Source organism: Sceloporus occidentalis, unplaced genomic scaffold (assembly GCF_023333645.1).
Source record: "Sceloporus occidentalis isolate IW3139 unplaced genomic scaffold, rSceOcc1.0.p SCAF_54, whole genome shotgun sequence".
Classification (NCBI taxonomy): Eukaryota; Metazoa; Chordata; class Lepidosauria; order Squamata; family Phrynosomatidae; genus Sceloporus; species Sceloporus occidentalis.
This window is the reverse complement of record NW_028317034.1, coordinates 5,501,525-5,645,703: the sequence shown is the minus strand read 5'-3', so window position 1 is coordinate 5,645,703 and position 144,179 is coordinate 5,501,525. Positions and strand designations below refer to the sequence as shown.

Genomic DNA, 144,179 nt, shown 5'->3' with positions numbered 1-144,179 from the left:
CAACTTAGCTGTGGAGGATTGAATGCCGAGAAGGGGTACAGGACCTGTAAATGGCAAGCCGAAGGTGCAGAGTTCAACGAGCATCCCAGTGGGGAGAGAGTCCGAAATGTCACCTGTCGGACGATCTGCGACATGTATTTCGGAGAGTAGCAGATGAACCTCAACTCGAACTGAAGACGACGAGTCTAACCGCGAGGAAGACAAGATCAGCATATAAAGGTGGGTGTCGGACGATCTGCGATGTGTATTTCGGAGAGTAACAGATGAGCCCCAACTCGAACTGCAGGAAGGAAAAAAAAAAAAAGTATATAATAAAAATAACTGTTCGACGTAGCTGGGAGTGCAGATGAGGAGACGTTCAAGGTTTCAGGACTGGTGTCCAAACTTTGCGGAGCTTCCTCGGAGGAGAGGTGTTTTTGTGCGTGGTGGTAAGTTGTGTGGAGTCGAGGGATTGCTCAGGGGAAAGATCCCAGGAATGAAGTAGGTTAAGGCCCTCCTCAGGCGAAGAAATAGTGTATGTAGAACCACTCCTGATCACAATGAGACAAACCGGGTATCCCCAGCGATAAGAGATTTGGAGTAGACGTCGACGCTGAAGCGTCAATTGCGAGAGGTCGGTGAGTAGGAGGATATCTTGGAATCGGTCAGGTAAGTTCGGTTTGTGGCGAGCAGCCTGCATAATACGGTCCTTGAGGTCAAAAAAATGAATCCTGGTAAGTACGTCTCTGGGCAGATTGGATTGTACAGATTTCGGCCGGGCTACCCGATGGAGACAGTCTAACCTGATGTCGGGCGCAGGTTCGTCCTGAAGCAGAGCCTGGAATAGATCATGGACGAATGTCGGCAGGTCCGCCGTGGTGATTTCCTCTGGGATGCCCCGGAGACGTATGTTGTTGCGGCGTGAGCGGTCTTCTAGGTCCATGACCTTAGTGCGAAACAATTCTAAATCGGCTTGTAAAGAAATATGACCGTCTGCAAGGGCATTATGGTCAATATGGTCAGTGCGCTCACCCAAATCATCCACATCTCGGAGGAGAGAGGAAGCGATGTCCTGCAGGTCTTGTTTGATCTGTTCTCGCATTTCTTGCAGGAGGGTTTTGAGTATGCGTGAGGTAAGTCCATGGTAGTCCTGTTCGTCTTGTATGGTCTGTGTAATATGTGTGGACGGAGACGGAGGGTCAGACCGTGAAGGAGAGTGTAGGCCCGCGGAGGCATCATCATCATCGTCGGGCGCACGTGGTAGGCCCGAGGCATTAGGAGGGTGCTTCTTCCGGGCTTTTGGCTCAAAAAAGTGCGGCATCGCCATCGATTTACTGGAGCGAGAGGCGGCCATGAAGCGGGAAACTTTCCGTGGTGGAAAAAAGGCAGAAGGCGCTGCGGATGAATGTAGATGGCGGGCAAGAAATCTCTCGAGCGGCGGTGCTCGCACCAAGCACGTCTGCTCAGAACGCCATGCAGACCACGTCCCCCCTAAATTTAAAGTTATTGGGTCATTTACAAACAGCTTCATTAAAAGCCCAACATACTCCTTTTTTTCTGCACGGTAGAAACTGGTCTAACATAGGGAAAAGCAGCCCTTTGTGGCAACATAAGGCTAAGCCACAACCTAAAACCCTTCATCCCCCATTTCAAATTTTTGTGAACAGCTAATTTTTTGGAACATTTCATCCGAGCTGAACCAGTCTAAACCACTGAAATTCTTGTAGGCTTCAAGTACCGATTCCAAATGTTGAAATAAACCTGAACTAAATTCTGGATGCTTCTCACAAAGTACCGATGAAAAAATAAATAAATAAATATATATATATATTGTAAAAGGTTGAAACCAATTATTAAAAGACCTAGGTACAATCTTTATTTTCTCCTCATCTTTTTCTCTATCCTGCCTATGAGTATTCTTTAGATACTGGTAACAGAGATAACATTGTAATATAATCAAACAAACCATAGGGAACTGAACCAAGAATCTCCAGACTCAAAGTCTAACTTCTAAACCATTACACTACAAAGACTAAGTCCCTTTTATAGCTTTGGACAAATTAATCCCCAAAGGACAGCTTTCACAAGCCAAAGCCTCTTTCATGCATTCTCATTAATCAGAACTATTCTCATTTTGGACAGTCTCAGTCACTCTATCTCCAGAGCAGCTAGCACCTCTTGGCTCCCAAACAGCCTCAGGGGCAGAATGTACTCTCTCTTTTATAAACAGAAATTAACTCACACAATTCATTAAGCTTAGCAAGACTCTGAGCCCCAAAGGAGCACTCACCAACCATTGCCACCTCAGGAGACTCCACATTGACCACTAACTGCTCTTCTACAAGGCTCTGCTGCCCATACTTAGCTCTCTGTTGTGGTGTAGCTCTCCGCTGTGGTGAGGATCTCTGTTGCTCTGGGGCTCTATGCTGTAACAGTCTTCTTTCCTTTTTTCTTTGCATGATAATGTCCTCCCAGGCTGTCTGTTCCTTCTGCCCTCCTACTACTTTCTTCCTGTCTTTCCAGGATGCTGTCATCCTGCTGACCTCTCACAACCTGTTCACTCAGCCCATAATGCTGAGAAAAATTATCTGAGGTAAGCTCAGCCCAATGCAATACAAGCTGGCTAGTTACCTCAGATTTGTGCAAACAATTTTACCCGCACAGCGCTATTTTTATTAACATTCCCCGCCTTAATCTCTCACATGACCCATAGCCAATCAGCGGCTCACCTAACTAACAAGCACAGCTGAAATAAAATGTGCTCGTGCTACTACCCGCCCTATTAACCCCTGCCCGCCCAACACCCTCATGCAACATTAAGGGCTATGCGCCCCCATGTTGCCAGAAATACAATTTACACAGGAACATTACACACTTAAAACTTCTTTGTATGCACATAAAGGCATCTTTGTTTTATACAATTTGCAAGTGGACATTCTCTCACTCCAGGTTTGCAGGCAAGTAGAAGGACCTAATTTTACAGATGAGTGGAAGAAAATATTTTGTATACTGCATTGCTGCTCAGATTCTATCAAAAAACGAGTGTTGCAGATGTAGGATTTGAAATATAGGATATACATTATATGGACTAAAGGATTGGGGCACCTGAGCATTACACTAACAGGGACTTTTATGACACTGCAGTCTAAATACATAGACATTAATATATAGTTGGTCCTCCCTTTGCAGCAATAACAACTTCCACTCTTCTTGGAAGGCTTCTCCACAAGGTAGAGCGTTTGTGAAGTCATTGAAAATGAGGAGAAGTTTGAAATGTCTAACATGCCAGCATGTTTAGCTGACCTGAGCCAATGCAAGCTATTGTAGTTATATTCCCACCTTTGCTGTGGTGTCATCAAAATTCAACTTTAGCAATTAAGATTACCATATTTGCTTGATTATAAGACAAGGTTTTTTTCAGAGCGAATGCTCTGAAAAATACCCCTCGTCTTCTAATCGGGGTTTTCTTATAATCAGACCTCCGCTGCAGGGGACCTGGATCCTTCTGTCTCCCCCCCATTTAACACCCCCCCACACACACTTACCGGTGCTTCGAATTTCCTGCTGTATACCGGGGCAGCGGGTTGACGTCCACGCGATCCGCGTAGACAACTTCCGCTGCAGCTGGATGGAGGTGTGGCTAGCAGCGGGGGTTGTCTGCGTCCATCGCGCAGACCTTCCCCGACTGTCAGAGATCAGAGTTCCCTGCACCGAGAACTCTGATCTCTGACAGCAGACTGCGGTATACAGCAGAAAATTGGAAGCACCAGTAAGTGTGTGTGGGGTGGGGGAGTGTTAAATGGGGGGGGAGACAGAAGGAAGACTGCTGCCCCGGTATACAGCAGGAAATTGGAAGCACCGGTAAGTGTGTGTGTGTGGGGGGGGAGTGTTAAATGGGGGCATAGGGCATTTCTGGAGGCAGAGTGCTCTATGAAATGCCTTTTAACCCCCTGAACGCCACTCTGCCTCCTGAAATGCCTTATACCTCCCTATATGCCACTCTGCCCCATAATATGCCTTTTAACTGCCCTAAATGCCAGAGTGGCATATAGGGGTATAAGGCATTTCTGGAGGCAGAGTGGCACATAGGGGGTTAAAAGGCATATCATGGGGCACAGTGGCATATAGAGGGTTAAAAGTCATATCATGGGCCACAGTGCCATATTGGAGTGGCAAGCCTGGGGGCAGATGTGCGTAACTGGGGGGCAGGTTGGAAAATACAAGGAAATAAAAACAAAAAAAATATTTTTCTCAATCATATTATTATGGGGCAGAGTGGCATATAGGGAGGTATAAGGCATTTCAGGAGGCAGAGTGCTCTATTAAATGCCCCTTTAACGCCACTCTGCCTCCTGAAATGCCTTATACCTCCCTATATGCCACTCTGCCCCATAATATGCCTTTTAACCCCCTAAGTGCCAGAGTGGCATATAGGGGTATAAGGCATTCCAGAAATGCCCTATGCCCCCATTTAACACACACACACACTTACCGGTGCTTCCAATTTCCTGCGGTATTGCCGGGGCAGCGGGTTGACGTCTCCTTCCGCTGCAGCCGGAAGGAGGTGGAGTTGGCAGCGGGGGTTTGTCTGCGTCCGTCGCGGATACCTTCGGTGCGGGGATCTCTGATCTCTGACAGTTGGGGAAGGTATCCGCGACGGACGCAGACAACCCCCGCTGCTAGCCACACCTCCTTCCGGCTGCAGCGGACGTTCTCTACGCGGATCGCGTTGACGTCAACCCGCTGCCCCGGCAATACAGCAGGAAGCACCGGTAAGTGTGTGTGTGTGGGGGGGGAGAGACAGGAGGATCCAGGTCCCCTGCAATGGTGCGGGGGATCTGGATCTTAGTCTCATAATCAGACCTCTATTTGAGGTCTGATTAGAAGACGACCCCGATTAGAAGACGAGGGGTATTATAATCGAGCAAATACGGTAGTTTACATGAATTAACATTTACTGGTAAAACTTTTTTCCTATAGGGTCATCTTATATTCAGGCTTTCTTTTTTTCCTAAATTAATATTCAGATTTTGGGGGGTCGTCTTATAATCAGGGTCGTCTTATAATCGAGCAAATACGTTAATATATCACAGAACAATCTAACAATGTTTCTTTTTTATGTTTTCTTTTTTCTGTCATACTGAGTATACAAGAAAAGAATTTAATTTTATTTGGGTTGACTGTAGTAGCATACACAAACTTTGGAAGGTAACAATATGTTCACCAGCTAGAAAACACTGATAAGTTGTTGAGTGAAAAAAAACATTTAAAGATATTTAATACACATGATTCATTTAATGCATTTGCAGAAAACACACCAGGGTATCTGTTATACACATACACCTTTGTAGCTGTTTAACCACTTTTAGTTTGGTCTGCTACATCAGTTGCTTCATTTTTTGCTTCCTGGCGCCACTTTGCCTTCTTAGCCAGGTTGAGACTTGTTAATGATTCATGGCGGGCTGCAGCCTTAGAGAGAGAAAAAAATCCTGAAAATGGTCTGTTTAGGTCTTTTTTTATATTTTTAGATATGTTGTATATTATAGATATGTTTGAAAAGTATCAGGTGCTTCATGGTCTAGTGAGGAGGGATAGTGATCTTTATAGATTAAAAGCGGATCTGTCATTTTTCTGAAATTCCATAATTGTAAGATCTCATCTTACCTTTTTTAAAATACAGAAATATACTGTACATATAATAAAAAACCCACCTTACGCTATACCATGGCGAATTAATCATTCAAATTACATAATCTTATTGTTAAACTTTTAAACACTTAAAATACGTATGTGTCCTGAAAAAATACCCAAATACCTAATGGAGAGTGGTGGTTTTAAGTGCAGTTTCAATTTGAATTTGTTTTTGTTAAATGTTGTCTCTGACCAGCAGATGGTACCTTTTGTCTTTAGATTTTACAGATGAAACGTCCAAGTTTCAGCAAAATTAAACATGTTGTGATTGTAAACTACTTAGTGATTTTTTAATCCTATAAATCCAATTTGTTTGCCCGAGGATTGCAGTATGTCTTAAAACAGCTTTGTATACACAGGTGTTATCTAAATGATGCAGTGACCTTAAACCTGCTTACCTTTTTACCCGACACAATCACAGCAAAGCAAGCTACGATAGTAAGTCCAATCATAATGTAACAGGCCTTAATCCGTGCCTTGTTCCTAGCTCTCGCCATCATCTCTAGTCTACACAGGAAAGAAGAAAATGAAGTATTTGATTTAGAGTATAATTACCCAAAAAAATATTTTTACGATACGTAATGGTGCATTTAAATCGCTAGATTTGGTCATTACAATCCTACATTGAGGTATTGTATCAGATGCACAGATCCTCTTCTTAGCTGCCCAGCCAATTTTCCTGTTAATGTGCAACGAGCTGAACATAAATATGAGTGGTGAAAATATAAATTATTGTGATTAATAATCGTTCCAAACATTTTAACATGAGATTGTGTTTAATTATCTGTACATTTCCTTAAAACTATTGATATAATTATATAACTTATATAAATTACTTAACAGTCACTCTTCCTTTTTAAAATGGTATCAGTGAGAAGATAAATTAACTGCCATATTGATGATTAAAGATAAGTTGATACATCTTAAAGAAGCCCTGGCTTTAATACTTAGAACAAAGTGACAGAAACCTAAATGGATAAGAAACAAAGATCCACATGTGCTTTCATCTTTAGATAATATGTACTTTTGGGCAAGATCCAAGTAAAAACTGAGCCAGTAATTACCAGATACGTGTTGTCCTGTAGTCCTGTTCATTGGCAAATCTAAGCGTTTACATGTACAAAAAGAACACTCAGCAGGCTCATAACATGTCTAGCAGGCTAGTGTTCCATTGGCCCAGGCAATAGATGGCTTTCATCCCGAACCGGGCCATCTGATAAATATGCATTGGGAGCTGTGGGCCCATGCATTGAAACCCATCACTAGCATCCATAAGTGAAGTGAGCACGTGTTGTCTCACATTTAAACACCGCTTAATTCTCAGACATTTTTTTTTAACATTGTTAGTATTCGTACAAAATATTTTGGCACGCAAAAGTTATGTGCATCCACTTTCCAATCCTGGTTTTTAGTCGTTAAAAATTATTAAAATATTGGGGTTATATGTAAACAGCAACTATGACAACAATTTGAGTGCAATCAGGTGGACCATTCCATTGTTACTATGAAGGTTAAATTATCTATTTAAAGTTTAGTACCAGGATCATTTTTATAACATAACACTGCTGTTTAGTAGATGGAAATAAAATTGTGACAAGGAAAATGATAAAGAGGTTGATAAACGAGGCCAGGCACCAGCAGGCTTCCAAGCAATGTTGCTAAGTGCTACACATGCAGCAATGACTTTCATTTGTACATTGTGTTATTACAGAAGGACTTACTAGTGTACCCCTGCTCACAGAAAGACACTGAAATGACACCAAAATGGCAGAATGACACTAAACTCAGGTTATTGGTGAAAAGAGACCAGGATAAGGATTATGGAGATAGAGAAGGGTTTGAAGAGTGTGGATGGGTATACAATGAAATAAAGATTTTAAGTAATATAAAAACGAATTCATTGAAATTAAACAACTCCCCACTCCCAGTGCGCACTCTTTATTCATTGTTAAGCCTATCTTTATAAGGGTAGTCCATGACCACCTATTCTTTTGTGTAGTTTACAAGAGGCATCATATATGCCCAGTATAAACTATATGATTTGTGTTATTTTATTTAAAAATGATTTCTATTTTATATTGTTCCTGGATTATTTATATTATGGAGCCTGTAAATGTGTTCCTTAAACATTAATATTTTGTATACAGCACACAACCTTTTGAAAAAAATGTGAGAAAAGACGGTGACACTTGTGTGTAATGGTTGAACAGATCTGAACGATTCAATATCTCCAATAACAAAACTTTTGCGGGCTACATGTTATGATTTTTTTAGGGAACTGCTCAGATAAGAGTGAACTGCAATGAAAGCTAGACCACATTCTGTACCAAAAAAATAAACTTGGATAAAATGTAATGGTCCTTACGAGATTGTTGGTGGAATGTCCTCTTCTGATCTGAAACGTCCTGTCCACATAAGAATTTTCTTGTCAAAACTAGTTGGTTTATACCGTGGAACTTTGCTTTTAATGCTACCATCTGTAGACAAAATAATGAACATAAACATGAGAAGAGGGATATACCAATTTTGCTCATCTTCAACTAGGCTAGCTGTGGTAGAGGAACTGCAATCACTAGCCTGCGTTGATTTAGGTTTATAGCTGTATACCTATAGTTATGCTCTCTGTGCTGCAGACATCATGTTTTGCTTCAATACATAATGAATAAGGCAGGCCCTATCTCTAACTATGCACTAGTCATACCCCAAGCAAAGGTATTGGATGCTTGAATTGTTGCAATTAGATACAATCATATGGTAGGCCAAGCAGGCATTTTTCTTGGTATTCTTGTAGGAATTCGGGAAGATGGCTGCTGACAGAGGCCTCCAGCCAAGGACACCTCCAAGGATGAGTAACTTCTATGTGCAAGGAGAGAATTGGTAATGGGTAGTGGTAGCGTTTCAAACCTTTTAGGATACAGTTCTCTAAGTAACACTTATTCTAGTGTTAAAATCAAATTTAACAGGACTGTTGTTTAAACCTTATAGACAGAACAGGCACAATAAGCTGTTACTTGTTAAGATCCTTTCCAGACAATCTGTATAAAAAATAAAAATAAAAAAACAGTTGAAAATCTGGAGAATGAGAATTTATCTTACTCTATGGAGTCTGATACTCAAGTAAGTGTCTGGATACATAATCTTTACTTTTACTTTTAGTATAACTAGTCTGTTTTAAAATAATTTTTTGTACTGGTTCACAGAAAAGCATATTTTATTAGAAATATAGTTTTATTTGTAAAACCAAATATAATTAGTAATAATGTGTGTATTCATTTGTAAAAATTGCTGATGTAATACAGTTTGCGTCATTTCACCTTAAGTTACTCACAATTTACAGCTTTCACAAATACAGTTTAAAATGATTATTTTAACATGCCCTTAACAATACCAAGCATTTTGCCCAACTCTCCCAAGATCCACATCACATATTATTTCCTAATGAATCTTACCTCCAGGGCTGAATTCGGTGGAGTAATTAAGAATGGACACTGTTCTTGGCTTTGCTTGGTTTAGAGCCATAAGCTGTTTATCAGCAAATTTGAACATGATCTTGTTAAGTCTCATGCATCCTCTTGTTGGTCCAGCTGCAAACATACTTGCTGCTGTGTTGGTAGTGCTTCAATATTATCAGCGCAGAGTTAAAATGCAGCATGGAAAAGAGTCTGCTGGTTTTTTTTTGTCCTGATCACGTCAGAAGAGCGCAGCCCATCCTTTTCTCACCAGACTTTGTATTTTTGAGCTCTGAGAAAAGATCTGGCTGTGATGAAGTTAACTGCATGCTATTTTTGTTGCAAATATAGAATTTAAATAGAACCCAACCAATGCTGGAAAAATAGTAAACAAAAATCAAGTGGCGCAAGATCAAAAGTAGTATGTTATCTCACTGGGAAAACAAAAGCAGTGGTCAAACGTTATTATGTATATTAACCCCTTCATGACAATGGCTGATTTTATTTTTGTACCCTCCGTGACAATGGCTGTTTTTACATTTCTGCGGTGCCCGTGTTTAGTTGTAATTTTATTCTTTCCCGTTTACTGAACCCACACAAGTTATATATTGTTTTTTTCAGGACAAGAAGGGTTTTCTTTAGATGTCATTGTTTTGATTGTATCATATTATTTACTATAAAAAAGTATACAATATGGTGAAAATTTGGAAAAAAAAAGTACTGTTTCTAACTTTTACTTGAAAAATCTTTTATTCATCTATAAAAGCTAATGAAAACACCTGTTAAATAGATTCTACTATTTGTCCTGAGTTTAGAAATACCCAATGTTATGTGTTTTTGCTTTTTTCTGCATGTTATGGGTCAATAAGTACAAGTAGTGTTTTGCTATTTCAAAACGATTTTTTCCAAATCTGCTCCTCCGGTTCAAGACCCGAATCCTCCGGGTCGCGGGAGCGGGGTCTTGACACGCGCTGCTCCCCGCCCATTTCCCTTTCAAATGGGGGTGTTTCACGTCAGTGGGAACGCTGCCGACGTCAGCGGGACCACCCACCAACCTCAGCGGGTCTGCCTGCTGATGTCATTGTGCAGTCCTGGCCGCGTCCCTGGCAAATCTGGTAAATCTCCCCCATGTGCTATTTTGGGTATCTTTGAAGCCGGCCAATGCAACTTACCCCATCAAACCATATATTTTTGAAAACTAGACACCCCGGGGTATTTCAAATGCACTAATTCTACCATCAGTCTTTGTCAAACTTTGTGTAGTCTATTCAAAACATCCCTATTATCCAACGTCTTCCACACATATCTACTTTGACCTTCAGTTAAACCCCCAAGCCATTCTATAATTTCCAAATCTCTCAATTCCCTTAAAACTGTCCCTTTGGCCCTCCATTGAGCCACAGACACCCCCTGTAATCCATACGTCCTAATACATTTTCCAATTCTCTCATAAAACCACGGACACTCAAAACACACAGGTCTCTTCCTATCCAAATCACACAAACCAAACTTTCGCAATTCATTTCCAGCCACAAACTTCACCATACAACTACTCACCGTATCTTTCATACGCATCCTTACACAAAACTCAACATACTTAACCAATAAAACGTTCTCCACATCTGGCATATCCATACCTCCATTAATCTTCCTTTTAACCACAATCACACTCCTCAATTTTTCCATTCACACATTCCAAAAAAATAAAAAATAAACACCTAATAATTTTCCTAATGGTACGATCACTACATTTAAAAACAAAAAAATGGGAATAATAACAGCTTTGACTGTCAGCACTCGTCCAGTAAAAGACAACGTTCTAGATGACCAAAACCCAATATTTTTGTTTCACCCTATTGACCACACGTTCCCAACTCTCCCTACTATCCAATCTTTCATCGAATTTAACACCCAATACCTATATCTCATTTTTCCTCAAAACCCCCCTACAAACTTCAAAAAAATCACCCCCCAACAATCCCAAAACGTACAATAAAATTCACTCGACAAACCATCACTACCCTGGCGACTTATTTTTCCTCATACTCTTCACAACAAACTCAACCTCCTTCTCACCCACCTCATATACCAACAATCTTGATCCTCCTTTCCCACTCGAACGTCTAACTCATCCAAAATACTATCTTCCATTGCCAAATCTCTTATCTCCCGCATACAAACCAGCATAAAAAATTGTGCAACCACTCTCAACATGTCTCTCCCTTCAACCAAACCTCCATTGACATCCATCACACAATCCATCAACTTCCTACCACCATAAGCTTTCTTTAAAAAAATCTAGTACACTTTTCATCCTTCTCTAACACATCCAGACGAGCCTGAAACGTAATTTGTAGACCCCTATCCTCCAAACACTTATTCACTCGATCTCTAGCTTCTGACAAATCCACTCCCACATCCACCCCTTCATCCCTCAAAATAATCTAATCTACCTTGCCAAGCCCTCCAATCAGCCTGCTTTGCTCTTGCTCTCACTCAACTTTCTTTGAAAAAGAAACACTCTCCTTCTTCACCCATTCCCACCACTCAACCACAGACCCAAAACTATCCTTCCGATTCTTCCACTTACCATACAACACTCTGAAACGATCTCGAACACCCACATCATCCAACAATTCAACATTCAATTTCCATAACCCCCTACCTATTTGAATCTTCAAACTCACTTGTACTCTAGATACCACACAAACATGGACCTACCCACTCTCACTAAAGAACGTAAAAAATTCTTCCTTATCTTTTTGAAATACAGTAGAATCAATCAAACCCATATCCTCCACCACCCCCAATAACTCCCTACTAGACGCATCTAACAAAGACCCAACACCCCTCTTACCTACTCTATCTGTAAGAATACAATTGAAATCCCCCATCAAAACAGCAGCTCGTCTCGCTGTACCCTTAATGCTTACATTCTAAGAAACAATAGAAAAAAACATCAGGGTTATAAAAAAACACATCATACAAAAAAACTAAAACTACGTCCCAGTCCTAAACTTCTTCGATTCTCTATCGTCGGGGCAACAAGACCCGAAATGTTCTTCAAATTTTCCACATCCTGTGAATTAAAGGACATCTGTACCTCGGCGCCCTCAGATATGTCAGAACCTGGAGAATCACACACTACAGCAACCCGGCTCCGTGATGACAAAGGGGACTCTTTACGTACTCTCTTCTCAAGAGCTCTCCCTACTTCCATCAACGATTCCCCATCAGAAGCTGAGGAATCCACCGTAGGCTCCTCCTCCATGATATCAATATCTAATAATTCAGGAGAGACAGGCTCATCTCCCACAGGACCACTTCTAATCCTTTCCAAGGATTCCTCCAATTGCCTCACCATTGAATCCAGAACATTGTCCTGGCTCCCACTTGGAGTTTTCATGCACATCCGACTCACCCCTACCAGAGGGAATCTGAGTCTCATCAACTGAAGCGCTTCCGTAACAATTTCCACTGGAGCTGAGGTTTTTGCCACTTTTGGACATCTTCTTGCCAAATGACCCTCACCTCCGCACAGATCACATTTACGGGCTACCACACAATCTGCAACCTTATGCCCCATTGCCCCACAATTATAACATCTAGGAGTAGATGAACACTTACTCATTGTGTGTCCAAAACAAAAGCAATTCCTTCGATATTCAGGTTGGCCCGGATAATAAAGGAAACCTTGATTTCCCCTGATTGAAAAATTCTGGGGCGGATGTAACATACTTCCGTATCCTTTCGCATCAGGCATTATAGTCGCCCAAAACTTTCTCTTCCCGTTATATACACCATATTCGTTCAAAAGTTTTACCAGTCAATCAATATTCTTGACATACCTAAGAAAAAGGCAAACATCCTCATCACTAACAAAAGGGTTATACAAAGTAGTATAATCGGCACTAGTCTAGGAACAGTTGATGACAAAAACTAAGTCCAACCAACAAAGGATCCTCTGCCTTTTCTTTACACCTCTGCAACAAAGTCATCACTCCAAACTCTGTAGCAAAGGTAATATCCATGAAACCTCTTCCAAAAAACGGTTGAATACAAAAACTGATTCTGTTGCATCGCCAAGGCTTATCCATCTTTGGTCTGCTCTCTTCCGCAATAACCATCCGAACGGTTCGTGGTATCGAGGGTGCTCCGACATCTGAATCCCTTCTCGTTTCCATTGCTAGGCCCTGACGTACCCCCAATAGCAGCACCTGGCTTAGGACCCCACCTAATGGGCCGATGCCGGGAGGCCGAGGGCCGTACTCTGTCTGCGACGGAACCTCCTGTCCAAGATCTCCTGTCACTAGTACACTTTATCCTAACCAGAAGGCTGAGAATCTCCTGAATACAGTGATTTTTTATTTTTTTTTTAAGCCACGAATCTCATGCTTCGCTGTGAAAAAACCAAAAAAGCGCTAGTGCCAAGGTGCCATATGGCCGTAGTGGACACCAGGTCCCTTTCTTCGGGGGACCCCCGAAGGATATGCGGCCCCTTCTTTCCTTCCCCGGCCATAAGGCCTGCAGGAGGTACAGATCTTCTTGGCCTCTCCCCACAAGGGTTGGGGCCACTGAAATCGTTGTTTTGAGGAGAGGGGGCCACTCAAAGGATCTACCTAGCTCCTCTCCTCACCAGAAAAGCCAGACCTTAAGGGGACCCGGCTCCACCATGGCTTTTCAGTGTCCATCAAACAGTTTTGTAAAAATAAACTACAATACAAAGATAGATAAAAACACGTGCACTGTGAAAAAAAGTGCTCCCTGTGGAAGCCCCAGCCTTCTGGCTGGTGTGATAAAAGATTACCCCGTATGCACCGCACACCGAGCCAGAAGGCTGAGGCTAGTGCATGCAAAAATAAAAAGGTGCATGTAGGGGTCCGAGATGCAAAGGTGCTTACTGGGATGTGACATGTGAAAGGGTGCAGTGTGCTTAACCTCACACTTACACCGGTTGCACAGCGCCCAGTCCTGGACCAAGGACTGGGGACCTAAAAACACCCTCAGGGCTTCATGCATTCCCAGCCCTAAGGCCAGAAGACCAAGCTTTCCCTCTCTCACATGTACTCACTTTAGCCAAAAGGCAGAGAAGCGAGTACAGTTATTTTTTTTTTTATTTTTTTTTGGAAGCCTGAGGTGTCGTACTTCTCTGGTGAGGGTCAGGGAGTGATGAGGGCTTTTTTTAGCGAGGCCTTCAGTGTTTCTCGTGCAGACACATCCACAACATTGGGGCAGGGTTGTGAAAGTGACCCAGGACTACTCTGGGGCTCAAGTGTACACCTCCGGGCTCCATGCTACCTCAGCCCTAAGCCCAGTGGATCAAGTTGTCCCCCCCTCTTCCCATAGGGTACTACACTTGATCTTAGCCAAAAGGCTAAGAAGCGAGTACAGTGATACCACACATGAATGGGTTTTTCTGGACAGAGGTCCTGGAGGGGCTCATCTCAGTCTTGCTTTCCTCCTCCACCTTTTTGCCGCTATGCTTTCTTTTTCTGGCTCCAGCTCCCTTCTGCGGTTTCTCCAGGGGGTTTCCTGCTGCAGAAGGGGGGGGAGCAGGGAGGGTCGGAGGCAACACGGGAGGGATGGTGTTGCCTCTTGGGGGGCCTTGACAGCTGGCAGGGCCATGTCTTGGCAGGGGGGTGCTGCTTTCTTACCTTTCCTGGGGGTGCCGGATGGTTTATCTACCAGTGCATCCCCAGACTTGCCCCCAGTGCTCCAGACTCCCTGGTGTCTACCTGGTGTCTAGTGGGGGCAGCCGGTAGACATCTGCGCAATGAGCATAGACAACCTATGCTCCCGCACCTGCCGGGGCTTCTATCACAGGGCACCGGAAGGTCATGTCACGCCGGCGCTCCGTCATAGAATCCCTAGTGAAAATGCCCGGCAGAAGCGGAGGTTGCACGCAGACGTTCATGGGCTGCCAGAGAGGAGGATCCAGGTCCCCTGCAGCGCTGCGCGGGATCCTCCTCTCTGACAGCCCGTGAACGTCTGCGCGATGCGGGCAGACAACCTTCCGCTGAGGCTTCTCTGAGGTCCGATTATAAGACAACCTTGAATATAAGACGAGGGGTATTAGAGGGGGAGTATTTGCTCTTAAAAAAAACCTTGTCTTATATTTGAGCAAATATGGTATGCCTGGGAATTCTCAGGGTTTCAACCTAACTCTCAGGTTGAATTTATATTTGCATGTGCTCTCATAAACATGTAACACATTTACTTTGAACAGCAGGCTGTTTTAAGCATGGTGTTTTTATATTTGCAATGCATGGTAACTAGAAAAACAAAACTTCCTATTTGGAATACATTACTGAGAGAATCAACAAAGATGTAGGACCCTAACAAGAAAACTGCACAATGAATGTTTTAAAAAAGAGGCTACTGTGATTTAATATTTTATCTGTTTCAACTTTAACCCCTTAAGGACAATTGAAAATCCATTGAACCCATTGAAAACAATGCATTTTGAGCCCGTACATGTACGGGCTTTGTCAATAAGGGGTTAATAAAACCATATAATAAAAATATTACTTAGATCAATACAGTCAAATTTTGTAAAGGTGATTTCTATTAGCATGCATACTGATCAGGTAACCTTTTTGAAACATATCTAATTTTATAACCGCTTCTATGTCTCATATGCAACGTATCATCAAAGAGATGCTGGCAATGGAGTCCAAAGTCACATCGATGTTAGCTATCCAGCCAAATGCATAACCAAACAAGTACTACATAAACAAACACTCAAATATTATTCATAACATATTTATTAAAGTAACATCACATGCTGATATTTGGAAACAGAACGGCTAACATGACAGTTCTATATTAATAACGTCAAATAAATATATATAGATTAGAGGGGATTCACCAATGCTGAAGTGGTGACAGAGCATTTAGCTCAAAGGATCTAATTAGAAGTAACAAAAACTATTTTTTTTTAAAAATGGGTTAGTGAACATATCTGTGACTGTATAGGTGATATTGTAACACATACATATATCACATCAAATGACCAACAAATAATATTTAATATATAAGGGCAAAGTAACATCAGCAATGAAAATATATTGTACTATGCTGTACTGCTTGAGACAACAAAAACACTCTAGATAGATGAGAGGGTTGCTTTGACCTAGCACCCTATGGTAAGCAGGGGAACAAATAATTTTTTCCTTCACTGAATTATTTGTGCCAGTCGGATGTGGACACATTGCATTTGGGGGCTTGTAACGACCGCATCAATATTTATGCTTCATAGCGAGGTTAACATTGGAGTGATACTTTAAAAAAATAAATTGAGAAAAGAAAACAAACACACAAAACATACATGGAATTTAATCTATGTCATTTTCTGAAGTACCACTATCATTTTCAGTTTCTTCTTCATCTTCATAGTTGTAATTTTTCTCATACACTTCTAAAAGCTTAAGGTTTGCACAGATTGAAACACGCTTTTCTACCCTTTCGCAGGCTAGTTTGTTTCTTGATTTGGTATGAGTATTACCAAACATAGATCAGATTATTTCACATGCAGCAGAAGATGCAGGAATTTGCAGTAAGCAGAATGCAAGAGGTGTCAGAGGTTGTGTTGTGCACAGACCTTGCCACCATGTTGCAGGAGAGATATGTTTTGCAGAACCCAGACTGGGAACGTTTAAGGAACTGGGTCCATGCTGATGACTGAAAGGACCCAGCGCGCCCAAAGATGGAGTTCAGGAGTCATTGCGCGGTAGCGGAGGTGGACAGGGCCTGATGCAGGGTGACCGCACTCACCTGGGTGTTGAGTATCTAGGGTTGTGCAGCCAAACACCAGTGCCCTGATATAGCAGCAGATGAAGTCCAGAATGAAGTGAAATCCTGCAGGCACCCTAGAACAGGCATGAGACATCACACAAGACTCATGTGCGGGATGCTGCAGGCTGGGAGTATAGAAGCTAAGCAGAGAAATATAGCAGAAACATAACAAGCAAGGGACAGGGAGACCAGGCACAAAACATAACCAGACAAGATATACATGTTACAGAGCACAGTAGTGAACAAGACAAGGAATAAACATAACCAGACAAGATATACATAATACAGGGAACAAGACAGGACATCCCGCTGCCGGGGATACAGGACAGAACACCCCGCTGCCGGGGATACAGGTTACATCAGACTGACACACATAAATACAGGAACCAGCCTAAGAGTATATGATAACTATTGGAGATTCCGTCACATCTTATGGCCATAGTATGCTTAGCCCACCACTACGCCAAAGTACTCCAATGACGGTGGGTCCTAACGCTAATCCCTGCTGACAGAGGTACGAAACAAACCAAACATGTAATCCAAACACATAGCACTGAGACATACCTGTAAACTGCAGACTGAGACAAACAGAACACGTGGGTGGGGCACACCTTATAAAGGAAACAGAGCTGAAGCAAAGAGCTTAAGCAGAAACAACGAATGGAAGATCAGAACAGAGCAAAAGGAAATCCACAAATGGATTGAAGCAAAACAGGGAAACCGGAACAAGAGTGAGATATGCAGCTCCACAGCCTGGGTAGGATCATGACAGTATCCCCCTCCGAAGGAGCGGCCTCCGGACGCGAACAGGAACATCAACAGAAGGAAGGCCCGCTCACTGATGGAAGAACTTCGTTAACAAAGCAGCCCAGGAACCTGCATACTCAGGAATCTGAAATCACTTAGAAAGAGTCCTTCCATGACCAGCACTGCCGCTTAGCAGACCAACCTCCTCCAAAACAGGAATCAGCATATCTGATCAGGAATGAGGAAGCCGCTTCTTGCGCATTCTCCTCCGAAACAGGAATCAGCATATCTGAATGGGAATGAGGAAGTTGTCTCTAGCAGTCTTTTAGGTCCAGGCAAAGGGAAGGTAGATCAGCCCACTTGACAGGACCAACACGACAGGTAACCCACTTGACAGGGCCAACACGACAAGTAACCCACTTGCTGGGCAGACACGACAGGTAACCCACTTGCTGGGCAGACACGACAGGTAACCCACTTGCTGGGCAGACACGACAGGTAACCCACTTGCTGGGCAGACACGACAGGTAACCCACTTGCTGGGCAGATGACAGGAAACCCATTTTGGTGGGGCGCACACGACAGGAAACCCCTTTTGGTGGGGCGCACACGACAGGAAACCCCTTTTTTGGTGGGGCGCACACGACAGGAAACCCCTTTTGGTGGGGCGCACACGACAGGAAACCCCTTTTGGTGGGGCACACATGACAGGAAACCCCTTTGGTGGGGCACACATGACAGGAAACCCCTTTGGTGGGGCGCACACGACAGGAAACCCCTTTGGTGGGGCGCACACGACAGGAAACCCCTTTGGGTGGGCGCACACGACAGGTAGCCCTCTGGCCGGGCTCAAATGCCGCAGACTCCACTCCGCAAACTCCTGGCCTTTGCCTGCGGCCATATGTAAGGAACTGGGTCCATGCTGATGACTGAAAGGACCCAGCGTGCCCAAAGATGGAGTTCAGGAGTCATTGCACGGTAGCGGAGATAGAGAGGGCCTGATGCAGGGTGACCGCACTCACCTGGGTGTTGAGTATCTAGGGTTGTAACCACAAAGAAAAAAAAGGGGTCGATCCAGCACTTGAATGAAAAAACTTCCCACTTTATTTAACTTCAATATTAAAAAGCATAGTTCACACCTCACTGCACCTATGTGCACAGGAGACCGAAAATCTAGGGTTGTGCAGCCAAACACCAGCGCCCTGATATAGCAGCGGATGAAGTCCAGAATGAAGTGAAATCCTGCAGGCACCCTGGAACAGGCATGAGACATCACACAAGACTCATGTGCGGGATGCTGCAGGCTGGGAGTATGGAAGCTAAGCAGAGAAATATAGCAGAAACATAACAAGCAAGGGACAGGGAGACCAGGCACAAAACATAACCAGACAAGATATACATGTCACAGAGCACAATAGTGAACAAGACAAGGAATAAACATAACCAGACAAGATATACATAATACAGGGAACAAGACAGGACACCCCACTGCCGGGGATACAGGACAGGACACCCCGCTGCCGGGGATACAGGTTACATCAGACTGACACACATAAATACAGGAACTAGCCTAGGACTATATGATAACTATTGGAGATTCCGTCACATCTTATGGCCATAGTATGCTAAGCCCACCACTACGCCAAAGTACTCCAATAACGGTGGGTCCTAATGCTAATCCCTGTTGACAGAGGTACGAAACAAACCAAACATGTAATCCAAACACATAGCACTGAGACATACCTGTAGACTGCAGACTGAGACAAACAGAACACATGGGTGGGGCACACCTTATAAAGGAAACAGAGCTGAAGCAAAAAGCTGAAGCAGAAACAAGGAATGGGAGATCAGAACAGAGCAAAAGGAAATCCAGGAATGGATTGAAGCAAAACAGGGAAACTGAAACAAGAGTGAGATATGCAGCTCCACAGCCTGGGTAGGATCATGACAGAACGTAGCAAATGCCCACTCTGGCCACAGTATAGACATAGGCCCTCCCTTCTATGGGACGCTCTCTTTGCCTCAGAGAGCCAAGTAGGCCCCACTTGGGCTAGTACTGCAGCAGCCAAATGGTCCAGCCTGAGGTCCTGTTGGTCTAACTTGATGAAGACCGCAGGAACAGGGTGAGCACCAGTACAATCAGGATTCGTGTCCCTTTTGTAATGTCAGAGTACCACTGAATCTGGACAGAGGCAAAAAGATACTGGTCAAAATATTTATTGAAAAATAAAATAAAAAATATCAACAAGAAGCCAAATCGTAAGTCAAGCTGGTGGTCGTGGATCATGGCAAGGTTGGAGCCAGAATGGGTAGTCACACAAGCGGAAGTCAGGAGTCAAGAAATCCACTTAGTGCTAAATCAAGCATGAGTTTAGAACCAGAATGCGAGTCAGGCAGGCCAGTGTGTGTGGCCTAACAAACAGAAAGCCATGAGGAGGAAAAAGTCCAGTACAGGTAGGCCAAAATCCTGACAGCTTGGCATATAGGGTCTCTCCTCTCCTTGTGTAGGACTATTATTCTGGCTATGTTAGTGTTAGTTAAAAGCATTTGTAAGGTGGTCCATGATTTGATCTTGTAAAATCTTACAGAATTCAATAGGAAGCCAATCCGAAGATGAAGAGAAGGGTGAGATTGGACACTTTTAGAAGCTTTTAAAAATTGAAGCTGTTTAATTCGGAAATTATATGTTATCTAAGTAGCACCTTTTTTCAAATCTGGTCATATTGCGCTCATGTCCTATTTGGGGCACCTTTAAAGCTGTCAGTTCAATTTACCCTCATCTTACCAAATACCCAAGGTATTTCAAAGGCTAGTATTTTTAACTCTTCCCATGCACTAATTCTACAACCATGCAAAGGGTTGACGGGTTGTTCGGGGGTTAGAAGACTACATTTGGGAGGTGTGCAAGTTTCAGTTTGGAATTTTGATGTATGGCCATCTTGACCCACGTCCCATTTGGGACACCTTAGAAGCCGGCCATTTCAATTTACTCCATCAAACCAGATATGTTTTAAAACAAGACACCCCAGGGTATTTCAAAGGGTAGTATTTAAACTCTATCCATGCACCAATTATACCATTATCCTTTGTCTACATTTGTGGTAGTAATTGTGTGTGTGTGTTTTTCACACACATTTTGTTTTAAGTATGAATTCACAGCTCCTGGTAAGTATTACTGCCAAAAAACATCTCATCAGTACAGTGATACCACCCATGCACACGGTTGTTTGGGGGCTAATAACCTTGATCTGGCCATGTTGTCTCATATCCTATTCGGGACAACTTTGAAGCTGCCCAATACCCCTTCAAATCGTATACATCTGAAACAAGACACCCCAGGGAATTTAAAAATGCTAGAATTTTAACTTTCCATGCCATGATTTTGGGGGAAATACAGGGCCAATTTTATGATTTGCTCATAAAAATATTTATATATATATATTTTTTTATATTTTACTACATTTATATTTATATGTTTAATATTTTATTTTTCTAACCACATAGTGGTTATTGAGCGGGCTCCACTGACCTGAATGGTTGGCTGCAGTCTAGATAGACCCTCTGGGAAGTCTTTATTTTGAATGGGAGTTTAGGAGGCAATTGTTGATCCTATGAGCTCCTATGTGCTGCTGGGCACTCCCATATTTGAAAGGCATACAGCCTTTCAATATGGTGAATATGATAGCTCCTAGGAGCAGTCGGACGGTGTTGCTAAATGCCTCGATGGCATGTCAATTGTTGTCAAGGTGTTAAAATTGGGTTATGTCATGCTAAACTATATAGGTGCATCTTCTTATTATGCTCTAACAAGTAAGTTGGTATGCGATAAAAGTTCTCTGCTCATTAAAACAGAGTTAAGGGGTCTGATTTGGGGTATATACATTACTAAGGCTATGTGTTTGCCAAAGATTGAGCAAACTACCACTGGGTATCTGCCGTCTGGGTAGTAATATGTATCACATAGTCACGAGACATCTGCAAAAAGGCCGATGTTCACCAGGAGGCCAGAATAAGGAAGCCAGGTTCAAGGAAAATCTACCTTTATTATTCTGGCCTCTCTGTGCACTTCTGCAAAAGGGTGGACCCCTGTTCCACCAATCGTAGGAGAGGCTAAAGTTCCCCGGGAGGCCATGTCCACTGAGAAGCTGGCGATGAAAAAAGATACAAGGAGCAGCAAATTAAGAAAGAAGACAGATGAAAGAAGACAGAAGAACAAGAAGTGAAGTAAAGTAATCGGTGGAGAAGGTAGGGAGACATTGAAAGAGAGAGTGAGATAGAGTAAATGAGTGAACATGAATGAGAGTCATTGAGAGTGTGAAACAGGGTGAGAGAGTGAAAAAAACTGCGAAATTCAAATCAAAATTCAGTGCTGTTTGCTTTGTTTGTTTTGTTTCAGATCCCTCCTAATTTTCAGAGATTCGTAACAATTGATGAAATTGGAAAATTTTGTTAAAATTGAAATTCGTACAAATCCGAATGCACAAGTCTAGTGGATACACAAAAAAGGTAGGAATCATATTTTAATAGACATGGTAAAAGTTCAATAAAAATAACCCTCCAGGTTTTAGGGTTCAATATACTCTTTTGTGTACTTTTGTGCGGATTCCTATATATCACTACACTTGAGTTTTGTATCTTGTGACATAAACTATGTTACACTGAGAGTTGATGTTTTTTATAATCCAAACATTTTTATTGCTTTAATGTATTTCCTTTTTTATATTTCTTGGGTTAATCTGACAGAAAATCGCTTTAAGTTTAGACCTGTTATATTTGACCTCTAAACCTCTGTTGCCAAATTTATTTAGCAAAGTACTTTTGACATTGCAGACCACTTCCACCACTTCAACTTTCGTCTTCAGGCTGACAATGATCAAGCTCTTGACAATCACTCACTGCAACTGCACTTGCAAACTTCATACTTTCCTATATTAAGGCAACTTATAACAAAATCCTTTCTACTGATTTGGATATTTTTTCACTAAATGAAATCAGAATTACATCACAAATTAATTTTAATTAACAAAAAAAAATCCCAGGGATATTTGAATCACTTTCACTTACTGTAAAATAAAAATGAGTGCACATTTTTATTGGAAGTGAGTGAGAAGCACTTGTTGTAATCACCGCTGTCTTGTAAACATGCTCTTGATTTGCTTTGTTGACATAATAACAATACAATTTAATACCATGATATGCCAACATACCAATGTGTTTCCATAACACCGGTGAACATGTTCATTTTAAACTTAGAATATATTGCTTTATCAAGCTGAAGTGTTGACATCAGTCATCAAAGGTTTTTTGCAATCCATACCACCATTTGTCTAAGAGGATTTATACCTGATAAGATATAGATATATATAGATATAGATATATCTATATATACAGATTTTCTTTGAAAGTAAAACACTTGTTTTTATATTTCATCAACGTTTCAGGTCACCTCCAGACACTTTGTCAAGATAATCACTTCATTTTACAACTGGTTTATATAACACCCATTTACTCAAATAAATACACTTGTTAAATCCCCACACACCTTAACTTCCGTGCTCCTCAAGCTCAATTTGCATTGACTCATGACTCACTGTTACCTGTTTCTGCTTCTATGCACATAATTCTATACATGCCAGCATCCCCACAATATAACATAATAACTAGACTTGGGCACCAGGGGGCTCTTCGTGTTCGTCTTCGTGCTCGTCTTCGGCAAAAAAAAGAACTTCGTATTCCGCGAATATTCGCCTGGTCCTGTCTTCTCTTCGGGCGAATATTCGCGGACATTCTTCGTGCTCGGGTTTTCTTCGTTTTCCCCGGTTAAGGGGTTAAAACGGGGTTAAAGCCGCTCTGGCGCCAGGAGTTTAAATGTCCGTATGAGCAACTCTATTGGTCGTCAGCAGGGGGCTCGTCTGCCATTGGTTGATGGCAGACGAGCCCCCTGCTGGCGACCAATAGGGTCGCTCGTACAGACTGTTATACTCCTGGTGCCGTAATTGTCCGGCAGATCCCGCTGGTCTCCCTGTTCTATAATTTATTAACTGATAGAACAGGGAGACCAGTGGGATCTGCCGGGTAAGTTACAGCATTGGGGTTTTAAAAGTCTGCACGAGCGACTCTGTTGGTCGCTCGTGCAGACTTTTAAAACCCCAATGCTACAACTTACCCGGCACATCCCACTGGTCTCCCTCCCTGTTCAATTAATTAAATGTCCGTACGAGCGAACAATAAAGTCGCTCGTACGGACATTTAACTCTGTACAGGGAGGGAGACCAGTGGCATCGGCAGGGTAAGTTGCAGCATTGGGGTTTGAAAACCCCAATGCTGCAACTTGCCCTGCCGATGCCACTGGTCTTTAACTAATTGAACAGGGAGGGAGACCGATGCCACTGGTCTCCCTCCCTGTTCAATTAGTTAGTCCGTGCCGGGTTAAATGTCCGTACGAGCGACCAATAAAGTCGCTCGTACGGACATTTAACTCTGTACAGGGAGGGAGACCAGTGGCATCGGCAGGGTAAGTTGCAGCATTGGGGTTTTAAAACCCCAATGCTGCAACTTGCCCTGCCGATGCCACTGGTCTTTAACTAATTGAACAGGGAGGGAGACCGATGCCACTGGTCTCCCTCCCTGTTCAATTAGTTAGTCTGTGCCGGGTTAAATGTCCGTACGAGCGACCAATAAAGTCGCTCGTACGGACATTTAACTAATTGAACAGGGAGGGAGACCAGTGGCATCGGCACTGCCGATGCCACTGGTCTCCCTCCCTGTTCAATTAGTTAGGGGTTAACCTTTTTTTAAAGGGTTAAGGGGCCGTGCAAGTGAGCCTATTGGTCGCTTGCACTGCCCTTTAACCTATGGATTTCTGCTCCCGTTAACCCCTTCGATGCTGTGTTAACGCAGCATCGAAGGGGTTAACGGGAGCGGAAATCCATAGGTTCGCTGTCAGGGGCTACAAAGACCGTGCGAGTGAGCCTATTGGTCACCTGCAGGGTCTTTCTCTGGCATCAACCAATTGGTTGATGCCAGAGGAGGTCCCTGTAGGCGACCAATAGGCTCATTCGCACTGCCCTGTAACCCCTGACGGCGAACCTGCGGATTTCCACTTCCGGGAACTGCCGCGATGCCGCGAAGCCGCGAAGACAAGACAAGGTAAGATGAAGGGGGGGAATGGTAGACGAAGACGAAGACAATCACGAAGATCTTCGTGGTGTGTGTCTTCGTCTTCGCCTACGTTTTACCGCCGCCGTCTTCTCTTCGGCGTGTCTTCGGAACGAACACGAAAACGCACTCTTCGTGTTCGTTTCCATGTTCGCCCGAAGACGAATGCACAAGTCTAATAATAACAAAACAATTATGAGAAGAATGAACACAATAAAAAGAAAAAATGTTTCATATAAAAAGCACAAAATGACCGACCTAAAGAAATATAAAGAACATAAGAAAACATAATAGTGTATAAATTATTAAACAACATGCATTCTACAATGAATCCCTTCTTCTATACTAAACAACAATACAGCTAATCACCATATTTCCGAAGTTTAGCGGGGAGATAAAAACGCTGCATAGGAGACATGTTAGTTCAAGGCTTTAGGTGCTACTGTCTCCATGTTATTAATCCAATAACTCTTGTTGTAATTACATACAAGACCTATCCCTACCCCTCTCTAATTGTATATGATCGATCCCCCCAAGTCTTAATTGCGATAACTGGTGTCTGGTGTGTAAAAATTTTTCACCACCGGCTTGTTATTGTGATAAGCCATCCTGTTCTATACATATAGTAATGTTGACAGTAATGTTGACATTTTAAACTCTAAACACATATTTAGACAATATAAAACATAATGGGTTTTTTTCTTACCTAAATACAAATATAATTGAGTAAATAACTGAAGGCCTGATGTGGTCGGATTTCATGCCACTATTTGGAGAAAAGCAATATTCTGTTTCCCCCCCCAAGGTGATTGTGTCACCATCACTGGGGGCATAATTATACTAATTAAGTGCTTCTTAGATGCTCAGCTACAAAGTAATTATCATGGATTGCTAAGAAGCAAACACACTACAAGGGCTCTACTACAGCAGACATTATAGAATTTGCATGGTGCAGTAAGTTGGTAGCCAAACTAGGACTTGATGGTATTTAAATCCAGCTCTGTTGAATTGGGAAGTTACTTAAAAATGGTTGTAGTGACACAACAAATATATGTTGTATTGCTAGATACATTTACTACTCTAAACTAGTTAAACATTTACCATTAAGTACAGTAAAATGTACTGAGTTAAAACATCATAGAAAAATAAAATATACACTTTGATCTTAAGTTTAATGAATAAATCTCTCTCTCTCCAAATATATACATACTGTCACGTTACAATGGAGTTGGAGACACTGGAGTCAGGTAGGACCTAAGGGTACTTGAAAAGTTCAACAAGCCGAGGTCAGGATTCCAGAAGACAGGATAAACGGGTAAACACGCCAAGGTCAGGATGCCAGAGAACAATGTAGTCAAGGAACAAGCCGAGGTCAAACATGAAGGACAGCAATATATAAACACACTCTGAGGACAAGGCATAGATGACCATAGCATGCTTAGCCCACCACTACACCAAAGTACTCCAATTTATCAGTGGGTCCTAACACTAAACCCTGCCTATTGAAAAACATAACGGGTGGGGCACAACTTATAAAGGAAACAAGCTGAAGCAAAGAGCAGGACTGGAATCAAAGAATCAGGACAGAGCAAAAGGAAATCCAGGAATGGATTATAGTGAGACAGGGGAAACCAAAGATATTCAGCTCTGCAGCCTGGATAGGGCGTGATACATATATACATTAACATTATCTACCCTATTTCAATACTGATATAAAAAGCTTGGTCAGAAGAAATATTATCTTGAAAACTCATAAGAACCATTCAGACCATCTAACCTACAATACTTCTGCTGTCAATATGCATACATTATCGGTCCATGCACATTTGAGCTCAGAAATTTAATACTTCCTAACATTATTATATCTAAGCCTATGACTCATCTCATCTTGTCTAATGCCTTATTGTATGATCTCTGACCACGCCACTGACATTCTCAATTGTATTATTTTATTGTAGTTTGTATATGTATTTTGCTTGGTAGCACATTAATTACTTACAATATTCACTATTTTATATAGGAAGAAATTTAAAAGCCTTTGAATAGATTTAGCAAAGTGTATTATTTTTTTTTTTGCTTAGGAAAAATACCATGCTAGTTCTAATCCACCCCTCGCTGGATTGAAATGGCCAGGATACACTGTAAATAAACTATGATGAAATCGTCAAATCATTAACTTGTGAATGTCGATGAGCTTGAGTATTTTCAGTGAACTGGGGCTGCTGATAATCTTGAAGGGCCAGTGGTGCCCTGTCACTGGATACCACTCCTTTGAGAAAAGATCATTAGGACAGACTTTGGGACCTATATTAGATTGCAAAAGTTAACTTGTATTAAGTTGGTTAAACAAAAGAAAATGTAGCAGTATTTTGCTTCATCTACCCGTAAAAAATAGGCAATTAAAGAGTAAACAATGGGCTCTGGCCATCTGCCCCTTTTGCACTAGTAAAAATATAACACTGAGACTACTTTCGGGACCCTCAACATTTTTCATCACATATCAGATGGTCCCTTTTTGTTAGCTTTAAAATATAAGCAAAAGGCTCATTGATTTTAATTATATGAAACTATATATTTATCAGTGTCCTTATTATAGCCTTTTGTCTTTTAAAGTTGTTTGTCTTTCTGAGAAATTATCATAGCAACAAAAACCCCAAAACATTCTGAATGTATTATGATCCATGGGTATATCATCCCCTGGTCACACAATCCATTGTCATGATGAACTGCTCATGGCATGGCTCATGCAGAAATATGCTTTTGTATTTTGCAATTGGGCACTTGCTGACAGTCCCGGGCAGGGCGCCATGGCAACAGGGGCGCCTGCCCGGGACTTAAATTAAAACATCCTCCATATTAAATAAAGAGGATGTTAAATAAAGTTAAAACAAACAAAAAAAAATAATGTTTCAATTTAAGTCCCGGGCAGGGGCGCCGAGCGGTCGCTCGTGAAGTTTTGCAGCAACCGCTTGGCGCCCCTCACTCTCCGTGACTCCGTCGCGGTGCCGCCGTTTGATGCTGAGCGCCGTAATTTTTTCGTCGCTCAGCTGTGAAGCGCGCACCACGGCAGATCGGGAAGACGGACGCCTCCCGCTCCCACCGCAGGACTCCGGCAACGAGGTAAGTAAGTATAGGGAGAAGGGGCAGAGGAGGGGGGCAGTGAGAAGGGGCAGAGGACGGGGGACAGTGAGAAGGGGCAGAGTGGGGGAGGCAGTGAGAAGGGGCAAAGGATGGGGGCGGGGGGGAGGCAGTGAGAAGGGTCAGAGTGGGGGAGGCAGTGAGAAGGGGCAGAGTGGGGGGGCAGGGAGAAGGGGCAGAGTGGGGGGGGCAGAGAGAAGGGGATGGGGGGAGCGCCAGAGGAGTAGTCCGCACAGGGTGCCAGAACACGTATTTATCTGGCATATTGAAATTACTACGTGTACGTTTTTTGTTTAATGTTATTGTAAATATGTTGTTTCTACGATGTTTCTACGCTGGTTTAGTCTGGTATGAGGTACTTCCTTTAATGACCCGGAGGAAAAGCAACAATGTAATGTCTGTATCACAGCCATTTGAATTCTGTCTACAATGAATCTTGGTCGTATGTATTTATGTAAATTGCATAAATACACTAACATATCTAGTACAACATTTAAAGTGAATAGACAATGTAAGAATATCCGGAAATGTTATAAACATCTACGGTAATATAGCCACTAGAATTTGATGTTAATGTCTTTAGTTCCTAGTGACCCAGATTTTATGTATGCTTCTCATAATACTTAAAAGTCCAGGAAGTAATAATGTGTAAACAAACAAATTTACGAGAATGTTCACAGCCCACGTTGTCTGCTTCTCGTTTTATTCAGGATTCTTCAGATTGACTTTTAGATAACAGCATTTTCTTAGTTGTAAGTTGCCAAATTGTATTAAACCAGATAATTAATCTACTCGTAGGTTGAATTTCTGGGAACACAACATGAGACTTCCTTTCTGCTCCAATGTGGTTTGGATAAATAAATAGATAGAAACATCTGATTCTTTTAGAATTGTTTTTAACATGTAAAAACTAACAATAATAATTAGTATGTGTTAGAATATAAATCTCTGCATATATATATGCTTAAATGTATGGTGTGTGTCTAAATAAAAAGAACATGTATGATATGTTAAATCTGAACTTGGAATCACATTTGCATGGTACTAAAATTCCTAAGTGCTTAATTTTGGAATATTATTTATCAAAGCATATTTAATGATTAAACCACAAACAAAAAAATCAATTTTAAGGGATAACCGAAAGAAAATATTTTTAAAAAAATTTCTGAAGGATGATTCTTTGTCAACCTGTTTAGAATGTATTACCCAGTGATATTATTGTTTATTTATTTTAATCTACAAAGATCATGGGAAGATGGGAAGCTTGTCAAACTAAGGGGTGCTATGTAGCAAGCCAAAACAGCTGTGGATATATTAAACAGCACAACATATTTTAGTATTAATACATTTAAATCAAGGAAATAATTACAAGATATTCCCTATATTGTATCCATATGTTAGAATATTCTTTGTCTTTGTAAAAGATTCTAATAAACCTCAATTAAGAAATGGACCATATATAATTATTGGTATAGGCAATAGTTCAATGATAGGCTTCAAGGTTTTCCTTGACCTTAAAATATGGAATGAAGGATTTGCTGAACAGGCATTCTATAGATAGGATAGTAACTTGCTAATGCAGGGTATAGTTGTAACTCTAAAAGGGCATTACAGTATGCGTACAGCCACCACCTAAAATAGGGTTTCGACGTGTAAAGATCTTAGTGAGCATGTTTACCCAATTAGGTGAAGACCAATAGACTGACAAGACTGACATCATTATTCAAACCGTGTATATAAGTTAAGGCCTTGGAGAAGCATGGGAGGAGAGGTAGAGGGGAGATGTACTTGCCATCCACGTACTCTTCACGTCCCAACACTCCCTCCCTCCATCCTCAGGAATGCATAGGACAGATGTCATGAACTAAATTCCTCTCCAAGGTTTTGTAAGACTTGTTTCGTATTATTTTTGTTATCTTCTTTTTATATTCTTCTTCTATTTTTGTTCGTATTAAATGTTTTACCTTTGTTTGCATCTAAGTGACTCTGCCTATTTTTGACGCACATACATTTATATGTGTTCCAATTATTTGAAGTTTGTATTTGGCCCTATATATACATTTTATTACAGTCTTGAATATCTAAGCTTCTCCAGTGATCAAACAGCAATCAAGACCACAGCTTCTATGTCTTATTAATCAGGTTTATTCGATAACAAATTATCAATTCATACAATACCGATGCTGGAACAAATGTTGATAAAAAGGTATTGTAGGCTAAATATCTTGGTGAGATGACGGTGAGAGCGTGGAAAGAGCGTGGAAAGAGCGTGGAAAGAGACCTTGTCCTTGTAGTCATGCCAATTTATACCCCTTTACATTTGGTTAGGGTATACGTAAAGGAATCCTATTGGAACAGTCATATGATACACCGGCATTCCACAGAAGACCCTCTAAACTACGTCACTTAATTGATACCATATGTTCCTAGCACTCAAGTTGCATTCAGGCCTAAAATGTGCAGAACAAAATAAAAGTATAAAAATGATTTCTTACACCATATTATTTTGGTTTATAAATTTAATGCGAATTAGCAATTACTAATTTAACTACAGACAGGAGGCTCATATTTGCTTTACCTTTTTTACTGTGTCATCATAGCAGCAAAGAATATCGCAGAGGCGGCAAGATCCAGCAAGGCACCTAAGGCCGACGAAGTGGTCTTAGACGCACTGGGAGAACCCTTCTTAGACCCAGAGAACATCAAGCACCCGAGGTCATTAGAGTGGTCACCCCCGGAGCATATCTAAAATTTTCTCCTTAAGTGGATGAGGTTCCCTTTGGACAAGTGCCCTAGACCATCAGTGCCTCACAAGGTGATGCAGACTTCAGAGCTCGACCCCACGATGGTGACCTTTCTGGGTGGTAACAGGAAGGACCCTCAGAAGGGAATTGAGAAGGGTTTACGCAGTGCGCGAGACAAGTTGCTGGACGTGGTGGGTCCAGCCTCCCAGATCTTTTTTGCCGACCAGGCAGTAGTGGAAGAAAGTTAGCTGGACCTCCTGGGAAATGCCAACGCAGCCCTGTCTGCAGAATGCAGGAAGGCGGCATTATTAAGGATCCTTGGTCATCTCTTAGAGCTGGGGAAAAAAGAGCTGGGCCCATCTGCCGAAGGTCTCCTGTTCGGTGAAACTTTAATCAAGGAGAGTAATCGTCACGTACAGATTTACTCCTCCTTGGGAAAAATCAAGCTATCCATGAAAAAGGTGTTTACACCCTAGGGGCGTTTTTCCTCCAGGGCTGTATTCCAGAGAGGCCGAGGATCCAGCCAAGCTTTGTATGGCTCCAGAGGTTACCAGAATTTCAACCAGCGAGGGTCCTTCAGGATGCAGTACGTCATCCGCACTCCTTTCTCAGCCCAGAGAGGAAACTTCTGTGGCAGGGGCTCATCGGGATCCTGGGGAAGAGCATCTTTCGGTGAGTACTACCACCTTTAGTTATCGCAGGCAGGTTAGCTTTGTTTCTACATCACTGGGTTCAGATATGCTCAGATCTCTGGGTCATTCAAACTGTCTCACCTGCCACAACAACCCCTAGAATCCCGTCCCATTTCTATGTCTCTGGCAGATGACTGTCTTGTTCACGAGGAGTTGACATCATTGGGAGAAAGGGACTGTAGAGGTTTCTCATCACCCTCCCACCTTAGTAAAGAAAAAGTTGGGCGAGCTTCATCTAGTGATTCGTCTAGTAAGATTTTTGGCCTCTCTTTTTGCGGAAGGCTAGTCCTACAGGACTATAAATGTATTTTGTTCAGCCTTGTCGGCATCGCATGTCCATCTACAAGGGGTTCCTCTGGGTAGGGATCCTTTGGTAGGCATCCATTCCTTGATACTCTGACCAGATAATTAATCGCTTTTGCTCAAACATCTTTCAGCTAAATTAGCTGTTCTCCTTACCTTGGTGTCTTTTAGATATCCAAGCTTTTAAAGTAGAATCTCTTTCGTTTTCCCCAGATTGTGTCCTCGTGTCTGTTTCGCCTAGGACAAAATTGTTCTCTACTTCAGTTACTTACCCCTATTTTCCTTCTGAGCCGAGGATGTGCGTGGCCCTCTGTTTGCTTCGCTACTTTGAGGTTACTCAGTCGTTGAGATCGTCGTCCCGGGGTCAATTATTCATCTCCTATGTGAAACCCTTTTGTCCGGTCTCATGCCCTTCCATTAAGCGGGTACTATGTTTGGCGGGGGTCAACACCTCTTTTGGGACGCATTCCGTTTGTTGAGATATTTTTAGTAGTATTGTCTCTTTATTGTTTCGACATTTCTGTGAAGACATGGTACTGTTAATTTTTTTCTATGAATCAAATTGTTTCAAAAAGGAATATTCCTGTTATAGTCGGCTTTGTTTCATGCTGTTGATTTCGACTTGAGTTTGAGTTGTCTTCAAGTCCCCTGAGCAACAAAGAAAGAGAAGGATTCTGGGATGTTGATCATACTTATTGGACATTCTGTGTTTTGATTGGTTCTTTTAATTTGATATATTTTTCCTGCTATGGTGACACAGTAAAGAAGGTAAAGCAAATACTAACCGCCTCTCTTCATTAAATGTAGATTATTTGAACACCAAGGCTAGAATAATCCCCAATTAAACACATATTAGCAAAAATGTGTTAATATCTTTTATTTGTGAATTTACCATGCAACTGAGTGGTGGTAAATAACAATTTTAACTAAAAAATATATATAATGAATGGCATGGTGTTCCGTATGCATGAATATGTTTTTCTCAGGAAACTGGTTAATGGGAACAAATAAATGTCATCTACACTTTTAAGAAGTAATAAACTAATTTTTAATAATTATTTAAAAAACCAAGTACAGTTTCAACTTTATTTGCAATTCTACATAGTAAGTCATGATGACACAACACGATAATTTAAGTTAAAAGAAAACAGGAAATTATAACATGCCTATTAGATAATGGTAGAGGTTGCATAATTGATAGGCTTTTAATGAAGTTATCTGTGTAATAAAATAAGGAAAGTCACATCACAAGTCTTGATAACAAATGTCTTGATAAAGGTTTTGATATGCATCACAACAAAATTAACCATTAGATCTACTATATAAATATATTAGATCTACTATATATATATATATATATATATATATATATATATATATATATATACACTCCCATTCTCATTTTCTCGCAACCTCACACAACACAGTTTGGTAAAAACTGAAATGAAATGTTTAACACAGAACTACAGACTGCACAGCCGTCCTGTTCACTGAGTCGTTCATTAAAAAGAAAGATGGATGTTTTTCACAGTGAAGTAGCAGGGATAGGTAACAACCTCTATTTCCTGAATATGATGATCTTCCATGAATTATATCCAACAATTGATTAGCATGATGACAGTTCCAATTTAAATTAATATATTTAGTAAATATAAGTCAATCTTCAAAACTTGTGGAATCTGGCATCACAGGCTGAGCTGACCATATATGGTATTTCCAATGTATCAATTCATTTATTACCGTATTTTCTTTCACGTCATTAAATGCTTGATAACCTTTTTCGTATGAGACCTCTGTCATCTGCTAAAGGTATATCAGCTGCTACAAGTCTCTCATGAAAAGAGAAGCTGTTACTTACACATCTCACTGAGGAAGATCTGCCATATGTATCTGAATTAGGAACATTAGACAAGCTTGGTATAGAACTGGAAGATATATGGCTACTAACAGTCAGACTGCTAGCACTTTTTGAAGAATATTTATAAATTATTTTAAGAAAGGCAGATTTTGTATTGGTATCTTGTTTATATAAGATAACATAGCATTTTGGGAAAAAAGTGCATGACAGTATCCCATAGCTTGATATTAATATAACAATCATTTCAACAGCAGGTAAATATATGCCAAAAGTTGTGGCATAAACAGGGATAAATGTTATCCATGCTATGAAGTATATCAACATGCCGAATGTGATAAATTTGCCTTCATTGTAGTTTTCTGGAAGTTTCCTTCCCTTAAATGCAAATATGAAACACACGAAAGCCAGAATGGCTATATAGCTTAACATGACACTAAAAGCCACGGTGGAACCTTCATCGCATTCCAGTATAATAGTCTTTGGAAGAGAGAAATTCTCCTTAGTGTGTGGTGACCAGAATATAAGCCATACAGTGCAAATGCTAATCTGGACCCCTGTACATACAAATACTAAAGTGAAAGGTTTGTATAGACATTTCAGAATATCTTGTACCTTTGGCTCAAAGCTAAATGCTAACAGTATTTTTATGGACTTTAGCAGGATACAAGACACCACCACCGTGAAACTAATGCCAAACAGAGTTTGACGGACTTTGCACTTGAAGTCTTCTGGTTTGCCAATAAACAATACAGCACTTACAAAACTAAAAAAGATGGAGAGGAGAATAACATAGCAAAGAGTGCCTCCGGATGCCTTGACCACAGGTGTATCAAAATTCTTAGCAAAGAGTATTGCTACTGCTATTATTAGAGAAACTCCCAAAAAAGAAATGATAAGGAGCACAATAGCATAGCCATCATTCCAGAGCAAATATTCAATCCTTTTCTTGTGGCACTTAGAACTGCTTACAGGAGCCCAGTGAGTCTTGTTGTCACACTGAAGACAATAGCCCATATCTAAAAAGGAATAAATGGACTGTTAAGTATAAACATAAGGATAAAAATAGAGTAAAATGAGGTGGTAAAATAAGTCAAAATTAAGAATACCACTACCCACTCCAAAAGGAATACATCTTTTAGTATGATGATATTCTGAAATAATGTTTCTTAATGTTTAAATCAAGGCTTTATTATACTCTTATAACATGGCCATAGTAAGTATTGCACTGGCTGCTTAATGCCACCCATTTCTCTTCTGTACACCTAGACAGACCTGGACTGGCCATCTGGCACAATGGTGGCCAACAACACCACATAGTCACCGAATCTGCTGCTTCCGCTATAGGGTGGGGGCTACCAGCTGGATATGACTATTTGCATACTACGTGTGCAACAAAAGGTAGCATGTGGCCACACATATTCAGTTGTTGGCTGCACTTACGTCATCAGTCAGCTGTTGGCCTTAAAGTCTGAGGGCTACCTCACCGTCGCCAGTTCAGCTCTGCACCTAGGGATGTAGTGGTACACAACCTATAGTGTCTAGATCAGGGGACTTCAACCATACATGAAGAGATTTGTCTCTGAAGGTTAGTCGCGCTAAAAAGGGTATATGCATATCTGAGAACTTGTGGGTGAGTCAGGGGGCAGTTCAGCCAATGTCTGTGGGGAAATGGGCGGGGAGTGGGGCGTGCCAGGACCCGTGACCCAAAGGATTCAAGTGTAGCACAGCTTCTCCCAGTGTTCTCTGGGCCAAACCCGGAGCGTTCCCAGGTATGGGTATATGCACTACTGCCATACTAGAAATGGGGTGTGCCAGTTGCTTGAGAACTACCTCTTGTTATTGTGCTACCTATTTTAGACTCAATTACAGAACTCAACAGGTTTTATCTACAATGTTTCCTAGTGCAGCCAACAAAGACATTCTGGAAAATTGTTTAGTTTCTATTAAAATGAAAGGCAAAGGAACAACTAGTTTATTCTGAGGGTCAACCTTTTTTACAAATTTAACCTTTTCTTTTAAGGACAATTTATCAGGAACTAAAGAATACTTTATATAGATTCCGTAAAGGAGCTGTTCATCAGTTTCTCTTCAGGTTAATTTACCGTATTTTTCGCTCCATAAGACGCAGTTTTTTTCCTCCCAAAGTAGGATGAAAAATCAGCCGCGTCTTATGGAGCGAAGATGCATGCAGGCAGGCAGGCAGGGAGGGAGGGAGGGGGGGCAACGATATACCGTATTTATCGGCGTATAACACGCACTTTTTTAACTAAAATCCGGAGCTTAAACCCTACCTGCGTGTTATACGCCGATAAATCCGGGGTCGCAACTGAGGCAGGCGGCGGCGGCCGCCAGCAGAGGAGTCCTGGATTTCTGCCAGTCAGGGGGGCCCAAGGGGTGCCGAGCGGTTGCTGAAGACAACCGCTCGGCAACTCTCGGGCCCCTCTGCCTGACAGATATACAGGAATCCTTTGCTGGCGGCAGCCGCCGCCACCGCCGCCTGCCTCAGCGCTTCAACTCCTGTGTTGGAAGCGTTTGTCTCGGGTGCCGGCGCTTTACGCTGGGCGCCGGCATATGACGTCAGACGCCGGCGCTCAGCAGTGAAGCGCCGGCACCCGAGACAAACGCCTCACGCTTCCAACACAGGAGTTTAAGGTAAGTGACCGGGGCGGGGGGGGGGGGAGATCCTGAGAAGGGGGGGTTAGGGAGTTAGAGGGGAGATCCTGAGAAGGGGGGGTTAGGGAGTTAGAGGGGAGATACTGAGAAGGGGGGTTAGGGAGGGAGGTCTTACTGTGTGTGTCTTACTGTGTTTGTGTGTGTGTGTCTTACTGTGTGTGTGTGTGTCTTACTGTGTGTGTGTGTCTTACTGTGTGTGTGTGTGTGTGTGTGTGTGTGTGTGTCTCACTGTGTCTGTGTGTGTCTTACTGTGTCTGTGTGTGTCTTACTGTGTGTGTCTTACTGTGTTCATAGCTTATTCAGTTATTGTAATAAATATTTTAGCCCATTTTTTAGCTCAAAATATTTTTTCCTTTTTTTTCTCCTCTAAAATCTAGGTGCGTCTTATCAGCAGGTGCGTCTTATAGAGCGAAAAATACGGTAATTTTCTCAATATATAATGCCTGTGAGGATACTATACTGTATATCCATCAAACAAGTCGAGCCCACCCCATCTCGATGTCTGTCTGTCTATCTATTTAGAGATGAATGCATTTTATATTTTTCATGTCCACAGATATATTTTTATGATATATTTATTCCTGATTTACTGAAAGCTGATAGCCATACCTATAAAACTATATATTTGTTTTTGGTTGTAAGCTCGGAAGAGCAGGGCCCTCTTCTCCTTTGCACCAGTTTGTTATTGTATGTGTTATTGTATGTGTTTGTGTTTCTAAACTGTTCTTCTGACTGTAACAACGATGCGAAATCGTAATGTAATGTAATGGTTCTGCGTGAAGTCAGCATGACTACTTGTCAAGTCAGCATGACTACTTGTCAAGTCACCACAATTAAAGGAACAACCCATCCTATGCACTTTGATGCATATGGTAGCTCCATGGCAGCCTCTTCTGTATCAGGTAAGAGTTTGTTTTTCATTGGAAGTTCATAAATAACCCTGTTTTTGAAGTCATTAACATGTGCCTATACTATCAGAGAACTCTGAATGTAGAACCTCCAAAATGTTTGCACTTGAGACCGGTTTTCTATAGTTTACATTAAATACATTTGTGCAAAAATATTTTCATCTAATTTCTACATACCTGGTTTATTGGTATAATGATTTTCTGGACAACTAACACACTCATAGCAGCATGTATGTAGGCTTGCTGATGTCTTTTTCATTTGTCCAGGTTTGCATTCTTCTGAACATTTGGACTGAATTTTCTGCATTGTCAAACATATAACACTATTAATGTGTATGGTAAAATCATCAATCATAAACATTCCTATGAACTCTACATGTTTTACCTGTTTTACCTGGAGTGTCCAGTGTCTTTTTACTCCAGGCAGAGGAGCAGTGTTTGGTCTCACTTTCGGCCCAATTACCTCCCACCCTTAAGCCTTAAGCCTATCCTAGAAAGTTCACAGGGATGACCATCAAAGACCAAAATTGTTTTGCAGTTTTGTGATTTAATTAAGTGGCATGAGATAATTTACCATTGCAACTTAAAATATCTCAAAATGTATATACACAGCTTGGCACTTCCTTTCTGAATGCCCTTGTTAGTCTGAACTTGCAGTGATCTTTACAAGTTTATAACTATTTTTTAGTGTAGAACTAAATATACAATACACATAATAAACGGCTTCAGAAGAGTGCTAAAGAATCCTATATGCCCATATCGGACAGAATATTGTGAAAGTCTACACGTGTATATAGCCACCAGGACAGGGATATAGCATTGAAAACAATTATGAGAATCATTAATCTAAATTGTGACATACATTTTCACCTCTGTGAGCTAGCCCCCCCATACATCAGTTCTGTACGTCATCTTCTTTAGTATGAAGCAAATAATTCAAATAGTTTACCTTCAAATGTTTGAACTCATTTTCCTTTTCTTTACTTTTAAATATGAAAACATCCTTAAGAATATCATACTCGGCAATTGTGGTGATATTTATAATTCCTTTTGGACCTTCCTTCCAGAGTAATACATCATATCCCGTGTTTGCATCTCCTCTAGAATCAAAGTAAACATGTCTGCCTTCATAGGAGAAATTTGATGTCTGAAGAACCTGTAACAACTATAACAAATTGAGAGAGATTTTAAACAATTTAAAAACATGCTCCAATGTTATTTTCTGTAGTATTAGTGGGTGCGACAGTAGGCAATGACTGTATATGTCTTCTGTCTGAATATTTTTCCCTTCCTCTTGTTTTTCCTCCCTTGGTTTTTATATATCCACTACTCCATGTCCCCTTTCTCCTCTTTCCTTAATTTCACACACTCCTCCACATATTTAAATGTCATATATGAAGTTTGTGGCACTGGATATCAAAATATTGCATTTCCCTATAGTGGTGTCATGCATTATTAATTCAAAAACAACTACCGCAAACCTACTATGCACCATATTAACTACCCTACTAACTACATTTATAACTGCTTTTGGGCTGTATTTTTTAAATGCATTATTTTATAAAGCTCAACTAACAACAATAAATGTCGTTCTTCAGCTACCAGCTAAATACATCACATATTCTACTAACTAATCTTCTATTGCATACCTCCCAGCCTATAACATACAGAAAATGTCTACCCTTGCTACCCTTGCTACCCTTTTAACTGCCATTTTATTGACTTCAGTGTCATTTCCACTCCTATCTTTCCTGTGTCTATGAACTCAAAACCCTTAGCAAATATAACTACTTATACTGAGTGTTTATATCCATTTGCTATATCGTAAAAGTCTACATCATCCTAGCAACCAATGAAATGATTCAGTCAGTTGTAATGTTCCTTTCGATGCTGTGGCAATAAGATAAATAATCAGTGTGTCTTTACAGAAAGCTGTGTTTACGTCAACTCTTGGGTAGTGTCATATTCTAGTGTAGGCCCAGGGAAGGCAGTTCAAGGGGTGACAGTAGCCCCTCTCCCCAATATGCCACTGCTCTATTGGCCATTTAGTGAGATCAAATATCTCCCTTGTAAGCAGTGTTGCCGTCATCCTGAATGTATTAAAGTGCTCTGCGCAACTTTTAGACATGGTGTGCTGGGATATGATGTCATATCCCTGTGCACCATGTCTTAAAGGCACTCAGTGCCTTTTATTGTAGTTTATGGAGACTATGCTGTGTCTCAGCACAGCCTCCATAGCATAAGTTGGCTACTTGGGGAGATCTCCCATTTAACTGGCCCATTGTGCAGCCGGACACTGGAGGCTTTATTGCCCAAGAGGGCAAGTAGGGGGACTGCTACCCATCACTGCTTGTAAATGGCCCATATACACCAAAAGTTGTGTCTAGCCAAAATACCCTTCTCCTCTGTATTTCAAATAAAATGTCTCTTGTCTTTTAAGCACATCTATAGAAAGTATAAAATGCTAAAATTATACCTCCCAGGGTGCAAATGCAGTTGGATCCTTGCAGTCTCTGTCCATGCAGAGTTGACGAATGGCATATGCAATAGCTGTTACTGCTAATTGTGTGCTGTAGACAAATCCTGGCTGTACTGCTGCAGAAAGAAAATCCCCTCTAAGCGATCTGTTTTTGTTTCTCTGTACGTTATAGGAGGCCTCCTTAGAATAATTGGTAATACATCTATATAACTCATCATGTTTTGCTTTTGGGCAGTGAGAGAGTAGCACAGCATATTGGTCTAAAAGTTGGTTAACCTCAAAATGTTGATAGTTTAAATCTTTCAGATATGCATGGAAAGATGAAACGTCACCACTTTTAAACATGAAACCAATTACTTGTCCAATTTTGTTGATACTTGGAATAGAGCTGATTATAGAGGCTGCAGACCAGCTGTCACTTGCAATCCAAGTTTTTTGAATTTTCATTTCCATGATTTTCTTGAAAAGTTTGATTAAAAGTGAAGGTTTCACAAAGACAACAATGACATTGACTCTCGTTTCTCTCAGTATTGTTTTAATGGTTTCATTTAACCTTGCTTGGACTGAGCTGTCAGATAAATGTGCTGGTAGGAGTTCTTTAAATGCAATGCATACATTAATTGTCATGGTCTGTGTTCCAAAGCTCTCTAAAGCTGAACGTCCATAGTCGTCATCCATAACAATCATTCCAATCCAATTCCAGCCAGAGTTATGTATAAGTTTTGCCATTGCTCTTGTTTGATGGGCATCATTAGGAATTGTCCTCAGGAATGCTGGGAAGCGAAATTTGTCACTTAGTTCTTCAGCAGATGAAGAGTGACTGACCTAGAAAAATATTTTTGTTATTATATTTCGCTCAGAGATTTCAGAGATTTACCAGCTGCAGCTATTGTGTAAGACTAACAGATCTGGTTATAAAACTTATCTGAACATCTGAACGTAGGTACAAGTTAATGTAATCATCACATGTACCCATAACAAACTGAGCCTATCGTGTTTTATACAATCCTAAAATTCTTGTGTTTCTCAGCATACATTTCTACACATGAACATTAATTCCTACAGATCAAACAGAGCGAAGCGGCAAGCCTTTGTCACACAAATCATCTGCTAGCTTGGTGTTTGGCCTTATTACAGTTTGCCTTGTGTATATTTGCCAGATGTCTTTGGTTTCACTTGATTGAGACTTCTGTTGAGAAAAACGGAACCTTTGGGTCTATTTAATATGCGCACTGCTGGCATGACAATGGACCTGAGATGTACTTTGGAGAATCAACTTATTATTTTAACTACCTTTTTAAAATTATGTAATTGTTTAAATTAAAATGTTTCTTTATTTCATTTTGAAAATCTTAATATATTAAGCATTGTGTTAAGTATATGAAAACTTTGATATTATTAAGAAATAATTCACCACACAAAAATATTAATGGATAGGTTTACTATACCATCATTATTAAAATCAGAGATTATTTTGAGATATTGTACAGCTTTCATAACCCTCAGCCAAGTTACGTCAAGAAAGATGCTCACTTTCCTTTACATGATATGAACTTCAACAATAGTTTAGGCGTTAACTGCTAAAGAGTGCTGGAAATATATCATCCGGATAGTCAGAATATGAAATATAAAACACATCACAAAATAATATACATTATTTAACGTACCTGTGGTATGAGCTGTGTGTTGAGCATCTTTGCAACAGTTATAGAAATTTCAGAGTAACTGGCTCCAATGACAGCCTTTATTTTTGGTGTATAGTTTGTGAAATTACATTGGAATTTCAAAGTGTCCTCTGTTGAGTTATATGTAGATAGGAATCTCATTGCTGCTAATACACTCAGTGTATTTTCAGAACAAGAGTCGTATATCTCATACCCAAGTTTTATTCCAGGTATGAGTGGCGAATTGTTTATCATCTCGATAGCATGGCTCATGGCAAGCACCTGCAGGAAGCCTTGTATTTCAAAACTGCAGTTTAATAAACAAGCACAAATCAAATTAGTTTATTATCAAATTTAGTCCACTAGTCAACAAACAACACAAAAAGCAGCAGGTGTTGGGTATCTTTTTGGACTAAAAGTTATGTCCTAATAGACAAGGGTTATTTTGAGTCAGACAAATGCAATATTGGGTGGAAAAGAATCCAAGAAAAATAAAGGAACCTACCTAAAATGAATTAAAATCAAAGACGTGAAAATGGGCCATGCACATGTCTATGTGTTCCACAAGTATAAAATATTATATCATGGCATCACGATACATTTATATATCTATCATGATGCCAGGATACACTCTTTAGATCTGTGTCTTTGATTTATGTATTAGTTGTAAAACATGTCCTGAAGATGCTGCAAAAACGCAGCATCAGGAGCCAAACATTTGATGGTGTTCTGGTGCATAGTGGTAGAAACAATTCTCAAAAGATGCATAATGTAACTGCAAACCTAATATTGAAAAGTATCTTTAAAAAAGTGTGGACCCATATAATATTTATTGATAATCTTATTTTTAGATGCTGGGCCAGAGTTAAAAACCTCTGTGTCCTATAATTATCTTTTGAAAAGAAAAAAACACTGTTGCGTATAGTGCAAAAATAAGGAGTGTGCGTACATACACAAACAGTATTATTAAAATGGCTTGCATTATGGTTTCCATATGTTATCTTTTGACAGTAAGCAAGGCTCTACAGCATAAAGCTAAAAACAGATATACTCACCCTGCGCAGCTCTGGATTATTGGTTGCTTTGGGTATCCCTTAGTCGAACGCATCATTCTACCATGTACAGCAAACAAGCCTCCAATCATAATGTCCCCGTGATGTCTAGCGCCAACAAAATCTTCAGGGGTCATGCAACAATATATGCCACTAAGCAGTATTCCAGTGGTGATCAACAGTACTCCACACAGGGCCATGTCTTTGTAGCATGCTCTTTCCTCTGGACAGATACAGGAAGGTATACAAATAGCCAGCCGTGGTGTACTTACTGTGCTGCCTGCAAGCAAGCAGAATGAGCTGGATATACTTTGCTAAAGTTTATTCCCTTTGTTATGGGGACAGCTGTTTCTGTATAGCTGTCATGGCTCCAAATGTTCAGATAATGATTTTAGATTAAGACAGTACACATAAATGACTCTATTTACATATCACACATAGTACTGTAGTGGACGTCATAAATCCTATTGAATATTTTGGCAGCTGTTCCATTACCTCTTGCCAATGTCAGAGTCACTAAAACAAACCTGGTGGTTTTTCCTGTGATATCTTTTGCATTGATTCATTTTTTTGGTACTTGTCATAAACAAAAGTACTTGTTTGATCAAAAGTAAACCTTGTGCTATTAAGCAACATCTCCGTAAATCCCAGGGGGGAATATATGTTGTCAAAGACGTCAGTTCAATAGCTTTTTATTAGAGAAGCAGCTGATAAGGCTATCTACGAACTAGACAAAGTAGACAGATATGACCATTAACAACACGTTGCTCCAAATCTATATGTTTTTCTTCATCATAATAGTTCTTAAGCTTATATAAATAAATTATACCGCTGAAATGTATTTCTTTTAGCTAAATGGGTTTCATGGTCACTGTTAAAATTTCTTATAGTCAGAACATAGCATGCCTGTTTGAAAAATAAACCATGTAAACCATCAAGGTGAGGAGGAGCTATATAGCCCCGTATGAGACACATACAATTTTGTAATTTCACAGGTTAAGACCTTTTTACTTTCTCTCTCATTGTTTTTTCCTTTTCAGCTATATAATGTATAAAGTATTTTAGTGTGTATTTGTCATTGGTGGGCTGCATATTTCACACATGTGCCCCATTACTTCTCTGAATGCTTATGACCAGGGCATATTTTCCCACATGGGACAAAATTTTGTTAGTTTGTTAAATGTTCGAAAAGGAGAAGGGACCCTCAACGAAGTAAAAGAAAACAAAAGAGAGAACGCTGAATTTTTGTTTGTATTTTGTTACTCTATTTTGTCTCTCAAACATGATGCTGTCTGACCCAGTGCGGCACACATCCGTCAGGTGGTGTCCTGCTCCTTCTTTCCATCTCTTAGGCACAATTAACACTAGGCTCATCCCTGACACTCCAACACATATGCTGACACCCACTCACATAATCATGCTAACACTATACACTAACATACACTTACACATTTACAGTTACAGACAAATACATATGCTAACATCATATGCTCACAAACACTAATACCTTACCCATATCTTAGAAGCATACCCTAGAGGGTGTGGTTATAGGTGTGACAAGAGAGTACGGCTTTACCTAGTCTTCTTATGTTACCTATTGAGTTAGTTATTCAACTCAGTATGTAATAGAATAGTATATTGTTTTTACACAACTAATTTTATAAATCCATTTCCTGAAATTTCTATTAGACTTGCGCATTCGTCTTCGGGCGAACATGAAAACGAGCACGAAGAGGCCGTTTTTTTGTTCATTCCGAAGACACGCCGAAGAGAATACAGTGCCGGCAAAACGTAGGAGAAGACGAAGACTCACAACCACGAAGAATCAAACAGGAGTGAGCTGATCTCGTCTGTCCAATCAGCTCACTCTTGTGACGTCACGCTAAGGGTCTCGTCCAATGCCTGTGCTGCTGTTTTTTGAATTCTGAAGGCGCCTTTATAAGACCAGAGCTTGCCTGAGAGATCCATTCATTTTTCGCTGTGACTGCTTTGGCAACACTGCTGTGCTGCATCCGAGCGTTACAGAGAGATTGTTCTGTTCTGTGTGAGACTGGTAAGCCTTAGCCTGCCATTTCTCACAGTGTACTTCATCCTCACTTCAGTGCTACTTAATATAATTAATAATAATAATTTGATTAATTTAATTTTTATTTAATTTGTCATCAACTGTAGTGTAAGTGCTGTTGAGTTGACAGTGCACCCAGTGGGGTGCCCTTGCCCTGGGCTGGCACTAGTGCCTACTGCCTGTCCTGCTTAAATAAATTAAATAGAATTCATAAATAATAATTTAATAGAGTCTATAATTTAATAGTTCATTATAATATTATATATATATATATATTTGTCAGTCATATATATATATACTATAGTATACTAGTGTAGAGTGTACTGTAGACATTCATCTACTAGTGTCTAATTTAAAATCAGTAATATTAATTAATATAATTAATAATTGAATTCATTATAAAATTATATATATATTTGTCAGTTATAGTTAGTAATAGTATACTAGTGTAGAGTGTACTGTAGACATTCAAGACATCTACTAGTGTCTAATCTAAAATCAGTAATATCAATAATTCTATAATTCTTTCTTATCTTAATAGTTAATTAAATTAGCTATAAATAAAAGTAATAATATTAATTAATTACTACTAGCGTATAGTTCAGCTAATCTTATTAGTACTGGTGCTGCAGCTCTATAGTTTGTGCTTTGTTTTAGCAACAGCAAGAGACCAAGTCAATTTTTCTTAATTAATAATCTTTCATTTTATTTCATTTGTTTTGCTCACCTCAGTCCATCAGTGAAGTGAACTTGTTGGGCTAGTGAGTGCAGCCGCATAAGTGCTGTGTTTTTTTTTGATCAGCAAGCAGTGACGATAACTGTTTTGCAAAGATTTTCTCATTTATTTTACATTTTATTTCAATTTTATTAAAAGTACCCTTAGTGTTTTGCTCACCTCAGTCCATCAGTGAAGTGAACTTGTTGGGCTAGTGAGTGCAGCCGCATAAGTGCTGTGTGTTTTTGTTCAGCAAGCAGTGAAGCTAACTGTTTTGCCGTGACATTTTATTTTATTTCTAATTCTTTTCAAGAAAAATTGACTGTGACGAGCTGTACTAAGCAAAGCTTCAAGCTGTAGTACTAAAATAATTCTAATCTTCTTTAATCTTAATCTATAATATATTATAAATAATATACAACAATATAAATTCTAATTCATAATCTATAATATAAGTAATTCTAATTCTAAATTCTAATTCATAATCTATATTCTTCTATCTATAATACATAATATATAAGTAAATTATTTCTAATCTATTAATATTATATAACTTAATATTAATTAATAAATCATACTGAATCTGATTTAACCTCACTTTAGCTTAGTGGGTTTGAGAGCGTCTGCCTAGAGGTAGACTTATAGTAAGGAAATATAGCTTTAGGCTAGCATAGTAGTAGGCTAAGCTCTTAGGCCCGTGTCAATTCAAATTAAAAATAAAATACTGCTAGTTATTAAATAGTTAATCTTGAGTTAATAATTTAAATAACTTTAGCACTTTGCCAGATTGCACACAACAGCACAGTGCAGTAGTGCATAGTTTTACTTTTTAAGCAGTAGCACTGAAGAGAACTTCCTCTAATTTTTTTGTCTTTAATTCGTTTTTCCTTTGTTTTTTTTTGTTTTTTTTATAGTTTTTTAAACACTACACTACACTACACACACAACACAAAATTTGAAATGGATCCTCCTTTTGGGACTAAGGAGGGACAAGCTCCATCTACCACCACCACCAGCACCACCACCAGTTCTAAGATGCAGCCTTTGCGTCAGTCTAGTCGGCCAAGTAGGCCAAGCTCTCGCTTATCATTTGGGGAAGCATTGCTTGAAGGATCATCAAGTAAAGGAAAGGCACCAAAAGCAGGCAGTAGTAGTGCGGCAAGGCCCACAAGCTCTATGGTTTTTTACGGAAAGCCTAAAGCACCAGAAGCACGTTCAAAGTTAAAGGGTAGCACAAGTAGTACCAGCCCAGTGACTAAAAAGAAGTGCCTTTTGCCCCAAGCAGCATCTTCCCCATCCACAAGCAGCATGCAAGGTACCAAGCAGAGCCAAATTAGCAGCAAGACTCAGAGGGGTCCCAAACAAAAGCGATCTCATTCCTTTGTAGGGAAAACCACCACCACCACCACCACCACCCCCCCACCGCCTCTACCACCACTAGTGCTGCGCCTACTGTTCCCACTGGTACCCGCCCACGCCATGTCCTCCTAGTACCTCTAGCAAGCCACCAAGTCCTTACAAAATTTTTGTAAAGACAGTTAGAGAGAGGGCTACACATAGTGGGACTCCACCTAGCGAGGTAGCAGAGGAGCCTGAGACTGAGAGGCCAAGTGCAGAGTCTATTCTTCCTGCTCGCACTACTACTAGTCATGAGTCTCACGACGATATCAGTCTTAGCTCCAGCCTAGCAGGAATTCCATTCGATCTGGCTAATGAAGAGCTAGACTATGAGCCAGAGGAAGTAGAGGAGATGAGTGGTCATGAATCAGATTCCTCAGGGAGCAGTGTCCAAATGACTAGTGCACAATTTTCCCCTGAGCCTCCACCTTCTCCGCTACGATCATCACCATCACCACCACCACCAGCAGCAGCAGCAGCAAAACCTAGCAAATCTAAAGCATTTAGCAGTCCCACTATGGCCAGTACTGTTACCACCAGTCCCACCACCACTAGTTCTGCCTCTGTTCATCCACCCCGAGCAGTAGGAGCAGCACCCAAGGCACACTCCAAGGCTATGCGCGCCCCAATTTGGGAGCACTTTGAAAATGTTGAAGAAGGGCGCTATGGAAAGTGCAAACATTGTGGGAAGCTAATAAGCAGAGGGAAAGTGTCTGGCCATTTTACCAGTGCTAGCATGAAGCATCACCTCAGCACTCAACACAACGCTGTGCTATTGGGGAAAGATGCAGAAGTAAAACTTAGTGCAGGCAGCATAGCTGGTGGCCGTGGAAAAACCCCAACAGCTTCTTCTTCTGAGCCAATAGCAGCAGCAGCAGCAGCAGCAGCTAGTGCTGGCAGCCAGAGACCAAGGCAGGTTGGAGCACTGCATGTCCAGCCCACCCTGGAACAATTTGTGGCATTCCAATCCAAAAGATCAATGCCCAAACAGCAGGCCAATAAAATAACGCGACTGATTGGTCAGTTCATTGCTGTTGGAGGGGCATCCTTCTCTATGATCGAAGGGGAGCCTTTCAAACAATTGATGGCGGCTGTGGCTCCACAATATACAGTTCCGTCACGTTCCACTTTCAGCAGGAACATTGTCCCCTCATTGTATCGGTCCTGTGTTGCAGCAGTGAAAGAGAAGCTTTCCAAGGCTGCTGGTCAGTGTGTTCATTTCACTACAGATTTGTGGAGTGCACCTAGCGGCCAGCATGCCTTTCTTTGACAGCACACTGGTGGCAGCCCGGTGTGTCTAAGGAAGCTGCTGCAGCAGGCTACCGATCTTTCCTTCTCCATGCAGAAGTGATGGATGAAAAGCACACTTCCCAAAATATTCTGCATGCAATGAGGAAAATGTTTAGCCTTTGGGTGGGAGCAGAGGCGGGCACCAATGTTGAAGTTGGTTTTGTGGTAACTGACGGAGGTGCCAATATGGTGAAAGCGCTGCGAGATGGTCATATTGTTGGTGTGCGCTGTGCAGCCCACATCATACATCTTGTAGTGAAGGCAGCAATGTCAGAAGGAACTAATGTGGTAGCAGTAGTTCTGTCCCGCTGCAGAAAGATCGCTGGGCACTTTCACCATAGTGTTAAGGCTAGTCAACTTTTGAGGGAAGAGCAAGAGAGGTCAGGTCTTCCCGTACACTGCCTACGCCAGGATGTCAGTACACGGTGGAACTCCACGTTAGACATGCTGGAGAGGATTTTGGAGCAGCAGAGGGCAATCCATAATCTTGCCTCAGAGCACAATATTGGGATTACCTCTCCATTGAATAGGGAGGATTGGACAGTGATCGCCCAGCTAGTGGCAGTCCTTAAACCATTCAGGGATGCCACAGAAAATTTAAGCTCAAACACTGCCAGTCTGGCCCAGGTAATCCCAGTGTTCTCCCATCTAGGCAGCAAGATGGATGTGTTCCTTGGAAACCGTGAGGCTGTTCAAGGTGGCACTCTACATCCTGACGTAGCAGCCATAGCCAGGAAGCTGAAGGATCTGCTAAAAGTACACCTTCACAAACGAATGGAAGAGAGTCCCGAAATGATGCTAGCGTGCCTTTGCGATCCAAGAATTAAGGGAAAGCTAGCTTTGAAATGTAATGTTCTCAGTAGCTACCGGGAGCAATTGGTCAACAAGGTGCGTGACTGGCAACGTAAAATGGGAATGCTGTCCGAGGAGGGAGAGGTGCAGGAGGAGGAAGAGATGATGTGGTCTGCTACTCCTAGCAGCAGCATCAGCAGCAGTGCCACAAGCAGCACAACACAGCTGAGTGGAGCAGCTGCGTTTTGGGAAGAGGCACTTGGGAGTATAGTTGGACCATCTGACAGAGCTAGCAGCAGAAAGGAGAGTAGTGCTGCTGAAATGGTCAAACTTTACCTCTGTGAAGTTCCTTCTGCGCCTAATGTTGATCCTCTTAGCTACTGGGATGAAAAGAAGAGTGTGTGGCCTGCACTCTCATGGGTTGCGCAGCAGCTACTATCATGTCCGCCAACCACTGTTCAAAGTGAGCGCGTGTTTTCTATGACTGGAAACATACTGAGTCCACAGCGCTCACGCATGGCACCTCATCTGATGGAGCAGATTGCCTTTCTTAAATTCAATCTGCCCAAGTTGGGTTACCCAGCTCTTAGCTTGGAAAGTTAATTTTTTTTCTCTGTAATGTTTAAGGCAGTTTCTCCCCCTGGTTGCACGTGTTTGTGGTGTGGCAACGTCTGCTACCTCCGCCGGTGTAGCCAATTTACGCTAGGGCCTAGTGTCTGAGTTCTGGAAGTCCGCTCCCAAACGCCATGGACTGACAAACTTTCATGCTTTGCCCTGGGGTGAAACAGGTGAGCGGGTCGTCAATTGCCCACTCATTCACCTTTTTCCGTTTCCAACGCTGCTGCTGGTGGTGGTGCCAGTATCTTTTGCCAGTTCGCTTCCTGGCTGAAATCATGCCTCAAATGTCCCTAATGGAGAGGGTAGTTTCTCCCCCTGGTTGCACTTGCTGCGGTGTGGCAATGCCTGCTACCTCCGCCGGTGTAGCCAATTTACGCTAGGGCCTAGTGTCTGAGTTCTGGAAGTCCGCTCCCAAACGCCAAGGACTGACAGTCTTCGGATGCTTTGCCCTGGGGTGAAACAGGTGAGCGGGTCGTCAATTGCCCACTCATTCACCTTTTTCTGTTTCCAACGCTGCTGCTGGTGGTGGTGCCAGTATCTTTTGCCAGTTCGCTTCCTGGCTGAAATCATGCCTCAAATGTCCCTAATGGAGAGGGTAGTTTCTCCCCCTGGTTGCACTTGCTGTGGTGTGGCAATGCCTGCTACCTCCGCCGGTGTAGCCAATTTACGCTAGGGCCTAGTATCTGAGTTCTGGAAGTCCGCTCCTAAACGCCAAGGACTGACAGTCTTTGGATGCTTTGCCCTGGGGTGAAACAGGTGAGCGGGTCGCCAATTGCCCACTCATTCGCCTTTCCCAATGCTGCTGCTGGTGGTGGTGGTGCCAGCGTCTCTTCTCTGCCAGTTCGCTTCCTGGCTAGTGTCATGCCTCAAATGTCCGTAATGGTAAGGGCAGTTTCTCCCCCCTGGTTGCACTTGCTGCGGTGTGGCAACGCCTGCTACCTCCGCCAGTGTAGCCAGCTTACGCTAGGGCCTTGTGTCTGAGTTCTGGAAGTCCGCTCCCAAACGCCAAGGACTGACAGTCTTTGGATGCTTTGCCCTGGGGTGAAACAGGTGAGCGGGTCGCCAATTGCCCACTCATTCGCCTTTCCCAATGCTGCTGCTGCTGGTGGTGGTGGTGCCAGCGTCTCTTCTCTGCCAGTTCGCTTCCTGGCTAGTGTCATGCCTTAAATGTCCCTAATGGAGAGGGTAGTTTCTCCCCCCTGGCTGCGTCTGTTTGCGGTGTGGCAACGCCTGCTACCTCCGCCGGTGTAGCCAGCTTACGCTAGGGCCTTGTGTCTGAGTTCTGGAAGTCCGCTCCCAAACGCCAAGGACTGACAGTGTTTGGATGCTTTGCCCTGGGGTGAAAAAGGTGAGTGGGTCGCCAATTGCCCACTCATTCGCCTTTCCCAATTCTGCTGCTGCTGCTGGTGGTGCCAGCGTCTCTTCAATGCCAGTTCGCTTCCTGGCTGGTGTCATGCCTCAAATGTCCCTAATGGTAAGGGCAGTTTCTCCCCACTGATTGCACTTGCTGCGGTGTGGCAACGCCTGCTACCTCCGCCAGTGTAGCCAGCTTACGCTAGGGCCTAGTGTCTGAGCTCTGGAAGTCTGCTGCCAAACATCTAAGACTGACAGTGTTTGGGTGCTTTGCCCTGGGGTGAAACAGGTGAGTGGGTCGCCAATTGCCCACTCATTCGCCTTTCCCATTTTTCAATGCTGCTGCTGGTGGTGGTTGTGGTGGTGGTTGTGGTGGTGCCAGCATCTCTTCCGTGCCAGTTTGCTTCCTGGCTAGAGTCATGCCCAAAATGTCCCTAATGGTAAGGGCAGTTTCTCCCCCCTGGCTGCGTCTGTTTGCGGTGTGGCAACGCCTGCTACCTCCGCCGGAGTGGCCAGCTTACGCTAGGGCCTAGTGTCTGAGCTCTGGAAGTCTGCTGCCAAACGTCTAAGACTGACAGTGTTTGGGTGCTTTGCCCTGGGGTGAAACAGGTGAGTGGGTCGCCAATTGCCCACTCATTCGCCTTTCCCATTTTTCACTGCTGCTGCTGGTGGTGGTTGTGGTGGTGGTGCCAGCATCTCTTCCGTGCCAGTTTGCTTCCTGGCTAGAGTCATGCCCAAAATGTCCCTAACGGTAAGGGCAGTTTCTCCCCCCTGGCTGCCTCTGTCTGCGGTGTGGCAACGCCTGCTACCTCCGCCGGAGTGGCCAGCTTACGCTAGGGCCTAGTGTCTGAGCTCTGGAAGTCTGCTGCCAAACGTCTAAGACTGACAGTGTTTGGGTGCTTTGCCCTGGGGTGAAACAGGTGAGTGGGTCGCCAATTGCCCACTCATTCGCCTTTCCCATTTTTCAATGCTGCTGCTGGTGGTGGTTGTGGCGGTGCCAGCATCTCTTCTGTGCCAGTTCGCTTCCTGGCTAGAGTCATGCCCAAAATGTCCCTAATGGTAAGGGCAGTTTCTCCCCCCTGGCTGCGTCTGTTTGCAGTGTGGCAACGCCTGCTACCTCCGCCGGAGTGGCCAGCTTACGCTAGGGCCTAGTGTCTGAGCTCTGGAAGTCTGCTGCCAAACGTCTAAGACTGACAGTGTTTGGGTGCTTTGCCCTGGGGTGAAACAGGTGAGTGGGTCGCCAATTGCCCACTCATTCGCCTTTCCCATTTTTCACTGCTGCTGCTGGTGGTGGTTGTGGTGGTGGTGCCAGCATCTCTGCCGTGCCAGTTTGCTTCCTGGCTAGAGTCATGCCCAAAATGTCCCTAACGGTAAGGGCAGTTTCTCCCCCCTGGCTGCCTCTGTCTGCGGTGTGGCAACGCCTGCTACCTCCGCCAGAGTGGCCAGCTTACGCTAGGGCCTAGTGTCTGAGCTCTGGAAGTCTGCTGCCAAACGTCTAAGACTGACAGTGTTTGGGTGCTTTGCCCTGGGGTGAAACAGGTGAGTGGGTCGCCAATTGCCCACTCATTCGCCTTTCCCATTTTTCACTGCCGCTGCTGGTGGTGGTTGTGGTGGTGGTGCCAGCATCTCTTCCGTGCCAGTTTGCTTCCTGGCTAGAGTCATGCCCAAAATGTCCCTAATGGTAAGGGCAGTTTCTCCCCCCTGGCTGCGTCTGTTTGCGGTGTGGCAACGCCTGCTACCTCCGCCGGAGTGGCCAGCTTACGCTAGGGCCTTGTGTCTGAGCTCTGGAAGTCCGCTGCCAAACGTCTAGGACTGACAGTGTTTGGATGCTTTGCTCTGGGGTGAAACAGGTGAGTGGGTCGCCAATTGCCCACTCATTCGCCTTTTCCATTTCCTTTTCCATTTCCATTTCATTATTTTCCTTCTGATACACAACCAACCAACCAAACATAACACAATAACACAAATAACACAGTGACATAATACATAACACATATAACACACAGTGACAACACACATAACACACATAACACATACACGTACAATGCACAAATCACAAGGACCTTTCCTCTTGTTATTTGTCCTGGCCTTCACTTCTACACTCACTAGCATTAACGCTATAACTCACACTTCATACTATAACATTTTTCCATCCACATACCTGCCAACAGACCCAACTTTTTCAGGGACAGTCCTGCTTTTTTCCAGTCCTGTCCCATCTAATTTAGCTATCTAGGTATGCAAATACACGTTGGTAGTTATAGCTCGGTAGGTAGCACTAGTATAAACATTAAATAAATATAATAAAGTACTAAATAATAAATCTAACTTTAAAATACATTTAAATAAACCCCTTAATTTTTTAAAACCCATTAAAATTAAAATTAAATTATTATTTAGACATAATACATCTTTAACCAAACCAGTGCACTGCTCCTAATCTTAAACATAACCGTACATTAACCCTAAGCTATTTTTTAGTTCTTGTCCAACATTTTTCCATCCGCATACCTGCCAACACACCTAAGATTTTGGTGGACAGTCCTGCTTTTTTCCAGTCCTGTCCAGTAAAAGTTGGGTTGTTGCAAAGTATGCCATTGTGAATAGGTAGCAAATGTTAGGCATGTATTACAAGTGGTCCAAAATCAATTTAAAAATGTAAAATAATCCCTATTCTTTTATTAAACATCTATGGATGTGTGACTGTGTATGATAAACGGAGGCCAAGTTCCTTGGAGCATTTGTCTCTAGGTCATTTTGTGTACAGTACACCTCAGTACGTGTGTAAAACTCTATTGGTCGTTTCGGCAGGGGGCTGGCCTGCCATCAACGAATGAAGTGCGTTCTGCAATTCACTTGTTGATGCCAGACCAGCCCCCTGCCGAAACGACCAATAGAGTTGCACACACGTTCCTTCACGGCAGCTGCTGCTGCTCCGATGTGTTGTTAACCCCGTATTAACCCCTGCTAGGCAACCGGGAAGGAAACGAAGATTAAACGAGCACGAAGAATGTCCGCGAATATTCGCCCGAAGAGAAGACAGGAACGGGCGAATATTCGCGGAATACGAAGGTTTTTTTCCCCCCGAAGACAAGCACGAAGACGAACACGAAGAGCCCCCTGGTGCCCAAGTCTAATTTCTATACACAATTTTGTGGACTATTTAAGAGGGATATCTGAGAGGCATGGTGTAAACTGAATTAAATACTGTAGATGCTATAATATCACCTACATATATATCGCCATTCTTTCTCAAAAGTCTTTGGGGCATCATAAAATAAACTCAAAAGAAGCCATTGTATTTTTTTGTAAGTGAATGGTACTTTTAAGATCTTGCTTTGTGTAGGAATAAAGAAGTGATTCTTAGAGGCAAAATGTCAACTAACATAACACATTTAACTGATTTATGTGCTTAAGCTATGAGCATTATTTGCATGAAAGAGAAACTAGTGGCTACTATCTATTTTAACCATACAAATCCTTAACACCACCTATAAAGCTATACTGTATATGTGCTTAATGTCCTTGCTTCTCCTTGAGTGAAGTATGTAACAGCTATCCACCTGAATGGTTTGTTTAATTTTGATATGTATTGCAGTTTAATGTGTTGATTGGAGCTGTAGTTCCAAGTCAGTCTAAACAGGTGGGATCATGCAAAATGGTGTTCAGTGTTAGACATAACTGGTTTTACACAACATTGTTTATTTTGTATTACTGTACTTTAACCCCTTCATGACAAAGCCTGTACATGTACTCACAATGCGTTGTTTTTAATGGGTTTAAGGACAACCCATTGTCCTTAAGGGGTTAAAAGTATACAGCACAGTTCATCCAATTATCCTATTCCTAAGAGTTCCTTTCAGTATATGAATTACAGCAAGAATTCTTATTTGCTTTTTATATGTCACCAATTCAATATGGATAATTAACCTGTCTTGTGTGTGTGTCATTTATAAGTGTACTAGTTTATATGTTGTCATTAAAATGACATGCAGGAAATTCACTCTTTCTTCCATTCACAAGTCTCCCAACCCACACCACAAATCTCATCCAAACATGTCTACCCCCCCATACTGCATCTTTCTGTCTTTCCTCTACAAAAGTCTTTCCCAACCCATACCATATTACATCTCCACTGGACAGTCATTGAGCGGTTGTACATAAAATAGACTGCAATAGACAATAAATCTGATAAAAATGCAATAACAGAAATAGCATTAATAACTCATGGGCTTTAAACCGATAGATACTTGTATGCGGACGACTCCCAAAACAGCTGGAATAGGTATAAACATAGGACCAGTACTAACCCATTGTCACAATTATCCTAGCAAACATGCAAGCTTTAAACACCTCTCTTTGGACCCAGCTGGATTAGTACCCTTTGGCCTCTTCACTTTTACAGGCCAGCTCCTAAACTATTGCTATTCCTATGAGGTCCTCTAGGGTAATGCTTCTTTGTACATATGAAAGTAAAGATACACTACCAAGGGTCCTTATTTACATAAGCCACCAAACCCATACCCCTAGCAAAAATCACACCTTCAATGCATCTTTAGGTGCTTGTGGAACAGATCCTGTCCTTTAATGTGCACCCACTTGCTGAATACATGCTGCCTTGTGTATCCAGCAGGTGGTCACATGTATATAATTTATCAGCCTGCTGGCAGTAAAGTGCTGGGACCTCTACAAATATCACCCAAAGTCTCTGGAAACGATAGTGGATAACAAAGCTTCCAGGTCAGTTTGGTTAATTTGAGTTAATGGCCACATCCCCTCCTCATATATATTCCACCAACACTCTACATCTTTAGCGCTGCGAAATCTTTATAAATAACTGTAATGTAATGTAAATTCCGCAAACATTTTCGTCTATTTGAGGCCACCCCTGCTCTTTATATCGGCTATGTACCTTCTGTCTTTCTATAAGGGGCAGAAGAGGGACAACATTGCGGTGCCAGCACTAGGAAGTTTTCAGGTATGTTTACGAGCCATATTCTACCTAAGGAACGCACAATAAACTCTCCCTATAGCTTAGAAATAATCATAATGTGCAGGGGCATAACTAGAAGCCTTAGGGCCCCGGTGCAAAAATCTGTTAAGGGCCCCCCACACCCCCACCCCAACCCAATCTACTCCCTTCTCACACTATCTATCCCCTCTCCCCCCATTCTCACTATCTACCCTCTCCCCACCCCCCCTTCTCACTATCTACCCTCTCCCCACCCCCCCTTCTCACTATCTAACCTCTCCCTATCCCCCTTTGTAGGTCACTTACCGTGCAGTCCTGTGGTGCCGGCGCTCAGTGTGAAGCGCGGCACCCGAGACGCCTCACACTTCCACCGCTGCAGTCGGGGCAGTGCTGAGGCAGGCGGCGGCAGAGGAGACAGAAGGGCGCCGAGCGGTTGCTGAAAACGACCGCTCGGCACCCATTGGGCCCCCCTGACTGGCAAAACTCCAGGGCCCGGTCGCAGTTACGACTCCTGCGACCCCGGTAGTTCCGCCACTGATAATGTGTCAGACCTAACCTAATCATGCAGCCATTCCAATAATTTAATCTCTTGAATTGTCCTTAAATGCTTTGAGCGTTTCAATTAATCATCACTGTGTAGGGCTCCTTAAACAGATTTTTTTACACCAGTACTACACAGTACCTTTCTGAAAAGACATGGTGCCTATCAGCCATAGGCTTTAAAGAGTTGGTGCTTTGTTCCTTTTATCTGGCTGCTTCCTTTCTCCAGATTACACAGTGCGTAATTTATGTGACATTTTCCTGCAACTTTGTGTAGTGACAAGTAAATTTTGTTGTTATTTTGTTTGTTATTTTCCTTTAAAATTCCTTAATTTCTTAAACCAGTCGAGAAATGTGCAAATATAAGAATTGTTGCTAATATCTTAACCTGTGGGAATGCAAGATAAGAGGTAAAAATAAGACGTTTTCAAAACTATAAACCTTGACAGTTCACACAAAATTGAACACGTTAAGACATATTGGTACAGAGGGAGAAGAGGGCTCAGTCCTTGCAAGTTTACAATCTATAACAATAGCAGTTTTACAGCATAATACATACACCACAACTCAGAGCACACACAATAGCAACATATTGTCATTTTATTGTTACATTTATGTGTTAATGATTCTGTTGACCTTAGTACTTAGCCACAAATATCAAATGTCAGAAAATGCAGGGGTTGTATTGTCAGGGGTTACTGCTTTAATTCTTGTATATCCCATTGAAGAAACCTTGTTCTCTAATACTGCCTAATCCTAATAAAGTCTGCCTGCTCATTTAAAATAAACATACCTCCACTAATCTATCCTATTACAATAGTATTCACTAATGTATTAGCTTTCTTTATGCCACCTGCAGCAGAAGCAACAGAGTAGTTTGCCAGAACTTTCACGTGAGAGAGTATATATATTATTTTGTTTATCATGACCAATTTTAGTCATAACTGAGTGGTTTGATTATCACTGTACTTTCCTCCCCTGACTGGATAAACAAGTCGACTGTTTCTGTTAAACTTGAGCACACCTTGAGTCATAACATTAAAAACAAAAATATTACGTGGAAGACAGGATCTTTCAGTATCAGTTGACATGGACATCAAATGTTGTTCAGCTCTTGCTCAAAGAAATTAAGGGTTATCTTGGAGGTGTTCTAACAATATTATGATTCCTATCACACCATGGTTATACTTTCTCTTCGGCTTTACCCTGGTATTAGAAGCCACAATGTGCAACAGGCCAAATGGCATTGTTGCCAAACTAAATGGTGACATCATGATTGGAGGACTTTTTCCAATTCATAAAGAAATTCCAAACTTGGGAAACTACACTCAACCTTATGATCTTCTTTGTGCTGGGTAAGCTACCATTTATTTTAATCACCTATAAATGTTGTATTGTGTACAGCCAGTGTTAACTGACACCTCTTATGAATATTGTCATGTATTTTAGGTGTGGTTTAGATTCATAGAGGATTTTATGTTGGTTGACATTTTAGCTAATAAAATAGCTAGATCAGTATGTATTAGTCATTGCCAATCACATCTAGTTAACATTTTCAAACTATCCCTAATGGCATTGTTATATATGAAGGCAAAAAAATCATAATTTTACACGTGTAGGTTTTTCTGTGAATGGTGTAACTATTATTATTTCTTTTATTTATATAGCACCAGCACTTTGGAATAGATATATTGAAAGGATATGACAAAACTAGAATTGACAGACTAAGACAAATTGATACATTTTACATGTAAGCTCAGAATCTAAGGGAGCAAAATTGATTACAAACATTTTTGGGTTCTGTTTTTGCAGACAACCAATTTTGTTTCCTGACCTTTTGGTTCAGATCAAATTTTGAGGTTTTTTGTGTTTCAAAGCCAAATTCAGAGAAGTATTTTCAATAGGTAAGACCCTGCCACATGGCAGCTTTCACTGCAAATCCAGTGAAGGCTGACAAATGTGACATTTTAGAAAATGTGTCAGTGTTGGCTTTTAGCTCTGACATTCATGTGCATCAGTGCTTTCTTGGAAGTAGGTAGAACAACCTTGTTTTTGACCTCATATTTTTTCCCAAGCTGTGCTGGTGCCTGCAGGTATGAAGGAATTTTTCCCTTTTGGGAAAAGTTGGGATATATACGTAATAGTCCTTTTTTTTGCCATTATCTGGATTAATATAAACAGGGACATTTCAGAAGGTTAAACAATCCAGCCGTAAGTCTTTTCTCTAAATTACAATGTCACTGTGTAATTATATATTTCCCAAGGTTTGACTGTGATGTACACACTGTTGCTGATCTGACTGGACGTGCAAACTGGTATACACTAGTTCTTAAGAGCAAGTAAATGTTTATAGATAAGATCACACTTCTTTTTTCAGCCAGTAAGTGACAGTGGCTCGCTGATATAACTATGCATGACCTGTGCATTTTTGTTTAAATTTTATTTAAACTCTACAACAAAAATGTAAAATAAATCACTAAACAATATCCAAAAATAAATGTTACTTGTATATTGGAGGGGCTTAATAAGGAACATATGCCTTATATGTACACACAGCAGCACTTGAAAGCACCCTGTTGAACATAACAAGTCTCAAATTTGCCCAAAGTGGGACTATTACAAGGCTACCCTGGGCAGGGGAAAAAGCGACTAAGCAGATATAAGGAGACAACAAGGTGAGTAACAAGCACAATCAAGTTGTCCAGGCTGGTGGAATTCCACACCAAGCTAAAAGCTGGAGTCCTAGCACGAGGAAGTAGCGTGCAAAGAGTCAACAGGTTAATCCTTGGATCCAACAGAATTTTGTCAGCTACGCTAGTAGTGTCATAGATTGAACTCTCAAATGTTTAATAAAGAGGAGAGTGGCGGGATCAATTCCTAATAAAAGGGAGAAGATGAGCAAATTTGTCTACTGGCATAGGTTCTAAAAGAGACAGAACCACGTTATCTCACGGGATTGTTCCCACCACAAGCATTACTCAACCATAATAAATTATAGGTGGGTAGAATATTCTACACTGAACTGCAAAAAGTTTTACTTTACTATACATTATGCAGACCTAACTGAGCCTGCAAATATATCACAAAACAATTTGAGTTATTAGGGCCTGTAAATTAGTTGATGTGTGAGGAGGCAGCACAATGCATTCAATTAGACACAAAGAGAGTAAAACCTTGAGATGAAGACAAAAACAGAACAGCCAAACATATGTTTTTCACATTCTAGTGAAGCAAAATGATGATAATTAACCCCTTACGAAGCAGGGCTTTTTTTACGCTACAGGACCATAGCATTTTTATGTGTTTTTGCTATGTGGTTCTTCAACTGTTTTTTTCCCTTTTTTCATTTTGTGGACTCACACAAAGTAGATTTTTTTCAGGACAAGTAGGGGACACACATTTATTCAGTTTTACATGTACATAAATTATACACAGCTAGTATAAATAGGAAAAAAAACATACCAAAAATATATTTGTTAATCTGTCCTAGGTTGGAAACCATCCTAATTCATATATAATTTTTGTTTATTTTATTTTTTTCCCAGATGTTTATTTTTTTAACCCCTACCTAACCCTAATCATATCTAACTAATTTTCTACTAACTGTCACCACAGTAAATACAAAATGGGACCCAGGGAAAGACTTTTACTTGCTGTTCTCTCTCTCTCTCGGGATTGCAATTGAGAAGGAGAAAGGTGAGGAACAGACAAGCACTCTTTTAAAGCACTCTCATTTAACAGTATCCTTGCATGTTATTGTCTGTATAAGCGATCACATACACGCAAGTGCAGGGAATCTGATTTAGACTGCCTGCTTCAGTCACTGAGTGGTCAGCAGGTGACCCTCAATCACAGCAAAGTGGGACTGTTTATAATCCACGTTGTTCCAGGTACACCATTGGTCCTCTAGGGACATATTTTCTTGGTGCACTTGGTACATCATTGGTCACAAAGGGGTTAATTGTCCCACTTACTCTGTCAGTTGCGGACCCTATTGACATTGATTATCCTATGTACAAAAATAAAGTGAATAACGGCGCTTCTAATAGATATTTAGATATATAGAGTGAATATAAATAGCTGCCAGCACTTAACACTTAAGGTAAACCAAACAAAAGATAAATAAAGTACAGCGCTCCGTTTTGTTTGATTGATTATCCTATGTACCTGCTCAAACTTACTATGCACTACTTATGAGTTTAATCGCAAGATGGCAATAACAAATCTATTTGTGTTTGTCATATAAAGAAGTTTAACAGCAAAGGTCTTCATCAGCTCATTAAAAACATACTTTTTCTGTTCTTTTGTTTTAGATTTGAAATGAGAGGATTTATAAGGTCCCTAGGCATGGTTCATGCAATTGAAAGAATAAACAAATTGAATCTGTTGCCCGGTATTACTTTGGGGTATGAAATATATGATACATGCGGAGATGCATCCAAAGGCCTTCATCAAGCAATGAGATTTATTGGCCAAAGAAATGAAGGAAGCAGTGCAGTAAATGTAACATGCAACTACAGAAGTTATACCTCACTTGTGAAAGCCGTCATAGGAGCGGGGTACTCTGAGGTGTCCATAGCAGTGTCCAGACTTTTCAGTTTCCAACTCATACCACAAGTAAGTCAACATATTATGTATAGTTTAGATACACGTTATGCTTTTTTTTGCCCTTTCAGTGCCAACCACATACATGGTACATGGTCAGCAAGCATGCTAGAGTGCCAACCACACACCATGATCATACAAATGATCATGGAAATTCCTTTTCTGCAGTACAATGGAGATATTGAGCCAACCAAACACCCCCCATTCCTTTAGGTTGCAGTTAATCATGGGGGTTTCATCAGGGGAGATCAGTTTATGAGACTCTATTTGCAGCTTGATCACTTTAGGCAGAGATCGGTCCATGCAAACGACAGCCTAATATTGCAAGATCAAATGGCTAGCATGTTAGAAAGAAACTCTGATCCCCTCACTTGTCAGGGATTGTAACATCACAGGTGTCCCACCTAACCCCCTCATTAATTTGAGTAGGAGCCCAACACCATTGACTAAAACGGGAGTATAGTGAGCTTTTGGTAGAGACAGCTAATGGATGATTTAAATAGCTAAATTATACAGTATATGTCTATTTTTTCTCATTCCAGTAACTAAAGAATGTGTGCCTTGATTTGCATGCTGTAAAATGCACTGGAGTCCATGCAAACTTCCAATATGTATTTAACAGGCATGTTGGGCTAAAACATTTTTCGCATCCATTAACCAGTTGAAGATGCGAGAAGCCACAGTCACTGCCGACACAATACCACAACTGGTATATATGGTGATTACAAATGGGGGGCTATAGGGTTAACCAACCTCCCTTTGCAGGAGATGTTCACTGTTAATAGCCCATCATAATACATAGTAAAGTCAGTGAGTTAAAATCATACTTTTTGCAAATTCCCTTTAATAATTAAACTCTACTGCCTTTGACATCCCTAATGTATGCAATACTGTGCAAAACACATACTTAGTAAAACGTAAGGCCTTAAGTGTCACAACCAGCAATTGTGTATATGTAACCACATCTGGATATTACTTAACCCAGTCACTATTCTGCTCCATTGTTACCTCTTATTCTGATATTGTACCAGGAAAATCCTGCATCTCCACTCTTCTGAGACATCAGTGGACTGATATACTTCACTACAGATACTGTGCTGTGAAATGTAGAATTAATCAGAAGACAAAAGTTTCTAACTTCCTACTTACAAGTTTCTTAATAAATTCCTTATAGCTAATGCACACATGCACATACACACATTTATATGTAAATATAACATAAACTGACCTGTGAATGTAGATTTAATGCATCACTTTTTTAACCATTTTGGAGCCACACATTTAGGAGATGGTACCATACTTTTTTAGAGGAATGTTTGAGCACACAGTCAATTTCCTTGTTCTTACCAAAATTGTCAATTCATATTATCACAGCATTTAATTCAACTTTTTTATTTCACTAATAGCAAGTTCCATATATATTTTCCATCAATAACATGTATTTCTTCTATTAACCCACAGATAAGCTACAGTTCATCTGCTGATATTTTAAGTGACAAACGGAGATATCCTTCATTTCTAAGGACTGTTGCAAGTGATGTTCATTTGACTAATGCCCTTGCCAAGCTCATTAAGATGTTTGACTGGAGTTATGTGGGAATCATTTCCAGTGATGATGACTATGGTCGTTCAGTGCTGGAAAGTCTAATGGCTCATTTTGACACCCAACTTGTGTGCACTGCATTCAAGGAAAAGATACCCGCAGATGTTGGGAATCCTGGAGTGAACACATCTATAAAAGAAGTGATTGATAAAATAAAAAAATCTCCAGCACGAGCAGTGATCTTAGCTTTAAAAGTATCAATTGTGTTAGAGTTTTTCAATGAAATTATAAAAGAAAAAATAACCAGGACATGGATTGCAGGAGACAACTGGTCTACCTCACGAGAGGTTGCCTCAATGGAAGGTATTCATACTGTGGGAGACATACTAGGCTTGTCCTTTAAAAACGGAGAAATTCCAGGTTTTAGGCCGTACCTTCAACATCTACATAAAGGGCAGAATGCAACAAACAGTTTTATTGAGGAATATAAGCATCTACGCTTTGGATGTACAGATGAATATGAGGTATATAAACAGTGTTTAAGTATTTCACCAGAGAACTGTACCAAATCAGATGCTATAAACTTTAAGTCGCCCATGGCTTGCAGCATAGAAGACATTTCTCAAGCAAGTGATGACTATCTAGAAAGGAACATTGAGTTGGATGGATCTTACAGTGCATATTTAGCAGTCACAGCAATAGCTCATGCATTGAAAAACATGTTATGCTATAAAGGAATATGTGCCAAAAATATATCTTTTGCTCCTTGGGAGGTAAGTGTATTTCTTCCAGCTCCGAATATCCTCAAGACAAATTATAGATATGTAAAATGTATCTTGATATAAATACATAATGTAAAGCACAGTGGGCAAATGCGTAGTGGGCCGCTGGTCAACCGCTCTACACACTCACCTGTTCTGCTGCTCCAACAGGAGATCAGGTGCTGCAGTGGTTGGCTAGATATGCCCGGCTCCAATAAAAACATAGCACACGGCCGTGCGTTTCCTGCTTTAAGGCCAGAGGCCACCCAGCATTGCATATCTGGCCTTGAGCACAATATTTTGCATTGCTTCATGTAAATGATAAAAATAAGAAAAAAGGTACCCACTGGTACAGCTGTGTTTCTATGTGTCAGTTCTCAAATTTTCACATTTACAGTGTCTTTCAATAAAGGAATACCAAACGTTTACTACTCTGCTAAAACTTTTTGAAAATCTTTACTACTATTTTACAGAAAGGATGGTTTTCCTAATCATATTTATAGAGGGAGATATAAAGTTTAAACATTTTGCTTTTGAAAATAATTTAACAGAAAACGTTCACCCAGAGCTGTAGTTTGCTCCTTTTGCACTGCAGGCAAGAATGGAAAATTGTGCCCACCAGCTGATTTTTTAACAGAGGTTATTTTATTTACTCTGCCCTTACAGATTGCCTTTACACACACCTGCCCCTAAACACACACCTGCCCATTAACGTGCATATACATATACAGTACACTGCCCCTACACATGACTGCCCATACACATTACCCTTATACACCCCTGCCTGTACACACACATATGCACGTATTGTACACACATGAGCTTACAAACACACAGATACCTACACTGCTCTTATACACACACAAGCTTACATGCATCTGCATCTCTTATCTTTCCCTTCCTCCATTCTGTCATGAGAGCGTGAAGTCTGTGATTTCAGACCTCTGCTTTAGTGCTCCTAATCACTATGCGCCGGCTATTGATGCAGAGCGTGGGGGTCCAACACCATATCCTGGCACTCTGCATCATTTGCTGGCGCATAGTGATTAGAAACCAGCCCTGCTCATCGGACACCTCCTACACAGAACAGCACTCAAGTGCGTGGGTGCGCACTGCCAATGGGGGCGCCTGAAGAGCAGGGCTAGATGGGAGATCACAATCTTGCAGTTTCCGCGGCACTCCCTTGAAGACCGACCTGGGGGACCCACTTGCCCGCTCCCCTAAAGATAAGCTACTGTTTTTTTAGGGGCTTTGTGGTGAATCACATTACTGGCAGCAATTTGATTCACCACGGGGGGCACTCCATTCTTTCTGTATGACCACTCTAATGGGTTTTCTGATGTCCTGTTGTCTTTCCTCCTCACCTGACCACCTAACCGTATTCCCTCGCATAACCTACTCTTTCTTTACAGTGTTCTTACACCTGCCCCAACCAAGTTACAATGTCCACTTCCACTGGCATGTTCACATATTTTCTTATCCTTTGACTCTCATCTCTTGCCCCACTGTTTCAGTACCTCTACTTCTGGCTTTTACTTTTGCAATGCATTCTGAAAAAATCTACTAGCCTTATTTTCTTATCGTATGACTCTCACCTCTTGCCCCACTGTCCCTCTATTGACTCCCCATACCCTCCAAAATAAAATTGAAACTCTTAACCACTACATATGGAGTCCTCAACAGTATTGTACCAACTATATCTCTACTCGGCTCCAAATACTCTTGTAACTGTACACTTCTCTTTTCCCATGACTTGTCCCTTTCTTCAACTGGTATCATGTCTTTTTAGTTGCATAATAATCATTTTAGACCTAATGTCTGGAACCCCCTACCCCATTCTGTGGACCAATAGCTTTGGCCCCTTTATGCTGCATCCTGCAGGATGTGAGTATTATGCTGTGGGTCCAAAAACATGATATAGTGAAATAAACCCGAACATGAAAAAAGTATTGGACATCATTCACATTTCCCTGTTATCATGAAAAGAGGATGTAAGGATTTCAGCTTTGCTGAACTTCAATCCTTATAATTGGAAACATTGCCTAGCTTGTCTTTTAGTAACATGAAGCGTTCACAAAGACCCTTGTTGAGTGTTTATTACTTATTTTGACTCAGGTAACTATGAAACTTCAGTCCCCTCTAGAAATATAATTTTACCACCCTCTGATGTCAGCCAAGTGCCCGCTGACTTATGTAGACTCGCCCACCTGCATCCAAAAAAAAGAGGGCTCCAGTTAGCTGGAGCCTGCATGTTCCCAGGTATGCAGGGTGGTCATAAGTTATGTAAAATTTAGTATTCGCTCATGGGAGTGAATAGACCACTGAATTGAATGTATATTACATATCAGTCATTTAGGGCTCTGTGGGCTGTTGGTTGACATTATGTTTATTTTTTTTCCTCTCTCACCAGCTGCTCCATGAATTAAAGAAAGTACAGTTTTATGACAATGATGAAATTATTTTTTTTGATGAGAAAGGAAATTCCAACCTTGGTTATGATTTGCTGTCCTGGCAAACAGTGAATGATTCCATGGAGTTTATTGATGTTGGAGAGTACGAGCAGCACAAATCCTCCATCCAGCTTAACAGTTCTGAAATTGTATGGACCAATCCATATAACAAAGTAGGAAATACCTTGTTACTATTGTTTATATTCTAATATTAAAAAATAATGATATTCATTGTATTCTTGTCAATGGATTATACAAACAATAATATATTTTAGTGAAATACACTGACCACTGTATTAGGTACACCTTGCTAGTACCAGGTTGGACCCCCTTTGCATTCAGAACTGCCTTCATTCTTCGTGGCATACTTTCTTCAAGGTGCTGGAAACATTCCCCAGAGATTTTGGTCCATATGGACATGATGGCATCCCGCAGTTGCTGCAGATTTGTCGGCTGCACATTCATGATGCAAATCGCCCGTTCCACCACATCCCAAAGGTTCTTTTTTTAATTGAGATCTGGTGACTGTGGAGGCCATTGGAGTACAGTGAACTAATTGTCATGTTCAAGAACCCAGTTTGAGATGATGTGAGCTTTGTGACATGGCACATTTTCCTGATGGTAGTAGCTATCAGAAGATGGGTACACTGTGGTCATAAAGGGATGGACATGGTCAGCAACAATACTCAGGTAGGCTGTTGTGTTTAAACAATGCTCAATTGGTACCAATGGGCCCAAAGTGTGCCAAGAAAATGTCCCACCATTGCACCACCTGCCTGAACCGTTGTTGCAAGGCAGGATGGATCCATGGTTTCATGATGTTTACGCCAAAGTCTGACCCTGCCATCAGAATGTTGTAGCTGGAATTGAGACTGATCAGACCAGGAAACGTTCTTCCAGTCTTCCATTGTCCAATTTTGTTTAACCTGTGCGAATTGTAGCCCTAGTTTCTTGTTCTTAGCTGACAGAAGTGGCACCTGGTGTGGTCTTCTGCTGCTGTAGCCCACCTGCTTCAAGGTTCAATATGTTGTGCGTTCATAGGTGGTATAGAGTGGTTATTTGAGTTACTGTTGCCTTTCTGTCATCTCAAGCCAGTCTTCCCATTCTCCTCTGACCTCTGACATCATTTTTGTCCACACAACTGCCACTCACTGGATATTTTCTCTTTTTCGACCCTTCTCTGTAAACCCTAGAGATGGTTGTGCGAGAAAATCCCAGTAGATCAGCAGTTTCTGAACTACTTAGACCAGCCCATCTGGGGCCAACAGCCATGCCACATTCAAGGTCACTTAAATCCCCTTTCTTCCCCAATCTAATGTTCGGTTTGAACTTCAGCAAGTCTTGACCACGTCTACACGCATACATGCATTGAGTTGCTGCCATGTGATTGGCTGATTAGCTATTTGTGTTAACAAGCAATTGAACAGGTGTACCTAATAAAGTGGCCAGTGGGTGTATATGTACAAGCAAAATAGAAAAATGATAGACGAGGGTGACCTAAATAGTTAGTTATTTCAGGCACAATTAATTCCCTAATTCATTATTTAATGTAGCACTACCGAATCCAGAATGCAGAGTGAGGTTTACTAGAGAGAAGATGACATGAGTCCACACTGGTTAAGGTAGACACTTTGCTTTCTTAGTAACACACAATCGATGGCTTACACAAAAATGAATATAACAATGCAATAGAATCAGGGTTGTGGATACTTTTGAAAGAACAGAGGAAAAACAACACAGTATCATTTATGCTTTTTTATGCTGTAGCAGATAGAGCTATCAGGGTGAATAGGAGCCCAGGTGCAATAATTACAGTTCATGCAGCTACCACATAGAATGATGAACCCATCACTACACTACAAAGACAAGACAATTTTCTATGTCAACAATTCTAGGTCATAGACTGGTTTGACAACAATGTGAAGGTCTTGGTCTTGTTGACCTGCACAAGTCTGGCTATTCTACAAGATTTAGGTTTTCAGCTATAAACATTGTATTTTTTACACATTGGCACTCACAATTATTATTTTTTGAATGCATCTATGGTTTCACATGAAAACCCTATTTATTCTGAAAAAGGATGTGCGATTTCTGTGGGTACATCAAACATGGAAAAGAGGAATCTTAATTAAGTCCACTTATGGTAAAAGTGGCAAAAAAGCTCTGGGACATAAGATTAAAAAAAACTGAGAGTAAAGGGGTAAAGGTATACCCACTGATAATTTCTGCATGGACATCATGAATTAAAAGTACAGTAAAGACAACTCATAAAGTAGACAAAGCCAACTATAAGAGGAGATGATCTGCATCAGAAACAAAAAGCCTTTTGGGTTTTTATTTTAGGAAGTAGGTGTCCTCAGGGTTTGAACCCTGAATGGGATGTGGGATTTTTTCCCCCAATAATTAGATTTATTCTAATATATGTATTTGGCCATGAAGACCCAATGTGCATTCCTTGGAACTTGTTGGCTCCAGCTACCCAGAGCCTACTCTTATGGAACGTGTCCAGGACCGCCCACTGACATCAGTGGGAGGTCCTACTGATGTCAGAGTCGTTCCCGCTTATGTTAGTTGGCATTCCCGCTGGCATTCCCGGAGTCCTAGATATCAGACTCTTGTCTCCAATTTGTACCATCTCTCAAACTTTATTAACTTTTTAACTTTACTGGCTTATGTTTTGTTTCAATGTTTCTTTTATATTTATCATAATTATTTGCCTGTTGTAGTTAAGCAGTACCTTCATTAAACTTGTGGTTGCTTCATTTTCTGATTTCTTGTGATGGGTTGGGCTTGTCTTCATAAGTTTTACTCCTATTGCAGTAGTTGCAGTATTTTACATACAGAAAAATGGCCACTCACTGAAGTTTATTTGTGTTGTTTAATAGAGACCAGAGTCCCGGTGCTCGGATCCATGTCTTCCAGGGCAGTATAAAATCCACTCAGACATTAGATGTTGTTATAACTGTGGTCTGTGTGCAGAAGGCTACTACTCTTCAAATTATGGTAAGTGTCTAACATTTTCAAACAATTTTCATGCTCACACATACACACAAGTAAACATCCATGCCCAAAAGTACACATCCATGCCCAAAAGTACACATCCATGCCCAAAAGTACACATCCATGCCCACAAGTACACATCATGCCCACAAGTACACATCCATGCTCACACACACAAGTACACATCCATGCTCTCACACACATAATTACACATCCATGCTCACATGCACACAATTACACATCCAAGCTGGCACACACAATTCCTGCAGATTTCTGTGTGGATGCTTGCATACTGTGCAAGCAGCCTCGGTTTCACCGCAGGGTTACGCAGGGTTACTGAAACGCTCCTGTCTTCCAATGCCAGTTCAGAATAGTTAAGAAAGGGCCCTTCTGGTCTGGATCGGTGCGGTCCAGGTCAGAATGGCCCTTTCTCAAAAAGTTTTAATCAGTATGAGCGGACAGCTACAAGGGGTTGCAGGGGTCATGTCGTAGGTAACCACTACGACCCCTGTAGTTACGCCAGTGATAAAAATCATGTGGCTCAAATAGCTTTATGCATATCCCATGAATGTGTAAATTTCCTCACTGTTTTAGCTCTACAATTTCTGATGAGAATCTCTTCCATTCATTTACCACATACTCTGTATATATTTTATGTCTTTTGCAACTTTTTGTTATTATTTATTTAGAAGTATCTAGAACATTATCTTTCAATCTATGGACCAATTTGAACCTTATTGTAGATACATTTAAGAGTTGCTCTGTCATCAAATCAAATTTGACATTACTTAATACATAGCATAGAAATGTATTCTTACATGATTTAATACATGTTGCAAATATGTTAAAAGAGCAGTCAATTGCGAAGAGGGAGGTTAACTTCACGCCCCTTTTCAGAAGAAGAGATAGAAAATGTAAGCAATATTATTTAATAGCAAATCTTCTTTTATTGATTAATGTTTGCGTACATCACCTATTCTCCTCTACCTACTTCAGCATTGTAGTAGTTATTTTTGTTCTACCATACTGTATATCTTTAAAGTGTTTTTTATTTGATTTTTATATTACACAACAATAGTTGATTTTGCATTTATTATATTTCATTATTAGTCTTTCAAAAACATTTTGTAAATGTTTATTTTTTTTGTTTTTGCTTTTTTGTTTCTTAGATGTGAACCAGTGCACAAAATGCCCAGATGATCAGTGGTCTCTTAAAGGAAGTTCTCACTGTCAAAACAGAACTGTTATATATTTTAGCTGGAGTGACCCATTTGCAATTATCCTAACTAGTGCTGCTGGAATAGGTGTTGTACTGGTGTTATTTATAGGAATTGTGTTTTTAAAAAACATAAATACTCCAGCTGTTAAAGCAGCAGGGGGTATTTATACCTGTGTTATGAATCTGTCTCTAATGGCCAGCTTTGCCACCACTGTTTTTTTTATCGGTGAACCGTTTAACTTATCCTGTAAGATTCGGCAGCCCCTATATGGAATCAGTTTCACTCTCTGTGTATCGTGCATACTAATGAAGTCCTTTCGAATTGTGTTGGCCTTTGAGTTAGGTACAAGGTTTCGCTACAATTTTAAATTCACTTACCAACCAGTTTTAGTCATTGCTATACTGACAGGTGTACAAATTGGTATTTGTATACTATGGCTTGCTTTCAATGGGCCATCAGTAAAGAAAGATGGCAAAATGCCTCAAACATTTCTTCTTCTGTGTGATGAAGGATCGTCTTTAGGCTATGGGACAATGTTGGGGTATACTGGCTTCCTGGCCTTTGTTTGTTTTGTTTTAGCCTATAAAGGAAGGAAGTTACCTGACAAATACAATGAGGGAAAATTCATAACATTTAGCATGCTTGTATATCTCTTTGTATGGTTTGCTTTCATACCAATTTATGTGACCACTACTGGAAAGTATCTTCCAGCAGTAGAATTGGTGGCCATATTGGCATCCAACTATGGGGTAATATGCTGCCACCTGATACCCACATCGTATATAATATTTTTCAAGAAAAAAGAGAACAACAGAGAAGAATACTTACAGAGTGTACGATCATTTTCCAAAAGCAAAATCTCGGTTTCTTACCTTGATCTTCAGATGCCAAACCTAGAAACTAAAGCATGCCAGACATGTCCGTTAATAGAAAGCACACTTTATGGCTTGAGTAATGGTTTAAGAAAATGGAGAAATAGTTTTTAGAAGCATTATGAAAGAAGTTACTCATTACTAGCAATTATAACAGTGAGACAAGTTTGGGCTCGATTCTGTGAGCTGTGATTCTGTGAGCTGCCTAAACATTAATTGGATCTAATAAAGGGAGAAAATGGATTGTTAATTAAAGTTTTTATAATCAAAGCTAATGGAAACATCTGCACTTAAAGAATTCATTAGGATCGCTAAAAAATTAGCGCATGTTAAATTTATTTTAGTCAGGTTTTCTGCAAGGACAATGAGCAGATCTAGAAACTTGTAGACAAACATGCAGCACATGCGCAGTGGAGTCTATAGATAGTTTAGCACCAACAAATTAACCTTTTTGTCCCAGATGAAACTTAAAGTGTTAGCATTCAAATTTAAAACTCATTACTATAGCGCAGGCCCGGACTGGGACAAAAAATAGGCATTTAAGCCCGAGCAGCCCATATTTATTTTTTTATTTATTGTTAAAGCCCACCCTTCATGTACCATCTTTGCATTTACTCATTCACACAAATCATTAACACATTCATTAATGCAGTCTCACAAATCATTCAAGCAATTCATCCTCTACGGCCGCATTAACGCAGGGCATAAGGGGCACCTGCCCCTTAAGCCCGCCGCAACTGCGACCGGGTCCGCCACTCTAAGGGGCCAGGAAGCCCCCACCAGGGCCGGTCTTAGTGGTCTGCGGCCGCACAGGGCTTACATTAAAATCCGCCACGGGTCCGCCACTCTAAGGGGTCGGGAAGCCCCCACCAAGGCCAGCCTTACGGGTGTGCGGCCGCACAGGGTTTAAATTAAAACATCGGGGGGGGGGGTTAACAAAAACTTTATTTAACATGGAGGATGTTAAATAAAGTAACCCCCCCCCCGATGTTTTAATTTAAACCCTGTGCGGCCGCACACCCGTAAGGCCGGCCCTGGTGGGGGCTTCCCGACCCCTTAGAGTGGCGGACCCGTGGCGGATTTTAATGTAAGCCCTGTGCGGCCGCAGACCACTATGGCCGGCCCTGGTGGGGGCTTCCTGGCCCCTTAGAGTGGCGGACCCGGTCAGTTGCAGGTGCCCCTTATGCCCTGTGTTAATGCGGCCGTAGAGGCCGCATAGGCCCAGTCAGTTCGGTCCTGACTGGGCCTATTTTAAGGTAGGGGCCTGGAGCTGCAGCTCCATCAGCCCCTAAGTCAATCCGGGCCTGCTATAGCGTATGGAGTGCAGGGGTTATTTTAAACATTAAAAAGGTACCAGCATTGCAAGGTTTATTGCATATTTTTATTTAAGTAAATCTTGATGCACTGAAGCCACATGCTAGCCAATATCTTAAAAATTAATTGAAGGGAAAAGGATGATCGATTCCGGAGTTGCGAGATGTGAACCTATAATAATAGATTTGTTTTTAAAACAATAAAAAAAAACCTTGCGATGCTTGAAGACTAAAATTAATTTTAAACATATTCCTTATAATGCTGGAACCTACTTTTTGCAGTTATGATTAATATTTATTACATTACATTACATTCAGATTATTATATAACATTTTATGTATATTGCATATGCACATACTTAAATTACTGTTTGCAAACATTTGTAATACATATATGTTTTATTTGTCTTGTATTAGTTTTAGTTCATATCAAGAGGATCTAGACACAATTTTAGTGCTAGTTATGATTAATAGAACCAAATTGTTCATTTAGCATGATCTAAATTGGCTACCCTGCTTTCATCTGCTTAGAGAACCAGCAAATTGACCATAGCATGCACTATAAGGAATTTGAGAGTTACTTCTGCTAAGCGTACACCTGTGGTTGAGCATTTAGTGCTCGCTACTCTGGGTGTTGAATCATTTACCGCTAATGGGTATGGCTTTAGTATTTCACTAGTGGCCATGACGATTGAACCATTTCATTGGTTGTCATGGTGATAAGACCAGTTAATCGAACTTTGAACCGCTTTTTAACAACCCTTTTTAAAAAAAATAATTTAGTACCTAATAACATTTTGTTGTAATATATAGCAAATATGTTTTATTATACAAACAAAAGGATATGTTGTGAATTACTCAGCACCTATACCTTTCACCAGCAGCAAAAAATAACTGTGTCAGTGACACAACCAATACATACATAATACAATTAACAAAAAAGTGATATTGTGTTTTATTATGCTTCATGGTTAAGTATTGTCAAAATTATTACTAAAACTAGGACAACATGCTTTGTTCTGCTACACACTGAATTAAATGTAATATATATATATATGTGTGTGTGTTTTTTTTTTACATCCTATTAAAATCAAATGGTTTTATTTAAAATCAATGTGGGAAGATGCCTTTACATTTTCATATTCAATGTATAACGTTTTGTTCTTTGTACAGTTCTATTACGATAAAAAATATGAGAAAATGGTTTGCAATTTCCAATAAGTATGTATATAATGTTATGCTACCTTCTCTAAAATTATACATTTTTCTAGTGTAATAAAATGTGTTTTGAGTCTTTCTTTATAATTACTATTAAAATAATAATTATATCTAGGTATGTAACAAAAAGTAATTTCACTTTACAATACTGGCTCTTTGAAAAATTGGAAGGAATCTTATGCTAAAAAATATAAATGAATAATATTCATTTTATTATATATGTGATGACTAAAAGTAATAGGGAAAGTACACAGGTATAATCCAGGCCAATCATTTTGGTTTCTTAGATAACTGAGTTACAAGGTATTTGAGGTACAACAGACTCATACATCTCATCTCTTCATGATCCTAAACAAAGCAAATTCAAACGCCTTCATTTAAGTTTTCATTCCACATGCACAAATAAGACCATTGTTGCACCTAAGGAAGTGGATGCTGATGTAGGCTATTTAGACAATTATAAAATACAAATGGTGATATGTTTTAAAACATTTAAAGGTATATTTACTAGACTTGTGCATAAATTTGGTTTCCCGAACGTTCACTTTGTATGAACTTCAGAGACCTTTTTGGATTAGGAAATGACAAAAAGGGGAAACCTCTGGATACACCTTTCACTTACAGAAATACCATGTCAAAGTTTAGGAACAGATCCAAACTAAATTTTACATTCCAGGACCACCACCAACAGCAGCAGTACACCAACGGAAACACACATTCAACAGCATGCCATGGGTTTGAATTTCAACCAAAAGTTGGACCATTTTGATTTCTCAAAGTAAGGAATGTGATAAAGCAGCATCAATAGTAAGATACTGAGAGGACACTGGCAGCTAGACACATCCAGTTCCACAGTATTGGACACTAGATTTTTCCTCTAAATAGAAAAATATTTAAAGTTCCCTTGAGTAAGGAGGAGCCACAGAGGCAGGTCACAAAGCAGGCACTGTCAGACAGAGACTTCCAGCCACAGGCTTGATTCTCTCCCACCATATTAGAAAAAATAATTAATACCCCTCTGTGTGCATGTGTGAGAGAGAGAGAGACTGCCTGAGTCTCTGTGTGCGTGTGTGAGAGACTGTCCGAGTCTGTGTGCGCGTGTGAGAGACTGCCCGAGTCTGTGTGCATGTGTGAGAGACTGCCTGAGTCTCTGTGTGAGAGAGACTGCCTGAGTCTGTGTGTGTGTGTGTGTGAGACTGCCTGAGTCTGTGTGTATGTGAGAGAGAGACTGCCTGTGTCTCTGTGTGAGAGAGACTGCCTGAGTCTCTGTGTGTGAGAGAGAGACTGTCTGAGTCTGTGTGTGAGACAAACTGCCTGAGTCTATGTGTGTGTGTGTGTGTGTGAGACTGCCTGAGTCTGTGTGTGTGTGTGAGTGAGAGAGAGAGACTGCCTAAGTCTGTGTGTGTGTGCGAGAGAGACTGCCTGAGTCTCTGTGTGTGAGAGAGACTGCCTGAGTCTCTGTGTGCGAGAGAGACTGCCTGAGTCTCTGTGTGAGAGAGACTGCCTGAGTCTCTCTGTGTGCGAGAGACTGCCTGAGTCTCTGTGTGCATGTGTGAGAGAGAGAGACTGCCTGAGTCTGTGCGCGAGAGACTGCCTGAGTCTCTGTGTGAGAGAGACTGCCTGAGTCTGTGTGTGAGACTGCCTGAGTCTGTGTGTGTGTGTGTGAGACTGCCTGAGTCTGTATGTGTGTGTGAGACTGCCTGAGCCTGTGTGTATGTGAGAGAGAGACTGCCTGAGTCTGTGTGTGTGTGAGAGAGACTGCCTGAGTCTGTATGTGAGAGAAACTGCCTGAGCCTGTGTGTGTGAGAGAAACTGCCTGAGTCTGTGTGTGTGTGTGTATGTGTGTGTGTGTGTGTGTGTGAGAGAGAGACTGTCTGAGTCTGTGTGTGTGTGAGAGAGAGAGACTGCCTAAGTCTGTGTGAGTCTGCCTGAGTCTGTGTGTGTGTGTGAGAGAGACTGCCTGAGTCTGTGTGTGTGTGAGAGACTGCCTGTGTGTGTGTGTGTGTGAGAGAGACTACCTGAGTCTGTGTGTGTGTGTGAGAGAGACTGCCTTAGTCTGTGTGTGTGTGTGTGTGTGTGTGAGGTTTTTATTTTTTAGTACGAAATCTCGGAAGTGGTTACTAAAAAAATTTAATCCCACCACTGAATTTATACCTTGCAGTGTGCCCATCTCCCACACTCTCAAACTAATGCCAGACTTTACTAATGTGCTGTATTTCAGGTGAAGTAGTAGTGGTACTCCATGGGAGTATTTGTGATGGTTATGATGATGGTGGTGGTGGTACCGGTGCTAGTACATGTAAACACACTGCGAGGAGGGCACACATTGCTTAGTCCACTGGCATGCCTAATTTATCATCAAATCAATGATTTACTGTTTTGTGTTGTCCACAATCCAGGAGTTTTGCTTGAAACCATGCAACTGTCTTAAACCCAATTAAGTAGTATTTCAAGAACTAAAACACACTGTGCGGAATATGCGCATTGCACAGTCCCCTGCCTTGCCTAATTTATCACTAATATTAATTATTTGTTGTTTTGTGTTGTCCACAACCTAGACAGGGCTGGCCCGACAATGGGGCAACTGCTCCAGGTGGCACTTTTGAAGGGGCGGCACCTTGCCGCCCCAAGCCCTTTTGTTTTTTTTTTTAAAGCGGAAGAGAGAGAGGGGCATCGATTGTTTTTCGCTTACCAAGTTGCCCTCTCGGCACCCCTCTCTCTCCTCTGACGTAATTTCTGGCGCTCAGCATTACAAGCCAGCACCGAGACCGAGCAGGGAGACTCGCCGCAGGACTGTTGAAGTACAAGGGGGGGGTAGATAATAGGGAGGGATGGAGAGTAAGGGTAGGTAAGGGGGGGGCGGCAGGGACGGAGGGAGAGGAAGGGTAGATAAGGGGGGGGGCGGCATTTTAAACTTCGCCCCAGGCAGCATTTTGTCTTGGGCCGGCCCTGAACCTAGAGGTTTTGCTGGATGCATAACTGTGCACCTGCCTTAAACACAATTCAGGAATATTGTTTAAGAACTTTACACACACAGTGTGCATGCACAGTCTGGTGCCAATTAAATATTGTTTTGTGTTGTCCAAAGGTTTTGCTTGTAGCATAAATGTGCAACTGTCTAAGAACTAGCACAGTGCATGGATGGAGATTCCCATGCCCTGCCTAAATTGTCACCAATCTATATCAAGGACTATGTGTTGTTTTGCATTGTCCAAAAACTAGAGGTTTTGCTGGTAGCGTAAATGTGCAACTGCCTTAAACCCAATTCAGGAACATTATTTCAAGAAAAAAGTTGTTAGTGCTTGTTACATGCCTACATGTGCTGAGAGTTGAATTACTGACCAGTGAGTATGGTTTTACCAGTCATCCTTTTTTTCTTAGTTTAAATCTTAGGGTCACAATAACTGTAGTTTGCCTAATAGTTCTTTGGAGCGAAAATGCTGTTCCTGTGCTTATAGCTTCACTGCTGCATAGTCTGATACTCTTAATATGTTTAATTAGGAAAACAATGGAAACTTTCCAAACAGGTTCATCTAGCTTTGGCAATTATAGTGAATTTGCATGCCAGTGGCAATTATTGTTATTTACATGTCATAGTTAATATAGTGCAACTATTTCAAAATGAGGAAACAGACAACATTCAATTCACATCAAATGTTTTTATCACATACATAAGTTGTGTACATGCACAAAAAGGGAGCTTCAAGCCTATTGTGTAAAAAAAGCTAGTATATAGGCAAAGTTTGTATATAAACTGTATGTGTATGGTGAAAATTAACAAACTAGTAGAAATAAAATATAAATCTATCTTATATATTTACAAAGATCCATTTTTTTACTATATAAACTAAAGCATGCGTGGTGTTTTTATTCATAAGTTACTTGTGTTCATTTTGGGCACAATAATAAGTGAAGTAGGCTGAAACATGCAATATTTCTTTCATGCCAAGTTTTATCCAGTGTACAAATGTTTTTTCTTGTTCAGACTGGTAATATCCTTTTTTTTTCTTTGAGTGTTTATTGTGGTTCTATATGCTTTTAATATGAAAATATTATCAGGAATATTGACAGACAGAAAATTCAGCAAGTATATGCTTGTTATACAGAATTAAAATTATGTAACATAACTCTCAGTTAGACATGATAAGTACTCTATGCAATGGAGTATGTAGAAAAATACCCATTAATGTTGGGTCCACCATCATTGGTTGTCCCAGTACAGCGCAGGCCTTCCACTGTTTCTTATATTGGAAGACCTATAATTTATGAATACAATGACCAGTAGTTTCCAAAAAAATCCACATGAACAATAATAACATTATAGAATAAAATGAGAGAGATATGCACAATATGTATTGAGCAGAGTTTTCACTATATTGTCTGTGATGAACTCACCAAGGATGGATAGCCACTTAACAGCCTCTGCTATGGCGCATCCCCACTCAGGAGCATCTTAAGTTTTACCTTTCTTGTGCCATTATAGAGAAAAAATCTATCTGTCTGATCCTGCCACAAGGGCAGTCCAGAACCAAAATGTGAGGGGAATTTCCTCTGCATGAAAGAACCAACAACTCTAGACGTACTTGTTGGCCTTCATGGTCCTCGTCAGTGGACAAGCAAGATAAGCAGTAACTTGTAGGAGATTGAAACATATACATCATACAGTATTAAAGACTGCGACAAAATACATCTGCCAACTGCCTGGTACTGTGTAAATTCAACAGATAGAATCAAATATAATAAACTTAGGTTTCATTGAATCTCACACTTTACCATCATTAAAGTAATGATTTCTCTTTCACACGGGGCTTACTGTACGTGGAGTGATCATGTCCCTTCACTGGGCAACAGCCTCTCTTTGCAGCCAGTCCATCAGTGGCCCCCAGATGATCCATGATTGGAAGGTGCATTGCATCCTTTATTGACTTTATTGAATACCAAGGGTAGGAATAGAGCACAGGATGGGGTCCATAACTCTCCAAGCAGCTTTTTAGCCCCCTCAATCCATTTGGTATGTGAGTCAAGGATGTCCCAAAGGACAGTTAGTCTGTTTTAATCCCCATCCCAGTGAGTATGGGATTGATGGGTGACTAGGACCCATATATCCAATGCATATTTAAATACCCTCACTGTATTAGCCTCTAACACTTCTCATGGGAAGTTGTTTCATTTGTCTACTATGCTCTTGGTAAAGTATAAACAGTGGTTAGGGTGAGTAGGGGTTTACTGGAGCTCTATAATCTCTCCAGATTCATTTAATTGCCCCCATCCCACCACAAAATGTATAGGAGTAGAGGAGATTGAGTGCCACCCCCTCCTTGTTCAATAGGGATTCCTTTTTAACATTTTCTTTAAAGTAATAATTGCACAGGAAAAATGGGGTGGGCTCGCAAGTGACTTTACCACCACCTGTGAATCCTGCAAGTTGAAACTTCCAACTCACACGTACAACTTTCAGGTCAATCTGCGAGTTGCTTGTTTTTTTAAATCCACATAACCTTGTCTATGCTGTAGGCAAGTGTATGAGAGTTCTAAGTACATTTTTTGCGAGTGCTATTGCAAGTTGGATTCAGTGGACTTGTCTGATTTGTGTGAGTTTTCTATTGTGATCCCTTGCAGTTTAGTAAATAGATACAATTGACTACCCAGAAACAACACCGTTGATTGTACTGGATTGCACTTAAACCGCCCCCCCCCAAATAAATAAATAAAAAAAAATTGTAAATTCCATATAATAATGGTGGTTAATAGACTTGGGCACCAGGGGGCTCTTCGTGTTCGTCTTCGTGCTCGTCTTCGGGGAAAAAAAAATCTTCGTATTCCGCGAATATTCGCCCGTTCCTGTCTTCTCTTCGGGCGAATATTCGCGGACATTCTTCGTGCTCGTTTAATCTTCGTTTTCCTCCTGGTTGCCTAGCAGGGGTTAATACGGGGTTAATAACACATCACAGCAGCAGCAGCTGCCGTGAAGGTACGTGTGTGCAGCTCTATTGGTCGTTTCGGCAGGGGGCTGGTCTGGCATCAACGAGTGAATTGCAGAACTGCAGAATGCACTTCATTCGTTGATGGCAGGCGAGCCCCCTGCCGAAACGACCAATAGAGTTGCACACACATACCGAGGTGTACTGTCCATAGATGTTTAATAAAAGAATAGGGAATATTTTACATTTTTAAATTGATTTTGGACCACTTTACATGCCTAACATTTGCTACCTATTTACAATGGCATACTTTGCAACAACCCAACTTACTTATTGGACAGGACTGGAAAATAGCAGGACTGTCCACCAAAATCTTGGGTGTGTTGGCAGGTATGCTGATGGAAAAATGTTGGACAAGAACTAAAAAATAGCTTAGGGTTAATGTACGGTTATGTTTAAGATTAGTAGCAGTGCACTGGTTTGGTTAAAGATGGATTATGTCTAAATAATAATAATTTAATTTTAATGTTTTTTTTTAAAAAAAAATAGGGGTTTATTTAAATGTATTTTAAAGTTAGATTTATTATTTAGTACTTGATTATATTTATTAAATGTTTATAGTAGCGTTACCTACCGAGCTATAACTACCTATGTGTATTTGCATTTTGCATACCTAGTTTAGCTAAATTAGATGGGACAGGACTGGAAAAAAGCAGGACTGTCCCTGAAAAAGTTGGGTCTGTTGGCAGGTATGTGGATGGAAAAATGTTATAGGGTGAAGTGTGAGTTATAGTGTTAATGTAATGCTATTAGTGAGTGAAGGCCAGGGCAAATAACAAGGAAAAGGTCCTTGTGTTTTGTGCATTGTAAGTGTGTGTGTATGTGTGTTATGTGTGATGTCACTGTGTGTTATATGTGTTATATGTGTTATTGTGTGTGTTATGTTTGGTTGGTTGTGTATCAGAAGGAAAATAATGAAATGGAAAAGGAAATGGGAAAGGCAAATGAGTGGGCAATTGGCGACCCGCTCACCTGTTTCACCCCAGGGCAAAGCACCCAAACACTGTCAGTCTTAGACGTTTGGCAGCAGACTTCCAGAGCTCAGACACAAGGCCCTAGCGTAAGCTGGCCACTCCGGCGGAGGTAGCAGGCGTTGCCACACCGCAAACAGAGGCAGCCAGGGGGGAGAAACTGCCCTTACCATTAGGGACATTTTGGGCATGACTCTAGCCAGGAAGCGAACTGGCAGAGAAGAGATGCTGGCACCACCACCAGCAGCAGCATTGAAAAGGCGAATGAGTGGGCAATTGGCGACCCACTCACCTGTTTCACCCCAGGGCAAAGCACCCAAACACTGTCAGTCTTAGACGTTTGGCAGCAGACTTCCAGAGCTCAGACACAAGGCCCTAGCGTAAGCTGGCCACTCCGGCGGAGGTAGCAGGCGTTGCCACACCGCAGACAGAGGCAGCCAGGGGGGAGAAACTGCCCTTACAATTAGGGACATTTTGGGCATGACTCTAGCCAGGAAGCGAACTGGCAGAGAAGAGATGCTGGCACCACCACAACCACCACCACCACCAGCAGCATTGAAAAATTGGAAAGGCGAATGAGAGGGCAATTGGCGACCCGCTCACCTGTTTCACCCCAGGGCAAAGCACCCAAACACTGTCAGTCTTAGACGTTTGGCAGCAGACTTCCAGAGCTCAGACACAAGGCCCTAGCGTAAGCTGGCCACTCCGGCGGAGGTAGCAGGCGTTGCCACACCGCAGACAGAGGCAGCCAGGGGGGAGAAACTGCCCTTACAATTAGGGACATTTGAGGCATGACACTAGCCAGGAAGCGAACTGGCAGAGAAGAGATGCTGGCACCACCACCAGCAGCAGCATTGAAAAGGCGAATGAGTGGGCAATTGGCGACCCACTCACCTGTTTCACCCCAGGGCAAAGCACCCAAACACTGTCAGTCTTAGACGTTTGGCAGCAGACTTCCAGAGCTCAGACACAAGGCCCTAGCGTAAGCTGGCCACTCCGGCGGAGGTAGCAGGCGTTGCCACACCGCAAACAGAGGCAGCCAGGGGGGAGAAACTACCCTTACCATTAGGGACATTTTGGGCATGACTCTAGCCAGGAAGCGAACTGGCAGAGAAGAGATGCTGGCACCACCACCAGCAGCAGCATTGAAAAGGCGAATGAGTGGGCAATTGGCGACCCACTCACCTGTTTCACCCCAGGGCAAAGCACCCAAACACTGTCAGTCTTAGACGTTTGGCAGCAGACTTCCAGAGCTCAGACACAAGGCCCTAGCGTAAGCTGGCCACTCCGGCGGAGGTAGCAGGCGTTGCCACACCGCAGACAGAGGCAGCCAGGGGGGAGAAACTGCCCTTACAATTAGGGACATTTTGGGCATGACTCTAGCCAGGAAGCGAACTGGCAGAGAAGAGATGCTGGCACCACCACCACCACCACCACCACCACCACCAGCAGCATTGAAAAATTGGAAAGGCGAATGAGAGGGCAATTGGCGACCCGCTCACCTGTTTCACCCCAGGGCAAAGCACCCAAACACTGTCAGTCTTAGACGTTTGGCAGCAGACTTCCAGAGCTCAGACACAAGGCCCTAGCGTAAGCTGGCCACTCCGGCGGAGGTAGCAGGCGTTGCCACACCGCAGACAGAGGCAGCCAGGGGGGAGAAACTGCCCTTACCATTAGGGACATTTGAGGCATGACACTAGCCAGGAAGCGAACTGGCAGAGAAGAGACACTGGCACCACCACCAGCAGCAGCAGCATTGGAAAAGGCGAATGAGTGGGCAATTGACGACCCGCTCACCTGTTTCACCCCAGGGCAAAGCATCCAAGCACTGTCAGTCCTTGGCGTTTGGGAGCAGACCTACAGAACTCAGACACAAGGCCCTAGCGTAAGCTGGCTACACCGGCGGAGGTAGCAGGCGTTGCCACACCGCAGCAAGTGCAACCAGGGGGGAGAAACTACCCTTACCATCAGGGACATTCGAGGCATGACACTAGCCAGGAAGCGAACTGGCATTGAAGAGAGACACTGGCACCACCACCAGCAGCAGCAGAATTGGGAAAGGCGAATGAGTGGGCAATTGACGACCCGCTCACCTGTTTCACCCCAGGGCAAAGCATCCAAGCACTGTCAGTCCTTGGCGTTTGGGAGCAGACCTACAGAACTCAGACACAAGGCCCTAGCATAAGCTAGCTACACCGGCGGAGGTAGCAGGCGTTGCCACACCGCAGCAAGTGCAACCAGGGGGGAGAAACTACCCTTTCCATTAGGGACATCTGAGGCATGATTTCAGCCAGGAAGCGAACTGGCAAAAGATACTGGCACCACCACCAGCAGCAGCGTTGGAAACGGAAAAAGGTGAATGAGTGGGCAATTGACGACCCACTCACCTGTTTCACCCCAGGGCAAAGCATCCAAAGACTGTCAGTCCTAGGCGTTTGGGAGCGGACTTACAGAGCTCAGACACTAGGCCCTAGCGTAAATTGGCTACACCAGCGGAGGTAGCAGGCATTGCCACACCGCAGCAAGTGCAACCAGGGGGAGAAACTACCTTAAACATTAGAGAGAAAAAATTTAACTTTCCAAGCTAAGAGCTGGGTAACCCAATTTGGGCAGATTGAATTTAAGAAAGGCAATCTGCTCCATCAGATGAGGTGCCATGCGTGAGCGCTGTGGACTCAGTATGTTTCCAGTCATAGAAAACACGCGCTCACTTTGAACAGTGGTTGGCGGACATGATAGAAGCTGCTGCGCAACCCATGAGAGTGCAGGCCACACACTCTTCTTTTCATCCCAGTAGCTAAGAGGATCAACATTAGGAGCAGAAGGAACTTCACAGAGGTAAAGTTTGACCATTTCAGCAGCACTACTCTCCTTTCTGCTGCTAGCTCTGTCAGATGGTCCAACTATACTGCCAAGTGCCTCTTCCCAAAACGCAGCTGCTCCACTCAGCTGTGTTGTGCTGCTTGTGGCACTGCTGCTGATGCTGCTGCTAGGGGTAGCAGACCACATCATCTCTTCCTCCTCCTGCACCTCACCCTCCTCGGACAGCATTCCCATTTTACGCTGCCAGTCACGCACCTTGTTGACCAATTGCTCCCGGTAGCTACTGAGAACATTGAATTTCAAAGCTAGCTTTCCCTTAATTCTTGGATCACAAAGGCACGCTAGCATCATTTCGGGACTCTCTTCCATTCGCTTGCGAAGGTGTACTTTTAGCAGATCCTTCAGCTTCCTGACTATGGCTGCTACGTCAGGATGTAGAGTGCCACCTTGAACAGCCTCACGGTTTCCAAGGAACACATCCATCTTGCTGCCTAGATGGGAGAACACTGGGATTACCTGGGCCAGACTGGCAGTGTTTGAGCTTAAATTTTCTGTGGCATCCCTGAATGGTTTAAGGACTGCCACTAGCTGGGCGATCACTGTCCAATCCTCCCTATTCAATGGAGAGGTAATCCCAATATTGTGCTCTGAGGCAAGATTATGGATTGCCCTCTGCTGCTCCAAAATCCTCTCTAGCATGTCTAACGTGGAGTTCCACCGTGTACTGACATCCTGACGTAGGCAGTGTACGGGAAGACCTGACCTCTCTTGCTCTTCCCTCAAAAGTTGGCTAGCCTTAACACTATGGTGAAAGTGCCCAGCGATCTTTCTGCAGCGGGACAGAACTACTGCTGCCACATTAGTTCCTTCTGACATTGCTGCCTTCACTACAAGATGGATGATGTGGGCTGCACAGCGCACACCAACAATATGACCATCTCGCAGCGCTTTCACCATATTGGCACCTCCGTCAGTTACCACAAAACCAACTTCAACATTGGTGCCCGCCTCTGCTCCCACCCAAAGGCTAAACATTTTCCTAATCGCATGCAGAATATTTTGGGAAGTGTGCTTTTCATCCATCACTTCTGCATGGAGAAGGAATGATCGGTAGCCTGCTGCAGCAACTTCCTTAGACACACCGGGCTGCCACCAGTGTGCTGTCAAAGAAAGAAAGGCATGCTGGGCGCTAGGTGCACTCCACAAATCTGTAGTGAAATGAACACACTGACCAGCAGCCTTGGAAAGCTCCTCTTTCACTGCTGCAACACAGGACCGATACAGCGAGGGGACAATGTTCCTGCTGAAAGTGGAACGTGACGGAACTGTGTATTGTGGAGCCACAGCCGCCATCAATTGTTTGAAAGGCTCCCCTTCAATCATGGAGAAGGATGCCCCTCCAACAGCAATGAACTGACCAATAAGTCGCGTTACTTTATTGGCCTGCTGTTTGGGCATCGTTCTCTTGGAGTGGAATGCCCCAAATTCTTCCAGGGTGGGCTGGGCATGCAGTGCTCCAACCTGCCTTGGTCTCTGGCTACCAGTACTAGTTGCTGCTGCTGCTGCTATTGGCTCAGAAGAAGAAGCTGTTGGGGTTTTTCCACGGCCACCAGCTATGCTGCCTGCACTAAGTTTTACCTCTGCATCTTTCCCCAATAGCACAGCGTTGTGTTGAGTGCTGAGGTGATGCTTCATGCTAGCACTGGTAAAATGGCCAGACACTTTCCCTCTGCTTATTAGCTTCCCACAATGTTTGCACTTTCCATAGCGCCCTTCTTCAACATTTTCAAAGTGCTCCCAAATTGGGGCGCGCATAGCCTTGGAGTGTGCCTTGGGTGCTGCTCTTACTGCTCGGGGTGGATGAACAGAGGCAGAACTAGTGGTGGTGGGACTGGTGGTAACAGTACTGGCCATAGTGGGACTGCTAATTGCTTTAGATTTGCTAGGTTTTGCTGCTGCTGCTGGTGGTGGTGATGGTGATGATCGTAGCGGAGAAGGTGGAGGCTCAGGGGAAAATTGTGCACTAGTCATTTGGACACTGCTCCCTGAGGAATCTGATTCCTGACCACTCATCTCCTCTACTTCCTCTGGCTCATAGTCTAGCTCTTCATTAGCCAGATCGAATGGAATTCCTGCTAGGCTGGAGCTAAGACTGATATCGTCGTGAGACTCGTGACTAGTAGTAGTGCGAGCAGGAAGAATAGACTCTGCACTTGGCCTCTCAGTCTCAGGCTCCTCTGCTACCTCGCTAGGTGGAGTTCCACTATGTGTAGCCCTCTCTCTAACTGTCTTTACAAAAATTTTGTAAGGACTTGGTGGCTTGCTAGAGGTACTAGGAGGACATGGCGTGGCGGTACCAGTGGGAACAGTAGGCGCAGCACTAGTGGTGGTAGAGGCGGGGGTGGTGGTGGTGGTGGTTTTCCCTACAAAGGAATGAGATCGCTTTGGTTTGGGACCCCTCTGAGTCTTGCTGCTAATTTGGCTCTGCTTGGTACCTTGCATGCTGCTGGTGGATGGGGAAGATGCTGCTTGGGGCAAAAGGCACTTCTTTTTAGTCACTGGGCTGGTACTACTTGTGCTACCCTTTAACTTTGAACGTGCTTCTGGTGCTTTAGGCTTTCCGTAAAAAACCATAGAGCTTGTGGGCCTAGCCGCACTACTACTGCCTGCTTTTGGTGCCTTTCCTTTACTTGATGATCCTTCAAGCAATGCTTCCCCAAATGATAAGCGAGAGCTTGGCCTACTTGGCCGACTAGACTGACGCAAAGGCTGCATCTTAGAGCTGGTGGTGGTGCTGGTGGTGGTGGTGGTGGTGGTAGATGGAGCTTGTCCCTCCTTAGTCCCAAAAGGAGGATCCATTTCAAATTTTGTGTTGTGTGTGTAGTGTAGTGTAGTGTAGTGTAGTGTTTAAAAAACTATAAAAAAAAAAATAAAAAAATAAAAATAAAAAAAAGGAAAAACGAATTAAAGACAAAAAAATTAGAGGAAGTTCTCTTCAGTGCTACTGCTTAAAAAGTAAAACTATGCACTACTGCACTGTGCTGTGTGCAATCTGCCAAAATCCTAAAGTTATTGAAATTATTAACTCAAGATTAACTATTTAATAACTAGCAGTATTTTATTTTTAATTTGAATTTACACGGGTGTCAAGGCTGAGTGGGGTTCGGAGCGCAGCGCAGAGAGACACCGGGTGCAAGGGAGTGAAGTAAGGGCAATCCAACACACAAAGTCCAGTATCTTAGCCAAGGGTCAAAAGACCGTGTAATCAAATAGAAGGTGCGCAGTACAACAAGGGTAATCCAAAGACAAAGTCCATAAATCCAGCCGAGGGTCAAAGTCCGTAAATCGATCAGAAGGTTCGCAGTACAAGGGGTAATCCAAAAACAAAGTCCAGGAATCAAGCCGAGGGTCAAAAGTCCATATAATCCAAATAGAGAAATAACAGCTACAGGGTATAGGAATCCGGTAGGGAACTTGAACAACCAAGTAATGAAGTTACAGGGTTGCAGGTTTAAATAGCCCGCCTAATTGATACTCCTCCTCTCTCTGTGGCTGTCAATTAGTCCCTAACCCCTCCCCTGGCTGTCAGTGAGGTTTGGGACCGCAGGACACGCCCCCCTGGCTGCCAGTGGTGGTTTGGGACCGCAGGACACGCCCCCCCTGGCTGCTAGCAGCGGTCTGGGACCGCAGGACACGCCCCCCCGCCATACTGCTATTCCCTGCGTCTGCCGCGTGCGGCTGCCGCCGCAACGGAGACCGGGGACGCGGCCTGCGGCACGGAGATGCCGTGCCGTGAGGCCGAGGACGTGGTTGCTCGGCGGGGACGCCGCCGGGTAAGGACCTCCGCCGCCGACGGGTTGGGACCCGACCGGAACGTGGCCAAGGACGCGGGCGCCCGGCGGTGTCGCCGCCGGGTGAGGACCCCCGCCGATTACCGGTAGGGTCCTGACAGGATCCCCCCCGGAGACGCCACCTCAGGGGGCGAGCAGGTGCAGGCTTGGAAGGATGTGCCAGATGGAAAGCACGAATCTTCACTGGAGCATGGAAGTTGGAGGCAGGTTCCCATGTACGTTCTTCTTGGCCATAGCCCTTCCAATGAACCAGGTATTCTATGCGTCCATACCGATGACGGGAATCCAAGATGCTGTCCACTTCGTACTCGTCTGCACCCGACACCGAGACCGGGGGAGGTGGAGGAGCTTGTGGTTTTCTTTGGTGCGTATCGGGGAACCATTTCTTGATGAGGGATACATGAAACGTGGGGTGTACGCGCCATGTGGTAGGGAGATCAAGGCGAACGGCCGAAGGACCATAAATGGCGGTAACGGTGAAAGGTCCTAGGTATTTTGGACTTAGTTTCTTTGATGGTCCTGGTAATTTGATGTGGGCAGAGGATAGCCACACTTTGTCTCCGACTTGATAAAGGGGTGCTGCTTGTCTTCGTTTATCAGCATGCCTTTTCTGATCCAGTTGTGCCTTGTGTAAGTGGGTCTGTAGGGTCTGAAACCCCTGTAGTAGGAGTTGTAGTCGATCAACAGCTGGTGGAACGGTGGCAGTAGGAGGTATGTCCACATGGAACTGCAGTTTCAGAGGCGTCTACCTCCAAGAAATAAGGTTTTTCTGGATCAGGCAAAACGAGTATGGGTGCAGTTGTGAACTTTTGTTTCAAGAGTTCAAAGGCATGTTGGGCTTGTGGTGTCCACTGGAAACGGTTCTGTTTGGTGGTCAACTGTGTGATAGGACGGATGATTCGGGAGAAACTGTTGATGAACCGCCTGTAATAGTTGGCGAAACCCACAAACCTCTGTACGGCTTTGACCGATGTTGGCGTGGGCCACTGTAATATGGCTTCTACTTTTTTGGGGTCCATTTCGATGTGACCTGGGGTTATGATGAAGCCGAGGTATTCTATCCTTGTTGTTTCAAAGGTGCATTTTTCAATCTTTGCGTACAGTTGGTTCTCCTGTAGACGGTTCAAGACCTGTCGCACGTGTTTCCGGTGTTCCATCAATGACGAGGAGTACACAAGGATGTCGTCTAGGTATATTATTACGCAGGTGTCCAATAAATCCCGAAATATGTCATGGAGGAAATGCTGGAACGTGGCGGGCGCGTTACAAAGGCCGAATGGCATGACCCTGTATTCGTAATGACCATAGCGGGAACGAAAGGCCGTTTTCCATTCATCCCCCCTCCTTATACGTACTAAATTGTAAGCCCCTAACAGGTCGATCTTGCTGTAGATGCACGCCCCACGTAGCCTATCCATCAGCTCAGGTATGAGAGGAAGCGGGTATTTGTTTTTAATGGTGATTTTATTTAGTGCACGGTAATCCACACATGGTCTAACTCCACCATCCTTCTTACCCACAAAAAAAATACCAGCACCCGCAGGTGACGTTGAAGGCCTAATGAAGCCCTTGCGTACACTACTTTCAATATAGTCCTTCAAAACCTTGAGTTCCGGTTCAGACAGGGGGAATATCCTCCCGAAGGGGATAGCGGCACCCGGTATCAAATCAATCGGACAGTCATACGTCCTATGAGGTGGTAATTGTTCCGCTTCCTTTTTATCAAAGACCTTAGCGTAGTCCTGGTAGTGTATGGGTATCTTGGTTGACGGGGTGGACACGGTGGATGAAACAAAGTGGGGTGTAGGTGAACGTGCATCGAGAAGACAGTGCCTGTTACAGTGAGGAGAGGAGAATGTCAGCGCACCAGCAGTCCAGTCAATACAGGGGTTGTGACGGCGAAGCCACGGTAACCCCAGAATTATGGGAAACAAAGGAGACGGTGCCAGGTTGAAACATAGAGTCTCTTGGTGTCCGGTCCCAACGGTGAGGGAGACCGGTATGGTTTCGTTGGTTACTGGGCCTGATTTCATAGGGGTGCCATCCACCAGATGGATCGTGAGTGGTTGTGCCTTGGATTGGGTTGGGAGACCTGAAGCACGTGCCAGCGCAAGGTCCATGAAGCATTCGCTGGCTCCGGAGTCAATGGTGGCCTTCTGCTGGATCCTTTTTCCGTCCCACTGTAATGAGACAGGGATGGATAAGTGGCTAGACAAGCCCCCAAACAATACAGGATACACAGGTGGAGAACGCTTACCTCTGGAGGCTAAGGCAGGGCACTGGTAGGAAGTGTGGCCCGGGCCTCCGCAATAGAGGCAGAGGTTGGCTTTCTTTCGTCTTTCTTTTTCTGCTTCGGGTAACGGCCCACGAGCCATACCTATCATCATAGGTTCCTCTGTCGTTGCTGGAGCAGAGGCAGGAGTTGTATGAAAAAACGGTATAGGACGGAGAGGACCAATATTGGCGGACCGTTCCGAACGCCGTTCCCGAAAGCGCCTGTCCATCTGTATCACCAGTTGAGTCAGATCCTCCAGGGTCCCTGGTATGCCTACCCTGGCTAACTCGTCTTTCAATTGTTCAGAAAGGCCCAAGCGAAACTGATGCACAAGGGCTGGTTCATTCCATTGAGTTTCCACAGCCAACCCACGGAATTCCGCTACGTATTCCTCCACATGCCTCCTTCCTTGCTTGAGGACTCTCAGACCGGTCTCCGCTGTGGTGGTTCTGTGAGGGTCGTCATATAAGGCATCCAAGGAGCGTCGGAAGTCCTCCCAGTTATTCAAGGACGGGTGATCCGCCTGCAGAAGGTGGTGAGCCCAAGACATAGGGGCTCCAATGAGCAAAGAAATGACGGTTCTCACTTTTACGAAATCCGTGGCATAGGCCCTGGGTTTAAGGGCAAACAGCAATTCACAGGTGGTAATAAACGCTTTATACTTGGAGCGGTCCCCGGAGAACCGGTCAGGGAGCGGTACGTGAGGGTCAGGTGCCTGTGCGGCCATAGCGTCGGCAATAGGAGGAGGGACAGGAGGTGCAGGTGGAGCCGCTGCTATGGGAGCTGCTTGTAGGGCTTGCACCTGGGCTTGCAAGGTCTGTTGATTATCCTGCAGCCCTTGCATGGTGTGAGCCAAAGTTGCAATCTGCTGCGTGAGCGCCATGAAGGCATCGGTGACTCCTGCAGGCTCCATATGACTTGGTTGTTATGTCAAGGCTGAGTGGGGTTCGGAGCGCAGCGCAGAGAGACACCGGGTGCAAGGGAGTGAAGTAAGGGCAATCCAACACACAAAGTCCAGTATCTTAGCCAAGGGTCAAAAGACCGTGTAATCAAATAGAAGGTGCGCAGTACAACAAGGGTAATCCAAAGACAAAGTCCATAAATCCAGCCGAGGGTCAAAGTCCGTAAATCGATCAGAAGGTTCGCAGTACAAGGGGTAATCCAAAAACAAAGTCCAGGAATCAAGCCGAGGGTCAAAAGTCCATATAATCCAAATAGAGAAATAACAGCTACAGGGTATAGGAATCCGGTAGGGAACTTGAACAACCAAGTAATGAAGTTACAGGGTTGCAGGTTTAAATAGCCCGCCTAATTGATACTCCTCCTCTCTCTGTGGCTGTCAATTAGTCCCTAACCCCTCCCCTGGCTGTCAGTGAGGTTTGGGACCGCAGGACACGCCCCCCTGGCTGCCAGTGGTGGTTTGGGACCGCAGGACACGCCCCCCCTGGCTGCTAGCAGCGGTCTGGGACCGCAGGACACGCCCCCCCCGCCATACTGCTATTCCCTGCGTCTGCCGCGTGCGGCTGCCGCCGCAACGGAGACCGGGGACGCGGCCTGCGGCACGGAGATGCCGTGCCGTGTGGCCGAGGACGTGGTTGCTCGGCGGGGACGCCGCCGGGTAAGGACCTCCGCCGCCGACGGGTTGGGACCCGACCGGAACGTGGCCAAGGACGCGGGCGCCCGGCGGTGTCGCCGCCGGGTGAGGACCCCCGCCGATTACCGGTAGGGTCCTGACAACGGGCCTAAGAGCTTAGCCTACCACTATGCTAGCCTAAAGCTATATTTCCTTACTATAAGTCTACCTCTAGGCAGACGCTCTCAAACCCACTAAGCTAAAGTGAGGTTAAATCAGATTCAGTATATGATTTATTAATTAATATTAAGTTATATAATATTAATAGATTAGAACTAATTTACTTATATATTATGTATTATAGATAGAAGAATATAGATTATGAATTAGAATTTAGAATTAGAATTACTTATATTATAGATTATGAATTAGAATATTATTATTTATAATATATTATAGATTAAGATTAAAGAAGATTAGAATTATTTTAGTACTACAGCTAGTAGCTTGAAGCTTTGCTTAGTACAGCTCGTCACAGTCAATTTTTCTTGAAAAGAATTAGAAATAAAATAAAATGTCACAGCAAAACGGTTATCTTCACTGCTTGCTGCACTCACTAGCCCAACAAGTTCACTTCACTGATGGACTGAGGTGAGCAAAACACTAAGGGTACTTTTAATAAAATTGAAATAAAATGTAAAATAAATGAGAAAATCTTTGCAAAACAGTTAACGTCACTGCTTGCTGATCAAAAAAAAACACAGCACTTATGCGGCTGCACTCACTAGCCCAACAAGTTCACTTCACTGATGGACTGAGGTGAGCAAAACAAATGAAATAAAATGAAAGATTAATTAAGAAAAATTGACTTGGTCTCTTACTGTTGCTAAAACAAAGCACAAACTATAGAGCTGCAGCACCAGTACTAATAAGATTAGCTGAACTATACGCTAGTAGTAATTAATTAATATTATTACTTTTATTTATAGCTAATTTAATTAACTATTAAGATAAGAAAGAATTAGAGAATTATTGATATTACTGATTTTAGATTAGACACTAGTAGATGTTCTGAATGTCTACAGTACACTCTACACTAGTATACTATTACTAACTATAACTGACAAATATATATATAATTTTATAATGAATTCAATTATTAATTATATTAATTAATATTACTGATTTTAAATTAGACACTAGTAGATGAATGTCTACAGTACACTCTACACTAGTATACTATAGTATATATATATATATGACTGACAAATATATATATATATATAATATTATAATGAACTATTAAATTATAGATTCTATTAAATTGTAATTTATAAATTCTATTTAATTTATTTAAGCAGGACAGGCAATAGGCACTAGTGCCAGCCCAGGGCAAGGGCACCCCAGTGCCACTGAGGCACTGGGTGCACTGTCAACTCAACAGCACTTACACTAAAGTCGATGACAAATTAATTTTAAAAAAATTAAATTAATCAAATTATTATTATTAAATATATTAATTAAGTAGCACTGAAGTGAGGATGAAGTACACAGTGAGAAATGGCAGGCTAAGGCTTACCAGTCTCACACAGAACAGAACAATCTCTCTCTGTAACGCTCGGATGCAGCACAGCAGTGTTGCCAAAGCAGTCACAGCGAAAAATGAATGGATCTCTCAGGCAAGCTCTGGTCTTATAAAGGCGCCTTCAGAATTCAAAAAACAGCAGCACAGGCATTGGACGAGACCCTTAGCGTTACGTCACAAGAGTGAGCTGATTGGACAGACGAGGATCAGCTCACTCCTGTTTGAAATTTTGGCGGTTGCGCGGCAAAAACGAAGACGATCACGAAGAATCTTCGATTCTTCGTGATTGTGAGTCTTCGTCTTCGCCTACGGTTTGCCGGCACTGTATTCTGTTCTACGTTCCTTCGGAACGAACAAAAAACCGGCCTCTTCGTGCTCGTTTTCATGTTCGCCCGAAGACGAATGCACAAGTCTAGTGGTTAAATCCTCTTCTATACTTCATCTCAATTCACTAATGATGCATTAGACAACTCGCTAATCTTTCAATGAGGTAACTTTTTTGTATGCAAAACAGTATTAAAATTGTTTGCTAAAACTGCATATTTGTTTTTGACTGGCTACACAAATCTGTCTAGCTTACAGTCCATTTGTTTGCATAATTCCTGCAAGCATATATTATAATTGACCTACAAAGAAAATATCAGGTTACATGTAATATGATACTGAAACACCTTCACGTTATAATCAGTATATAGTCTGATAGGAGCTTTTGAAACATGTATGGAAATCTGATTATTCAAACTCTTTCCTTCTGTTTGCTCTGGAATCTTTTGTTGTGTTGTAGTACCCCTGAATATGCAGCCGCTCAACAACCAGGTGACATAATAATAGGAGGAATCTTTCCCATTCATGAATGGGTTTCAAAGCCATTAGATCAACCATATTCAAAAGAGTTTATTTGTACCGGGTAAGTTTCATACTATATTTTTTTAACATATTAATATTACTATTTATTACAGTTTTGTAACATCAACATTTATATTGTCATATCATCTATGGATGTCCAGTTCTAATAGTTAGAATATTTTGTTAATATTGTTATTGTTGTTAGAATAGTTTTTATTATTAAACATTCATAGGACATGTGGTAATGTAGCATACAAAAGCTCTTCTGTATGTTTTATATGTTTTTCTTATATTACAATTTCAATACAATATGACTGATGAAGTCATTCGATTTCTATTTTTCATACCCCAAGACATCTTGATGTTAAGATATAATAGTGCTCTTTCTTTCCAGGTTGCAGCTACGGAGCATGGTTGCTGCCTTTTCATTCATACATGTGATTGAAAAGATAAATAATTCTACCCTCTTACCAGGTGTTACTCTAGGCTATGAAATTTACGATTCATGCTCTGATTCTTTGAAAGCCACTCAGGCAATAATGAGACTAATCCCAGAGGCTATTTCAGTGAACAACTCTGTTGGCTGCAACAATACAGAAATTAAGCCATCTGTTAAAGTTGTGGTTGGAGAAATGTTTTCAGAAATTTCTGTTGCAGTTTCCAGAATTCTGAACACCCATTTTATCCCACAGGTACAGCATTTATTTTCTTTTAACATATATTGTACATGATATGTGTTTCTTACATTATATTATCAGTTGTAAAGTAAGAGAGGTGGATCAGAAGCAATACTATGTATATATTTCTCCTCAGCGGCTGTATTTCTATTCTGGGTATAGATATGCATGAATATGTCCTCTGTGCTTTAAACCTGTGGAGTAAGTTGAGGCTACCATAAAGCTTCACCGTTTTTTCAGCCTTCTTCCTTCTGGAGTAAATTTGGCCCTGCTTATTGGCATTCTTTGCCGATTAAATGCATGACGTTTAACCACTAATGTACACAAGCTAGAGAAAATATTGATACATTTTATACTTTGATAGCATAACCACCAAAACAATCTATCCATAAAAAATTGTGTCAGGCCCTGCTTATTGGCATTCTTTGCCGATTAAATGCATGACGTTTAACCACTAATGTACACAAGCTAGAGAAAATATTGATACATTTTATACTTTGATAGCATAACCACCAAAACAATCTATCCATAAAAAATTGTGTCAGGCCCCATCCGGGTTGCGGAGCTGCATGTCTTTTGTTTCCCTTACCTTGCTACAGTTTCCCTAGTCCTTGCCCCACCCGTGTGTTCTGTTTGTCTCAGTCAGCAGTCTAAAGTTATGTCTCAGTGCTATGTGTTTAGATTTCATGTTTGGTTTGTTTAGTACCTCCGTAAGCAGGGTTTTAACGTTAGGACCCACCTTCATTGGAGTACTTTGTCGTAGTGGTGGGCTAAGCATACTATGGCCATAAGATGTGATGGAATCGCCAATTGTTATCTCATAGTCCTAGGCTAGCCCTGTGTTTATGTGTGTCAGTCTTTTATGTGCCTTTGCCTCTCTTCCCGGTATCATCTGAGAATTTTGGCTCCTCTCCCCATGTCCCAGTTAAGCTGTCCTATCCTTCGCTTAAAGGATTTTGGCTCCTTACTCCATCACATGTGTTCCTTTCTCCTGTACTCTGTTTAGCTTCCCTACTCCCAACCTCCAGCATCCTGCCCATTTCAATGTTCCGTTATGTCTCACACCTGCTCCAGGGTGCCTGCAGGTTATTACTTTGTTTTGAACTGGATAACCGCAGATATGTCACGTGCTCAACACCCTGGAGAGTGCGGTCACCCTGCATCAGGCCCTGTCCTACTCCGCTACTGTGCAATAACTCCTGAACTCCATCTTTGGGCGCTCTGGGTCCTAGTAGCCGTCTGACCAAGGACCCGGGACCTTACATATTGTTTGTTTTTTGTATGCATCTCGCACTTCAGAAAGCAGAAGGCCTGTTAAATGCCCACAGAAATCATAATACTCGGGGCCGGCCTTAGGTGTTCAGGCGCCCTGTGCGGACTATTTCTCTGGCGCCCCCCTCGACAAAAAAGAAAGGGAAAAAATCTAGTTTTAATTAGAGATTATTTATGTGCAAGTGCAAACAAGCACAATAATATATAACTGGAAACACTGGTAACAATAATGTACCTTAAATACATTAAATATAAGAAAAAAGACAGCTAACAGTGCAATCTTTGTAACAAAAACATTTTCAAAACAACATTGTAACAAAAAAAATTGGACCCTAGTGCAGTCTTCCCTCCTTCTGACTCTGCTGTGACTTTGAAAGGTCCTCTCTCCCGTACTATTCCCTTTTGTCCCCTCATTCACTAAGCCACACCTCTCTTTTCCTTCCTCCCTGTAGTTCAGGTATAGATCAAATAAACAACACATGTAAACAACACTTGCGTGTATAGCATTGCAGCTATACTCCAACAGATTAACACAAAAATCCGGCTTTGCATGTATAGATCAACTGGAAATCACATTTAAACTCAGCATTAAAGGTATAGATAAAAAAAATTAAATTACAGGCATAGATCACAGGTTGTACACCCCAAAGCCAGCCCTGGTGTCCACATTGAACTTGACCAGATCACACACACACAAATTACAGCCCAGCCTGAGCCATATTTGTCCCCAAACAGCCCATCATGAGCCCTCTTTGTCCCATAAACACCCTGCCTGTGTCATCGTTGTCCCATAAACACCCTGCCTGTGCCATCTTTGCCCCATAAACACCCTGCCTGTGCCATCTTTCTCCCATAAACACCCTGCCCGTGCCATCTTGGTCACCAAAGCTCAAACACCCTGCTTGTGCCATCTTTGTCCCATAAACACCCTGCTTGTGCCATCTTTGTCCCATAAACACCCTGCCTGTGCCATCTTTGTCCCATAAACACCCTGCCCGTGCCATCTTGGTCACCAAAGCTCAAACACCCTGCTTGTGCCATCTTTGCCTTTCCCCAAATCACTGATACATCTATCATACACACAAAACACTTATACAGTCACTCCTTCAATCTGTCATTTACACAATTCATTCACACAATTATTCATTCTCTCACTCATTCACACAAATCATTTACACATATACATTAATGCATTCTCACCATTCATCCACACATTAATTTATTCTCTCTCATTCACACAATTTATCCACACATGAATTAATTCATTATCTTCCTCGTTCACACAATTCATACAGACATTAATTCATTTATTATCTCACGCTTTCACACAATTCATCCACACATTAATTTATTCTCTCACACATTCACAAAATTCATCCACACACAAATTTATTCATCCTCACGCATTCACACAATTCATCTACACATTAATTCATGAATTCTCTTACTCATTCTCACTCTTTTTTTCAAGATTCTTACAATCTCCTCCCCCTTCTTAGTATCTACCCCCTCTCCCCCTTTCTTACGATCTACCCCCTCTCCCCTTCTTACTATCTATCCCCTTCTATCAATCCCCTTTCACCCCCTTCTTACTATCTATCCCCTCTCCCCCTTCTTACTATCTACCCCCTCTCCCCCCTTATTACTATCTACCCCCTCTCCCCCCCTTATTACTATCTACCCCCTCCCCTTGCAGCTCACTTACCCTGGTGAAGTCCTGTGGTGGGAGCGGGAGGGCTCAGTCTCTCTGTCCTGCCGCGGCATGCACAGCTTCACTGCTGAGCATTGGCATATCACGTCATATTTCAGCGCTCATCATGAAGCACTGCACTGTGACAAAGGCCTCGAGCTCCCACCACCGCAATCAGGGCAGCGGTAGGGAGCTGAGGACTCAAAGGGGGCAGAGCGGTTGCTAAAAACTTTCAAGTGCGACCACTCAGCGCCCCTCTCCCTGCCGCCTCGGCCCTGACGTTAGTGATGGGATGGCTGCATGGCGCCCCTGCTGCCGTAGCGCCCTGTGCGGCCGCACAGCTCGCACACCCCTAAGGCCGGCCCTGATGATACTACATGCACCCATATTAGCAAAACGTGCTGCATTCATAAAATACCATGACTGAAGTACCTTCGATATCTGGGCCAGGCCCCCACCCAATTTCCCATTACCCAATAACAACAGACACCAGATAAAAAAATGGGTTGAAAAGGCCACAGCCAATTTATTAACCAAGTCATTGCCATGCAACCTTAGGCTCAACATCAGGGTAAAGACTACCAAACTGAACACATAAATATAATAACATCAATAAACATAAATAATTAACAAAACCCATAAAGTCGCTGAGGAAACTAGGAACCGCTACACAGGGAAGGACATACCAAGATGCCCAAACCCAAACTTGAGGCTCCCAGCACCACCTACCAGTAACCTGCCACCAAATGCCCCCCCTCCACAACATTCACACCCTCTAGATGCCTTGTAAGCTACTAACCTGGCTGTGACAGCATGACACCACCACCCAAACACAATAAACAAATGCAGAGGGATAAACAACACAGGGTAAGGTGACAACAAAATGGCCCTCAGCCTCGTGACACAACCCCTTAAATAACTATCCAATTTAACCCTACCCCTAGCTCACCAAATTTGGGGCCAAGGCCTAGCCCTACTCAGGATCCCAGTCAGGGCCCACTCTGGCCCATGCTGGCCCCCTAATAATATTTCTGTACATTGCATCAGTTCAAACATGCTTATGAAAACCTTCTCTAATTGTGTATCAACATGAAGGTTAAATAATTATTTCAGTTTATATGACCTAAGATTACATAATCACACACATAATTACATAGGTTGCTATGAACCAATATTAAGTAATAGTTGCTGTGAATAAAATGAATTCTCATGTTTATTCCACTTATCATGTGAATTAATTTATACTCCATACCTATTGTTGTTGATACTATACTTATGTATACTCAGGCATACGTCTTGTACTGAAATTGTTCAGGTAAAGAGTGTGTGTGTAGGTAAAAAATGTAGGCATTTTGTATGCCATTCTCCATACTTCCACACGCACCTCCATAAAACATACTTGGGCATTAACTCACTTATAATAATAATCTTTATTTTGCCTTTATGCAGATAAGCCCTGCATCGTCTGCTGCTGTTCTTAGCAATGTGGTGAAGTTCCCTTCATTTCTCCGCACTGTCCCAAATGATATATACCAAACCATTGCTATTGCAAAGCTGATCAAATCATTTGGCTGGAACTGGGTAGGAGTTATTGCAACTGATGATGATTATGGACGTTCTGCAATTCAATATTTGACTGAGTACCTTAGACAAGAACAAATATGTAGTGCATTCTCTAAAGTTGTTCCATCATATGTTAATCATTCTTCTTTGCCTGTTGAATTGGACAAAATAACACAGGAACTCACAAAGAGTTCTGCAAATGTTGTAGTTGTTGTAGTAAAAAGCTCTATTGTCATAAAACTTTTTGAAAGATGCATAAGAATGAACATATCAAAGGTATGGATTGCAACTGATGTGTGGTCAAGCTCAAAAGAAGTTTCTAGTATTGAAGGTATTGAAAAGGTTGGAACCATTCTTGGAGTTGACTTTAAAGTAGGCAATGTTGAGGGCTTTGCCGAATTTCTACAAACTCTTCATCCTTCAAGACAAGGAGTATCAAACAGGTTCCTTGAAGAATATAAAGAACTGAGATTTGGCTGTCCAGATAGCTACAGAAAATATCTACAGTGTATAAACTCATCATCAAAGAACTGCATTCTTCCTGATTATGTTCAGAGGAAATCCCCTCTAGCATGTATAGTGGACAATGTAATGTCTTCAAATGATGACTATTTGTTGCAGAATACTGCGTGGAGCACAGTATACAGCACATCTCTGGCTGTGACAGCAATTGCTCAGTCTCTCAAAAATATAATATGCAAAAATGGCAAATGTGACAAGGATAAGGAATTTTCACCCCGACAGGTAGGTTAAAAGCTACATTAAAAACAGTAATTAGCAGTACTCTTTGGTAACAAAACATGTTTATGCTAGTTATTACAATGTAACTTGTTTTTTTACAGTGGCTCAAGGAACTAAAGAATGGGAATTATTCCTTCAACGGAGAGATGTTTAGTTTTGATGCTATGGGTGATGTCCTGAATGGCTATGACATAATAAATTGGCAACAAATGAAGAATTCTATAGAATTTCGCTTTGTTGGGAAATATGACGTATCCAATGGCACTATCACTTTAAACAGAAGTTTGATTTTTTGGAATACAAGACACAATGAGGTACCAACCTAGCCATAAAAATATACTTCCCTGAATTATCCATGCAATAGCTGTGTTTATATTGCACTAAGAAATGGCAAGTGGTATATAAATTATTAATGTGATGAGAAAAGTCCATCTCCAAGTACAAGCAGTTTATTTCTAATATGTACCAGTTCAATCACTTAATAATTTGTGTCTATGTATTTACAGGTTCCCTTTTCAAATTGCTCAGAAACATGCACTGCTGGCTATTACAAACAACACTCATACACAACGTGTTGTTATAAGTGTATCCCATGTACAGAAGGATATTACAGTCCTGCAGCTGGTATGTATGGCATGAAAAATAGTAAAGGACACACTTAACATATAGTTAAATGTTTTTGAAGATTTCGGCTTGTTTTACAATTGAATTGCTCACGTTATAGGTCACATTAAAGGTGGAAAAAGTTCTGACATGATTTCTCTTTGTCTCATTCTTTCAAATCACAAGAATTTAACAGGGGTGTGTAGACTTTTTATATCCACTGTATATATGGACTTCATGACTTTAACCTAATTTATAATATATAATACTGTGCAAACGTTTTAGGCAGATATGAAATAATACTGTAATGTAAGGACACTTTTAAAAATAGACATGCTTATGGTTTGTTTTTATAATTTAACAAAGTGAGTGAAGTGAAGAAGAATTTAAATCACATTGATATTTGGTGTGACCACCCCTTGCCTTCAAAACAGCATCAATTCTTCTATGCTCACTTGTACAAAGTCAGTAAAGTCACTAAAATAAAATTTATTTTTCTTCCTTGTAGATATGGATGAATGCTTGAAGTGTCCTCTTTCACAGTGGTCAAAAGTTGGAAGCTCTCAATGTGAAAACAGGACAACTCAATTTTTACACTGGAAGAACCCGTTTGCTATCACGTTGGCAGCTTTTGCATCCTTTGGTTTTCTGTTAGTTTCAATAATAGGCTTCTTATTTCTAAAACATTCAGATACTCCAGTAGTTAAAGCAGCAGGGGGCAGTTATACGTACCCACTGATATTATCTTTATTAGTAAGCTTGACAAGCATTGTGTTTTTCATTGGTCACCCAAGTGATATTATGTGTCAGATCAGACAACCTCTCTATGGTGTGAGCTTCACCCTCTGTGTTTGTTGTATATTGATTAAATCTTTACTCATCATACTAGCATTTGAATCGGCAAAAAGAGCCAAAAGGTTAAGCAAGTTAACTTACCAACCAGTTGTTATAATTGGTGTATTAACAGGAGTTCAGATGTGCATTTGCATATTTTGGCTCCTATTGAATGGGCCATTTGTTGCAGAGATCTACACAATACCATATCTTCTAATTCTGCAATGTGATGAAGGATCTTATGTTCCCTTTGGGATCATGTTGGGATACATTGGGTTTCTTGCATTGACTTGCTTCCTTTTAGCTTACAAGGGTAGGAAATTTCCTGAGAAATATAACGAAGCCAGGAGAATCACATTCAGCATGCTCATCTACATGTTTGTATGGATTATCTTCATCCCAGTCTACATGCATACCAGTGGCATGTATCTCTCAGCTGTGCAGATTGTTGCCATATTAGCTTCAGTATATGGGGTTATAGCCTGCCATCTTTTAGCACCATGTTACATTATATTGTTCAAAAGAAAAAGTAACAATAGAGAGAGATATCTGCATAGTATCAGGGCTTTCTGCAGGGTAAGGAGAACAGCATTGCCCACTTTACCAAGTAATTTGGATTTACATATCCCAACAACTGGTGTTCCAGGAGGTGAAACTACTGTTAGGAAAAGACATAAAAGCTTATAGTACAATTGCTAGTATATTAGTTAATAGTCATAGCATATGTAAAACTACAGTATATATTTGGTAGTGAATAAGTGAGTAAGTGCGAAATCCATTACATTTATAATTGACAAGTGAAGTTCTTGATGATTGAAAGTTAAAAATGTTATAGGTCAAGTCTAATATTAAATGGCTAGCAAAAAATATTTTAAGGGAGACGTCAAGGCTGTATGGATGATAATAAAGTCACTTTTGTTATGACAACTGCTCTGTTTGATAAGATCTTGGCAAGCAGATATATCAATTCGTAAAATACATTATCTATATTTATGCATATATTATATCCTCTTTGCTTTTTATACAAGTAAATTGTTTCCGAAGCTTTGAAAAAATGAAGTATTGTTTTCTGTTACATAGTTACATAGTTATATAGGCTGAAAAAAGACATGCATCCAAATTCAGCCTTTCCTATATCGGTTAATTTGTTGCTGTTTATTTTATTTTTTATATCTAGAGGAATACAGAGGGATACAGGTATTCTTTACAGAAACAGAAAGACATAAATATATAGTGGAATGGCCTGGAATGGTAAAGATTAAAGTGAGAAGATTTAAGAATAACATAAGGCTATCCTGAAGTTAAAGCAACTTGAAAATGTGCAAACTAATCAAATGTTGCAAGATTAGGGGCCATAAATCACCAATTAGGAATGCCTATCGAGATCATAAAACCGAAAAACCAGTAGCTAGACACTTTTTGCCATTTCAGCATCAATTGGCCTAATTTTGTTTTGTTGCCATAGCTCATGTCCTAGAAGGGGGGGGGGGGGTAATTGGTCCAGGGCTCTCCTGCAACGAGTGTAACTGGATCCATACTTTCAATACGGTGGCACTGAAGAGTAAAAATTAACAATTACATTACATTATATTATATAATTCCTAAGTTGTTTATTAAGTACAGGTATAAAATTTGATGAAATCTCTCATGCCTGTTGATAAACTCCAACTGTGAACACTTAGATTTAATTGTGTATAATTTTGTGGGGCTAAAGTTACAATGATGTCCACTTACTTAAATATAAGAGTGCTGTTTCTAATCACTTGAGTGATTAATACATGCACTTATATTCTGTAAGAGTTAGTTGACTATAGACGTGAGATATTGCATTTTGCAGAGGGGGGGCAGGAACATACAGGTGATTATGGTTAATTATGTTTTATCTTGATAAAGGACCTTGATAAGGTCCAAAACATTGATGACTTGAGACCGAATATTAAAAATGTATTAATATGATTTCTTACTTTTTTTCTTTATCAACTGATACATATTGGTGGAACAGTGCCCCGGCAGTTGTACCGGTTGAAGTAGGGTAAAGGCTGAGTATAGGCGTATTGGATTTATATATATATGAGATCTGCCATAAGAACAGCCTAAAACACTCTTCTCTGTGAGGCAGGGACATATCTAAGCTACTACTATGCAAAGCGGCATTTTGGATTATGACACTGGACACTGTTGTACGGAAGGGACTTCATGAAAATCTTCCACGCTCATGTTTTTTAGATACAAGATAAAAACATGTGAAGTTGATATATTTTGTTTAGATTTTTTAATTTGTTTTTAATGTTTATTTTGCACATGTTATGTCAAGTCCTGCTGGACCCTCTATGCAGAGTCTGGTCAGTGCCCAGATGGGGGTTTTCACTGATAACAGCCCCTTTTCCTCTATGATTGAGCCCTAGGGGACTCCATGGCTCCAGGACTTTGGTCATCTGCCAATTGGTTGATGCCACAGGAGGCCCCTGCAGGCGACCAATAGACTCACTCACACGGCCCCTTAACTCCTGATGGCGAACCTACGGATTTCCGCTCCCGTTGACCCCTCCGATGCTACGTAGATAATGGGTGCGGAAATCTGTAGGTTCGCTGTCAGGAGTTAAAGGGGCCGTGTGAGTGAGTCTATTGGTCGCCTGCAGGGGCCTCCTTTAACTCTTGGAGCGGCGAGACAGGCCAAGTTCCCCCGTCAATTGGTTGATGCCAGAGGAGGCCCCTGCAGGCAACCAATAGAGTCCTTCACACGGCCCTTTAACTCCTGACGGTGCACGACTCTATTGGTCATTTGTACGGACCTTTAACTCTTAGAGCGGGGAGACCAGTGGTCTCTCCCGGCCAAGTTGTGGCACCAGGATTTTAAAAGTCTGTACGAGCTACTCTATTGGTCGCCAGCAGGGGGCTCGTCTGCCATCAACCAATGAAGTACAGGTGCACTTCATTGGTTGATGGCAGAGGAGGACCCTGCCATCAACCAATGAGAGTTGCTCGGATGGACACTTACACCCAGTATTAACCCCTTCTACAAAAAACAGCAAAACACGAAGAATGTACACAAATATTCGCCCAAACTGAACCCAGGAACGGATGAATATTTGCGGAATATGAAGATTTTCCCCCGCAAAGACAAACACGAAGAGTTGGCCGGTGCCCAAGTCTACTATAAAGTTCCTTTTGCAAATGCGGTTTTCTATTATAGAAGATTCTCAGCAAAACAGTACCGTCCATACATATTACAAATAAAACTTGGGAAACTGAGAAATTTCCCAATGATTATTATACTATTATACAGATGGATGAGCTGTTAAATCTGCTAAATCAAATGCTGATAAATCTGTTGGCTGTGGTATTTTTAAATATATGCCAGACTCCTCACTAAAATAGTCGGTGTGTGGAAAATCGATCAGCTCAATATGTTGAGACTTAAGCCTATACCCAAGAAAGTGTGCTTAATAAAGGAAACTCACTGTCACTATTTCAACTTATTTAGCTAGCCTGGCAATGGAAGATCTCCCCTCTTGACATTCTAATGGTTTTTTAACTGTTCAACGCAAGCCATTGCAGAATATTGCACAAAATAAGTGCACATTTACCTCACACTGTTTGTAACCGATCGTCAGACACTTTAGCACAAAGTGTTAGTCAAAGATGTTCTGTGGATGGGATAATTCGCACACAAACACGCACCCGGTCTCTTAGTTTTAATACAGAGTTAAAGGTTTGCCTGGATAAAATCATACCTATTCCACCTGGTTATCCAACTAAATATATGGAATAATGATCAATGCAAGTTACTGAGCAATCTTATTTACTCTCACCTGTGAGATAGTGCAAGCCTCGAATGTATGGACCATTGATAATTTAAAACCTATTAAAAAGAGAAAACACTGATACAGACGATGATGCATCTGAAGAACAATTTTCACCATTTATCCTAAGATGGAAAAAGACAAGAAGATTGACGATTAATGCAACATGGATACAGCACATAAACTAATACTTTACTTATTGATATTATGGCTACGGTAAAACTGAGTTTGGTGCATGTTATTGTTTTTATTTTTATGTTGACTACTAATTATAAGAATTGTAGCTATACTGCAGCTTCAATGGGATCCAGGCTTACCACAAGGAATATATTCAGATTTCTATATTCAGAAATGTAAATGTAAAGTGTAGTACTAAAAATAAAGCTGAACTTCCTTATGTTGAAACAATATGTCCTATTGATGATACTGCGTTGAATGTTTTATACACAGAAATTCCTAGGCTGGAATTTTATAAATGGCATGTGAAATCTTGTATACCAGGAAAAAGAAAATTGAATAATGCACAAGAATTGATAACTGTGGGAGATCTCTTAAGTTGTTCTTACCAAGCTAGTGGGAATCAGATTACATTTACAGAGTGGACATATAGGCATGACAAAACAAAAATAAATGTAACACATTTCTAGTACTATGATATATAATATTTATTGTCTGAAAATGAATGCCAGAGAAATGAAACAATATATTTTGTAATATTGCACTTACGTTGTTGAACTGACAATATAACTACATCTGACTGTCCAATTGAAATAGAACTGATTAATCCTAACTATTTGTATTTTGGGCAGATGGTTTATATATTGTAATGAGCACTATTGCTGATTGTGGAATACCTTCCTCTGGAGATTGTTTTCTTTGATACCTAGAAAGAAAAAAAATCAGAAAAAATTTGTATTTTACTTCAGCATTCTTTCTCATTGGGGAAAGTGTGTCACCGGGCACGCTGCCATATAGTCACAATTCAAGTTAGGGCAAAATGGTGCCACTTTTGGTGACGTCCTCTCCTCCTATTAGAGAGGAGTGAGAGTGTGAAAGAGTGTGAGTGCACATCGGCCCACAAATTTTTGACAAAAATTCTGAGCAAATTGCTAGGAGGTCTGGCCTACTTTTCAGGGCTTTATACAAATCACCAAATTTGCAATTCATACTAATCCAAATGCACAAGTCTACTACCAACTCTCAATGAGGAATTACCTGGCAACTCTAATCAGTGACATATCCTGGTCTAGGTCGACTAGGCCCAGGCCAAGGGTGGCAGGTCTGGGGGGAGGCAGCAGTCTCCCTGGTACACAACCTGGGGGTTCCTGACACACAATGGACCAGTTAGTTCAAGTGGCCTATTTACACTATGGGTGCTGTACCTGCTCAGCACAGCCTGTATTGACTTTTGTTAAAAGTACTGCATGTCTTAAGCCTACAGCATGCCTGGATATAACATTATATACCCAGTTGGAGGATACTAGAGGGTGCTGCCATAAGTCAGACCTAAGGTGGCCACAAACGTAAGTACCCCACTGCCTCAGTCTCTCCAACCTCCATATGTGAAGGCTTTTGCTTATCAAATTACTACAAGATCCTGCTTGGATATATTCAATAAACATTTGAGTTTGATTTATAATTCTCAAACCCCTTTATTTTATTTTACCCTTAATTATTTATTATGGTGAGGGGGGATATAAGGCTCTATATTGCTTCAAGGTTGTTTAATTAACCCATAGTACACTACACATAAAGGGGGTAATCATTATTTCCTTTTTCATTTGCCTAGTTGCATGGTGCGCAGTAGCAGAGACAATGTTGCAGGGAAGGGACCGAGAAAGGGAGCCACTAAGGGAAGGTCAAGGCCAAGCATCCCAAGGAAGCAGCAAGGAAGAAGATAGGAAGCATAGTGTTATAACCTAGTACTGAAGGCAGTTTAAATACTTCCTGGTATCCAGGGCATGCCTCCGTTGCCAAGGGGATAGTAGAAGGAGCTGTGATCTAAAGGCTCCTAAAGGATCTGGTGATACTGGAACACAGGTGTCGGTATTACAAACACTTACAAACACTTACTCATACTCACTAACACACACTCCATTTTAACAAATAACAAACACTTACTCATACTCACTTTAAATAGATTCCCTTATCCCTTTAAATAGATTAGGGAGCAATCAGGCGCAACAAGAAACCATAGGGCCCTGGTGAGAAAATTGCCCTGGGTCCCCCAACTTCACAACTTGTCTGTGCCTTCTTTGCCCCTTGCCCCTCTCTTCTTACATACACTCTGGTAAACATATGTAAACACACTTATACAAATTACAAACACTTACTCATACTCACTAACACACACTCCATTTCAACCACTTTATCCCTTTTATCCCTTTAAATAGATTCTGCGTCCACAATCTTGGATGGTGGAATGCATGAATCCGCTGGTGGAACGCATGCATCCGCCATCTTGGATGGTGAAACGCATGAATCCGCTGGTGGATAGATGGTAGAAATATGGGTTCACCATGAGGAGCCTGAAAGCAAACGGCAGAGTATGCAGTTGAAGCATCCATCATCTTCTGTAACAAAGAAATTCAAGATGCAACCGTCGCCAGGAAAGTTGACCATCTTCTGTGAAAAAGTTGGTATGACGCTGGGAAAATTGCATCGCAAAGGAAGGTGACTATGTAGAAAAGTAATGTAATTTGTTTTTTATGTCATTTGCTAACCATATAATAACACACACACATGCTAACACCGCATTACACCACAAGGAAACACTATACTATAACACACATCCTCTTCCCCTCTCACAGCTCCCCTGGAGCCTGTTTATAATGCACCTAGCACTCTCTGGGAGAGCTGTTGGGCTACCACTCTGTTAGGTGACCCTGCTGGGCATGATGTTTACTACCTGGCAACCTAGGATTAACAGAGGTGGAAGCATGGGGGCCCAGAAGTGGGTTGCAGGAACAATCAGCTGGCAGCTCCAGAGACTCGAGTCCCTCATTAGGGCTGACCACCAACATTGGCTGCAATTGATATTGATGGGCAGAGGCGTATCTACTGAAAATAGCGCCTATGGCAAGCACTGAAATTGCGCCCCTGTCCAAATAAAAACCCATTTACTAGCCCCTGCTGCCTATATATATATATATATATATATATATATATATATATATATATATATATATATATATATATATATATTAGTCCCTGCTGCCGATAGCGGGTATAGATCAACACGCAAACCCAGATCAATTGAAATTCACTTGTGATCTCAGCACTGAAGGTATATATCAGATAAACAGAATCAGACATACAAGTCCTGTATTTGCAGGTATACAATAATAATATATGAAACGTAGCATCGCAGGTATAGATCAACTGAATAAGACATATTAACCCTGTATTTGCAGGTACACATAAATAATGTATGGAAACATAGCATAGCAGATATGATGTAATGTTATGTTGATTTGTGACACTGTTAATGTTGTTAATTTCCAAACTCTAAAGTTCTACCTTAAATACTAAGATATGGGCTACCTTAAGTCCTGTTATGCAACTAGGAGGGGGCAGCAGAGAGAGAGGAAGAGAGAGCATGGAATAAAGAAGTTTCTGCCTGATCTGTCTGTCTTTATTGTACATACAACACATGGTACCAGAAGTGTATCTAAAGAATAATGGCAAGCGGCACAAGAAACATTCCTCCCCTGGATTTAGAATCTGGAAATGTATCAGAGAACTGGGCAAAGTGGAAGGAGCTGATAGAGCTGGTTTATGCAGGCCCTGATGCAGCACAATGGACTGATCAACAAAAGGCTGCATACTTTCTCATCAGTGTTGGCCAAACAGGCCGGGATGTATGCAGAGCATGGTGTGCAAGTGGAAACATAGCTCCAGAGGACAAGAAAAAGACAGAGGTACTCTTTGCAAAGTTTGATGCATATTGTAATCCACGAAAAAACACCACAGTGCAAAGAAAGCTGTTCTATGAGAGGAACCAAGGGGGCAGTGAATCAGTTGATGAGTGGGTCACACAGTTACAATTGCTTGCAAAAGACTGTGCATTTCATGATAGCAGTGATATGATAAAAGACAGGATATTAATGGGCAGTCAGTTCAAAGAAGTGCAGGAAAGGTTACTGCAAGAGGAAGAATTAACCTTTGAAAAAGCTATCAGAATTGCGAGAGCATATGAGATGTCAAGAAAAGACTTGCAGGTACTGGGAGGTCCACAACCACAAGTCAGTGCAATTGAAAAGCAATCTAGAAGTCACATAAGAGAAAAAGCTGACTGGAGAGGGAATAAAAGAGAAAACAGAGCTAGGAACACAGAAACAACCTGTGGATATTGTGGAAACACACACTACAAAGATATGTTATGCCCTGCAAGAGGCCAAATATGTAATAAATGCAGAAAAAAGGGGCACTTTGCCAAAATGTGTCATAATGGAATGAGCTATAGGAAGCCACAGACACGACCAGTGTATAATATAGATGATTTGGACAACCATTCAGATGATGACACAGACGGCTCACAGATATACCTTGCATCGGTGCAGAACAAACAACACTCTGCAGATGAAGCAGTGGTCACCTTACATCTAGGGGATGCTAAGATCCCTGTCAAGTTTAAGATTGACACAGGAGCTCAGGTAAATTGCGTGCCAGGGCACATATATCGCAAATTCCTCAGTAAGGAATTACAACTCGAAACGCAAAGGCTACCAAAGCTAAGAGGTTATGGAGGAGAGGTCCTGGATGTTATTGGACATTGTCATACAAAATGTGCCTATAAAGGATCTGAATCTAACTTACAGGTGTTTGTAATAGAAACACAGGCTCCTGCTGTGCTGGGTCTGCGGACGAGCCAAGAGATTGGACTTATCAAAATTATAATGACTGTTAACAACGGTGAAAACATACTTACAGCTCACGGCATTAAACATGATTTCAGTGATGTATTCAGAGGACTCGGATGTCTTCCAGGGATATGCAAAATCCGGATCAAAGAAGGGGCACACCCTGTTATACATGCACCAAGGAAAATACCTTTAACGCTTCAAAGCCAAGTAGAACAAGAACTCTCAAGGATGGAAAAATTGGGAGTGATCAAAAAGGTCACAGAACCTTCTGAATGGGTCAGCTCTATGGTGGTGGTGGAAAAGAAAAACACAGGAGCAATCCGTATATGCATTGACCCACGTGATTTGAACAAGGTCATAATGAGAGAACATTACAGACTACCCACTCTTGAGGACATAGCACACAAACTTGTTGGGGCATCAGTGTTCAGTGTACTAGATGCACAGTCTGGGTACTGGCAACTAAGTTTAGATGAGAACAGCAGTCGCCTCACCACGTTTAACTCCCCGGTTGGACGATGGAGATTTACAAGAGTACCTTTTGGTGTAGCATCTGCTCAAGAAATGTTCCAGAAAAAATCACACGAGCTAATTTCAGGCCTGCAGGGTGTGGAAGTCATAATTGATGATTTATTGGTCTATGGCAAAGACCGTGCGGAACATGACAAGAACCTGATTGCTTTGCTTAAGAGATGTCGTGAGAAGAATATGAAGCTCAACCCGAACAAACTGCAGATTGGTGTTGAGGAGGTAAGCTACTTTGGGCATATCATCAGTAAAGATGGTTTAAAACCTGATCCCAACAAGATACAAGCAATCATTAAAATGCAAGCACCAACTTCCAGAAAAGAACTAGAAACAGCACTGGGCATTTTCAATTATCTGTCAAAGTTTTCGCAGGGTTTAGCCCAACAAACAGCACCTCTACGAACTCTACTGAAGAAAAATGCATGCTGGTCTTGGGATGCTAATATGCAAACAACGTTTGAGAAAATAAAGGCCACCATAAGCAAACAGCCCGGACCCATCTTGAAATATTTTGATGTAAACTGTGATACTGTTCTTCAAGTAGACGCATCACAATTTGGGTTGGGTGCAGTACTGACACAAAGAGGTCACCCAGTGGCCTATGCCTCGAGGGCACTCACGGCAGCTCAATCCAACTATGCCCAAATTGAAAAGGAAATGCTAGCCATTGTCAACGGATGTGAAAAATTTCATCAATATATCTATGGGCGTCCAGTATTAGTGGAAACGGACCACAAGCCTTTAGAACACATCATGCGGAAACCACTAAACTTAGTCCCTCCACGCCTACAGAGAATGGTAATGAAGCTGCAACCATATGACCTTACTGTCAAATACAGACCAGGGAAAGAAATCCCAATGGCAGACACGCTATCCAGAGTGTTTCCAGCAGGACATGACGCACGGGATGAACCTGATCTGGAGGAACAAGTGCACACAGTCTTAGTCAATGTACCCGTCTCAGATGTCAGATTGGAAAGTATTCAAAAAGAAACGTTAATGGACAAGCAACTAGAAAAACTTTGCCGGGTCATGTGCAATGGTTGGCCGGAGAAGCGCAAAAAACTACCACCAGAATTACAGGAATTCTGGCCTGTGAGACATGAATTGTCAAATAACGAGGGCATTATCTTCATGGGTGAACGTATACTCATTCCTAGAAGTCAACGGAAAGTGGTTTTGGAACAAATTCACCAAGGACACTTAGGCATGGCTCTGTGCAAACGACGGGCACGGGAATTGGTTTATTGGCCTAACATAGACTCTGACATTGAGAGGTTTGTGAAGATTTGTGAAACCTGCAACGAATTTCAACGACGAAACACAAAAGAACCCCTCATCCCCTGGAGTATCCCTTCTCGTGCTTGGCAACGACTGGCTACTGATATTTTTCATACTGAAGGAAATGACTACCTGATTATTGTTGACTATTACAGTAAATACTTTGAAATAGTACAACTGAAGGATCTGAAGTCCTCATCTGTAATTTCGGCTTTCAAATCAATACTAGCCAGGCATGGTGTATGTGAAGAACTTGTCTCTGACAATGGTCCACAATTCTCCAGTGCTGAATTTCAATCTTTTCTCCACGAATGGGGCATCAAGCACAGTCCCGTTAGTCCACATCTACCACAGGCTAACGGACTAGCTGAAAAATATGTAGGCATTGCCAAATCCATTCTAAGGAAAGCACAATCGTCCGGGCAGGATGTTCATTTGGGTCTTCTGAACTATCGTGCAACACCTCTGGAGGGCTTATGTTCTCCTGCACAGTTACTTATGGGCAGAGCACTGAGAACTACAGTGCCCATTTCTCCAAAGAAACTTCAGCCACAGAACCTTGCACACGAGCATGTAGCTGCGCAACGAAACAAAATAATTTCCAAACAAAAGCAATATTATAACCAATCAGCCAAATCTCTGACACCACTTGCCACAGGACAAGCTGTAAGACACAGAGTAGATGGAAAAACTTGGGAACCTGCACGTATAGTACGAGTATTGGAAACCCCAAGGTCATATGTAATCGAGAATCGGCTGGGTCAGGAACTCAGACGAAACAGATGTCATCTACGTCCTGACTTTTCAAGTTCTGCTACATGTACCTCAAATGATGCTGCAGCTTCCAGCACACCCGCCTTAACAGACAAGCTTGACTCGTATTCTGAGGACAACACTGAACCATATAAAACTACCGACTCCCTGGGTTTAGCATGTTCTACGGCTCCAGAAAGAGAGAATGCTCTGAACACTCCTATGGAATCAAGGGACACCTATTCTAGTTACGGTCGCAGATTGAAACCTAAAATATGGGAGGACTTTGTTACACATTAAATGAGTAAATGTTTGAGGGGGAAGATGTGATGTAATGTTATGTTGATTTGTGACACTGTTAATGTTGTTAATTTCCAAACTCTAAAGTTCTACCTTAAATACTAAGATATGGGCTACCTTAAGTCCTGTTATGCAACTAGGAGGGGGCAGCAGAGAGAGAGGAAGAGAGAGCATGGAATAAAGAAGTTTCTGCCTGATCTGTCTGTCTTTATTGTACATACAACATAGCAGATATGGATCTACAGCATAACACAAAAACCCAGCTTTGCAGGTAAAGATCAATTGGAATTCACATAAAAACACGGCATTAAAGGTATATTTAAAACCCCCTAAATTACAGGCATAGATCAGAGGTTGCACCGCAAAGCCAGCCCTGGCGTCCACACTGCCGACATAGAACCTGGCCAGCACCCAGATTACACACATAAGATTTGCCATCTTTGTCCCCAAATAGCCCACCACAAGTCAACTTTGTCCCCAAACAGTCCGGCCAGTGCCATCTTTGTCCCATATACACCCTGCCTGTGCCATCTCGGTCCCCAAGGCTCAAACCTCCTGCTAGTGCCATCTTTGCCCTTCCACAATTATACATCTATGATACACAAACACTTTTACAGTCACTCACTAATTCACACTTTAATTCAGAGAACTCATCCACACATTAACTCATGCTCTCCCTCATTCAGACAATTCATCCACACATTAACTCATGCTCTCTCTCATTCACTCAATGCATCCACACATTAATGCACACTCTTTACTTATATCTACCCCCCTCCCTCCCTCATCACTTTTTAACCCCCTCCCTCCCTCATCACTTTTTAACCCACCCCCTCCCTTCCTTCCCACTTTGTAACCCCCTCCCTCCCTTACCACTTTTTAACCCCCTCCCTCCCTTCCTCACCACTTTTTAACCCCCTCCCTCCCTTACCACTTTTTAACCCCCTCCCTCCCTCCCTTCCTCACCACTTTATAACCCCCTCCCTTCCTCACCACTTTTTAACCCCCTCCCTCCCTCACCACTTTTTAACCCCCTCCCTCCCTCACCACTTTTTAACCCCCTCCCTCCCCACTTTTTAACCCCCTCCCTCCCCACTTTTTAACTCCCTCCCTCACCACCGGTGCCCCCCTTGAGATGGCGCCCATGGCACGTGCCATGGCTGCCATACCCTATATACGCCTCTGTTGATGGGATTGAGTCTAGCCAAATGTAATCTCTATAAATCCACAATATTACTTACTAAGTAATAGTAGATCTAGAGTACATAAGTGACTTAATCATGGGTGTAACATAGTACAGAAGGATTACTGGAATGCTTTCACTGGTTACTTAGAACTCCCAGCTTCACATATTACTGCATATTTATGTATACAGAAGTATGGGTGTAGATAATTGGCCATAATAGCTTTCCAAATCCCATAGTCTTGGCAACTCAAGTAATAACTTAAACATGTACAATAACTTCATTTTGCAATTATAAAAATGAAAAAAAATGGCAAGTTCCGACCATATTGTCAATATCTAAATGTTTTATGTTACGAAGGTAAACTATATTCATTAATATAATTATATTATGGAACTTGGTAAATAGGACAGCTGCTCTGACTTCATGTATTCGTTTAGGACCTTAAAAGGGTCAATTGCCCAGTTCCACTCTAACAATTAAAAAAGTCAAGACAGTCTAAAAATTTTATAATAGTAATAGTAACGCAATTTAAAACAATACTAATGCTTACAAATCTGCAATTTCCTACTTGCACACCAAGGCTCTAATTTGGTAAACAACTTCCTTTCCTGCAGCAAGAAAACCTTTTCGGTCTAACACTTGAGTATCTGTAATATTAGAAACTAGTTTTGTGTAATCTCCAAAAATAACCATACAAAACCACAAATTCCCTACACAAAAACATATATACCCTGAAAAAACTGGATAGAGGAATAGGGAGATCAAAATAAAAATACAAGTTTTAGTGTAATGTTATATCTGTATTGCTTTCTCTATATGCAATCAGACTCCTCTCCCAAGGTAGTTATGTGGGGACCTATGGTAGAGAATCACAAACTCTAAACTCACAAGCAGTGGCGACTCTAGAAACAATATATAGGGGGGGGGGGCACACAAGATACCACAGTCAAACTGGGGGGGCATTAATAATTTCCACCATTAAATCATACCACTGAAAAAACACACACATATATATATATTGCCAAAAGTAATGTGCTATGGAATGATACTTTTGTTATTGGACAATACAATACTTGATCATTCAACATGGGAAGCCTGAAGCCACAATTTAGTACGACTAATCCTTGAAATCCTTTAAACAACACAATACCTTAACTTTTCCACTAAATTATTTCAGGGCCTAATATTAGTCCCTGCTGCCGATATATATATAAATATATATATAAATATTAGACCCTGCTGCCGATAGCAGGTATAGATCAACACATTAACACACAAACCCAGCTTTGCATGTCTAGATCAATTGAAATTCACTTGTGATCTCAGCACTGAAGGTATATATCAAATAAACAGAATCAGACATACAAATCCTGTATTTGCAGGTATACAATAATAATATATGAAATGTAGCATTGCAGGTATAGATCAAATCAATACATGGAAACAGCATTGCAGGTATTAATCAACTGAACAAGACATACAAACCCTGTATTTGCAGGTATACATAAATAATGTATGGAAACATAGCATAGCACATATGGATCTACAGAAGAACACACAAACCAAGCTTTGCAGGTACAGATCAATTGGAATTCACTTAAAAACACAGCATTAAAGGTATATTTAAAACCCCCTAAATTACAGGGATAGATCACAGGTTGCACACCCCAACCACGCTGCCCACATAGAACCTGGCCAGCACCCAGATAACACACATAAGATTTGCCATCTTTGTCCAATATACACCCTGCCTGTGCCATCTTGTTCCCCAAGGCTCAAACATCCTGCTAGTGCCATCTTTGCCCTTCCACAATTATACATCTATGATACACACAAACACATTAACTCATGCTCTCCCTCATTCAGACAAATAATCCACATATTAACTCATGCTCTCCCTCATTCAGACAATTCATCCACATATTAACTCATGCTCTCCCTCATTCAGACAATTCATCCATTTTAAGAAACTACACCCCTTGGAGCTTCAAATGAGGGGCTACATGTATTTCTAGGACAAAAGTTGAGTGCACAAATAATGATGGAATATGTCGCTTTGGCTTGAAAATATGTTTTTTCTAACCATAACGACATGTTCATTTGTGTCTTGCGCACTCCAGATTTGTACTAGAAACACATGCAGCCCCTCATTTGATGCGCCAAGGGATGTCGTTTTTGCAAATGTGTACTTTTTGTGCCATAATTTAACTTCCTATGTGAGCAGTAATGCCACGTCAAGGCTTCAACCCTAATTACTGATCATTCACACGCCTTTCATATCTCCATTCACTCGCAGAAGCACACGCCATTCTTTCCATACATTTACTCACAGTAGCACACACCATTCTTTCCCCTTACAATCCCAAAGAAATGATGGTAAAGGGAGAAAAAAAAATCACTTTTACAGCAAAAATAAGTTTTGCCGTAAAAATGCAAGGCGCTCCAGGGATGAGATGGTTACTCACGTACCGCACAGGCTAAATGGCTGATTTTAATAATATTTGCAGTTCATCAGGATTTCAAAAATTGCCTCCCTCTACCGTTGGCTAAATTTAACCCCATGATCAAAGGGATCATAGGATTATGTGACTTTTTATAGCTAAATGATCGCTGTGGTAACATTGGCTACCACAGTGATCATTTAGCTAGAATACTTTTTTTTTTTTAAAGTTAAACTACTTTATGTTTAAATAATTTAATTTTGGGGTCTCTAGGCAATTTTGATCTTTTTTTATCTGCCTTAAGAGACCCCATTTTTATTTTTTTTTACTTAATATTTTTTATTCTTTTTTTACAATCTATATACTGTCGGAAAGGTAAGGCAATTACCTTTCCAATGGTATATGTTGGGGGTATGTAGCTGCTTAGATGCCTGAGATACAGGCATCTAAGCAGCATGCCCCCATACCTCTTTAACTGACAATTGTCAGTTGTTAATAAAGTTGCGCGTCATTGCGCGAGACGTCACCGGGCGGATCGGGTGGCCCCGGTGATGCCCTTCAGTGTGAGGGGCAGATCGTCGGGGTAGGTGTTAGCAATCACACTCCTATCATGCCAAGTCAGCCAGTACATGCTGAAACCTAGCTAGCTGCCCCCCTTGTGTATTGATGCTGCCAGCAGTATGGGGTCTGCACATCACTTACAGCCACCCTGTACCAGCATGTACTGGCTGACTTGACATGATAGGAGTGTGATTGCTAACAGCAATCACAGTCCCATCATGCCTAGGTTACAGCATTTACTGGTTGGATGTGTAAGTGGTGGAAGCTAGGCATGATGGGACTGTGATTGCTGTTAGCAATCACACTCCTATCATGCCAAGTCAGCCAGTACATGCTGAAACCTAGCTAGCTGCCCCCCTTGTGTATTGATGCTGCCAGCAGTATGGGGTCTGCACATCACTTACAGCCACCCTGTACCAGCATGTACTGGCTGCCTGGGTATGATAGGAGTGTTATTGCTGTTAGCAATCACACTCCTATCATGCCAAGTCATATTGCTAATTTTTTTTGTCCAATTGTGGTGTGTTACTTACTTTTATTAAAAATGTGAGTTTTTATTATTATTTTTAAAGGTGGGGGGTCATTTTCGGTTTTGGCTAAGTGAACCGTGAATGTTTTGGTCCAGAATTTTCATTTTGGTGCATCCCTAGAATAAATAGAACTATTTCATTTTTAATTATCCTGAGTCCAGAAATCAGTGAGAGGAAAAGTAAACGTTTTGTGTCATTTACTTTATTTTAATCTGCATATTTTATTAAAGACCATATTTTCTCACAGTGAAAAATGAGTGCGGCCCGCGGACGTATACAATTCTGATGAAGTGCCCCACTGGGGTAGACAGTGAGAAGGAAGGTAGGGAGAGGGTAGCTAGTGAGAAGGGGGGGTAGGGAGAGGGTAGCTAGTGAGAAGGGGGGTAGGGAGAGGGTAGCTAGTGTGAAGGGGGTGGTAGGGAGAGGGTAGCTAGTGAGAAGGGGGCGATAGGGAGAGGGTAGCTAGTGAGAAGGGAGGGTAGGGAGAGGGTAGCTAGTGAGAAGGGGGGGTAGGGAGAGGGTAGATAGTGTGAGAAGGGAGGGTAGGGAGGGGGGTAGATAGTAAAAAAGTGTGAGAGGGGGGAGAGGGGGTAGATAGTGTGAGAAAGTGGGGATCTGATGGGGGAAAATGCTGTCCCTCCCAGATTTTTAGGGGTTCCTACGCCCATGACTCTGGTACACATATGTAAACACACTTACACAAATTACAGAATCTTACTCATACTCACTAACATACACTCCATACATATACCCAACCCACAAAATCTGGAATCACTCTGTTTCCAAGATATTTCCAAATCGATATTCCATGGCAGGGTACAACTTGCCACCAATATTTTCTTATTTATTATTTGTGTTGTCCACAAATAGGAGGTTTTGCTGGTTGTGTAAATATGCCACTTACACCCAAATCAGGCACACCGGTTCAAGAACTAAAATACACACAACACATGCATAGTCCCTTGCTTTGTCTAAATTGTTACCAATATTAATGAGTTATTGTGTTGTCCAAAACTAGAGGTTTTGCTGGTAGTGTAAATGAGCAACTGTCTTAAACACTGCTCAGGAACAGTATTTCAAGAATTAAAACAAACTGCATGTATACACAGCCCATTGCCCAGCCCCACCTTATTTGTCACCAATATTAATTTTTTATTGTTGTGTTGTCAAAAACTAAAGGTCTTGCTAGTAACTTGCACAGTCCAATGCATCATTTTGTCACAAATATTTACTGGTTATGTTATTATAATGCTGTCCATAATTTTATTCTCATTTTGAACATCTTATTTCTCTGGATTTAGCAGAGCTTATCATAAAAGTACCAAATAAATATTTTTATATAAATGTTTAGGTCCCTCTATTCATAATATAATAATTGAGGGTATAATTAAATAAAGGGACTTGTGTATATATAATAATGATTTATTGGAATCCAAAAAATAATCTTTAAAGCAGAGTACAAAATCTAAGTATAATGCTTGCCAATAAAGATAATAGTTTGCAACTTGCAAATGAGGATACGTCTCACGTCTCGTAAGGGCAGTATTCCGCCCCCCCCCACACAAACTCACTATTTGGCTACCTTATATACCCATTATCTTAGGAAAAGTTGTCATTGCCACATGGTATGACCTTGACTATGTCAATCAAAGTTGTTTACAGTGAATGAACATCTGGAAGACCTTGAACAGAAATTTTTCGCAAAAACCACCTGTTAGATTGTGACACGTACTGTATCTTAAACAGTAATTTTTCTGTACCACACTATTAACACTTGGAGGATGGCAGAGAGATGAACTTCAATCTAACACTGTTGCCAGCTGTGCTTACTGCCATCAGTCTGTGGTTGCGACTGACAAGTTAACATTGCATCAGCACACTTATTATGTCTATGCTTGTTACTTTCCTTTGTAAATGCTGATTGGTCAGCTTAAAAAACTAAGGAAAAATGTTGCTGCTTAAATGTAGTAACTTAGGTCCAACTCACAAAATACACCTTGTATCCCTTCATCCCATCCTGTTCTGATGGGATATGGACTTAACATTAATAACAATACTCTGTGGAAAACATGGATTTTATTTACATAGGGCCAACAATTTACGCAGCGCTTAATACAATACATATATTCAAAGTGGTATGACAAGACGAGAATTGACAGACTAAGACAAGGGATATGTACCAACACATTGAACCAGACTTCACATAAACCACAAATAATAAATAAAGACACCAAACAACTTCAAACTGGATAAGCTTACAATGTAACATTAGCAAACTACTCACATAAACTTGAAACTTTGTAACCATAAAAGCACTCCTGGCCCAAGCCCCAGAGTGCAACCATAATTAACCATTTAACGATCATCTGCCCTAAAGCCAGGATAGCCAAATGCACCACCAGTTCACCCTATATATATATATATATATATATATATATATTTTTTTTATTTTTTTTTAAACAAAAAGGGGCAACTTTAACCCAATAAAAGCCATAACAAAAAGATTAAATGTAAATATATATAAATATTATTATATGGGTGGGAGGGTGGGCACCTGAGAAGCAGCTCCTTCATGTTCATCCCTTGTCTCTCCTGCTATGCTGTTGCTCACCAGACGCTCAAAGACGTCAGTGCAGACAGCTAGCAGTTCGCTGCAGGTAAGTAAAGTGTACCTCAACAGGTGCTATTTATAGGGTGAATTCCCGCCCTTTGCGCAGCACGAGGCACCCGCAAGCGTAAGGCGGGCAAAAAGGGAGCAGTAACTAAGCGGCGTGCGGCGTCCTCGAGGTAAAAAAGGCAAACTAAGCAGCGCGAGTGCAACTAGAAGCTTCTAACACTTTTTTTTATTGTATAACACCTACCTAACCTATTACCACTAATCATGTCCTCTATCTGACCCCTTATCCCTACAACCACATGCCGCCCTGACTGCTAAATTGAGTTAGGGTTATCCAAACCGATACATTAGGTGGAGAGAGGGGTTACAAATAATTAAAAGAACCTCTGGGGGCATCTAGACCTTCCACCTTCTACTCATTGGGGTGAGAGGTGTTCAAGTAGCTAGAAATACCAGGGGGTTACTTTTCTTCATAACTGTCTAATTAATGAAGATTAAATATTTTATGTTATGCTGATGAACCTTATTCCTGTTGGCTAGGTGACCATGTATCGGAAAATTTGGGACTGGAAATATCATGTAGTGGTAGGTATTTTTAGTATGTAACATAAAAGTGTAGTAAACACTTTCAAATCGTGTCATATGTTATTTGCTATCAAGATGCTGGATATAAGCACTAGAATTTCTCAGTGATTTCAAAATACAAGGTCTGGTTCCTGACTTGCCTACAATACTAATTTATACATAATTATTCATTTGATACTGTGGAATTACATTGTTATGATAATAACTAGGTATTCACATGATGTTTATTGCACTTGACCTATATAGCATACTCAAAATGCATTACCTCTAAGTGTGTACACTTCTACAAAGACCAGCAAAGAAACAGAAAAGCATTCTAAACTGGTAATGGTTTCTTGATATTGGTAGATTGAGCGTAAACTCTTACACATCCTAAATGGCCATACTTCTGGATATCTTCTTTTGCTCCGTTTCTATTTGTTTTCTGTGGAGATCCGTCCAATCCTGTGACATCCAAAATCAAACAGTGGCATATCTGGATGGGGACATCATCATAGGAGGGATCTTTCCAATACACGAAGGGGTTTCTAATTTATTAGAACGAACTAACGCTGATGACTTCATCTGTAATGGGTATGTTTTCATATTGTGTGACTGAAGCATTCATTTTTAGTGAACAAATTACAAAGCATATAATGTAAGTAAAACATTTTGCAAGTTGACGTCTTTATAAATGAATTATTGTGGAGTGTTTTGTGTAACTGGCATATTGAGCTTTCCTTCTGCTAAGATAGTTTGAACTAAGTTCCAATTAAAGGGGAAATCATGCCATCATATTCCCTTTAATGCAGTTGTTCCCCCTTCAAATGCATGGGGGAATTTTTTTTAATGCCCCTAGGCACCCCCCCTACATTTGGCAAAGCACATCTCCTGGTTGCCAGTGCACAGGCCGATTATACTCAGCTCCAACACAAGAGTTCCGGGGGTCTAATGAGACCACAGGGGCAGTGCCCTAGAGATTCTACCAAATTAGATTTTTTTTCCAGCAAATGAATGCATATTAAATTACTTATGAAGTATTTTAAGATGCCCTCTGCTTTGGTCGGCTGCATAAGGGTGCCAGAACAAATGAAGGGGCGATTTACATTCAATCAAAGCAAACCTTCCGCAAGGGTTGAGATTAATAGAATGCAGATAAGAACCACTCGGCCCATAACTAAGATAACTTTATGTGTTATAGGATTGCATTTTACTAAGGGTTCTTCCAACAGAATACAGATACGCTTACATTTGTTATTTTTTTGTTTTTTCCCCCCATCTATTTCTGCATTTCTTCTCTTCTAGGTTACAACTAAGGAATGTTGTTAAAGTATTTTCTATGATTTATACAATAGAAGAGATTAATAATTCCACCCTTTTACCTGGGATTAAATTGGGCTATGCAATTTTTGATTCATGCTCTGATGTTTCCAAAGCCATTCAATCAACAATTAAATTAATTCCCGAGCTGAATTTATTGAATAACCCTCTTGAATGCAACAGCACAAAAACAATACCTTCTGTGAAAGTCATTATTGGAGAAATGTATTCAGAAATTTCAGTTGCCATTTCCCGGATACTCAGTCTCCACTACATACCGCAGGTAAAAATATTTGTCATCATTCTGTGAATATTTGAAGTATATTTTAAGTGCGCACATATTAGGAGGTACAAATGGACATGCATCCCAGTTCAGGGACAGGCTTCCCAAATTAACCTGTGTAGCTGACACATTAAAAAACTGCATGTAAATTGTGACTATTTAGAATGAAGTTTCCATTGAAAACTATGGTGTGACTTTTAATAATGAAATATTATAGAACTCATGAACATAATTACCCACAGACTTGGAAAGCTTTTGAAGAATGTGCAACCTACAGGGCAGCAATGACTTTAATAACACCCTACATTATGCATTCCAGAGTTAAATATGCGGTTGGATTACTCAATGACATCATGTATAATTTATTGCTATTTCATCTCTCTTCTCTTATTGTGCTGTAAGATATGCATGCAGTTTGACATCTTGGGAGATACTCTATATGTGTCATACAAACATGCTGTTGCAACACAAAAATTATATTTACACTCCCTAAGAACCGTGAGAAGGCTATATTAATGGCTTGTTGATTTAAAACACTTGTGTGTTATATAATCCACACTATTTCTAGGGAAAAAACAAGTAAAGTACATGAAAGCAAGCATTCTGTGGGAAAATGGACAGTCAAGTATATTTATCGTAGAAGTGATATTTCATCAATTAACCCATTAAGGACAATGCATTGTGAGCCCGTGCATGTATGGGCTTTGTCGGAAGTTTGGGTGAAATTGGGTTGGAATAATATCAAGTGACTTTCATGAGGATACACTTTGATTGGCCCAGGGTGAATCTCTGTTTACAATATACGTTAGTAAATGTTTGTATGTTTAATTATTCTCACAAAATCATATACAATGCAAGCTTTGTTTACATGGATATTGTGTTCCTTGCAACTTACAAATAAATTGACCATGCATTCGTTATATAGATAAGTCCGGCTTCATCTTCCCCATATCTAAGTGATAAGACGAGATTTCCTTCATTTCTTCGCACTGTCCCAAGTGATATGCACCAAACAAAAGCTTTTTCTAAATTGATCAGGAAGTTTGGATGGAATTGGGTTGGAATAATATCAAGTGATGATGATTATGGACATTCTGGGGCTGACAATTTAAATAATTTTTTTAAGGAACAAGAAATATGCGCCGCATTCTCCAAAATGATTCCATCGTATGTGGAACATCCCTTAATGAACAAAGAAATAGGAAGTTTAATGAATGAACTTCAAAACTGTAATCTAATGGATGGACTTCAGAACTGCTCAGCAAAAGTGGTTGTTATATTTGCCAAAGGTCCTATAGTCATTAAAATTTTTAGAGAGTCCATCAAACTCAACATAAGCAGAGTATGGATAGCAAGTGACATCTGGTCTATCTCCAGGGAAGTGGCAGATATTAAAAATATTGGTAAGGTTGGGGCAATACTTGGATTAAATTTCCACGCAAGTCCTATTCAAGGATTTACAGAGTATCTAGAAAACCTCCAACTTCCAGTAGATGGAGCAATAAATCATTTGCTTGAAGAGTATAAATATTTTCGATTTGGATGCACAGAGGAGTACAGACAATATCTGGACTGTAAATCATCATTGAAAAACTGCATTATTCCCGATTCTATAAATAAGAAATCACCTCTGACTTGTACAGTGGCTAATATCTCTCTTGCAAATGATGACTTTTTGGTGGAAAATATTGAATGGAGCACAACGTTCAGTACATCTCTGGCAGTAAAATCAATTGCCTATGCTCTAAAAAAACTTTTATGTGAAAAAGACAACTGTACAAAGGATCAAGATTTTTTACCACATGAGGTAAGACAACCTTTATTATACCTAAAATAATGGCTACAATAAACCCTGTTTGGCCACTTTATATTGAAAGAACAGTCCCACATAACTGCTTTTTCCACCATTATGTTAAAAACCCAGATTTATATGACATATCATTTATACAGTATGACTGAGATTTTGTTTCCCTATGCCCTATATCAGAAACATCAGAAAATAGAATTTGTTGGTTTCATAGTAAATACACCAATATGCATCACAAACCATATACCGTATTTGCTCAATTATAAGACGACCCCCCCAAAATCTGAATATTAATTTAGGAAAAAAAGAAAAAGCCTGAATATAAGATGACCTTATAGGAAAAAAGTTTTACTACTAAATATTATTTCATGTAAACAATTTTTTCATATTTAATAAAAGCTATGGCATATAGGGGGTTAAAAGTCATATCATGGGACAGAGTGGCATATAAGGGGGTATAAGGCATTTCTGGAGGCAGAGTGGCATATAGGGGGTTAAAGGGCATTTCTGGAGGCAGAGTGGCATACAAGGGGTTAAAGGGCATGTCATGGGACAGAGTGGCATATAAAGGGGTATAAGGCATTTCTGGAAGCAGAGTGGCATATAGGGGGTTAAAGGGCATTTCTGGAGGAAGAGTGGCATACAAGGGGTTAAAAGGCATATCATGGGGCACTCTGCCTCCAGGAAAGCCTTATGCCACCCATACAACACTCCCCCCCCCCCTCGACTTACCAATGCTTCTGAACTCCCTGGTGTCTGGTGGGGGCAGCGGGTGTTGGGCCGGGACTTCTATGAGCACCGGAAGGTCATGTGACGCCAGTGCTGTGTCATAGAAGCTACGGCGGAAGTACAAGCAGTAGCGGGGGTTGTCTGCGTTCATTGAGCGGACGTTCGCCGGCTGGCTGGCAGCTGAGGGGAATTCTCCTCTGTGACAGCCGGGGAAGGTATGCGCGATGCGTGTAGACAACCTCCGCTGCTGCTGGCACTTTCGCCGGTGCTCAGTGATAGACGCCCGGTGTAAGTGCCGGCAGCAGCTGAGGTTACCAGACAGGAGGATCCAATGTACAGAGCATCCGGTTACACCCTCTCCTCTGATTGCAGGAACAGGGGAGAGGATGCCCCTGTGGCCCAGCTGTTTTGCGGAAGTACTCTGACAGGCTAGAATAATGAAGAGCAGCATTTATGCACCTTTCTTTCTCCAAATCAGTCTTCATTATTCTGGCCTTTCTGAGCGATCCCCTCCGACCCTTTCCCTTACAAATTGCTGTTGACATGGCTGTCCCTATCATATAACTGCCTAACATCCTACATTTATAACATCCCATTCCCACAAAAATAGTACATGCTTATACCTTATTCTGCTTTGTGTAGCTTTTCTTTAATTTCTTGATTTTTCTGCCATCATTGGGTTGCTTATTCTACACTCTTAACAGTTGAAATGGTTAAAATATTTTAAACCAATCATCTATTTAGCAAATCATGATAAAATTAATTATTTTCTTATATGTCTTCAAGACTTTTGTCAGTTGACACTACATTACATTGTCAATCATTGCCATGTAATCAGCTGTATTTTAATACTCTCTTTTGCAGCTACTCAATGAAGTACGTCAGGTTCGTTTCCCATACAACACAGAAATATTTTCTTTCAATATGAATGGAGATTTTATGAATGGATATGATATAATAAGTTGGCATACAACTGAGAATCCTGTACTATTCAAAATTGTAGGGCAGTATGATGTTGTGACAACTGATCTTAATCTAAATGAATCACTTTTCTTTTGGAACACAGAGAAAAACCAGGTATGTAACATAGTAACATAGTAACATAGTTCATAAGGTTGAAAAAAGACCAAAGTCCATCAAGTTCAACCTATATACATATTGTGTCCCTACTGTGTTGATCCAGAGGAAGGCAAAAAACCCTTATGAAGCAGATGCCAATTGCCCCATACCAGGGGGAAAATTCCTTCCCGACTCCAAATATGGCAATCAGAATAAATCCCTGGATCAACGTTCTGTCCCTATTAATCTAATATCCATAACTTGTAATATTATTGCTTTCAAGAAACACGTCCAGGCTCCTTTTGAACTCTTTTATTGAGTTTACCATCACCACTTCCTCTGGCAGAGAGTTCCATAATCTCACCGCTCTTACTGTAAAGAACCCCCGTCTGTGCTGGTGTAGAAACCTTCTTTCCTCCAGCCGTAGAGGATGTCCCCTTGTTATAGATACAGTCCTGGGTATAAATAGGTCCTGGGAGTGATCTCTGTACTGTCCCCTTATATATTTATACATAGTTATTAAGTCCCCCCTAAGCCGTCTTTTTTCCAAACTAAATAACCCCAATTCTGATAATCTTTCTGGGTACTGTAGTCCTCCCATTCCCCTTATTACTCTGGTTGCCCGTCTTTGAACCCTCTCCAGCTCCACTATATCTTTCTTGTACACTGGTGCCCAGTACTGTACACAGTATTCCATGTGTGGTCTGACTAGTGACTTGTACAGGGGTAGAATTATTTCCTTGTCGTGGGCATCTATGCCCCTTTTGATGCACCCCATGATTTTATTTGCCTTAGCAGCAGCTGCCTGACACTGGTCGCTACAGGTAAATTTACTGTTAACTAAAACTCCTAAGTCCTTTTCCATGTCAGTCGTCCCCAGTGTTTTCCCATTTAATACATATTCCCAGCCTGGATTTTTCTTCCCCATGTGCATAACCTTACATTTATCTGTGTTGAACCTCATCTGCCACATCCCAGCCCAAGCCTCCAACCTATGCAGATCCATTTGTAATCGTGCGCTGTCCTCTATTGTGTTAACCACGTTACAGAGCTTAGTATCGTCTGCAAAGATTGATACTTTACTATGCAATCCCTCTACAAGGTCATTAATAAATATATTAAAAAGAATAGGACCCAAAACTGACCCCTGTGGTACCCCACTAGCAACAGTCACCCACTCAGAGTATGTACCATTAATAACCACCCTCTGTTTCCTATCACTGAGCCAGTTACTTACCCACATACACACATTCTCCCCCAGCCCAAGCATTCTCATTTTATGTACCAGCCTTTTATGTGGCACCGTATCAAATGCTTTGGAAAAATCAAGATATACGACATCCAGCGATTCACCCCGATCCAGTCTTGAGCTCACCTCCTCATAAAAGCTGATCAGGTTAGTTTGACAGGACCGATCCCTTGTAAACCCATGCTGATATGGAGTCATACACTTATTTTCATTGAGATACTCCAAAATAGCATCTCTTAGGAAACCCTCAAACAGTTTACACACAACAGAAGTTAAACTAACAGGCCTATAATTCCCCGGGTCACTTTTTGTCCCCTTTTTGAATATTGGCACAACATTTGCTATGCGCCAGTCCTGGGGAACAGACCCTGTCACTATAGAGTCCTTGAATATTAGAAATAGGGGTCTGTCTATTACATTACTTAACTCCCTTAGAACGCGGGGGTGAATGCCATCTGGACCTGGTGATTTGTCTATTTTGATTTTTTTTAGGCGGCACTGCACTTCTTCCTGCGTTAGACAGGCGACATGTACTGGGGCATTTATCTCATCCTGCTGTATATTACCTGGCATTTCATTTTCCTCTGTGAATACAGCAGAGAAGAATATATTTAATAGATTAGCTTTTTCCTGATCCCCGTCTATAACTTCTCCCTCATTACTTTTTAAGGGGCCAACGCTTTCATTGTTAACCTTTTTACTATTTAAACAAATCTGCATAGTTTATAAATATACCTTACAAATATGACATTCAGCTGCATTTTAAAGATGAGGTTATGTATGAATACATTTTTTATATGTAAATAGATGACATTTGATTAAGAATATGAAAAGAAATGTAATGCAAAAATATAATGTCCACAGGTCCTGGACAACTGGTGCAAAGAGTTTTTAATACTCTTCGAACTCTCCTTTTTCTATATACAGAACTGGACTAGGTCAGAACAGCATCCCTGGCACTTTAAGCCTAGTGGGTGCTAAACGGTGTATATGCAGCCGGTGCATGTACTGTATGCAGCCCGTGACTGCATGTTAAAGCACCAGGACTCTTGGGAGGTATACAAATGGCCCAGCAGACCCCTTTTTCCACAATGTTAACATACCCTTTCTAATGCTAATGACATTGAGAAGGCTTCTGATGCTGTTTGAATTGAACCTACAGAAGTCGAGATGACAAGCTGTGAAGAATTTTTATCTTAACCCCCACTTAAAGCTAACTAAACATGTACTGATTTGGATACTGAGTGATTGTTCTGTACTAGCCACACTCTAATTCTACATACTCTTGGAGTAAGACAAAAATTAAAAGCTTTGAGAATTATTTTAGTTATATATTAATCATTTTTCAGATTCCAGTATCCAAGTGCTCAGCACCCTGCTCCCCTGGTTATAATAAAAAGCATTCCTTTATAAGTTGTTGTTATGAATGCATTCCATGCCCAGAAGGTTACTTTTCACCAAATCCTGGTAAGTATTTAAGTAAAAGTGGAAAATACTGTATGTTCTATAAATGAGAACAAGAAACCATAAATATGTATTATACTTTTAATCTTTGTTAAATCTTAGAAAGAAGTGTTTTAATTAAAATGCACACCAGATTTTTTTGGGGTCTAATGAACATTATTTATTCCTAAATCCCATTATTTAACTATTTAATCCAAAAACAACATACAGATGAGTAGTGTGGTTAAATGTAGAATTAAAGCTTTTGTAAAGAATGATATGGTTATTTAAATGAAAATGTCAATTATGAAAGTTTAAGAATTCAGAAAGTGTTTCTTTTCTACATAACATATAACATTGATTTAAATATGATAAAAAATTAAGTTAAAATCATTTCAATGATCTAACCCTCTACAATACACTAACCGATGCTGTCAATGTATTCACTTAATCCTTTGTTTGTTCTAGATATGGACAGATGTCTCAAGTGCAGTATCAATCAGTGGTCAAGCAACGGAAGCTCTAGCTGTCAAAATAGAACCATAGAATATCTTTACTGGAATAATGCATTTGCTGTTTTACTCGTGACTTTTACTATCATTGGTTTTCTCTTACTTTTGATAATATGCGCCTTATTCAAGAAATATTCAGATTCAACAGCAGTTACAGCAGCAGGGGGCAAATATATTTACCCACTGATTGCATCTCTGTTATTTAGCTTGGCGAGTGTTGGATTTTTTATTGGTCAACCAAGTGATATTATCTGTATGATGAGACAACCTCTCTATGGTATCAGCTTCACTGTCTGCATTTCTTGCATATTGGCCAAATCATTACAGATCCTCTTAGCATCTGAGTTGATCCAAAGATTCAGAATGCTACCTGCATTAACTTCCCAACCTGTAGTAGTTATTATCAGTGTATTAACAGGTGTCCAGACATTGATTTGCATATTGTGGCTCATAATGAAAAGACCTTTTTATAGAAAGATTTACACAATGCCTCGACTAATAATTCTCCAGTGTGATGAGGGATCTTATGTTGCCTTTGGCATCATGTTAGGATATATTGGATTTCTTGCATTTGCTTGTTTCCTTTTAGCTTACAAAGGTAGGAAATTACCAGAGAAATATAATGAGGCCAGAACTATCACCTTTAGCATGCTCATCTACATGTTTGTATGGATTACCTTCATCCCAATCTACATGAATACCAGTGGCATGTATCTCCCAGCTGTGCAAATTGTTGCCATATTAGCCTCAGTATATGGGGTGATATCCTGTCAACTTTTACCAGTATGTTATAGTATATTGTTTAAAAACAACAAAAGGCAAACATGCTTGCAATGTATATATGACTTTTTTAGGATTCAGAGACAAAAACTTTCTGTTTCATCAAGTAATTTGAATTCATCCGCACTAGATATGAATTCCGGAAGTAACACAAGAATAAATAATTCCACTCACAAAAGAAAAAGATGTAATAGCTATTAGTGATGCTGTTTCAGGATACTTTCTGCTATACACATATATATTTTTTCTAGTAAGCAATAATGGAATATAACTATAAATATTGGTAAAAAAAAATTAAATACCCTCATGTCCGTGTGGCACTATCTAAAAATAATACTTTTAAACATGAGCCATGCAGTTTTACCTATACACAGCTGATTCAGTCTTGGAGGGGCACTCCATCCATCATATGCACTTTAATGCATAAATTAGAAACATAAAATTTGCTAGCAGATAGGAACCATTTGACCCATCTAGTCATTTTTCATGATGTAAAGGCTCAGACTTTAATCAGTGCTTGGTCTTGGGTTTATTGCCTATATCATGCATGCATTCAGCTTCTGCCACTTCTGATGTTCCATTTATCTACCATCCTCCCTGTAAAATAAAACTCCCTTACATTACATTGTAACCTTTCACTCATGGTAGATAAGAGGTCCAATTAAATGTTCATAGTGTCGCTTCTTCAAATGCATAGGGGAATTCTACAGAATCCCCATATGCATTTGACCCTTTCCCCAAGTAAGGACAATTTTCTGCCACTGGTTTGCCATGTCTAATAATCAGTGGTGCTAAACGCTTATCTTTTTTCAGGGTTGAAAAATTTATATGAAAGTACTTCCATACAAAGTACAAAGTGCTTCCATATGTATTCATTGTCCAGGAGGCGCCCTGGAACACTGGAGTGTTCCTTTACATGTAGTATAGGAACATTATCTGAATCATGAAGGTAAATCTGAGAATGACAGCTAGCCACTAATTTGTTCAGGTGGTGTATGTTTTTAAGAGACCTTGTGAATAAGTTATTTTGGAACCCTATGTTGTTTGTTCCTTATCATCCTGTTTTCATGGAAGTAAAAAGGAAATTTGGAGATTCTTAGTGATTCTAGCACAGGCAACATAACCACTTTTTGTCTAACTGTTCACATCATTCCACAGCCTATGCTTCCATTTGCCCATGAGCAGGGTCAAACCAGTAATCTGACGCAAGCAGGTCTTGAACTCAAATTAGTCCATCCAGTCATAGATGATAACAATATGATGTCACATTTTGCCATTACATCATGTTTCAAAACATTGTTTTTTGTTTATAAGTATGACCGTTGTACTGTTATTTTTCTAAATAATCCTTTACAGTTAAATGTGTTTTAGCTAACTAAACGAAATACATTTTCATGAGTTCTGCAGATTTGCAGTTTAGTGTATACTCCAAGAGTAGGTGTAGTAATTATCTCACTCAGGTCTAGCCCGAGACATTATGTTGCCTGGGTCAAAAGATGAAATGCCCTACCTCCCAAAACCACAGATGCACCCATTATGTTCAATGATTAATAAATTCACTCTTTCATGCTCTCTCACACTCTTACTCGTGTTCTCACACACTCTCTCTCTTGCTCTCTCCCACTCTCTTAATGTCTTCCTACCTTCTCTGCTCATTCCTTTCGTGTCCCTGTCTCCTTTACCGCAGCTTTTTGCGGAAGTGCACTGAGAGGCCAGAATAATGCAGTTAGATTTGCAGAGATAGAGAGGTGCCATCCCCATCAAAGTGTCTCCTAGGTACCATGAACCCATCAGGACCAATGTTAATGCTGGCTTTGATCTCACTTATAGAGATGGATTTCCAGGTAATGTATTGATGTTACTTCTCAATGTTCTAGGATGCTGGTCCCAAGACGAAATATGTGATGTCGTTTAGCATGCAAACAGGAAAGATGAAGCAAAATATTAATCAAACCTGGAAATTATTGAAGTTACCCAGATACCTGGTTATTCACACAGGCCTGGCATTAACGTGGATCACTTCTATGTAGTTAAACATCCCATCTGTAGACATTAGCCTACTACTTTTTTATGTATACATGGATTGCATATGTATCAGTAAACATTATGACAACTGGTGTTCTGTATTTTTTTCATGTTACAGATAAAAATGAGGAGTTGGATTGAGGTGGCTTATCACACTTTGCAATTGTAAAGCTAGAAAACAGATAAAGATATTGTTTATTGCCAAATAAATATCCATTAACAATACAATATGCCATTAACAATACAATACAATGGCTCTTAATCAAATATTTGTTTAATATCTACTACCTTTCTTCATGATCAGTTACCCCTGGCCGGCAGTGGTCTTTGCCAGCCAAGTTGCACCAAGTTAACCCTTGACGGCGAACCTACGGCTTTCCACTCCCGTTATCTACGCAGCATCACAGGGGTTAATGGGAGCGGAAATCCGTAGGTTCACCGTTGTCAGGAGTTAAAAAGGCCGTGCGAATGAGCCTATTGGTCGTCTGCAGGGTCCTCCTCTGGCATCAACCAATTGGTTGATGCCAGAGGAGGACCCTGCAGGCGACCAATAGAGTAGTTCGCACGGCCCCTTAACCCCTGACAGCGAACCTACAGATTTTTGCTTCCGTCAACCCCTGCGATGCTGTGTAGATAAGGTAAGCTAGATGGGGAATGGTTCGCTTTGTGCGTCTTTGTGTACGTTTTACCACTGCTATCTTTGTTTCTTTGGGATGAACAATGAAAATTCGTTTTCATGTTCACCCGAATACGAATGCACAAGTCTAGTTTTTACAAATGAAAATGAGGGAAAGGGACCTCAGTTAGGAAAGAAGACTCAGGGGTTGGGCAGACTGGATGGGCCTAATGGTTCCTATCTGCCGTCACTTTCTATGTTTCTATGGTTATGGGGTCTTCCAAATGCTCTTATGCCACGCTAGAAGCCTAGGCCTGTCCATGTGTGGTGCTGCCCTGCTTCTCGCGCCTTATCTTTTACCAGGTGCATGGGTATCAAGGCTTGAAAAATAGTCGGGTTACAACTGAAGTGGAGCTACACAATGCCATTGCATCACAACCCTTGTTTCCCAGGATATACAGATCAAGCTCAATTCCTACAGTGGCATACAAAGTGTCACCTTTTCTTAGATGGTATCAATAACCATGTTCATACATTGCAACAATACAAAAATAAATATCATAATGTAGTAATACCATGACTTACATTTACTTCAACAGGACTGGACACATCCCCTCATTCTTACTGATGTGACAAAAGACAATCAGCAAAATTGTGCTATTGATTTATTCCTAGACAAGATAGCTCAGTTCAGGCCTCCTCGGGTCTACATTATTGAACAAAGCACTATCATCGCCCATAAACACGGAAATGGCATATAAAACAATCCATAATTCATACAGGTATTTTGTAGCAGACTAGACATTAAAAATTATCCTGGGCCACCTTGTGGACAAAATAGTTACATCACGTCAAAAATAATTGTGTTTTGTACAGGGATTGGCACGGACATGGTTCATGGTAGACATGTTTAAAATTGTTAGAGTAATGAGCACTATTATTTTTGCTGGACTCAGTGATGGGTACTATCTATTTTTTCAATTTGAAACAAAATTAATTTGTTCCTCTGGGTTTAAAATGCATTACAGTGAATCACTCTACTCTGTTTGAGCCTAAAACAGAAATATCAATGGAGAAATTCACATATGCACCTACCTTTACAAGTGACTGCCCATACATGCACACATCTGCCCAAAACACACACATACACAAATGTATGCTTACCCATTCACTTACATTACATTACATTTATTTATAAAGCGCCAGCAGATTCCGCAGCGCTGTTACAGTAAGATCTGGTTCCGATTATGTGTTGAAGCTGTTGATTGTTCAGATGGCTTGATTATGATGATGGTTGGGAGTACTGGGAATGAATGTTGTACGCTTACCTGAGCAGGTGGGTTTTCAGAGAGGTTTTGAAAGTTGCATACGAGGCCGAAAGTCTGAGGGAACGGGGAAGGGAATTCCACAGGAGGGATGCGGCACGGGTGGAATCCTGAATACGGCAGTGGGAAGAGGTAATGACAGTAGAAGATACCCGTAGGTCGTGAGACGAGCGAAGGGGGCGGGTATGGGTGTATTTGGATAGGAGGATAGAGATGTAAGGTGGATCAGAGTTGTTGAGGGCTCTATAGGTCAGGGTCAGAAGTTTAAATTTGATTCTGGAGGGGTTACAGCGGCTCAGGGTAGTGATAAGCCCTTAAGGCGGGTGTGGGTTGAAGTTCAGGGGGTGATAAGACTTCAAGTGGGTGTCTAGAATTGTGTAATTGTGAGTTTCATTCCTCTTCAAAGTGTTCATCTCTTCAAGCTCAGGAGTGTATGAGCCAATAGGTCTAGTCATCTATTCAGACTCAATGGGCATTTTGCATATATATATATATATATATATATATATATATATATCTATATACATACACATTGTGCATATCTATATTCACAAACAGTAATTTAGCAAACCATTGATCGCTCAAAGGGATTACTGCATTTCCCTTCTACAAATGTGGTACTCATAGACAGCCATAGCATAATTTATCCTGGGATCTGAATGCTGCATCATGTGCATGAATCAAGCCTCTCTACGCGTTTTGCAGGAGCAAATTGGCAGATTTAGAGTGCATCGTATTCAGGGCCGGACTGGGACTGAAAAGCAGCCCTGGAAACATTTGGAGACCAGCCCCATATAGTTTATTTCGCGGTTGAGCTCTTATACCCACACGCACCCCTTATACATACCCGAGTCACACTATTTGCCATACAAATAACTATAAAACATTCTTTTTTTCACATCATTTGTATTAAAATGCAAGAAAGCAAAAGTGTTAAAAGCCCCTAATAAATTAAATACATTAGACAAAACATTTGCTACTGCAAACATTTTTAGATGAAACAAAACACTGATCACATTATTCTTAACGATATTCTTGTAAGAAACTTTTATTTCTTTATTAATTCATGTAGAGTATTTTTTCATATTTAATAAAAGCTATAATTGAGACATTTTTGGTTTTTATTTCCTTTTATTTGCCAACCTACCCCCGAGTTATGCACATCTGCCCCCAGGCTTGCCACTCTGCCCACTGATATGCCTTATACCCTCCTATATGCCACTCTGTCCCATGATATGCCTTCTAACCCCCTATATGCCACTCTGCCTCCAGAAATGCCTTATACCCACTATATGCCACTCTGCCATATAGGGGGTTAAAAGGCATATCATGGGACAGAGTGGCAAATAGGGGGGTATAAGGCATTTCTGGAGGCAGAGTGGCATATAGGGGGTTAAAAGGCATATCATGGGGCACTCTGCCTCCAGAAAAGCCTTATGCCCCCATATAACATAAGTTAACAACATGGTTTAACATAATTAAAAATAATAGCAACAAAGGATGGTAAAAAAAAGCAAAACCTAATGACCCCTTGATGCTCAGTCAGTTAAATGTCCCCATGATACTGGCTGAGGGTTATGGGACGTATAGTACACAGCAGCAGGAAAACTGTAAAGGCTAATATGAGTACCCTACCAGGATCATACCTTAAAGTGGGCCCATACACTCTCAAATATTAATTCACTGGAAGGGCTGATTGGGGACAGAGGTGACACTGGGGAGCTGAATAGGGACAGCAATGCCATGGGGGCTGAAAAGGGACAGGTGACACTGGGAGGGTCTGATTGGGGACAGAGGTGACACTGGGAGAGTCTGATTGGGGACAGAGGTGACACTGGGGAGCTGAATGGGGACAGCAATGACATGGGCGGGTCTGATTGGGGACAGAGGTGACACTGGGAGGGGCTGACCTGACATCCGGTGCTCCAGCAGTCTGAGTGCGAGGGGGCGGAGCTTTCACCCCTCACGCTGCTCCCATCACTATGCAGCCATCAGACTGCTGGAAAACTAATCTAAATGGCCGCTGCGTGCTGATGCCGCCGGCCGGAGCTACTTTAATACTTTTTTTTAATCTAATATGGCGAGCTGGATCGGCTTGCCATATAAAGTAAAAAAAAAAGTATTAAAGCAGAGCCGGCCGGCGGCATCAGCACACAGCGGCCGTTTAGATTGGCGCCAGGGGAGGCCTCCCTGACATCCTGTTTGCAGCCGCTCAGCGGCTGTTTTCAGTGTTAATCTGCCGGCTGCCCAGCCCAAGGACCTGCCGGCCCACCAGGAAATTTTCCGGTATCCAGGTGGGCCAGTCCGGCCCTGATCGTATTAATTATTTACATTCACTTTATGTATTTATGTATTAAACTATGATTTGATTTTTCCCCCGCGTATGAGCCTGCGTTATTCATTGCCTTGAGAATAAGGAAGAATGAACAGAAACAGAACAGAAACAAGTAATGAATCAAATCGATGCTGCCACCAGCACTGCCAATGTCACTACAATTAATGCAACGACAAGCCAAGTCCGCCTCTTGTGTTTGGGATAGAACTGAGAGCTGTCAGATGCTCACTCGTGCTCACTCATTTTGAACATGTCCCTCTGTGGAGATCCCACTTTCCTGTCCATTCCTTCTGTTAGTCTTCTTCAATACAATAGTTCCAGGTGCTGCTGGGCAGGCTACACCAGTTGTCTCTAAATGTATTTACCACTCCACACATGTCCTTCTCAGTCTGAAACTTGTAATGGTAACAGCACATCGGAGGATACCTGAATAGAAGAAATGTTATACCTGAATATATCTACCAATCCTAAAATAATGTAAATGAAAAAATAATGTAATTATGTAAATGTAATTTAGTGTTGGTCTCCTTTGTTGTCAGTTACACGACATGCTTCTATATAACCGCAGGATGCAATGCTGATGTAATAATATACTGTTTTGTCAATTAAAGAACAATTTGATGGCTGAAATTTTCCTGAGCACCATTTTGGAGCTCTATCTCATACGTATGTTCTCTCTCTCTCTCTATTAAACTTAAGTTAAAAATATTGACTTTAAGAAGTATCTTTGTAGTTATTCACATTATATAGTTTCACTCTTAGCTCTGGAATGTGAGTCATATGAATGAGTTTGAATTAGTTGGATGAATGCCCTCTAGTGGCTACTATTTGCAACAACTTAGTAGAACGTATGCCTCTCCCATGTATGTTTAAATTTCCTCACTGTATTAGTTCTACCAATTGGTCCGGGAGGTTGTTCAATGTATCTAGCATCCTCTCTGTTAAATAAAACTTACTTAAATTATATCTAAATCTCATCTAAATGACTGATCTTGCAAACCACTTACATCCAGATAGTAAGCAATCCTTTCCTTATCTTGATTCACCATTACACTTGAGATGGAGATAAATTCTTTGTTTGCAGAAGTTGCATATTTTCTTCTAAAAATCAGTAATGAATATTCTTATCGAACAATGGGGCTAGGGATATATATAATGTTTAGGGGTTTTCCCTAGTTTCAATAGGCTGTCCCTCCCCATTTCTCCTCTTTACTGCAAGAATGTTCTTTTTTTTTTTGGGTGGTATTCAGTGAATGCTATATAATGTTTTAAATAATAACATACATCTATGTAATACATGTAAGTAATACATACATCTCGCTGCAATGCAACACATGTCCAAGGCAGGAATGTTTCTAAATTTGGTCTTTTTCCCCTGGATGTTTGTTCTACCCTGTGAAATCCATGAACATCCAGTGGCTCAACAACAAGGGGACATCATGATTGGGGGAATTTTTCCCATTCATAAAGGGGTTACTAATTTGTCTGAACAAAATGATACTGCTGGCTTTATTTGTACAAAGTAAGTATGACTGTTTTATTTATTTATTTATTAAGTAACAGAGAAGGCTTGTAATATGTTTTCAGACGTGGAAAAAGCTATCCTCTAATGTAATGCACTTTATTTTTTAAACTATTTTTTAGTGGGGTGATGCGGTTTATAATTTACAATACATACGTGGGATGATATGCTGTTTCTATAGGAGAGTGTTGTTCCACTGCGATAACATGGCAGTGGTGCAGGCAATCAATAACCTGACTGCGTCTTCTCCTCCAGTAGTTCGCCTTTTGCGCCGCCTTGTGTTACAATGCCTGCGTCTTAACGTGACTTGCAAGGCTGTACACATTCCGGGTGTCTGCAATGTAACGGCTGATGCGCTCTCTCGCTTTCAGTGGGCGGAGTTTCGAGCTGCGGCCCCGCAGGCGGACCTTGTGGGAACCCTGTGCCCAGAGGAGCTATGGGCCCTCGGGCTGGACGAATAGACCAGTGGCTTCGGGACTCGGTATCGGTGAGCACGTGGAAGCGGTATGAGAAGGTCTGGCTTGAATGGGCTGCCTTTGAGGGCGCTAACGGGGGGTTTCGGGACCATACTAGTCGGGTTCAAGGGTTGCTGGCATTACTCTGCCAGTGGGCAGACACGGGGGTTACCCCGGCGTCGGCCTCCACTCGGTTAGCGGGCCTGAGTTTTCTTTTCAAACTTTCCGGTTGGCAGGATGGCACAAAGGACTTTGTCGTCCGGCAGGCCATGAAGGGCTGGAGGAGGGGTAAGAGGTCGCAGGACCTTAGATGACCCGTTTCCACGGAACTCTTGGCTAGGTTGCTTTCGGTGTTACCCACGGTTTGCCTGTCCAGTTTTGAGGTTCAATTGTTGCCTTTTCCTTTGCTTTTTTTGGGGCGTTGCGTATAGGGGAGCTGGTCTGCCCAAGCAAACAGGTACCTGGTGGAGTTCTCAGGGAGCATCTGATGATCCTGGAAAACTCTTTGCGCTTTAAGATCCGGCGGTCCAAAACAGACGTTTTTGGCAAAGGAGCTTGGGTGCAGCTAGGCGCAATTGAGGGGTCGGCGATTTGTCCAGTTACAGCAGCGAAGGACTTTTTGCAGGTGCGTCCGGAGGGTGCTGGCCCTCTTCTGCTACACGAAAACGGGCAATTTTTGTCCCATTTTCAACTCATCCGGGTCTTTCGAAAAGCCTTGGAGTCATTGGGACTCCCTAGTGGCTTATATGGGGGCCACTCCTTTCGGATTGGTGCAGCTACTGAGGCTTCCAGACTTGGCTTGTCGGAGGCTTCGGTGCAGCGTATTGGTCGGTGGCACTCTAAGCGCTATTTGTCTTATGTTCGGCCTGGCACCCCTATATGAAGTTTTATTTTGTCCTTACAGGTCGTGTTCCTCCTCAGGTGTGGCTCATCGGGCATTCCTATGTTTTTTGGGCCAGGAAGAGGGCCATGGTGAGGCCGAACAGGGAGCACTTGGGTTTTTCCCCTTTCCGAGGCAGAGGTGCGCTGGTTCGGGAAGAGAGGGATGCGGTGGGTGCAACTTCTCCCTGAGTTAGTGCAGCTGGCTAGGTTGTTAGGCCCTCCTGCTGTTCTGGTTATCCACCTGGGGGGAAATGACTTGGGTCTCGTCCCGGTGCGTTCACTGGGGTATACTATAAAAAGGGATTCAGCTCAGGTTGTGGTTTTATTCCCGGACTCTACTATTGTTTGGTCGGAATTAGTTCCAAGGAACTATTGGCGGCAGGCCCTTAATCAGAGGGCTATGGAAAGGTCTCGGATAAAACTTAACAAGTGGGTGTCCAAATTTGTGGTTGGGATCCGAGGTATCTCTGTCAGGCACGTGTATTTGAGCGGGATGCTGCGGTTTTCTTTCGGAGTTACGGTGTCCACCTGTCAGATGTAGGTTTGGATCTGTTTAACCTGGCATTACAGGAGGCGGTAGAGCAGGCCATGGCTCTGAGGTGTGGGGGCCCCCGCTGATTTAAGGTGTTAAGACAGCGGGTCTGTGGCGGGTGGCGTGTCCTTGCCGGTCAGGAATTGGTGTGGCTGGATATGGAAGGTGGTGTAAGGACGGAAGGTGGGTCTCAATCCTCCCCTAACCTCTTGTGGTAAGGTCAATGACCTTGGTCGTGCCCACCGAGCTTATGGTCGGCTGGTGGTCAGCACTGGTAGATGGCAGCGCAGGAAGCTGTTTGGTGATGTTGGACGAGGGGGGAGGTGAGTACCTTGGTGGTTTTCAAGTATGGAAGCCGGGCCGGCAAGGACGGAGTTAATTTATTCTGTGTTAGTTCTTGGTTGTTTTGTGTGTGTTATTTATGGATAATGTTTGTTTATAAATATGTTTTCTCTTAAAATATAGGCTAACACAGTATGGTTTGTGTTTTATGTAATAAAGCTGTGGCCTGTTTTCATCCATAACTCAGTTGTCCGCGTATTATTTGGTAAGTGGTGGTGGGTTGGTTAAGGGGTGGATTTGCCGGAGCACTGTGCCCTCTTCTTCATACATGAATGTGTGTGTAAATTGGCTAAACTTAAAAGGAATAGGTTGAGGTCAGTGCCTCTCCTAAGGGTAAATATTTAAAGGAATTTAAAGTCATATACCCTCACATGCACACACCACTCAAACCACTAAATAATAATTGCTAAAGGATGCTACATTTACTATAATGAAAGTGATAGATTTATTCATAGACAAGATCACTCAGTTCAGGCCTCTTCAGGTCTCCAATATTGAACAAGGAACTATCATCACTCACTTTTAAGAATCTATTTATTTACTTTGGTTAGAGCTATCTAGCTTTTCTGTAGCTCACAAAGCGTTAATAAGCAATGGATCAGCCCAAGGGTAAGAATCAATTACACTGTGAATGTCTTTGAATAACCTGAAATGGGAGTTTTCAAGAGGTGTTGGAAGTAACTTAAGGAAGAGGAATGCACAACAAATTAAATGGGTTTTGCTTTTGTATGAACAGAAGAAGGTTCCACCTGTCACTATTAGAATACCCGTCTCAGATCACCATACCTAATCCACCTAACTCTGTATTACGCCCAAACGAAAAGTAGCAAAAATATTTTACCATTATTAATCCCATTAGCAGTCATATGCTAGTTCAGATCTCTGTGCATCCTTTTGGTTTAGCTATAAAAATACTCTGTTACCTCATGTGTGTAAAGATTGTACCTTGTGCTACTGGGTCTTCTTTCTTATCTCAACTTCTTGGGTAATTTTCGATGCACACATACCAGCCATCCTTCCTTGAACCTTTTATTAGTGTTGCCCTTGGCCAATGAGATGTTGCTCACCTCTGTAGTGAGCCTTCTAGGTGATTATTTGAGCGTGTTTGTTCTGTGTTTGTTCTGGTTATTAGACTTGCGCATTCGTCTTCGGGCGAACATGAAAACGAGCATGAAGAGGCCGTTTTTTTGTTCGTTCCGAAGACACGCCGAAGAGAATACAGTGCCGGCAAAACGTAGGAGAAGACGAAGACTCACAACCAAAGATTCTTCGTGATCGTCTTCGTTTTTGCCGCGCAGCCGCCAAAAAAAAAAAACAGGAGTGAGCTGATCTCGTCTGTCCAATCAGCTCACTCTTGTGACGTCACGCTAAGGGTCTCGTCCAATGCCTGTGCTGCTGTTTTTTGAATTCTGAAGGCGCCTTTATAAGACCAGAGCTTGCCTGAGAGATCCATTCATTTTTCGCTGTGACTGCTTTGGCAACACTGCTGTGCTGCATCCGAGCGTTACAGAGAGATTGTTCTGTTCTGTGTGAGACTGGTAAGCCTTAGCCTGCCATTTCTCACAGTGTACTTCATCCTCACTTCAGTGCTACTTAATATAATTAATAATAATAATTTGATTAATTTAATTTTTTTTTTTATTTAATTTGTCATCAACTGTAGTGTAAGTGCTGTTGAGTTGACAGTGCACCCAGTGTCTCAGTGGGACTGGGGTGCCCTTGCCCTGGGCTGGCACTAGTGCCTACTGCCTGTCCTGCTTAAATAAATTAAATAGAATTTATAAATAATAATTTAATAGAGTCTATAATTTAATAGTTCATTATAATATTATATATATATATATTTGTCAGTCATATATATATATACTATAGTATACTAGTGTAGAGTGTACTGTAGACATTCATCTACTAGTGTCTAATTTAAAATCAGTAATATTAATTAATATAATTAATAATTGAATTCATTATAAAAGTATATATATATTTGTCAGTTATAGTTAGTAATAGTTTACTAGTGTAGAGTGTACTGTAGACATTCAAGACATCTACTAGTGTCTAATCTAAAATCAGTAATATCAATAATTCTATAATTCTTTCTTATCTTAATAGTTAATTAAATTAGCTATAAATAAAAGTAATAATATTAATTAATTACTACTAGCGTATAGTTCAGCTAATCTTATTAGTACTGGTGCTGCAGCTCTATAGTTTGTGCTTTGTTTTAGCAACAGCAAGAGACCAAGTCAATTTTTCTTAATTAATAATCTTTCATTTTATTTCATTTGTTTTGCTCACCTCAGTCCATCAGTGAAGTGAACTTGTTGGGCTAGTGAGTGCAACCGCATAAGTGCTGTGTTTTTTTTTGATCAGCAAGCAGTGACGTTAACTGTTTTGCAAAGATTTTCTCATTTATTTTACATTTTATTTCAATTTTATTAAAAGTACCCTTAGTGTTTTGCTCACCTCAGTCCATCAGTGAAGTGAACTTGTTGGGCTAGTGAGTGCAGCTGCATAAGTGCTGTGTGTTTTTGTTCAGCAAGCAGTGAAGCTAACTGTTTTGCTGTGACATTTTATTTTATTTCTAATTCTTTTCAAGAAAAATTGACTGTGACGAGCTGTACTAAGCAAAGCTTCAAGCTACTAGCTGTAGTACTAAAATAATTATAATCTTCTTTAATCTTAATCTATAATATATTATAAATAATATATAACAATATAAATTCTAATTCATAATCTATAATATAAGTAATTCTAATTCTAAATTCTAATTCATAATCTATATTCTTCTATCTATAATACATAATATATAAGTAAATTGTTTCTAATCTATTAATATTATATAACTTAATATTAATTAATAAATCATACTGAATCTGATTTAACCTCACTTTAGCTTAGTGGGTTTGAGAGCGTCTGCCTAGAGGTAGACTTATAGTAAGGAAATATAGCTTTAGGCTAGCATAGTAGTAGGCTAAGCTCTTAGGCCCGTGTAAATTCAAATTAAAAATAAAATACTGCTAGTTATTAAATAGTTAATCTTGAGTTAATAATTTAAATAACTTTAGCACTTTGCCAGATTGCACACAACAGCACAGTGCAGTAGTGCATAGTTTTACTTTTTAAGCAGTAGCACTGAAGAGAACTTCCTCTAATTTTTTTGTCTTTAATTCATTTTTCCTTTTTTTAATTTTTTTTGATTTTTTTATTTTTTTATAGTTTTTTAAACACTACACTACACTACACACACAACACAAAATTTGAAATGGATTCTCCTTTTGGGAGGAAGGAGGGACAAGCTCCATCTACCACCACCACCACCACCACCACCAGCACCACCACCAGTTCTAAGATGCAGCCTTTGCGTCAGTCTAGTCGGCCAAGTAGGCCAAGCTCTCACTTATCATTTGGGGAAGCATTGCTTGAAGGATCATCAAGTAAAGGAAAGGCACCAAAAGCAGGCAGTAGTAGTGCGGCTAGGCCCACAAGCTCTATGGTTTTTTACGGAAAGCCTAAAGCACCAGAAGCACGTTCAAAGTTAAAGGGTAGCACAAGTAGTACCAGCCCAGTGACTAAAAAGAAGTGCCTTTTGCCCCAAGCAGCATCTTCCCCATCCACAAGCAGCATGCAAGGTACCAAGCAGAGCCAAATTAGCAGCAAGACTCAGAGGGGTCCCAAACAAAAGCGATCTCATTCCTTTGTAGGGAAAACCACCACCACCACCCCCACCGCCTCTACCACCACTAGTGCTGCGCCTACTGTTCCCACTGGTACCGCCACGCCATGTCCTCCTAGTACCTCTAGCAAGCCACCAAGTCCTTACCAAATTTTTGTAAAGACAGTTAGAGAGAGGGCTACACATAGTGGGACTCCACCTAGCGAGGTAGCAGAGGAGCCTGAGACTGAGAGGCCAAGTGCAGAGTCTATTCTTCCTGCTCGCACTACTACTAGTCACGAGTCTCACGACGATATCAGTCTTAGCTCCAGCCTAGCAGGAATTCCATTCGATCTGGCTAATGAAGAGCTAGACTATGAGCCAGAGGAAGTAGAGGAGATGAGTGGTCAGGAATCAGATTCCTCAGGGAGCAGTGTCCAAATGACTAGTGCACAATTTTCCCCTGAGCCTCCACCTTCTCCGCTACGATCATCACCATCACCACCACCACCAGCAGCAGCAGCAGCAAAACCTAGCAAATCTAAAGCATTTAGCAGTCCCACTATGGCCAGTACTGTTACCACCAGTCCCACCACCACTAGTTCTGCCTCTGTTCATCCACCCCGAGCAGTAGGAGCAGCACCCAAGGCACACTCCAAGGCTATGCGCGCCCCAATTTGGGAGCACTTTGAAAATGTTGAAGAAGGGCGCTATGGAAAGTGCAAACATTGTGGGAAGCTAATAAGCAGAGGGAAAGTGTCTGGCCATTTTACCAGTGCTAGCATGAAGCATCACCTCAGCACTCAACACAACGCTGTGCTATTGGGGAAAGATGCAGAAGTAAAACTTAGTGCAGGCAGCATAGCTGGTGGCCGTGGAAAAACCCCAACAGCTTCTTCTTCTGAGCCAATAGCAGCAGCAGCAGCAGCAGCAGCAGCAGCAGCAGCTAGTGCTGGCAGCCAGAGACCAAGGCAGGTTGGAGCATTGCATGTCCAGCTCACCCTGGAACAATTTGTGGCATTCCAATCCAAAAGGTCAATGCCCAAACAGCAGGCCAATAAAGTAACGCGACTGATTGGTCAGTTCATTGCTGTTGGAGGGGCATCCTTCTCTATGATCGAAGGGGAGCCTTTCAAACAATTGATGGCGGCTGTGGCTCCACAATATACAGTTCCGTCACGTTCCACTTTCAGCAGGAACATTGTCCCCTCATTGTATCGGTCCTGTGTTGCAGCAGTGAAAGAGGAGCTTTCCAAGGCTGCTGGTCAGTGTGTTCATTTCACTACAGATTTGTGGAGTGCACCTAGCGGCCAGCATGCCTTTCTTTCTTTGACAGCACACTGGTGGCAGCCCGGTGTGTCTAAGGAAGCTGCTGCAGCAGGCTACCGATCTTTCCTTCTCCATGCAGAAGTGATGGATGAAAAGCACACTTCCCAAAATATTCTGCATGCAATGAGGAAAATGTTTAGCCTTTGGGTGGGAGCAGAGGCGGGCACCAATGTTGAAGTTGGTTTTGTGGTAACTGACGGAGGTGCCAATATG

The 144,179-nt window shown here is 41.6% G+C and overlaps 3 protein-coding genes across 3 annotated transcripts; 2 read left to right on the top strand and 1 right to left on the bottom strand.

Annotated features, from left to right (window-relative positions):
• Nucleotides 1-33,454: 33,454 nt before the first annotated feature.
• LOC149288061 (G protein-coupled receptor family C group 6 member A-like) lies at nt 33,455-42,466 on the bottom strand. The gene is made up of 6 exons (XM_089492188.1): nt 42,333-42,466; nt 41,281-41,584; nt 39,611-40,438; nt 38,084-38,299; nt 37,312-37,435; nt 33,455-34,569 (listed from the first exon to the last, which is right to left on the bottom strand). Exons 1-6 carry the CDS (start codon nt 42,464-42,466, stop codon nt 33,455-33,457), a joined length of 2,721 nt encoding a protein of 906 aa, XP_089348314.1.
• A 14,830-nt stretch (nt 42,467-57,296) lies between these two features.
• LOC149288060 (G protein-coupled receptor family C group 6 member A-like) lies at nt 57,297-101,026 on the top strand. Its single transcript, XM_089492186.1, has 8 exons — nt 57,297-57,427; nt 60,386-60,689; nt 62,139-62,993; nt 65,392-65,604; nt 98,048-98,905; nt 99,004-99,153; nt 99,409-99,526; nt 100,197-101,026. Exons 1-8 carry the CDS (start codon nt 57,297-57,299, stop codon nt 101,024-101,026), a joined length of 3,459 nt encoding a protein of 1,152 aa, XP_089348312.1.
• Nucleotides 101,027-118,062: 17,036 nt separating this feature from the next.
• On the top strand, nt 118,063-132,353 carry LOC149288059 (G protein-coupled receptor family C group 6 member A-like). Its single transcript, XM_089492185.1, has 7 exons — nt 118,063-118,121; nt 121,075-121,372; nt 122,298-123,179; nt 124,773-124,985; nt 127,566-127,683; nt 128,761-128,954; nt 132,192-132,353. Exons 1-7 carry the CDS (start codon nt 118,063-118,065, stop codon nt 132,351-132,353), a joined length of 1,926 nt encoding a protein of 641 aa, XP_089348311.1.
• The last annotated feature ends 11,826 nt before the right edge of the window (nt 132,354-144,179 follow it).

Bases quoted from the DNA above. Each gene is read 5' to 3' on its own strand.
- LOC149288060 (XM_089492186.1), top strand. From the start codon at position 57,297: ATGTGCAACAGGCCAAATGGCATTGTTGCCAAACTAAATGGTGACATC. The intron at 62,994-65,391 runs GTAAGTGTATTT...CTCTCTCACCAG, and splicing joins TATCTTTTGCTCCTTGGGAG to CTGCTCCATGAATTAAAGAA. The intron at 99,527-100,196 runs GTATGTATGGCA...TAAAACATTCAG, and splicing joins ATATTACAGTCCTGCAGCTG to ATACTCCAGTAGTTAAAGCA.
- LOC149288061 (XM_089492188.1), bottom strand. From the start codon at position 42,466: ATGACCCCTGAAGATTTTGTTGGCGCTAGACATCACGGGGACATTATG. The intron at 41,585-42,332 runs GTGAGTATATCT...ATTAAACTGCAG, and splicing joins ATAATCCAGAGCTGCGCAGG to TTTTGAAATACAAGGCTTCC. The intron at 40,439-41,280 runs GTACGTTAAATA...ATATTTTTCTAG, and splicing joins ACACACAGCTCATACCACAG to GTCAGTCACTCTTCATCTGC.
- LOC149288059 (XM_089492185.1), top strand. From the start codon at position 118,063: ATGCTTGCCAATAAAGATAATAGTTTGCAACTTGCAAATGAGGATACG. The intron at 124,986-127,565 runs GTATGTAACATA...ATCATTTTTCAG, and splicing joins GGAACACAGAGAAAAACCAG to ATTCCAGTATCCAAGTGCTC. The intron at 127,684-128,760 runs GTAAGTATTTAA...GTTTCCTTTTAG, and splicing joins TTACTTTTCACCAAATCCTG to CTTACAAAGGTAGGAAATTA.